Here is a 144,179-nt window from a genome sequence, read left to right as displayed (position 1 = left end):
ACTTGTGTCTAAGACTGCCGCCAAGACATTCTGAACTCAATCCGATAGAACTGATCTGGAGTCAAGTCAAAAGGGCACATAGCTCGTCATAATGATGGTAAAATGACCACGGTGCGGAGAGAACTTGCACATGCATTGAACTCTGTCACACCTACACACTTCTCTGACGCAGTTAAACATGTAATAAAGATCGAAGAAGATTTTAGAAAACAAAATAGTTTTATAAGAAATAAAATACCCCCTGTGATAGTCCCCCTTAACGAAGATAGTGATGAAGAAATGAGTTTGTCGACTGATTAAGTTATTTCTCCATACTCATCAGGAGTATTACTTTAATGTATGCATGAACTCTTTAACACCAAAAACAATTTATTTCCATATCATTCACTATCAAACAACCTAACAACCTATAAACTAATCGACTAGAAATGCATATAGACTACACATACATACGAGAGAAATGTTTATTTTAACGACACACTCAACGCATTTGATATACGTTTATGTGGCGTCAGACAAAACGGTTAAGGAGCATTATGACAGTAAGAAAGAAAACTCGCTACCGCCACATGGGCCACTGTTTCCGATAAGCAATTTTGATAAGCAATAAGGGACGTTTTATATGCACCATCCCATAGACAGGATAGCACATACCCACAGCCTTTATACATCAGTTGTGGTGCACAGGCTGGAACTAGACACAACCCAATGGGTCCACCATGTGGGATCGATCAGTCGACCTACCATGAGCGAACGCTTTACCTCTGAGCTACGTCCCGCTCCATATACAAAAGAAGCCTTAAGTGGGGTTGGGGTTGTGCAGAGGGTCACACCTCCACCAATCGCATGCATACCATATTCTTCTCTCTCTCTCCCTATAACCATATAGCCATAGATTAAAATATGTTGAGTGCGTCGTTACATAAATGACGTCTCTCTCTCTTTCTCTCTCTCTCTCTCTCTCTCTCTCTCTCTCTCTCTCTCTCTCTCTCTCTCTCTCTCTCTCTCTCTCTCTCTGTATGTATGTCTCTCCCTTCAGCGCGCGCGCTTGTGTATTCCACAATATAATTATAATATTTGATACATATTTTTTTTCAAACTGAGGTTTTGTCACTTGAACTCCCCATCTGAATCCGCGCCTGCTTCATGTTTACAGATATTTTGTTAAATATAGGTCATACTACGATTTGTGCGGATAGGACGATAGAACCGAACATTAGTTTGAAACGCACTATAGAATGATGCTTTTGATATGCAAATGACCTTAGTTATTTATAGGAGAAATAACGTGCATTCCGAACACACACAGATTTTTAAAAAGTGGAATTAAGTCAACTTCGTGCATTTTATATGATGATTTGTATATAAAACCTGTCGGGGTTTGGGTTTGTTTTCATGTAAATGCAAAGAAAACAAATATCGAATAGGAGAAAAACGTAACATTTGCAAAAAACTTTGGGTCTAAATAATTGAACAGGATAATAGTTACTTCGATTTTATAAAACAGCTTTCTTCGTATCTTTTCATTTTATTAATGATTTGTGCCACAGTGCCACGATATTAACTTCATTAGCAATACTCACCACATCAAATATTATAAAGAGTAGTCCCCTTTTACAATATGTCAAACGAAGTTTTATAATATTTATTGCAATGAAATATTTTCTAGTAGGTTTTTTACACGTTTTTATTTTGGAGTGTTTTGAAAGAAATTTCTAGGGATTTCCTAGTTTATATACCGGCCTCGGTGGCGTCGTGGTTAGGCCATCGGTCTACAGGCTGGTAGGTACTGGCTTCGGATCCCAGTCGAGGCATGGGATTTTTAATCCAGATACCGACTCCAAACCCTGAGTGAGTGCTCCGCAAGGCTCAATGGGTAAGTATAAACCACTTGCACCGACCAGTGATCCATAACTGGTTCAACAAAGGCATGGTTTGTGCTATCCTGCCTGTAGGAAGCGCAAATAAAAGATCCCTTGCTGCCAATCGGAAAGAGTAGCCCATGTAGTGGTGACAGCGGGTTTCCTCTCAAAATCTGTGTGGTCCTTAACCATTTGTCTGACCGTAAATAAAATTTGTTGAGTGCGTCGTTAAATAAAACATTTCTTTCTTTCCTTTTTTCCTAGTTTATAAATAGAAATACAACAAACGCTGTGACAATCGTGCTAAAATCTCGAACTTCGTTGTCGTAGTCTGTCACGGGGATCCTATAATACCCGTAACTGAATGAAACACGATTATCCAAATATCTCTCCTAACTGTATATCTGTTAGATCTCTCTGTATCGGGCAGTATATACCCGCGTGGCTCGTCTCTAGGTATGATCAGAGATAAGATCTTATATCAAGTATATAGAATATAGCACGTTAGTTCACTAGAAAACACAACAAAAACACAATACACTTTGGAATCTGTATTAACCTACGCTGACAAATGTACTGCCGCAAATAATAACAACCCAGAACTGATCACTTAATTAGTTAATCTCTAGGTGTCTAGTTTACATAATATTCTAATCACTTCACCGTGACACAACACCCACACGTGTGATAATTGAGAAACGCTTCCAGGGGAACTTAAGTAATAAAGGAATTACAACTCTATTCCTAACTGGTTAATTTTTAATTAACCCTTAACTACTCATTCAGTAACCTTGTAATACAGAATTAATACTGGTACCTATCACAATAAAGACAATAACCTACAGTTTACCTAGGTCCTCTAGGATGACTGGTTAAGTTTTATATTTATTAGAACAGTGAGCCTACGGTATACTGCGTCAGATTACCGGCAGCACCGTCTAAATAATATTGGTATAATACAGTATTAAAATATTTAAAGTCACATCATTCACATCAAGGTTATACAACAGAGCAGAAATAATATTTACCAAGTCCAAACGGACAACGTTCCCCCTGGAAGCCTTCCTATGTTTTTCCCTGATATCTCTAAAACCCTAGCTATTTATTATAAAATCCCAGTATCGCCTGGGGGTACATCGCGGCACCGAATACCTACAAGTGATATTTCCACAGCGACCAAGACGACAATTTTCCTTAGATGGCCAGACTTGCTGACGCCTAGTCGCCAAAATCACGGTTGTAAAAACCGCACTCGCGGAGGTATTACCTAACTACTGGCCACATGGCCTCCGCACCTGGTCTGGGTGTGTTTGGAAAGAGCACGACCACCGTCGCGCAGAGGTATTACGTAACAAAGTGCCCATTTGGGCTTAAGTGCATATTGGAACTGCACACGGCCCTCTAAAACAATTAATATCGCCATGTTTCGTCACATAGTCACACGTCGTTAGGTGGGGTTTTTGGTTTGTTTATTATTGTTGTTTCGGGTGTGTGTGTGTGTGTGTGTGTGTGTGTGTGTGTGTGTGTGTGTGTGTGTGTGTGTGTGTGTGTGTGTTCTTAGTAATTTGTTTTTTCTCTCTCTAATGTCTGTCCTTGCAGGTGATTCAGGAACCAATTCATACCGGCCACTCGTTCTGTTGTACACCTATATCCCCAAGAAACTAAATTCAAATTATAACAAAATACCATGGGTACTCTTCAGCCAGAAGACCTACCATTGGAAATACAACTCGTTTTAATTCTTCGTCTATTACTACAAGTGAATATGTGAACCCAAACACATGTCATAATTAGGAACCATTGTGGACCGGCATGAATGAACTCTCACCCGGAATTGAACCGTACATCCGTAATGAATTAACATATGACCCGGAAATGAACTGTGTAGTCGTGATGAATAACTCGCACCCGGAAGTGTACTGTGTAGTGAGCCATTAAATTCGCAGACATTTTATATTTTAACTAAAAATAAAATAAAATAAAAAAAAATTCTCCAATTTATGACTGTAGCCATAATTCACTTTTACATAACAAAATCCTTAAAGTTTGTTTTGTTTAACTACACCACTAGAGCACATTGATTAATTAATCATCTGCTATTGAATGTCAGATGTTTGGTAATTCCAACATAGAGCCTTAGAGAGGACGCCGCTTACATTTTTCCATTAGTACCAAGGGATTTTGTTTATATTTTCTTTCCCACAGACAGGACAGCAAATACCACGGATTTTGCTATAGCAGCCGTGGTGCACTGGTTGGGACAAGAGAAACCCTCTCAGAGAATGAGTCCTACGACGCAATAACCTTAGATCGATCAGCGCTTTACCGACTGAGCAGGCGCGTTTGCCGGGGGAGAGTTTCAGGGGTCTAAACTTCTCCCTGCTCAATCAATTTTTTCTCCAATGTATTTTCCTGGGGAGCATGACTCGACACGCTTATAAACTTCGTTCGCCACGGTCTAGATCCCCCCCCCCCCCCACACACACACACACACACCCCCACCCCCCTGCTAAATGTCCTGTATACGCGCCTACTGAGCTTTATATAACTACGTGTATATTGATAAATGGAATGTGACGACTATGTTAGTGGTTGAATAAAAGTAAAGTTTGTTTTATTTAACGACGCCACTAGAGCACATTGATTTTTTAATCTTATCATCGGCTATTGGACGTCAAACATATGGTCATTCTGACACTGTTTTTTTTAGAGGAAACCCGCTGTCGCTTGGCAGCAAGGGATCTTTTATTTGCGCTTCCCACAGGCAGGATAGCACAAACAATGGCCTTTGTTGAACCAGTTATGGATCACTGGTCGGTGCAAGTGGTTTACAGCTACCCATTGAGCCTTGCGGAGCAATCACTCAGGGTTTGGAGTCAGTATCTGAATTAAAAATCCCATGCCTCGACTGGGATCCGAACCGAGTACCTACCAGCCTGTAGACCGATGGCCTAACCACGACGCCATCGAGGCTGGTTGGTTGAATAAAGTACTCTTCGTAGCAAATTAAATGTATACATTTATTATATTACATTTAGTGAAATATCTTAAACTATCAGTGATATAAAAGTGTTATCAGTCACTCAGTGATGATAACACATTTTAGAGTGAACATTTCACTATTTCACTCTAAAATGGGTTACCGTCTCTGTAGAAAGTGTTATCTTCACTGTAAGAAAGCCGGAACTATTTTGCTGCTGGCATTTTAAAAATAACGGTAAATTGCCAAAAGTTATATAATAAATAGAAAATGTCATGTTTGTTGTTATATCTCATCTCGTGAAGGGCGGGACGTAGCCCAGTGGTAAAACGTTCGCTTGATGCGCGGTCGGTCTGGGATCGATCCCTGTCGGTGGACCCATTGGGCTATTTCTCGCTCCATCCAGTGCACCACGACTGGTATATCAAAGCTGTGGTATGTGTTATCCTGTCTGTGGGATGGTGCATATAAAAGATCCCTTGCTGCTAATCGAAAAGAGTAGCCCATGAAGTGGCGACAGCGGGTTTCCTCGCTCAATATCGCAAGCGCGACTCGTGAGATATGATTGCAAACTTCACGAGATGAGATATAAATCATGTTTGACAAAAACCATGAAATATCCTCAATGTATTTGCAGCTACCTTTGGGAGGACGAAATTTAGCGCATCACTTGGTGTACCCATTCTCTGGTAGGATTGTTTCCATTCCAACGATTCTAACCAAAGGTCGTGGTATGTCCTATCTGCTGGAATGTGCATATGAAAGATTCCTTGCTGCTTATAGAAAAAAAAAGGTAGCAGGTTTTCTCTGAAGTCTGTCAGAATTATTAAATATTTGACATCTAGTAGCTAATGTTAAATCAATGTGCTCTAGTGTGACTAAACAAACTTCAACTTTAGCTGAAGACTGTGTTAGAATTATCAAATTTAATAGTTTACTTCCAGTAGACGATAATTGGTTTTATGTGCTCTAGTGGTGTCGGTAAACAAAATTATATTTACTACTTTTTTAATACACTCAAACCTGTCTTAAGCGGTCACACAAGATAGTCGATAAAAGTGACCGCTTAAGACAGGTGGCCACTGATTACAGGTTGCCACATATAGTGTCTTTAAAACATTTGTTGTTTCTTGTTTTACCGTCTGTACTGCTAATTAACGGATGTGTGCTTCACAGTTGACTATAAATCAACTTTTGACATATTGTCTCCTCCAAAAAAAACAATGCACCTGGAATGTATTAAATTAACCGTTCTCAACAGGTTTGTTTTCTTTTTCCATTTTGTTATTTAATTCCTACTGCATGCGGTGTATTTTCATAGTAAGTTAATCACAAATGTCAAGCGGAGCCTGCGAAGAGGCAATTAGATGCCTTCCAGTGTCATACTTTCTTAATTGATACACAGCAGAGATGTCGACTGAAAGGGTACTAGTATTCCTGAAGGTGTGATGATCGGTTATTTGCTGCACCGTATCTCTGTTGTTAAAATCTCCCTTTTATATAATAGTAAAACTTTATTGTGGCCGCTTTATACAGGTATTTTAGCGATTTGGGATCCGATTTAGGTGACCGCTGACCGCGTTAGACAGGTGACCGCTTATTACAGGTACATTTACATTACCGGTATAAATCGTTTGGGAGAGAAAAAGTGGCCGCTTAAGGCAGGTGACCGCTGATAACATGTGGCCGCTAGGACAGGTTTCACTATAATTTTAATATCATCTTTACCACTTTGAAGATCAAGTGTACTATTAATCCTTTTAAAAATATGCCTTTGCGACGATTAATAACAATATATGTATCGGTCGAAGTAACGGACAATTTAAATAAAAGCTTGTCAGAGATTTACGAAGCGGTTGGCTGAGGAAGAGAATTCACCGGCCAATCAATAACGCCGTACCAGTGGGAATGTTGGGTGTCAATCAAATCTGTGAAATGATATTAAAGTAATTTGGAAGACAAATATCTTCACATTTTACCGCCATAAATAATCCATAACGGTGCACACGGTGGTTAAAGTGATTATGTGATTCAATTAATAGAGTCTTATTTTATTGGATTCGGTTTTGGTTCAAAGGAAAAAAATAGTTTAATGGTTCTAAATGTTAAACACGGTGATCGCGGTTAATATACCGAACACAAACAACAACACACACAAAAAACCGCAAAGCAGGGTTATTATAAAGTTTGTATCGGGATTTCCGGGCTTAAAAACGGGATAATTGACCGTATTTAAGTCCATTTGGATAATATTTACCAACAGTAATACCCTCTAGGTGGCAAAAAAATCATATCGTATTTACTATTAACAACAGAAGAGGCTTTGTAGCAACACATTTTAAATATACTACAATTAAAGGTGCTTTATCACAGTTGAAATTTAATGTAAAATTTCGATATCTAAATACATTTAACTGTGATGAAATTTTAAATTAAACACCTTTAAATTAATCTATATCATATGTAATGTGTACGTAATTAAATAACTTGATAATATCAAAATTATATTGTCCTCGCTTCGCCAAGAATTGTTAGTCAATTTAAGCAGAAACTACACATGAAATAAGCATCATGTATCCATTAAAATAACAATAAGAATTATACAGCTTGCCCCCCCCCCCAGACCCCCCACCCCCCCCACACCCCCCCCCCCCCCCCCCCCCCCCCCCCCCCCCCCCCCCCCCGCCCTCCAATATTGAAACATGTTTAGTATTAACTGACGTTGTATTGGAACGATAATTATTATGTACTCGGTTGCTATCCCAACTTGCACCTTTTGGCTTTATATATTATATTATTATAATAGTATTAAACAAAAATTCTATTTTTGTTTTCAGCTTCTTAATTTAAGCCCTGGGCCTACTTTGAAAAATGTTGTGGTGGCATTTTCCGTATTTAAGGAAGGAAGGAAGGAAGGAAGGGAATGTTTTATTTAACGACGCACTCAACACAATTTTTTTTGCGGTTATATGGCGTATTAACATTTTCTCAACGACTTATGATTGGTGCGTCTCCACTAACATTCTTTATATTTGATTGACGTACAATTTGATAATCCAATTCTCTTGTGTGTATATATATCGCTGAAAGCAACATACAATTTTGAAATATTTGTTAAATTGTGGCGCTGATCACGTTTCGGCAATAAATGGCTTAATAAATTGACAGCACCGTGTAATTAAAGTGAAGCTCCATTTTTTTGGTCAAATAATTATTAAGCTGCTACAATTGTAGCTCTCGGCAATGTTCGTTTCCATAAATGGCATGAATGAATGAACGAACAACACTCCAGCACCAAAATACATCGGCTATTGGGTGTTACAAAATGACATACATAGTGCTCATTAACGACAGTAATCATGGCTGGATGAAGCGAAATCATGTGATGTCATAGCCACGCCTACCTGTCAATCATAGCACCTGTCGGAGGTAAGGAATGAATGAATGAATGAATGAATGAATGAATGAATGAATGAATGAATGAATGAATGTTTAACGACACCTCAGCACGAAAAATACATCGGCTATTGGGTGTCAAACTATGGTAATGCAAATAAATAAAGTGATGATCAACATCAATATAAAAATTCAAGACTTAAACAAAAACAGTGTAAAGAACTGTACAAAAACACAAATATCACAGAATCTTACGGATACTGAATCTTACTCAAAACTTCAATTTTGTGCTGTGTTGGCCATTCTCAAAGAGAATGTTACACCCCTGCACCACGGTGAGGTTACAGCACACGCAGGGGTTCTCAAAGAGAATGTTACACCCCTGCACCACGGTGAGGTTACAGCACGCGCAGGGGAGAGGTAAGGAAGGAAGGAAATAATTTAACGTGCGCGTTCAGTGCAAGCTGTTGTCGCGAACGCCTGTCTTGGGCGCCGGTTCAGATATGGGCCAGTTCCTCGTCCAAGACAACAGGAAAGTTGGGGGAAAGAAAAGAGTGGGTGGAGGGTGGGATCACACACTCAAATCGACAAGTGAAAGGCAGCGCAGGCAGCCTGGTCCGAGAACCTGAAGAGCATTCGAGGGAGTTGAGGAGAATTTGGAATGGGTCCCTTTAAGGAGTTAGGCCTGAATATGAACTTGGTGCACCATAATTCCTTGAAGGGACAGTGGATTGCGTGTTGGAAGTGTTCTGCGTAATATTTTTATACGACATGTACCAACAGAATAGTTTATTTCTTTTGTTTAAAGACACTACTAGAGCACATTGATTTATTAATCATCGGTTATTAGATGACAAACATTTGATAATGTTGACATGATCTTAGAGAGGAAACCCACTAAAAAAAATTCATTAACAGCAAGATTTAATTATGGCCAGTTATGTTTTATTTAACGATGCACTCAACACATTTTATTTATGGTTATATGGCGTCAGACGTGGTTAAGGACCACACAGATATAGAGAGAGGAAACCCGCTGTCGCCACTTCATGGGCTACTCGTTTCAATTAGCAGCAAGGGATCTTTTATATGCACCATCCCACAGACAGAATAGCACATATCACAGGTCTTCGATATACCAGTCGTGGTGCACTGGCTGGAACGAGAAATAGCTCAATGGGCCCACCGACGCAACATAACAGGCCTTGAGGAAACTAGAAGTATTTTAAAATGTGCCGAGGTGTTTTAAACAAATGTCCCCATCCTAGCTCTGTCCGCCCAGCAGTATCCACCTTGAGTTACAGGATGCGTTGTACCAAAGTGCAGACAGTCCCGTGTCAAAGGTCGAGGTGTAAATATTTACGGAGGAAAAGCAGTTGCGGCTCTGGGGCCTAATTCACTAAACTCTCGCAACTTTGCTATCTCGCAGTGCAATGCTAAAATACTTGCAAAGAGGATGCTTTGTTGTCTAGCAGAGCCTAAGAGACCTTTGTGAATTAGGCCCCTGTTTGGCATCAGTATGTGACATTGATTATTTGTGCAAATACTGTTAGCTATTGCCCATAAATTAACACATTTTAATTTAGTATTCAGTTGTTATCCTGTAGACTCTAGGGTTGAAACCAGAGAACTGCGATTTTCAGCACAAATTAGGGTTGCTAATAAAAACATTCATTAAATCTCTTAAATGCTTTGTGACATTCGCCCCGCCACCCAGGTTTCTTGTAGATAGATTAAATACGAGGTTACACAATTTTTATTGGTGTACTGCCTGGGTGTGTTGATACGCTGTTTATATCAGTTTTATTAGCAAACGTTGACATTATCAGCAGTGGGAAGTAATTTGGTGCAAGATACTATTAATCATAACCGCTATACAACTAACAGTGGAAATTCAAAATGGCCGCCTATATCCCACAGATGTCGTCCTGTCAGTTTGAATTATTCACCAGCAGCAGATTACGAATTCTACTGGTACAGTCAGGATTCTCTCGAAATGCAATTCGGGAGGCCATCTTGATCTCATCGGTGTTGATAGGAACTGTCAGAATTATGTCCCTTTGATCCGGCTTATAATAAACACGATTTAGACCTTGTTCCCATTCGTCGCAAATCTCACCCTCAACTAGAGCTCCGCATTCAGTCATCGTTTCATCACGACACATTTACGGACTGCAACATGTTTTCCAACTTAGGCAGCGTTACGTTGATCTGGTTTGATAGATGATAAAGGTTATTTATTATTTTTCACTGGCTATTAATAGCGGCCGATTATTGTTATGAACACACGACAGTGCAATTATTCAAGCCGACTCGGCAGTTTTTCAGCTTTGAATTTAAAACGGATATAAAGATGTATGACTGTGGGCTATTGAATTTGGAAAGTAGGCTTTAGGTCATACAATGTATGGATGGTAGGTCGTGGGTTCGTATCCATGCGCCAGATTTATCGTTGTGGTTAAAGACTGCACATACGATAAAAATGAGTTGTTTGGTGAGGTTGTTCTTTTTCATTTATTTATTTATTTTAGTTTCTATGTGGTGCGCATATAAAACGAGACAGGACAAAATATTTATTCAGTTACTGAGGCCACATGACCAATATAACTTAAGTTTTAAAAACAAATAAATAATGGCCAACGTGTACAATAAATCAATCAATCTATCTGCACATTATACCTGTTCGGGTGAATCCGGGAATTATTGAGGGGATTAAGACAAAAAGAACATTTGTGTGGAAAGAACTACCCAATGCATTTCTGTAAGCCAAAAAGGAGACACTTGAATATATTTAGGAGGGGGGGGGGGGGGGCGGCCTCCTTAGGCACCCCCTCTCTCCTCTTTGATCCGCCTCCGTTTGTGTTAATTTAGGCTGTTGACAATATCGGTTAAATTGTGTGTGCTAATATGTTTGGTATTTCCCAACACCAGCCGCTAGTTGGGGAAGATGTTATCTTGAACCTTTTCAACATATGAGCGTTCGGTCTGTCATAGCCTGTATGGAAATGTTTTATTTAACGATGCACTCAACACATTTTATTTACGGTTATATGGCGTCGGACATATGGTTACGGACCACACAGATATTGAGAGAGGAAACCCGCTGTCGCAACTTCATGGGCTAGCAGCAAGGGATCTTTTATATGCACCATTCCATATACAGGATAGCACATACCACGGCCTTTGTTAACCAGTCGTTGTGCATTAGCTGGAGGCATCTATGGAGTCATGATCAGTGTAACAATGCTAGGGGATATATTGGAAGGGCACGGCGGCAAACCAGGTATTGCTGCCACGGCGTGTTTCTTTTGCCTCGTCTTTAGGAATAGAACAAAATAGATTATTAACGATACACCAGCACGAAAGATTCATCTACAGGATGACGGCCAGTTGTTGTTTTTATTATATAAATCTGGACGACAAAACCGTAATTCATAATCAGAGCCGTATCTCTGCACAATACAGAGTTCAATGGGTATTTGGCAAAATAGTGGATGATTCCATGAATCTTGTGCCTCGTCTATAGGAGGACTGCCACTCCTGACAAAATAGTGGATGATTCCATGAATCTTGTGCCTCGTCTATAGGACTGCCACTCCTGACAAAATAGTGGATGATTCCATGAATCTTGTGCCTCGTCTATAGGAGAACTGCCACTCCTGACAAAATAGTGGATGATTCCATGAATCTTGTGCCTCGTCTATAGGAGAACTGCCACTCCTGACAAAATAGTGGATGATTCCATGAATCTTGTGCCTCGTCTATAGGAGGACTGCCACGCCCGAGGAACCCCCCCCCCCCCCCCCCCATTTGAGATCGCATACCCCTGCACCGCCACAAAAAGGACTGCCAATCCCAGACTAGTTTATTAAATGGAAACTAGCACATTAGAATAGGTACATCTGTGATGACACGCACTCATGAATCACGGTCATAACAGTGATGATACCAGGTGTTCGCGTACGGTAAGCATGTCCTGTCCTAATGGTGGCACCCGTCATGAGTACTGCCACCAAAAGTCACAAGTCTGTCTCTTGATCTAACATGATGCAAATAATAACTCCAAAGAGATGGAAAAGTATGCATAAGTGTTCCAAATATGGAATAGCATCAGTCATCATTTTGGTCAGTCTTCTTCTTTTTTGTTCCTTCTTGTGATGGTATCACAGGGAGATGTTTGCTGCCAGGATGAAATTCACAGTGACACGGGGGGATTCCTGGTCTCCATAAAGGCTGCACTGATTTGATTCCAGTCCCTTCTCTTTGAATGGTTGCTTTACAGGGCTGATGAATCTCACAGTGACACGGGGGGGGGGGGGGGGGGATTCCTGGTCTCCATAAAGGCAGCACTGATTTGATTCCAGTCCCTTCTCTTTGAATGGTTGCTTTACAGGGCTGATGAATCTCACAGTGACACGGGGGGGGGGGGGGGGGGGATTCCTGGTCTCCATAAAGGCAGCACTGATTTGATTCCAGTCCCTTCTCTTTGAATGGTTGCTTTACAGGGCTGATGAATCTCACAGTGACACGGGGGGGGGGGGGGGGGGGGATTCCTGGTCTCCATAAAGGCAGCACTGATTTGATTCCAGTCCCTTCTCTTTGAATGGTTGCTTTACAGGGCTGATGAATCTCACAGTGACACGGGGGGGATTCCTGGTCTCCATAAAGGCAGCACTGATTTGATTCCAGTCCCTTCTCTTTGAATGGTTGCTTTACAGGGCTGATGAAGCTCACAGTGACACGGGGGGGGGGGGGGGGGGGGGGGGATTCCTGGTCTCCATAAAGGCAGCACTGATTTGATTCCAGTCCCTTCTCTTTGAATGGTTGCTTTACAGGGCTGATGAATCTCACAGTGACACGGGGGGGGATTCCTGGTCTCCATAAAGGCAGCACTGATTTGATTCCAGTCCCTTCTCTTTGAATGGTTGCTTTACAGGGCTGATGAATCTCACAGTGACACGGGGGGGGGGGGGGGGATTCCTGGTCTCCATAAAGGCAGCACTGATTTGATTCCAGTCCCTTCTCTTTGAATGGTTGCTTTACAGGGCTGATGAATCTCACAGTGACACGGGGGGGGGGGGGGATTCCTGGTCTCCATAAAGGCAGCACTGATTTGATTCCAGTCCCTTCTCTTTGAATGGTTGCTTTACAGGGCTGATGAATCTCACAGTGACACGGGGGGGGGGGGGGGGGGGGATTCCTGGTCTCCATAAAGGCAGCACTGATTTGATTCCAGTCCCTTCTCTTTGAATGGTTGCTTTACAGGGCTGATGAATCTCACAGTGACACGGGGGGGGGGGGGGGATTCCTGGTCTCCATAAAGGCAGCACTGATTTGATTCCAGTCCCTTCTCTTTGAATGGTTGCTTTACAGGGCTGATGAATCTCACAGTGACACGGGGGGGATTCCTGGTCTCCATAAAGGCAGCACTGATTTGATTCCAGTCCCTTCTCTTTGAATGGTTGCTTTACAGGGCTGATGAATCTCACAGTGACACGGGGGGGGGGGGGGGGGGGGATTCCTGGTCTCCATAAAGGCAGCACTGATTTGATTCCAGTCCCTTCTCTTTGAATGGTTGCTTTACAGGGCTGATGAATCTCACAGTGACACGGAGGGGGATTCCTGGTCTCCATAAAGGCAGCACTGATTTGATTCCAGTCCCTTCTCTTTGAATGGTTGCTTTACAGGGCTGATGAATCTCACAGTGACACGGAGGGGGATTCCTGGTCTCCATAAAGGCAGCACTGATTTGATTCCAGAGTCCCTTCTCTTTGAATGGTTGCTTTACAGGGCTGATGAATCTCACAGTGACACGGGGGGGGGGGGGGGGGGGGGGATTCCTGGTCTCCATAAAGGCAGCACTGATTTGATTCCAGAGTCCCTTCTCTTTGAATGGTTGCTTTACAGGGCTGATGAATCTCACAGTGACACGGGGGGGATTCCTGGTCTCCATAAAGGCAGCACTGATTTGATTCCAGAGTCCCTTCTCTTTGAATGGTTGCTTTACAGGGCTGATGAATCTCACAGTGACACGGGGGGGGGGGGGGGGATTCCTGGTCTCCATAAAGGCAGCACTGATTTGATTCCAGAGTCCCTTCTCTTTGAATGGTTGCTTTACAGGGCTGATGAATCTCACAGTGACACGGGGGGGATTCCTGGTCTCCATAAAGGCAGCACTGATTTGATTCCAGAGTCCCTTCTCTTTGAATGGTTGCTTTACAGGGCTGATGAATCTCACAGTGACACGGGGGGATTCCTGGTCTCCATAAAGGCAGCACTGATTTGATTCCAGAGTCCCTTCTCTTTGAATGGTTGCTTTACAGGGCTGATGAATCTCACAGTGACACGGGGGGGGGATTCCTGGTCTCCATAAAGGCAGCACTGATTTGATTCCAGAGTCCCTTCTCTTTGAATGGTTGCTTTACAGGGCTGATGAATCTCACAGTGACACGGGGGGGATTCCTGGTCTCCATAAAGGCAGCACTGATTTGATTCCAGAGTCCCTTCTCTTTGAATGGTTGCTTTACAGGGCTGATGAATCTCACAGTGACACGGGGGGGATTCCTGGTCTCCACAAAGGCAGCACTGATTTGATTCCAGAGTCCCTTCTCTTTGAATGGTTGCTTTACAGGGCTGATGAATCTCACAGTGACACGGGGGGGGGGGGGGGATTCCTGGTCTCCATAAAGGCAGCACTGATTTGATTCCAGAGTCCCTTCTCTTTGAATGGTTGCTTTACAGGGCTGATGAATCCATTCTATCCAGTGGGTTGGTTTTATTTTTGAGTGTCCGTCTCCTAGATGTCTTGCCTTCCAATGCTGACGAATGGTATCTGTCCGGGTTTTATTTTAGAGTTTTCCATCTTTTAGACAGATTGTCTTTCATGACTAACGTACTCTGTCCGTCCATGTTATTTGTTCATAGCTGGAGCTGGATTAGTGAGTGTCGGAGCGTGTCCATACGTCGATGGGTCATGCACACTGTACCTCTGGGGCTCCAGTTGCTTCGAGATCCCCTCTCAGTCTAGCCTGAGTCCGTAAGGGCCCAGTTACCGTAGGGACAAGGGGCACTGAGAGAGTCTTGCCTGTAGAGGGGTTATGTACCGGAGACTGTCCGGCGGCTGCAGTTGAAAGCGACAAAGTCAAGCCAACTACTTCAATACAGAACTAGACACATCACACAGAACTAGACACATCACACAGAACCAGAACTAGACACATCACATAGAACTAGACACATCACACAGGCCTGTGGTTATCATACCACCACACCACATTTTGGTCGATGATATATCGTATTTAGTAGATATAGCCTCCAATTGTCTGCCATACACCTTTTTGAATTTTGTAATGCCCCCAGAAGTCCCTGGACATCATAACTCTGATGGAACAATTTCTGTGCCAGAATGATATGGCGTTGTTTGTTATTTGGAAAAGCATATGTCAAGTGAAGTAGCTGCATCTATTGTGATCGATGGATGGCACATCTTATTATAGCCATTATAGTAATGATGACCGGCCTCGGTGGCGTCGTGGTTAGGCAATCGGTCTACAGGCTGGTAGGTACTGGGTTTGGATCCCAGTCGAGGCATGGGATTTTTAATCCAGATACCTGAGTGAGTGCTCCGCAAGGCTCAGTGGGTAGGTGTAAACCACTTGCACCGACCAGTGATCCATAACTGGTTCAACAAAGGCCATGGTTTGTGCTATCCTGCCTGTGGGAAGCGCAAATAAAAGATCCCTTGCTGCTAATCGGAAAGAGTAGCCCATGTAGTGGCGACAGCGGGTTTCCTCTCAAACTCTGTGTGGTCCTTAACCATATGTCTGACGCCATATAACCGTAAATAAAATGTGTTGAGTGCGTCGTTAAATAAAACATTTCTTTCTTTCTTTCTTTCTTTCTTTCTTTATTTCTTTCTTTCTTTAGTAATGATGTGTGAAACATTTAAAGTGCTTAGTCTCACTGATCACACGTTGGACAAATTTAAGATGTGCTTGTTTATCGTGCTATATATACTGACATCCAAAAGAAAGTTTACATACACAAAATTTGATAAAGTTTGATAACTGTTGTTGCTAATGAGAAAAAATATATAGAAACCACCTTACAAATATTTTGCATGTATCACGATGTCGGTGGATCTATTCAGCTGATTGGGTTTTTCTCGTTCCAACCAGTGTACCACAACTGGACAAAGACCGTGGTATGTGCTTTCCTGTCTGTGGGAAAGTGCATATAAAAGATCCCTTTCTGCATTTAGGAAAAATGTAGCGGTTTCCTCTAATAACGAGTCAGAATTATCAAATGTCCAATAGCCGACCGACACCATATAACCGTAAACAAAATGTGTTGAGTGCGTCGTTAAATAAAACATTTCCTTTCTTCCGATAGCCGATGCTTTATTAATCAATGTGCTCCAGTGGTGTCGTTAACCAAAACAAACTAAACTTGTTTTGTATCACGAAGTGCATTGTGACGTGTTTAGATGTTGAATTTCATTATACTTTCATATCCCACCATATCGTGTGTTGGTGTTCTATAATTTCAAGCCTTGTAGGCTAAAGTTTGTTTAGGATGTCAGTATATTTTGTATATCCCAAACAAAAGTATATGTGACCTTTTTTCTGTTGACGTGTTTGCTACTAATGACTACCCTATTATAATTTGGTAATAGGTATTATATATATATATATATATATATATATATATATATATATATATATATATTGCAATATATGTTCATTTGATTTATCATGTTAAAGCCAATATTTCATTTATTTCTACATTTATTTCATCTTATTTTTGTGCTTATATCCAATTAAGGTTCAAGCACGCTGTCCTGGACACACACCTCAGCTATCTGGGCTATCTGTCTAGGACAGTTGGTTGGTTGTTAGTTGGTTAGTGAGAGAGAAAAGAGTGTAGTGTCCTTATGTCCTTACACCTACCCATTGAGCCCTTAAGAACTCGCTCCGGGTTGGAGCCGATACCGAGCTGCGAACCCTGTACCTACCAGCCTGTAGTCCGATGTCTTAACCACTGCGCCACCGAGACCGGTTTATTTCTACAATGGCAGTGTTTGACAAATCTTTCAGAAAGTTGCTAACCCTCACGGAAGCTTCGGCTAGTGTCCTATGTATTATAGTAATACAGTTGATCATTTCCACTAGCCCAGACGAAACATTCAGTAGCCAGGATGAAGAGCTAGCGGATTTGTCGTACGCTGACAAATGGTCATTCGGTTCAAAACCAAACGGTTTGACCACCTCTGTGTATCATATCACCGTTTGGTGATCTGAGAGACACAAAGTTCTGTTCTGACCAGCGAGTCGATCACGGTCTAGAGAATATGTCTGGTACTGCAACCAGTCTATTTTCTACTGCAGTAATAACTTGGGGTCAGCAAGCCCAATTTATTTAACACACTCGAACAAGACGAGGGATGAAACAGGTAATTGCATTTCCTAACATAATATTAGCACAGGTTCGCCGTGCCAATTGAGAGCAATTGGTAGGAGAACGATTGCCCTTTCCTTGTAAAATAAACCACGGGTTAGTCGCAGCGTAATACAAAATGGCGAAAATCGTTGGCAGTCGAATCGCTCGAGGCCGTTCTGACGTTTAAATGCGATACTCCCCACTTCTGGAGATAAACTGGTGTTCAGTTCTCTTCCTTTTAGCTAAACGTTACGCCGCGGAAGAGCACAATTATGCTTACTTTCGAAAATGGTTCAGTTTTGTCTGTAGCACAGAGCCGGAAGCAAGGAGAAGATCGAGATTCATTATTTCGCGAAATCATCTTTCTTCTTCTTTTTTTTTTTTTTCTTCTTCTTTTTTTTTCGGTTTTTTTTTTTTTATCTCTTTCTTTTTTTTTCTTCTTCTTTTTTTTTCGGTTTTTTCTTAAAGTCTTAGAAACCCTCTGCATTTTTCCATTAGTAGCAAGGGATCTTTTATATGCACCATCTCACGGACAGGGTAGCACACACCACAGCCTTTGATATACCAGTCGTGGTGCACTAGCTGGAACGAGAAACAGCTCAATGGGCCCACCGACAGGGATCGATCCTAGACCGACCGCAGATCAAGCGAATGCTTTACCACTGGGCTACTTCACCCCGAATATGTTATGGTAGAATATGTTATGGTAGAAGACGATGGTACCAGTCAAATAGTTCGCGAGCGCTCGTTCTGCAGAACACGCCCCCGCATATAAATAATAGCGCGTTCTACTGGTTCCATCCAGTAATATTAACTAACTAAACATCCAGAAAACTCCAACCAGGTTCTAGATTCATTTCATTTCATCTTATTTTCGAGCTTATATCGAATTAAGCACGCTGTCCTGGGCACACACGCGCACACACACACACACACGCACACGCACGCACACACACACACCCACCCACACACACACACACACACACACACACATAACACCTCAGCTACCCGGGCTGTTTGTTCAGAAAAAGATAGAGACATCAGTGTAGTGGCCTTATATCTAGCCATTGAGTCGTTAAAAACTCGCTCTGGATGGGACCCGGTACCGGGCTGCGAACCCTGTACCTATCACACCTTAAGCTCGATGGCTTAACTACTACACCATCGAGGCCGGTGTGGTTCTGCTAATACGAGTGCCTGATATAGGCTAGGCCTATCAGTGTTTGGTGTCAATGCTTGTCTTATAATAGTGGTTAAACGACTGGATCTTAAGCATGTTGGGCACCGCGTTCGCTTCCCGGCATCGGCTCACATTGAGGTCTTACAAAGCTACCAGCAGTTGGTTGATGGTTGTTAGTGGTTAGTGAGAGAGAAGTCAGTGTAGTGGTCTTACAAAGCTACCAGCAGTTGGTTGATGGTTGTTAGTGGTTAGTGAGAGAGAAGTCAGTGTAGTGGTCTTACATCTAAAATTCTCCCAGGAGCAGTGCCGGATTTATAAGGGGCTAAGGGAGGTAATTGCCCTCCCCCCCCCCCTCCCCCGCCAGAGCCCCCAACCCCCGACTAAGGACTTCCTTTATAAAAAAATTAATAATTATAAAATTAGGTGTTTTTTTTATTATTTGCCATGTAATTTAATCCCTATGTTGAGATTATGTCAAACATGGTAATTATGAGCAGTCTTCATTGGAAACCCTCTACATTTAGCAGCAGCAGCAAGGACTCTTTTATATGTATGCCTACTTTCCAACAGACAGTACAGCACATACCACGGCACTGCTGGGGCGGGATTTATCTCAGCTCAATCAGTTGAGTGCTCGCTTGAGGTGCTTGCTTCGCATGATCGAACCACCTCGGTGGATTTATTCAGCTGATTGGGCTTTTTCTCCTTCCAACCAGTGCACCACAACTGGACAAAGGCCGTGGTATGTGCTTTCCTGTCTGTGGGAAAATGCATATAAAAGATCCCTTTCTGCATTAGGAAAAATGTAGCAGGTTTCCTCTGATGACTACGAGTCAGAATTGCCAAATGTTTGACATCCAATAGCCGATAATTAATTAATTTGCTTCAGTGGTGTCGTTAAACAAAACAAACTTGTTTTTTTATACCACGCTACTGGTTGGAACGGGAATAAAATCAGTTGGAGAATGTGGTCACCGAGGGAATTCGATCCTTTGACTCGAGCACTTGAGGCGAGCGCGAAAACGAACGAGCCAAGAACAGCCACATATCAAATTGCTGGGGCGGATCTGGGGGGGGGGGGAGAGAGAAGGGGGGTCCAAGGTGTCCGGACCCCCCCCCCCCCCTCAAATTTGAGAGGTGCCCCTCTTATTTAGGATTTTTAGGTTTTTTACAAATTTATTTATTCTGTCAATGTATAGAACACTAGAATACGTCTGCCAGCGTCCCTGTTGTAGCACTATTATATTATGGTCCATGTGAACCGTGTGTAATTTTTCAATATGCCTTTTCATAATGTTATGGTGCCCTTTTTGTCTTGGACTCCCCCCCCCCCCATCAGAAAAGCTGGATCCGCCCCAGAATTGTTACATGTATGAACATCTATTTATTATGATCAATGTGCTCTAGTGGTGTCGTTAACCAAAACAACTTTAACTTTAACTATATATTATTATTATTTATTTTATTTTTGCCAGCTGCGTTTAACTGACCCAACTAAATGCTCTCCAGGGTATTGAGATGTTACCGAGTAAAGACGAGTAAACACAGTGGGATTTTAAGATTCAATTTCTAATCAGAAATCTCGCCGACTCAATGGGATTGCTTTTTGGGTTTTTTACTGATCTTGTCAATTGAACAAACAATCCACGAGGTCACAAAAAGGCTGTAGGGCAGAAAAAAAGTCCAACAAGAACGGAAATTAAACAGTTGCCGGAATTTGATTCACCCTTTCGAAAACTAACTGACACTTTAATCTGACATCAGTCTTTGTGCCAGTTCTGCACAGTCACATTGGCTTCCGGAAGTCATCTTATCCATAGACTGATACTGAGCTAATAATACTGTGGAAGAAAAGAAGTCGCCAAAACGGAAATGTGTTTTTGTCACAGAAAACCAGTCAACTGTTTTGGCGCCAGAATTGCAGGCACCGGTTCGAGGATAAAAGCTAATCAAAATGGTCGCATATAATCGCTGAATGATTTGGCATTGCGTAATTATGTTACACAACTGCATGCAAAGACTCTTGTATATATATTTAAACAGTTCTTAATTGTATAAAAGTACAAGATTGTGCAATAGTACCAAATTTATTTATTTACTACTTATATTTTATATTAACACTGGAGTATCCACAAATGTTGATGTTGGGTACGTTGATCAAAACATAGATATAAAATAATGAACAGACTTAAAGTCGTACGCCCTAGTTTCAGCCCGCAAACATTAATTCTAATTTTGGTTAATCTACAAAACTGTAACACACTTAGATCACGTTTTTATAAAATAAGAGTGAAAAAGCAGGTTTTATATCGATAAATACCATTGGAATCCCCGTGACCCAGTTACTTGAAATAATTTTGAAAGTTAGTATTCTGATGTCACCGGTAGATGTCGCTCGATGCACAGAAATACTTATGTCACGACAAATTTCCCAGAGTGCACACAGACTTGGGGTGCGTTCCTTTCACCTCTCCTGGGTATGTTCCAACTGTTCTGTCCTGGACAGCGAAAGGAATGAGTTTGGAACAGGAAGTTACTTTACCAACATGGGTGCTTCTGTTGAGGAAGTGGCTGCTGCAGCAATCATGATACTTGAATCGGAATAAGACGACAATGATAGTCCGTCACTGACCATGTTAACTATACTACAGTGTTTGAAATAATAAATTTTATTTATAAACCGCAAATAGCCTACATTTGCTACTCGGCACCGGGTACTAGTGGCTAACCTATTGTTATTAGCAATTAGATGCACCATTTATTATTGTTAGTAGTAGTAATAGTAGTAGTAGTAGTGGTAGTGGTAGTGGTAGTGGTAGTGGTAGTGGTAGTGGTAGTAGTAGTACAGTCTGTAGGAACCAGATGTGGGGAGGCACTTCCCCTCCCCAGGACGAAAATGTAAGGGTTTTTTTTTTTTCCTACTCTATTTAAATAAAGATAACAATATAGCTAGTGCCTCCACCCCCCCCCCCCACCCCCCATCCACACCCCTAAAGTTGTATCCCCTCTCCACATATCGTAAGATTTAACAAAATTATTGGTTTTAAAGGTTTGAAACGTTTTGTATTGAGATACTTACTTGTCTGAACTTTATTGTTAATGAAAATGTTCACGAACTGTGAAGAAAAACCTCACAAATGAACGACAAGCAAACGACAACAAATCGGATGTTGATTGCGCGAACCGTGCACGAGAAAACAAACCGAACCAAACTGATAACGGTCACGTGGTATACCAACGTCTGTGACGTTGAAACGGGAAGATCCCCTCTAAAAATAGATTAGACCTTGTCTGCTCAACGGTTTTTTCTCAGACGCGCGTGCGTTTTTAAGAAATACGAAAAATGCACTTTGTGGTATTACAAACACCAGGATTACCAGGATTACCAAAACACCACTTCAGGTGAATGGAAATGTATATTCTAAATAATAAAATGTAAGTAAAGTACAATGTTATTTGGGAGAAAATTGGTTAAATAGCGAAAAACAACGGCGTAATGGTTAACAACTAGGGCGTGTCCCTTTAACTGAATTAAATATTTTAACAGTAACAAAGCGCGCGCGCGCGGACGCACACACGCGTATACATACACACACATAAACACATACATACACACACAAATACACACACATATACACACATTCATACACACATACATATATGTATACATACATACGCACACACGCACATCATATACACACACACACACACACAAAACAAAAAACAAAAAACAAAAAACATCGACCACTGATTATTGGGTTTGCATAGCCGAACTAACACTTGCCCTTTTTAGAATTTTGGATCGCCACCCTTTATATAATCCGCGTTACGTTGCTGGACGGAATAGGGGCGGGTACCAAAATAGGCTCGTAGGAATGATATCTCGAGTGGCGGGACTGTCTCCACTTGTAGAGGGGGTGGGGTGGGAGGGGGGGGGGGGCACAAGCCAGATCTTTACCTTTATTTGTATTGTTTGGTGCATATATGACGCCGCACTCCGCATTGGTTTCACTACGCTGGCTTATCCAGGTCAAAAACAAAGCCATGTTTTTGAAAGTGGAACACTTTTGACGGGCTCGTACCGATCTCGGTTTTCATTGGCTTATCACAAGTATAGAATTCCCCAACAAGAGATCACGTGAGATTTCGCAATTTTTGAACAAATTTAACTGTCTTGATTGAGGGGTCGTCTCATATCTCCAAAACATATTTATATCCATAGAGGTATGGTACAACGCCTTTACAGGGGTCGGTGAGTGGGGGATTTGCCTTCAAATTTTGACAGTGGCCAGCTGTTGGCATACGCGTTACATGAAAGAGGGTGTTACTAATTACGTAACGCTCTAGGGGTAGAGGAAGAGGGTACTGTGTTCGATTTACGTAACATTTTTCAAGAATATATGTTATTTTTATTCATTACTTAGACCTAAAAAGGTGTTTTTTCGAAATGAGCGGTCAGTCTAGGATCGATCCCCATCGGCGGGTATACAAAAAGACCATGGTATGTGATATCCTGTCTGTGGGATGGTACATATAAACAATCCCTTGCTAAAAAAAATGTAGCGGGTTTCCAAGGCGCGTGTGCAGGGATTTCAGCGGGTTTGGGGTTATAGACTGTGTTAAGCGAAGTTTATATGGGGCCATGCTCCCCCAGAAAATACATTTCAATGTTTTTTAAGCTTGGACAAGTAAGGGTTTCGACCTCTGCACATGCACCCGATTCCTGTCTAAGATTATATGTCAAAATTACCAAATGTTAGACATCCAACAGAAGATGGAAGGAAGGATAGGATATGTTTTATTTAACGACGCACTCAACACATTTTATTTACGGTTGTATGGGGTCGGATGATTATTAAATCAATATGCTTTATCTTTGATGTCATTAAACAACCCCCCCCCCCCCCCCCCCAACTTTATCCTTTCCAAACGAAATAATATTTATTTGAATTTGTCGATTTTAACACGTAAAATTAAGAAGTGAAAACGTTCATTGTCTACTTTAGTATATTTTATTTTAAAAATATATACATGATTAATGTGTTACTAGTATACAAATTAAACTTTGAAAGTTCTACTAACACTTTATAAAATAACAATTCTGAAATAGAAAGGTACGACTGTCGATAATACGTTGTAAAGATCAAACCGGTTTTAACTAAAGACTCGAGTACTGTATCCTCAACCGAACGTTCTTCGTACAGCGCAAGATTTCTCTTTTAATTTTTTGAGACGAACCCTACAAACGCACGTGTTAACTGAAACTGACAACAGGCTGTCGTTTGTGCTTTGCCGGCACAGGAGACGAATCAAGCGTATACGTTTGACGATATCCGTTCATAGCGAACACACACGACTTTTTTAAAAGTGCATTTGAGCTTGTATTTCACATTTGTACATAATATGGTAACCAGAGAATGTAACTTTAATAAACTAATTGTTGTCATCTACCATCAGCTGTAACCAAAACAATTAGCTATGTGGGATATTTATTAGCCGTAGGGCCTAATGAAAATGGTTTTGTCAAAATGTAACTATGCACGTATGCGCGTAATTAAGTAAACAAGTAGTAGTAGTAGTAGTAGTAGTAGTAGTAGTAGTAGTAGTAGTAGTTTAGTTACTTTAAGCCGTGTGGCTCTTAAGCATACAATTATATACAATATTATAAATCATATATAAATAATCATCAGCATAAACATAAACATAAGTGGATGTGTATTTCGAGGATGGACAGTTATACATGTTGCGATCTTAAATGTAATGCATGTTTTAAATATTTTCCAAGGTTACAAAGTTGTTTTCTATTCTGAACAGACAGTAATTGTATTAATTTAAAAACAGACGGTCTTAACCAGTAATATTTGTTTTACATACAATACGCGAATATGCAAATACAATGGACATATTAAAATAAAATGAAATTCATCTTCAATGTTATCCAGATTACACATACGACATTTTCTCTGTGATCGTTCAGTTCCACAATACCTTCGTTTTTCAATGAGTAATTGGTGCGATGAAACACGAAATTTTGTGATAAGAGATGAATAACAAATAGGTAATGATATCCTCAGATAATACTGTAAACAAAAAGTATCCGTTAAATACCTTAAAATATTACATTTTGGTGAATTTTTCAACAGTTTGTCTATTTCTTGAATACAGTGATCTGACAGGCGCATGTTAACTCTTTTTATAAATATTACATTATTATCAACTTACTGATTAAACCATACATCTCCAAGTCCTAAAGAAAATAATCAATGTTTTACATGGTGTAGCCAGTTAAAAGATTCCTGACTTTCTAACATATCATCATATATTGATTTCAAGATACAATTCTTCGTTTCTAAAAGCTTCAACCAATATTTAACAATTCTTACTTTACGTACTACATATAGAGGCAATCTTCTTAATTCTGTTAACACGGCTGCATTCATTGTAACTTTTTCCACATTCAATATCATTTTACTAAAATCCATATGAACGTTTTCTACATCATGAGCTGGGTCAAAACCCCATACTTCACAACCATAATTGAACACACTAGATATATAAGTGTCAAAACATGTAACTGTGGTTCCTTATTAAGTGATGGATTATTACATAGTCTGAGAATATGACCCATGGTTTTTCTGCTAGTAGACTTACGATTTGTCACCAATAATTGGGTACATTGAAATCCAATAATGCGCTAGTACTTTAGCGCATAGAGGCGAAAATACCGATTTAGAAACCTTTAGAAATCCCGAAGAAGAAAACATTACACCCACTTTAAATATTGTGATGATTTTTTTTCAGGCGTCAACAGGTACCGTAAATTCTGTGATATAGCTCTGTCATGGACGTTAGACACTAAAAGGACCAGCCCGACGTCAGTCAACCCTCGACCTCCGAGCCTTTGATATGCAGTGCAGTAAAGTCAAAACAACTACAGTATTAAACAATTAAAATTTTACTTAACACAATGTGGCAACTTTCTCAGTGGCAGCAGCATACGTAGGCTGTAGTAGAAGTAGTAGTAGAAGTAAAAATAGTAATAGAAGTAGTGGTAGTAGAAGTAGCAGAAGTAGTAGTAGTAGAAGAAGGAGTAGAAATAGTAGTAGAAGTAGCAGAAGTAGTGGTAGTAGTAGAAATAGTAGTAGAAGTAGTGGTAGTAGAAGTAGTGGTAGTAGAAGTAGTGGTAGTAGAAGTAGCAGAAGTAGTAGTAGTAGAAGAAGGAGTAGAAGTAGTGGTAGTAGTAGAAATAGTAGTAGAAGTAGCAGAAGTAGTGGTAGTAGTAGAAATAGTAGTAGAAGTAGCAGAAGTAGTGGTAGTAGAAATAGTAGTAGAAGTAGCAGAAGTAGTGGTAGTAGTAGAAGTAGTAGTAGAAGTAGACATAGTAGTAGAAATAGTGGTAGTAGAAGTAGCAGAAGTAGTAGTAGTAGTAGTAGAAATAGTAGTAGAAGTAGCAGAAGTAGTGGTAGTAGTAGAAGTAGTAGTAGACATAGTAGTAGAAGTAGTGGTAGTAGAAGAAGTAGAAGTAGTGGTAGTAGAAGTAGTGGTAGTAGAAGTAGTGGTAGTAGAAGTAGTGGTAGTAGAAGTAGCAGAAGTAGTAGTAGTAGAAGAAGGAGTAGAAGTAGTGGTAGTAGTAGAAATAGTAGTAGAAGTAGTGGTAGTAGTAGAAGTAGTAGTAGAAGTAGACATAGTAGTAGAAGTAGTGGTAGTAGAAGAAGTAGAAATAGTAGTAGAAGTAGTGGTAGTAGAAGTAGTGGTAGTAGAAGTAGTGGTAGTAGAAGTAGCAGAAGTAGTAGTAGTAGAAGAAGGAGTAGAAGTAGTGGTAGTAGTAGAAATAGTAGTAGAAGTAGCAGAAGTAGTGGTAGTAGTAGAAATAGTAGTAGAAGTAGCAGAAGTAGTGGTAGTAGTAGAAGTAGTAGTAGAAGTAGACATAGTAGTAGAAGTAGTGGTAGTAGAAGTAGCAGAAGTAGTAGTAGTAGTAGAAATAGTAGTAGAAGTAGCAGAAGTAGTGGTAGTAGTAGAAGTAGTAGTAGAAGTAGACATAGTAGTAGAAGTAGTGGTAGTAGAAGAAGTAGAAATAGTAGTAGAAGTAGTGGTAGTAGAAGTAGTAGTAGTAGTAGAAATAGTAGTAGAAGTAGTGGTAGTAGAAGAAGTAGAAATAGTAGTAGAAGTAGCAGAAGTAGTGGTAGTAGTAGAAGTAGTAATAGTAGAAGTAGAAATAGTAGTAGAAGTAGTGGTAGTAGAAGTAGCAGAAGTAGTAGTAGAAGTAGAAATAGTAGTAGAAGTAGCAGAAGTAGTGGTAGTAGAAGTAGGAGTAGTAGAAGTAGTAGTAGTAATTATTATTGTTGTTGTTGTAGTATAGTAGTAGCAGCAGTAGCAGTAAAACGTAGTAATATTAATAGTAATAGTTGTAGTTGTAACAACAGAGCGCCCGCTCGATGCTTGGTAGGTTTGGGATTGATCCCCGTCGGAGGGCCCATTGGGCTATTTCTCGTTTGAGCCAGTGCACCACGACTGGTATTTCAAAGGCCGTGGTATGTGCTATCCTGTCTATGGGATGGTGCATATAAAAGATCTCTTGCTGTATCAGAAAAATGTCGCGGGTTTCCTCTAATGACTATAAGAGTCAGAATTATCAAATGTCTGACATCCAATAGCCGATGATTTATAAATCAATGTGCTCTAGTGATGTCTTTAAATAAAACAAACTTTCTTTGTAGCAACAGCAGTGGTGGTGGTATTAGTTGTGATTGTTGTTGCAGTACAATTATTGGGAGTTTTGCATAAAATGCACTTAGATGGACAAACAATTGCATAACTTGAGAATGGTATGAGACTGATGCCCAATAAAAAAAAAATTGTCGTACTGGACTAGGACGTATATAATTGTACAAGGCTATTTTTAACACACACACACACACACATAGAGAGAGAGAGAGAGAGAGAGAGAGAGAGAGAGAGAGAGAGAGAGAGAGAGACAGAGAGAGACACACACACACATACACACACAGAGAGACAGACACAGACACACAGACAGACACACACACAAACAGACACATACACACACATAGACAAACACACACACACATACACAAAGACACACACACACACACACACACATACACACCACCAACACCACCACGATCACCACTACTTATTTTCGGATGTGGCACGGTTCTGGGATGGCAACAGGTGAAGTGTTAAGTGTTGTGCTTATGTTCATTATTCTGCAGACAGCACTACATGAATGGCCGTTAGATACCAAATGTATCTTACACCGACTTGTATTCAAACATATGGAACGATCGAAAACGAGTTGGATACAATTTCAAACAAATTACAAGGTAAATGATATCTAAGAGACACGAGTGTGGTGCCGTATTCTATTTCATACATTTGTGTCTGTCTCTCCCTCTTTTTCTATCAGTCTTCTATCACTCTTTCTTTAACTCAATCTCCCACCCCCACTCCTCTGTTTGTCTGTCTCTCCTCTGGGTTTCATTTCTCTCTCCCTCTCCCTATCTTCTATCACTATCTATCTCTCTCTGTTTCTCTCTGCCCTTCTCTCTCTCTTTCTCCCCCCCCCCCCCCCCCCCCGTCTCTATCTCTCCCCGTCCGTCTCTCTCTCTCTCTCTCTCTCTCTCTCTCTCTCTCTCTCTCTCTCTCTCAATAACCATATCTATCAGACACCAAATGGCCATAGTTTGCAATGTTCTGTCGTTAAATATCTATTTCTTTTTCTCCTCCTTTACAGCATTTGTTTTTTATATGGCTGCTAATAAATGGAATTATTGTGTTGTAAGAATACTCCTTAGATATTAAAAAAAATAATAGTAATAAATACTTTCAGTAGCAATCTAACATTTTATTACTTATCCTAAAAGAAAAGAAAAAACCCAACGTTTTCGACATTTATGTAATGATTTATGGTAACCAAATAACACAATATTCGTCTGCGAGAACAAATCGTGCAATCATCTGACCAATCAAAGCATCACCAAGTGACTTTCCATCTTGAGTGCGGCATTTTGCGCTCACCAACTTCCCGTCTAATCAGGGGACATAATTGGTGTTCTCGCCTGCTAATACACGTGGTTGCATTCAGATAGAGTTGCACACATTTAAAGTGACAATATCTTAGCACTTCTTCCTAGTTCCCATTAACCCCGATTCCAAGTGTGTGGATGCTTCCATCTAAAACTTAATAATGTTTTGCTCGCCGCACTACAACATGTAAACGGTTCTGGGGGTGGCATCATCAGCTCATGAATATTCAGTCTGTAAAGTTTCTCATGCTTAAAGAATAGATGGTGTCTAAAAGTTGCTGAAGTAAATTCTACATACTCAGGTCATTGTTTACGACATATGGGGATATATAAACATACAATAATCAGTATAATTAGTTTGTTATCGTCTTAATGTTTGTAGTAGTCGAAACTAAATTTTGCCTTCTAATAATTTCGGGGGCGGAACGTAGCCCAGTGGTAAAGCGCTCGCTTGATGCACGGTCGGTCTGGGATCGATCATTGTCCATGGGGCCCATTGGGCTATTTCTGTTAACAGCCAGTGCACCACAGCTAGAATATCAAAGGTCGTGGTATGTGTTATCCTGTCTGTATTTATCGAACAATATACGGGGCATTTTTTTTACATACGTGCAAGAGAGGACTTGTTGTAGATAACCTTTTGAGACTTGTGATTGGTTGTTCCACAGTGATTACCCGGTCACCACAGCCATATTATTCAATAAAATAAAGACGTCCGAAATTGATCGTTCTGTGTAGTGTAAGTTAACCTAAAACGTATTATTACTGTGTGACGCCTAAGACAGAAGACAACAGTTATTTGTGAATCTTCAGCTAAAATGTATGCATGCCAGCCCTTGGCCATCTTCATAAATCAAGGCTAATATTCGTTCCTCGTATTCAGCCTTGATACATGTAGTCAAGATTACTGATATCCACTACTAGCGCCCTTTATTGGAAGAAAATTTGTAACACCGATTATGTTCCTTACACGATGACATCGCTGACCAATCACAGCATCGGTAACATGTGACAATCTTGAAAGCAATATCAAAAATTAACCGCCGAAACCTTTTTTTTAACATATCGTGACAAACACGACACGTTTCCACGGACGCTGACGCTGCCATCTTTGTTTACAATAACAAGGGAATCTATAAGGAGCGTTGCGATTCGTTGCAATCAGATCTCATCGCATCCAATGAAATTTAAGCATTTTGTGGCACGATTTCTTGACTACATGTATCAAGGCTGAATACGAGGAACGAATATTTGCCTTGATTTATGAAGATGGCCCTTGGCATCCTAAACGCCCATCTATGATTTAAAAATAAAGAACGATAGGGGTATTTTAGTCTCAGGGAAATCACAAACAGGGACAAGATTATATTAAACAGGACTCATTTTAAATAGTTTGAGTTAGTGTTAGATGTATTCCAAAATGTGTTCCAAAACTACATAATTTTGGGTGCAATTTTAACAATGTTCACAGCCATAAGCGGGAGTTGGTGGATAGGACGCATGCAATCTAATTAAAATTAGCTCCACTATTACATGTGGGTCAAACAGCAGCCCGTTGGTGCTCATGTCCAATTGACCTTTCATTCGACCAATTAAAACCTTACTTGCAAAATCATGCCAGTGATTTAAAAAGAATTTGAAAACATTCGGGATTATGCCGAGGGTATACGAAATGATTCGGGTGAATTACGAAGTATGCCGGAAACTAATTTCAATCTAAAATTTTATATAAAATTCGTTTCAAGACGAACAAAAACCCGTGATGGTATAGCCATAAAATCTGTTTATACTAGTATACAATCCAGAGTTTATTACTGCACTTTTCCCCCTGTTTTTTTAATGTTGAAATAGACAAACAAGTTCGGTAATTACATAAATAGTTTCGCCCGATATTTTTAGAATTTGTATGCTCCCGAATAACGCTATAAACGGCGAAGTGTAATTGGTCGATATTTGAATTGTTATTTATAGATGAAATGTCACCTGGACACGGGAGTCCACGCAATGCTGTTAGATCTACCAGGGTAGACCCAGTAGAGCTAATTTTAATCAGATTGGGACACATATATTTATGGAAACTTTATTCAATAAACATTACAAAAATCTTCATATGAATAAAGGTTTAGCTATGCAATTTTTCACAAAGTCAGCTGTTTGAAAATTACCCAAACTGGTCGTGTCCCACTTTTGTCACAAGTGAAACCTGGTACATAAATACTGAGCCTCATTACAGCACTCCTGGTGAAAAAAAACAATGTCTTTTAATTTTTTCAATAATTCCATGACTATCTCTAAGCTTAAGATGTACTTCTTATTACAAACGATTAGCCTGCAGACATTTATATATGCAAAAATAACACGCGAACTCTTTTCGCGACAGGGTATACAAGGGAGCTAACTGTATACTGTTACCTACAAGGGAGCTAACTGTATGCTTTTACCAAAGTTATCTACCGCGCGAGTGCGATATTATGTTTTATTTGGAAAACCGGGTTCGGTGACGTCGTGGTTAAACCATCGAACATAAGGCTGGTAGGTACAGGGTTCGCAGCCAGGTACCGGTTTTCAGCCAGAGCGAGTTTTAACGACTCAATGGGAAGGTGTAAGACCACTACACCCTCCCCCCCCCCCCCCCCCCCCCCTCCCTCTCTCTCTAACAACTAATACGCTGTTCTGCACAGAAAGCCCAGATTGCTGAAGTGTGTGCCCAGGACAGCGTGCTTGAAACCTTAATTGAATATAAGCACGAAAATAAGTTAAAATGAATTAAATAGTTGGACGGTTAATTTTAATCTTAAGCCTGGTTTTTGAGCAATCTAATTAAAATTAGCTCCACTATTACATGTGGATCTAACACCAGCCAGTTGGAGCTCATGTCCACCAATCAAAACCTTACTTGCAGAATCATGCCAGTGATTTGAAAATATTCCGAATTATTCTGAGGGTATACGATATGTTTCATGTGAATTACGAATGCCTTATTTAGACCAGTAGAACTAATTTTAATCAGATTGCCAACAACACTGCGTAGTCTCCAATGTCCAGGTAACATTTCGTCTGTAAATAATAATTTAAATATTGACCAATCACACTTCGCCTTTTATAATGTTATTTGGGAGCATATAAATTCTAAAAATATCGGGCGAGTCTATTTTAGTGGCCGCAGTACAGCGAACATACCAATACGTACGGGATGGGTTATCAGTCTTCAATTTTACATTAAAAATTATTTTATTTATTTATATATAAAAAAAAAAAAAAAAAAAAAAAAATCAGTCTTCAGTTTTGCATTACAAATTATTTATTTTATAAAATAAAACATGTTTTAAGGCATTCGTAATTCACACGAAACATGTCGTATACCCTCAGGATAATTCGGAATGTTTTCAAATTATTTTTAAATCACTGGCATGATTCTGCAAGTAAGGTTTTGATTGGTGGACATGAGCTCCAACTGGCTGCTGTTAGATCCATATGTAATAGTGGAGCTAATTTTAATTAGATTGGGTTTTTGAAGATATGTAAAGAATTTTTTAAAATAATAAATTCATATTCGTTATATACCATTTATCTTACAACTCCTTGCTTAAGAAAACGTATCTAACTTGCTTCATTAGATACGTTTTTTCTTAAATAACAATTCACTGTAAGATAAATGGTATCTAACGGCAGCGCATGTATAGTAGATTTATTCTTTTTATCTAAATAAAAACAGAGGTTTGTTTTGTTTAACGACATCGCTGGAGCACGTCGGCTATTGGCTGTCAAACATATGGTTATTCTGACTCGTAGTTATCAGAGGAAACCCGCTATATTTTTTGCTAATGCAGCAAGGGATCTTTTTATATGCACTTTCCCACAGACAGTTGAATGGGTCCACCGGGATGGTTCGATCCTGCAACGCAAGCACCTCAAGAGAGCACTCAACCGACTGAGCTATATTCCGCCCCAAAAACCAGAAGACTTGAAAGACTTATGCGTAGGAAACGTTAGCAATAACTGAAAGATCAGGCTGTCACCATCTTAAAAGTTCCCTCACTTTGCAAATACAATATTAACGATTACACTGACACTAGCTCAAACCACATTACATGAATTTATTGTCCCGAAAACAGCCAAAATTAATGACGAGTCGCCTCGCCAATAGCAGATCTAACTAAAATGGATGTAACCCACAATTCCCTTTCATTCATATTGCTGACACAGTTCTAGAATTCTCATAATTCTAAATTTAACAAATTGGCCTCTGTATCCGGTGGACCCGGGCATATTAGGAAGGTAACACATTAAGACTTATATCCAAGAACAGGTTAATTAGAGTGAGAAATTCTGCCACTGTGTGAGATAAACGGCCCTGGATCCGAGACCCCGCGAAGAACAAGACGAATGTAATATGTCAACTGTTTTACGATCGATGTGTCAGAGAGAAAGGGAAAACCATCGAATCAAGGAGAATGGTTAACATTAGACAAAAAGTTATTAATTTCAATATGCAGATAAAACGGTGTACGCTTTCATTTGTCTTTTAAATGAAAACCTTGGTTGACAGTAGCTGGGGTGGGGGGAGGAATAACAGTGATTTGATTGTATAGTGCTTATGATATGAGAGGGTAGTTAGAGGGAGGGAGGGGGAGAGAGAGCACGATACAGGATAGAGGGAGGATTGGGAAATGGAGAGGGAGGGAATAGAGAGAGGATTGGGAAATGGGAAAGAGGGAATAGAGAGAGGATTGGGAAATGGGAAAGAGGGAGGAAATGGAAATGGGAAAGAGGGAGGGAATAGAGAGAGAGAGAGAGAGAGAGAGAGAGAGAGAGAGAGAGAGAGAGAGCCCGATGTATACATGTTTGAGGTATAATCGTTTCATTTGAAAACAAAATAATAAAACCAGAATAAAAACACAACCACCTAACGTTACTCGAGTTCTCCTTTTCAAGAAAACTGTGTTTGTTTTTTATTGAAATAAATCTTTCACCTTCAACTTATAAATGCATAGCTTGTGTCCCATACATATGCACATATTTCACAAGACATTAACAATACCAGCAACAGTTAGCACACAAACCTGATGGATATATTATACAAAGAGGCACTTATGTCTTAAGTAGAATTAAGGAATGTAGATGACATTTTAATAACAAAAACGATCTCAATACCATGTACTTTTAAAGAGACATGTCTGACGTTTTAACCACTGTAACAAGTTTCAGACTAATAGCTTTTTAAAGTTTGTTGTTTTCCCTGTGAGAATATCAATGTCTGTATATCAAGTGTGTTTATGGTCGTTCTAACGCTAGTTACAAACTATCAACTGTCAATTGGTAGTTGACAAACTCGTCAGTTTCGTTGTAATTCCCCTTACTCCCAACTTAATCAGATTAACAACTAATCGGTCTTAGGTGTTGTATACGATGATAATTGAGTTGTAAGAGCGCTCAGACTAGCAACTGGACAATCTTAGAAGTGGTGAGATCGGCGAGATGTCAAATTTCTTCTTAACAATTGGTAGTTTTAGCCTAGCATAATGTTTGTAGAAATGCGATCGTCATTCAACTCTTTTATTTGCGTATTTTTCATTTGTTTGTCGTGTTATTGTGGTTAGGCTTTTTCTTTTTCTTTTGTCTTTAATTATAATATATATTATAGTATTGAGTGGGAAAATCCAGTGTATGTTACAGGTGCAAATCCAGGAGACACCGCCTTCACCCAAAAATATTCATGTGCCCCTTTCCCCACCCTTGATTTTCCATTCATTGGGATGCCCTTTTAATGAGTTGGTCTATGTACCTTCACCCCTCCACAAAATATATCCTGTATCTGCCCCTGAGCTACAACTGACACTTGTATACAAGGTGCGTTCAACAATTACATAACGTGGTCATTTGTTAAACCCTCTCGCCATATATGGCCATTTGTTAAACCCTCCCGCCATATAAGGTGTTTGTTAAACCCTCCCGCCATATAAGGCCATTTGTTACACCCTCCTGCCATATAAGGCCATTTGTTACACCCTCCCGCCATATAAGGTGTTTGTTAAACCCTCCCGCCATATAAAGTGTTTGTTACACCCTCCCATATAAGGCAATGTGTCAAATCCTCCAGCCATATAAGGCATTTGTTACACCCTCCCGCCATATAAGGCCATTTGTTGCACCCTCCCGCCATACAAGGCCATTTGTTACACCCTCCCGCCATATAAGGCCATTTGTTAAACCCTCCTGCCATATAAGTATTTGTTACACCCTCCCGCCATATAAGGCCATTTGTTACAGCCTCCCGCCATATAAGGCCATTTGTTACACCCTCCCGCCATATAAGGCCATTTGTTACAGCCTCCCGCCATATAAGGCCATTTGTTACAGCCTCCCGCCATATAAGGCCATTTGTTACAGCCTCCCGCCATATAAGGCCATTTGTTACAGCCTCCCGCCATATAAGGTCATTTGTTAAACCCTCCCGCCATATAAGGTCATTTGTTAAACCTTCCCGCCATATACGGTGTCTGTTAAACCCTCCCGCCATATACGGCTATTTGTTAAACCCTCCCGCCATATAAGGCCATTTCTTACACCCTCCCGTCATATAAGGCCATTTGTTACACCCTCCCGCCATATAAGGCCATTTCTTACACCCTCCCGTCATATAAGGCCATTTGTTACACCCTCCCGCAATATAACACTGTAATGCTTAGACAACTACCTCCTTTAAAACTGTAAAACATTCTTTTTACCACTCTCCCCATTTTACTGTCAACGTGACATAATTTGATCAACATTATTTGATTTTCTTTTTGTATTTTTGATTTGAATGTTTGATATTTAGATAAAAAATATATATCTTAACAGACAATTTGGTAATGACTGCCCAGTTTTAATTTACGAATAAAAATGGCACATCTGATGTAACTCCTGACACACATTAACTTTTGAAATTTTACATTAATATTGATAATTAATTAATTCATATACATACCTTTATTTGACACCCAATATCCGATATATTTTTTGTACTGGGGGGGGGGGGGGGGGGGGGAGAGAGGAGGGGTGGTCTTTGTTTAACATTTATTCATTCATTCTTAAACACCACCGCCACTCTCGCGTAACATTTGTGTAACATATCCCATCATCCCGCTCCCGCCCCCACTCCCGCCTTATTACGTAATGCAACCATTGAATAGTCCAAATATAGAAATACATTTAATATGCAGATACGGACATTCTAATGCTAATCTCAGACTACCAACTGACAGCACAAAGTTGGCCAACTTTCTGCTGTCATGACTTTTACGACTGCCCAGTTGCTAGTCTGAGCGCTCTTACAACTCGATTCTCGTCGTATAACTCATTAGTTGTTAATCTGAGCGTGCGTGTGTGTGTGTGTGTGTGTGTGTGTGTGTGTGTGTGTGTATACATACATACATACATATAATTACATATAATTACATATATACATAATATTATATATACATTGTATGTTATAAACAGGTTAAACAATATGGGCTGAATTTACGCGGCCTGTTTTTCTTAAACGCAGGTGTTTAAGCATTGTAACTGTATGTAGTTGCACGCGTGTAAGAACAGACTTTGTAAATTCCGCCCTACATCTACAAATAATACAATTATTCTCTCTCCACTTTTAAATATTATGGGCCAATGTTACAAAGTATTGCAAATTAAATACATGTATAATGTAATTATAAGACAAACATAGGCTTTGCAAATTCTGACCTATGACTTTGCTTTATTATCAGCAATGATTTGATAAAACGGACAATGTTTACCATCTTTGATATAGTATCAAAACGCTCAATTTCTCTATTAAACGAGTATATCAAAATGTTGCTTACTGACACATAAAACAAATGACACCAAACACGGATACTTCAAAACACATCAGACAAACACGAAGTTTTGTGAAGTTTGATAAATACTCATTCTGTTGTAGTGTGGTAGCAGGACAGCGTATGTATGCTGACTTCAAAACTGCGGCAATGAAGTTTTGTGAAGTTTGATAAATACTCATTTTGTTGTGGTAGCAGAGCAGCATACGCTGCTACCACACTAAAACATGTACATGCAGACTTCAAAGCATTAAATAGAAATTAAGTTTGATGAGTTCTAAAGTTTTTGTTTTGTTTAACGACACCACTAGAGCACATTGATTTATTAATCATCAGCTATTGTGTCTAAACATTTGGTAATTTTGACATATAGTCTTAGAGAGGAAACCCGCTACATTTTTCCATTAGTAGCAAAGGATCTTTTATATGCACTTTCCCCCAGACAGGATAGCACATACCACAGCCTTTGATATACCACTTGTGGTGTAAGTTTGATGCCAGAGGTAAATGCCCTTTTTAAAAAGTTGCAGCCCCTCTCCAAGAAAAAATGTTGTGCATCCAATTTTGTAAAGCATTCATCATTATTCTTTAACCAAAGCAATACATAGAACACAATTTCAATAAACCAGGCCTGGTGATTACAAAACGTTTAGAGTCTAGACTCGAGAGACTAATAGAGACAGAGACACTGATGTCATGGCAACGCCATACACATTGTATGCGTGTGACGTCATTAGAGATTGAGTCTCGACTCTAAAAGTTTTATAAGCAGGGACCCTGCTATGACTTGATTTTTAAAAATGGCTGCTAGAATATGGCTTGTGGTTTTAATTACCCAATTATGATGATCTGAGAGAAAAAAATTATTATGATTATTTTCTTTTATTTAGATATTGCACAACTGAAATAGTTCTGTCAAAGACTAACGAACGCATAATTATGAACACAATATTCAGATCTTTGATTATATACAAAACATATATATATATATATATATATATATATATATATATACCAAAAACAAGCACTAAAGATGTAATGATACGGTGATATAGTGTTGTATCATGATACGGTGATATAGTGTTGTATCATTATACGGTGATATAGTGTTGTATCATGATACGGTGATATAGTATTGTATCATGATACAGCGATATAGTGTTGTATCATGATACGGTGATATAGTGTTGTATCATGATACGGTGATATAGTGTTGTATCATGATATGAGATGATACCGTACACTGATTTATGGCAACATATCACGATACACAATGTCTTAAAGGCACTGATCTTAAAGGGACAGACCCTAGTTTTTAAACACTACAGCATATTTTTCACTATTAGAGCCGTTTATGATCAGAAGAAATCAAACATTACTTATATTTTATTGTTTAGATTATCAATTTCCGTACAACCGAAGTGTTTCTGGTCATCCTGTTGTTTATAATATTACAAAATGCATTTTTTATATATTTTTTAAAACGCACATGCATCTGAGAAGTAGCGGTTACTGATTCGAGTTCTAGTTTTAGTTTTTAAGGATATTTTTTGGTTTTAATGTCACCGACTCTTGTTTCACTCTGTTGTAACTTTATCCAAGTGTGTTACAAGTTAGTAGATGAACTAAACTTAAGTGTCAATTTTTCCACGAGTTGAAACTAGGGTCTGCGTCTTTAATTCCCTAAGTATGTACATTTTCGGGTTTGCATCAAATTACGTTTTAACTATTACAAACACTAAAAAATTACCCAAAACTTAATGGATCTGGTAATAATAATAACTTCAGCTAGATATAAGTGATATGTAATTTAATTGGTACAGAGGTCTAATCGTCAAAAAATATTTTACACTGCCAATCACTAAAGAGTCAGAGTCATTAATTATCATGACCCACACAGGTAGGACAGTACATGCCATGGTCTTTCATATACCAGTCATGGAGTATTCTTTGAGATGGAGAAAACTCAATCAGTGGATGGTTCCACAAAGGGGATTCGATCTTATTACCCAGACACTCCAGCTCTACTGCTGAGTTTTAGTTTTAGAAAGAAAATGGGTTAGGTTTAGGGTTAGGGTTAGGGTTAAGAAAATCATACAGTAATAATAACGGTCATTAATTTAATTTAAAATCTGCCAAATAATTTGGGTATGGTCCCATACTCATTTTACCCTCTGGCAGAAACCCTGAATACGTACAAAAATCACATAATCTCAACAATTTTAAAACTGCAATGTACTTGTACACCTTGTCATCAGAGTTGCATTCTGTACCATTAGGTCATTAAATATTCATTCATTCATTCAGTGGATGGGATGTAACCTGATGCACAGTCAGTCTAGGATCGATCCTCATCGGTGGGCCCATTTGGATATTTCTCATTCCAGCCAGTGCACCACGACTGGTATATCAAAGGTCATGGTATGTACTATCCTGTCTGTGGGATGGTGCATATAAAAGATCCCTTGCTACTAATGGAAAAATGTAGCGGATTTCCTCTCTATGACTGTGTCAAAATGACCATATGTTTGACATCCAATAGCCGATGATTAATAAATCAATGTGCTCTAGTGGTTTCGTTAAACAAAACAAACTTTTTCCCATTCATTCAGTACCATTAGATGTGTCTTATCATGCCATACCAAAATCAGCAAATCCACAAAATCTGGCAAGTAGACCCATCAGAGAGAGATTAGTTCCACAAGAACAGCAAACTTGTTGGCAACACACATCTGGCATAATGTTACGGAGTGTTCATCTCAACTGAGTGGCATCCACAAAAGATTCACCCAATATTGTTTTTATTCTCCTAGCTGAATACCAGCTGAATCATACAGACAGGATACATGGTAACATGTCAGTCAATATGACAGGACAGCATGTATATATAAAGTGGCACGACCCTGATTCTGTTCAATATGGAATGGTAGAGTACCAGTTATACAGCACATTGCAAAATACCAGTATCATCAATTGATGCCAGTTCATCTTTGTGGCTCTGTGTGTCTAATGCCATATAACTTTAATTAAAATGTGTTGAGCGTGTTATTAAATAAAACATTTCTTTCAATATCAGTTATGTAACTTTTGTTGGGATACCAGTAATATAACATGCAAAGGAATACCAGGTACCTAACACATAATATTATTACGTTATGTAAGGCATGATACAATATTAGTTATATAACCAGTGTCTAACACATACAAATATAACATGACACCAGTTTTAAAACACATGAAAGGATACCAGTTATGTAACACATAATGCAATATTACTTATATAACATAACATGATACCAGTTTTATAATACATAACAGGATACCAGTTTTATAACACAATATAATACCAGTTATATAACACAACAGGATACCAATTTTATAACACATAACAGGATACCAATTTTATAACACATAACAGGAATGCCACTTATATAACATAACCTGAGACCAATTTTATAACACATAACAGGATACCAATTTTATAACACATAACAGGAATGCCACTTATATAACATAACCTGAGACCAATTTTATAACACATAACAGGAATACCACTTTTATAGCATATAACATGATACCAGTTATATAGCATATAACAGGATACAGGTAATATAACACCACAGAATATCAGTAAAATAACGATGTGAAATTAGGAATATAACACATAATGGGATACCAGTTATATAACACAATACCAGTTATATAACACAATACCAGTTATATAACACAAGACCAGTTATATAACAAGACCAGTTATATAACACAATACCAGTTATATAACACAATACCAGTTATATAACACAATACCAGTTATATAACAACAAAGCATGCCAGTTATAACACAAGACCAGTTATATAACAAGACCAGTTATAACACAAGACCAGTTATATAACACAATACCAGTTATATAACACAATACCAGTTATATAACACAAGACCAGTTATATAACACAAGACCAGTTATATAACAACAAAGCATGCCAGTTATAACACAAGACCAGTTATATAACAAGACCAGTTATAACACAAGACCAGTTATATAACACAATACCAGTTATATAACACAAGACCAGTTATATAACAACAAAGCATGCCAGTTATAACACAAGACCAGTTATATAACAAGACCAGTTATAACACACGACCAGTTATATAACACAATGCCAGTTATATAACAACAAAGCATGCCAGTTATATTACAGGGCAGAATACCAGTCATATGTAACAAGGAACTGTATCAAATCTCCCAACTAACACAGCACCAGTCACCTCGACCTATCGAATAATCAGCATCGCATGTTTTAATTCTAATGTCTACACAGTTTGCATGTCAACAGGGTATTTGTTAAATATACCTTTACTTTATGAAGCCTGGAACTCATGCCTAATGTAGCCAATACTGCGACATCATTGTCATGACCCTTTTAGCCATCTGGAAACTACAGTGTACAGGTATGTGTGCACACTAAGTGGAAAACATCTCTTAAATTTGTTTGTTTTCAGAACAAATGATGAGTTCTTAACAGGCAACATGTCAAGCGGTGGGCACATTACTCTGCTGCAGCTGGATGGTTTAACACACAAAATATCAATATTAACAGCATCAAAGACGCTACTAAAAATACAGATAGATCTAATAAAAGCAATTGTGGTGCATTGGACCTCAAAACTTAACATTTATTGAAATATTAAAGTTGCAATGTCTATTAACAGCATCAAAGATCTGACTAAAATTACAGACAGATTTTCAATGTATTTTAAGCACTTATGGTGCGTTTGACCTCAAATTCCATCCCAGGTCCGCTCACTGACCTTGATCTGGGCCCCGTTCCACAAAGCGATCTTAGCGCTAAGATTAGCTTAAGTGTATATGTTAGGTGTGCAGTTACGGCGATCTTAGGTCTAAGATCGCTTCCTGGAACAGGGCCCAGGGGCCTAATTCACAAAGGTCTTTCAGGCTCTGCTAGCCAACAAAGCATCCTCTTTGCATGTTGTTTAGCACTGCACTGCGAGATCACAAAGTTGTGAGAGTTTAGTGAATTAGGCCCCAGACCTGTGAGGGACGTGCCCGAAACCATAGGGGTATAGGGGCACGTTAATAGAGTTCAGATTCAGGACCTCAAGCATTAACATTTATTGAAATATTAAATTTGCAATGTCTGTTAACAACATCAAAGATCTGACTAAAAATACAGAAAAAAACTCAGTCAGAGAAAGTGTCCACCAAGGATCGATCCTATGACCCAACCACCTCAGGCAAGTGCTTACCAACTGAGCTAGATCCCACCCCCACACCCCCAAAATCTGTAACAAAACTAAGCACATAAAATGTAGAGCTACAGCCCCCCCCCCCCCCCCCCCCCCCCACAGATGGGTACCTACAAACTTGCATTGTGCTGCTATTTAACATTGATATCATGCAGTGTTGTTGGTGGTGTTTTTGGGTTTTTTTTGTTAGTTCCATGTGATTAAAGCAGAAAAAGAACTACACAGTCTGAAGAAGAAATCTCTTAATATCAATTTTCCAGCTGGCCCATTGCCACAGATCACAGTTAGCTTCCCATTTGGATGTCTAAAATCCGGAAATATGTCCACGCCAGTAGTCTGCTGTTTGACTGTGATTATTTCATGGAAGACAGCTTTGAAGTGGCAACTATTTGACCGAAGTTGACAGGGGAGAGCATGTAGTTTGTAAATGTGTAATTTGTTGACTTTGAAGACTTGTTTGTTGTAATCCCGGCCCATGCAAAAGTAGTGCTTTTTGTGTAAAATGGGTGTACTCCGGCCAGGTTAAGTCGGTGTGTTTGTATAAACCAATATCCTGGGAGAAAGAGCTGGACAACAGGGGTTGTCCTTTTCAGGGTATGTTTTCCCCAGGCAGGCAAAGGTACATACAAAAATCCATGGGTCTGCTGATATTAATTAAAATGTTATAGCCATTAACATATAGTGTAATTAATTGTGGTCTATGACCACATGCAGTATCTCATTTCCAAATACCTACACATACACTCAGTACATGATGGTTTTTTTATATTAACAGACATTAAAAATAAATTTTATGATTTTTATACATTTTTAGTCAAAAGTAGATTTTCAAAATGCTGATAATCTCATTCTGATATGTGCATATAAAAATGTTGTCACTAGCAAGTATGTAAATATATCAAAATACATATTATAATTTATATAATAAAGTAAGGCACTTATGAATGTTGTGATACTTAGTCTAAAATAACTGGGGTGTGAGGGCAATAATAACAACAACAAATATTGAGGCAATTCAACAGCATCGTTGAGATATAAATTGCCATAGGTCAGAGCATCGCAGACGACACTTTTCTGCCATTTTTGCCATCGGTATACCTCCTCAACGATGGCAAACTGTATATCATCATCATCATTTCCTGTCACGCCTAATGGCATTTAGGGCAGCGACGAAGTTCCTCCACACCAGTCTATCCCTTGCCAATCTCTCGATGGTACCCCAACTGTGTCCCGTCTCCTTCATCTCTATTTCTATTGCTCGGCACCATGTTGTTTTCGGAAGTCCTCTCTTTCCTTTCCCTTCCCTGGTGTATATTATCTGCTAGTATTTAACATTTGTACTTTTAAAATATGTCTACATACAGCAAAATAACCTTTCAGTCATGTTGATTTGCTGCAAAAAGTCACCTTGCAAAGAAACTTGCCATATGCAGGATCACAATTGCTGTTGTGGGCTGTTTTAAAATATTGCTGTAGGTGACAAATTCTTAAGTTCGCGCCCTGGGCATAGTAACAGAATTGCAAAAATTATAAATATATAACTGGTCCACTTCAACCTGAAAAAAAAAATATCAGGCTTTCTGCCAGAAAATAATTTGAAGGTACGTAATAAACATTAAAGAGATCATAAATGACCCAACTAGATGTTGTGAAACTTGACACTGCATCCATGCACTTGTGAAAATTTTAAACAGCAGTTCTCTTAATATAATCTTTCTAAAAATTATTTAAGAATTGACCGCAATTATTTCGTAAAAAACGATGTGCACACTGTATGACTCCACGTAGAAGGTCATACAAAAGAGTGCACATCATTTGTTTTGGTTCATACTTGCATGAACCAAAAAATAATTGAGGTCAAATCTTATAATTAAATTCATATGCATACTTTGACAATACATAACTGAAGTTATTTTGTTTAGCTTTAAATACGTCAGTAGTATTGTTTGTGTAAACTTAATTGATACTTATATCACATAAGAATGCAAATGTTCATTCATTGTTATTTGAATCAGGTGATTTGTTTGTAAATGACGTCATCTGGTAAATGACGTAATTTTGACAAGCAACGCCCTTTCCTCTAGCTGCTGTGCATTTTGACTGATCATTTAGTTATATTGGAAGGAATTGTTCTATTCGTGTTTAGTTTATATTTTTTGAAAGTGAATGAAGGGAATGCGTCTAACATTTATGCTGTCAGTAGAACCGTTTAATTTTCGCCAACAGCTGTCGAACATCGCTTACCAACTGAGTCTCATGTCATGATTAGCGAAGTCTTTTTTCTTGTTTTTAAATCAATGCATATAGATCTACATGTCTACTCTGCTATAGCATTTTTCATTATTTTATTGTATACATTTGTTTTATTGCTTTTGTAGCTTTCACGTGAGTTTTCTTCAAAATATCTAAATATGGTTGCCTGAATAATCTGGCTTGTTGCACAAAAGTAGTGTAAGTCAGTGGGGGAGGGGTGTGTAGTAGGCGTAGCTTATGTTTTTTCAGTTCATCGAGATATGAACAAACAAAAAAGTAAGCACCTCTGGACCAATCAAATTGCTGTAAAGTGTATATAGATGCAAAGAAAATTTAATTATATAAATATATCCATTAATTTCCATGATTTTTGGGTATATAATTTTACCCTCCAAACCCACTGGCAGAAAACCTGAATGTATGCACATACATTTTATATGAGCAAAAACAATTCAAAATTATACATATGCAATTTTTTACCCTTTTTACAATACATTCTATATTATATTTCATTGACATACAAATACATTCATTCTGTAATGAACAAACACACAATTGAGGGGTAAATATGAAAATCCTTTCTGGAAAAGAATTAAAAAGTAAGTTTTGTTTTATGACACCACTAGAGCACATTGATTTATTAATCATTGGCTATTGGATGTCAAACATGTGGTCATTTTGACATATAGTCTTAGAGAGGAAACCCGCTACATTTTTGCATTAGTAGCAAGGGATCTTTCATATGCAACATCCCACAGACAGGATAGCACATACCACAGCCTTTGATATACCAGTTGTAGTGCACTGACTAGAATGAGAAACAGCCCAATGAGTTAACAGACAGGGATTGATCATAAACTAACCGCGCATCAGGTGAATGCTTTACCACTGGGCTACGCCCTGCCCCTTCTAGGAAAAACAAGGCCGCCAGTTGCACTGATGTTTGTTTTGTTTTTAACTTGTCCATCAGAATAGTTTGGCGAGCTGACTAGAATTCACTGCACTCTACAGTAATATACACACAAAGGCCTTCATAAGTGGACCAAAAGGCACCTCTAGACTAAAAATGTACTTATTCACATTTTATGTCACTATCCCTACATTAAAGGGACAAACACTAGTTTTTGAAGACTAAGGCATATTTTCACTATTAGAGCCATTTATGATCACTCAAATCAAACGTTACTTATATTTTATTGTTTAGATTATCCATTTCCTTACAACCGAAGTGTTTCTGATCATCCTGGTGTTTCTAATACCACAAAATGCATTTTTCATATTTTTAAAAACGCACGTGCGTCTGAGAAGTAGCGGTGATGGAGTCGCGTTTTAGTTTATTTTTCAGGGTATTTCATCATCACAGACTTTTGTTTCACTCTGTTGTATCTAAATTTGATACAGGTTTGTAACTTAACCAAACTTATTGTCCATTTTTACGGCTTGAAACTAGAGTCTAGGTGAAAAATATGCCATAGTGTTTAAAAACTACGGTCTGTCCCTTTGAAGTGACTGAGCCTATTGCATATTTCTTACATATAGCATTCTAAAACCTTTCTGTTTCATTTTATAAAATATAACTAGCTACATTGATTTCTTACATATAGCATTCTAAAACCTTTCTGTTTCATTTTATAAAATATAAATAGCTACATTGATTTCTTACATATAGCATTCTAAAACCTTTCTGTTTCATTTTATAAAATATAACTAGCTACATTGATTTCTTACATATAGCATTCTAAAACCTTTCTCTTTCATTTTATAAAATATAACTAGCTACATTGATTTCTTACATATAGCATTCTAAAACCTTTCTCTTTCATTTTATAACAAATAACTAGCTACATTGATTTCTTACATATAGCATTCTAAAACCTTTCTGTTTCATTTTATAAAATATAACTAGCTACATTGATTTCTTACATATAGCATTCTAAAACCTTTCTGTTTCATTTTATAAAATATAACTAGCTACATTGATTTCTTACATATAGCATTCTAAAACCTTTCTGTTTCATTTTATAAAATATAAATAGCTACATTGATTTCTTACATATAGCATTCTAAAACCTTTCTGTTTCATTTTATAACAAATAAATAGCTACATTGATTTCTTACATATAGCATTCTAAAACCTTTCTGTTTCATTTTATAAAATATAAATAGCTACATTGATTTCTTACATATAGCATTCTAAAACCTTTCTGTTTCATTTTATAAAATATAACTAGCTACATTGATTTCTTACATATAGCATTCTAAAACCTTTCTGTTTCATTTTATAAAATATAAATAGCTACATTGATTTCTTACATATAGCATTCTAAAACCTTTCTGTTTCATTTTATAAAATATAAATAGCTACATTGATTTCTTACATATAGCATTCTAAAACCTTTCTGTTTCATTTTATAAAATATAACTAGCTACATTGATTTCTTACATATAGCATTCTAAAACCTTTCTGTTTCATTTTATAAAATATAACTAGCTACATTGATTTCTTACATATAGCATTCTAAAACCTTTCTGTTTCATTTTATAAAATATAAATAGCTACATTGATTTCTTACATATAGCATTCTAAAACCTTTCTGTTTCATTTTATAAAATATAAATAGCTACATTGATTTCTTACATATAGCATTCTAAAACCTTTCTGTTTCATTTTATAAAATATAACTAGCTACATTGATTTCTTACATATAGCATTCTAAAACCTTTCTCTTTCATTTTATAACAAATAACTAGCTACATTGATTTCTTACATATAGCATTCTAAAACCTTTCTGTTTCATTTTATAAAATATAACTAGCTACATTGATTTCTTACATATAGCATTCTAAAACCTTTCTCTTTCATTTTATAACAAATAACTAGCTACATTGATTTCTTACATATAGCATTCTAAAACCTTTCTGTTTCATTTTATAAAATATAAATAGCTACATTGATTTCTTACATATAGCATTCTAAAACCTTTCTGTTTCATTTTATAAAATATAAATAGCTACATTGATTTCTTACATATAGCATTCTAAAACCTTTCTGTTTCATTTTATAAAATATAAATAGCTACATTGATTTCTTACATATAGCATTCTAAAACCTTTCTGTTTCATTTTATAACAAATAAATAGCTACATTGATTTCTTTAGAGCATACAAGTCAGTGTTGACCATAAACACTGTACAATGTTGAATGGGAAAAATACACGTCTTTGATAGAACTACATAATTATTATATACATTTTTGTACATGGCACTTTAAAACATATCAGTTACATTCTCTTGCTTCTAAAAGGCCACATAAATCATAAATGTGAATGCATCAAGATATGGAGGCATTGAATTCTTCAAAGCTTACACACATTCCACTAAATGAATAAATGAATAAATGAATGAATGTTTAACGACACCCCAGCACATAAAATGTATCGGCTATTAGTTGTCGAACTATGTTAAATGCAACAGTAAATGAAAGACAATTGAATTAATACTTAATTAAGTATATGCACATGCATAATTATATACAGATAATGATATATCCGTACTGTCCTGGAACCATATATAAACAACTCATATATGTAACAATTAGGGCCTCCACGAGTCCAAAATATTGGATTCAAGTACTCGAGGGTCAAATTCGACCCAGACCCAGAGTACTCGACATTTACACTAGAAGATAATGAGACTAAGGAATAAAGTAAAATAGCATTAAGCATCTTAATTCCAGTGCTGAACATGGATGCAAAAATATGCCATTGTATTGCATTCCATGCAATCGACTTTTGTATTGCCTCCATATCTCAGCATTGTAATGTAACTGGTGGCAAGCTTATATATGGCAAAATTACTTATACAAAACAATATAATTAAATAAAAGTACTCTTCATCGCACAGGTACTAGAGTCCTGTGAACGGACTCAAGTCTTTCTAGACTGTCCATACCCGAGTACTGTATGATACAGATGTAACAGGGCTTACCTTGGCAGTCGTCAAACTCACCAATTGCAAATACATGTATAAAAAAAAAACTGGCAAATTTTATTTTAATTTGTTGAAAGAATTTCAAGTATTATTTGATATTTTGTAACAAAATAACTGGGTATCCAGAGCTATTCATGTTCTTCTTCACACAGAAGAAATCTTAACTCATGTCATTTCCAGATTACACAATAAATCTTGTTTCTGTAATAAACTGCAAATAAAAACAGATTTTAATATCTTATGTTTTCTCGGTTTCTTTTTTGAATTTCTACAAGTGTATTTATGTGTGCATTTCACTCATGTAATGTTGTTTGACAATACATTTTGTTTCTGTATTAAACTGCATGCAAAAACAGACTTTAATATCTTACGTTTTCCATGCTTCCATTTGAATTTCTTTCAGTATTTGTGCGTTTGAGTCTTGCATATGTAATGTTCTTTGACTTAGAAATATTAAGGTGCCTTTATTTTATTCCAACACTGTCTCTGTTTTTTATGTTTGAAGAGCTCCATGACCATTACATTTCAGTAATAAATATTGCTTAATCTGTATTTGTGTATCGTTTGACACCAACATAAGTAAATGGAAAGACAAAAAACTTCTTAACAAATCATCGTTTTAAGTCTGCAATGATCTTAAAACAGCAAAGAAAAAAGGCTGGCTGAAAATGGAATATAAAACTAAGATTTTTTCCTAGTTCAAATGTGGGGTTATTTTTAGTACCAATGCTGTTTCACTTTATGAGCAATATATATGTAATTGCATAGGAAAACAAAATGGCTGCTTAGCTGAAGGAATGTAATTCTTGACCTTTTCCAGAGCCTCATCTTGAATCCAACATGAATCACTGTACAAGAGCTGCATGTATAAAACACAGAAATTTTAACTCTTTATGTCTAGATCATCACAATCAATCATCGTAAGACACAGATGCTGCTCTGACAGTTCCATTTCACCAAAATGACTCTTGACCTTGACCTTTCCCACAGCCTCATTCTGAATCCACTTTAAGTAACATGATCACAATAAGAGAGCTATGCAACAAAGTTTAACTCTTTTTGTTCCACAGCTTCACAATGAATCATATTTTGGCATTCATGTTACTTGTTTCACAAAGCAATAGTTAACAAAATGGCTGCTAACCTTGACATTTGCCAGAAACTTGTACACCTTCTGTCCATAGCCTACACCAGTGCATACTAAAATATCCATAAGAAAATGAGTTAACTATGTTGTAGAGCTAATGTCAGTATTCTGTATAAAACAATGTTAACCCTTTATGATCCAGAGCTAATGTCGGTATTTTATCAATAACTCTTTATGTTCCATGGCTATTATCATTATTCTGTTGGAGCCCAAGAACATTAACACTTTATGTTATAAAGTGTCATACTGACAAAGAGCACAAGGACTGACTCTTAATAATCCACACTCTTAATGAATACAGTGGGGTTTTTTTTTAAATTGTACTGCTGTAATAATACTTTAGGCACCAAACTGATCTTCTATCAGAAACATGATCACAACAATTCACAAACATATATTTTTCTCGTTCCTATATTATGTCACCAAAGAAAGACTTGTGAGTAATAAACTTTGGTCCTTTTCCATAACTCAACGACTTTTAACTCTTTATGTTTCAGGTCTCCTATGACAACTATAGCTGATCGACAACTTTAACTTATTATGCTACAGGACCTGGTCTCCTATGAGTATTACTATTGCTCAATGACTTCAACTCTTTATGTTGCAGAACTACTGCTGCTCAACAACTTTTGACTCTTTATGGTCCAAATCTGAGTTCTGTTGCTAACAAACATTAACTCTTTTTATGTCATAGGTCTTCCATGAGTAATACCATTACTCCATGACTTTTAACTCTTTATCTTGCCGATCTCCTATGAAAACTATTACTGTTGCTCCATGACTTTAGCTCTTTATGTCACCGTCTCCAAATGAGAACTATTATTGTTCAAAGTCTTTAAGTGACAGTTCTCCTGCTACTGTTGTTTCATGTCGACCAGCCTGTACGGCCGTCTCTCTCTCGGGTCCTCCACCTGCAGCTCCGCGGGGTCGTCAATCGTGTCGTCATCACTCTCCTCCGCCACTTGCGCGTCCAGGTGACCTTGAACTGCGATTCGGAGCTGAAGTAATAAACAGAGATGATAATGACAAACAAATCTGGAAAATTTTGCCGAGTCAAGAAAAGTATAGGCCAACCTGGGGTTTTTAACTGGGGGAAAATAAAGCTGAGTTAAATAGCAGAGATAACATCTGAAGATTGTTTTGTTTAATGACACCACTAGAGCACATTGATTGATTAATTATTGGCTAATGGATGTCAAACATTTGCTAATTCTGACTCGTAGTCATCAGAGGAAACCCGCTACATTTTTCCATTAGCAGCAAGGGCTCTTTTATATGCAATTTTTTACAGACAGGATAGCACATACACCAGCCTTTGACCAACTGTGGTGCACTGGTTGGAATGAGAAAAAACTAATATTTAACCCGTGTGGTTTTTTGAATCTGCAATTGTACTACCTTATTAAGAGTGTTGCAAGATTTTCAGGTGAGAACAAAACAAAAGAAAGAATTTGTTTTTGTTTAATGACACCACTAGAGCACATCGAGTTATTAATCACTGGCTGTTGAATGTCAATCACTTGGTAATTCTGACACATAGTCTTCAGAACAAACCCGCTACATGTTTCTGTTAGCAGCAAGGGATCTTGTTATATACACTGTACCACAGATAGGACATCAAAAACCACAGCCCTTGATATACCAGTCATGCAAGATGAAGCATTTACAATTAACGTGTTCATCAGAGAGATGATGAAATGTCCAACAGCACATACCACGCCCTTTAATATAATCGATTATGAAATTCATAATCGTCCATGACACTGCTAGAACTCAACTGATCAATAGCACCAGTAGTTACGGGAACAGCAACACTGGAGAAAACTTAGATAATTTTGTTTTTTTAACATTTAACCTAACCTCTAACCTGTGACATGTTTATTGAACACTTAACCTGACCTCTAACCTTTGACACGTAGCTTGACCTCTAACCTGTGACACATTTATTGAACACTTAACCTGACCTCTAATCTGTGACATGTAACTCGACATCAAACCTGTGACATGTGTATTGAACACTTAACCTGACCTCTAACCTTTGACACGTAACTCAACCTCAAACCTATGGCATGTTTATTGAAAACTTAACCTGACCTCTAACCTTTGACAAGTAACTCGACCTCAAACCTGTGACACATTTATTGAACACTTAATCTGACCTCTAATCTGTGACATGTAACTCGACCTCAAACCTGAGACATGTTTATTGAACAATTAACCTGACCTCTAACCTGTGACATGTAACTCGATCTCTAACCTGTGACACATTTATTGTACACTTAACATGACCTCTAACCTGTGGCACTTTCACCCTATTACATGCTGGTCCAAATGTTCCCAACAGCAAGTTAGAGGTAATGTTAAGTTTTAAAGCAGACACAATACGCCACTTACGCCCGATGATCCTCACGAGTTTGTCGGTGTTAGTGACATACGCATGGTTCAGACTGAGCAAAGAAAAGAGAGAGTGGACTTTGAGTAGCGACGTTCGCTCCACCAGGTTAAGTTAAAAAACAGACACAATACATCACTTACTTCTTTCAGTCCAACGACTCCCACGAGTTTGCCTGTGTTGGTGACGTACGTGTGGTTCAGTCCGAGCAGAGAGAAGAGAGAGTGGACTTTGTGTAGTGACATTCGCTCCACCAGGTTAAGTTAAAAAGCAGACACAATACATCACTTACTTCTTTCAGTCCAATGACTCCCACGAGTTTGCCTGTGTTGGTGATGTACGCGTGGTTCAGTCCGAGCAGAGAGAAGAGAGAGTGGACTTTGTGTAGTCACGTTCGCTCCACCAGGTTAAGTTAAAAAGCAGACACAATACATCACTTACTTCTTTCAGTCCGATGACTCCCACGAATTTGCCTGTGTTGGTGACGTACGCGTGGTTCAGTCCGAGCAGAGAAAAGAGAGAGTGGACTTTGTGTAGTGACGTTCGCTCAACCAGGTTAAGTTAAAAAGCAGACACAATACATCACTTACTTCTTTCAGTCCGACGACTCCCACGAGTTTGCCTGTGTTGGTGACGTACGCGTGGTTCAGTCCGAGCAGAGAGAAGAGAGAGTGGACTTTGTGTAGTGACGTTCGCTCAACCAGTTGGAAGGGGGCAGGGTCGATCTGGACTCCCTCCCAGTCTATACCGTGCTGCAGCTGTTCCATCGCCCACACCTCTTGCTGTCAGACAAAAAATTTTTAATTATTTTGTAGTAATATTGTTTTTAACCATGTGTTAAGGGGAAGGAAGGAAGAAATGTTGGACAAATGGATATTTTAATTCTTTTGTAGTACTTTTTTTTTAAATTCATGTGTTAAGGGAAAGGAAGTAACGTTAGACATATGAATATTTAGTCCTTATGTAAAAAAAAAATTTAATTCACTTAAAGAGGAATATTTAATCATTTTGTAGTACTATTTGTTTTTGAATTCATGTGTTTAGGGGAAGGAATGAAGTAATGTTAGACAAATTAATATTTAGTCTTTTTGTAGTTCTATTTGTTTTAAAATTCACGTAAAGAGGAATGTTTGACAAAAGAATATATAATCATTTGGTAGTTCTATTTGTTTTAAAATTCACATGCTAAGAGGAAGGAAAGAAGTAATGTTAGACAATTGGATATTTAATTCTTTTGTAGTACTTCAAACAAAAAATCCATGTGCTATGGGGAAGGAATGGGTTTTTTAACGATGCACACTCAACACATTTTAATTATATGCATCTGACATACAGTTAAGGACCTCAGAGATAATTAGAGAGAAAATCTGCTGCTACTTCCCATTAGCAGTAGGGATCTTTTATATGCAGCATCCCACAGACAAGATAGTACATACCACAGCCTTTATTACATCAGTTGTGGAGCACTGGCTTGGGATAAGAAATAGCCCAGTGGGCCCACCGACGGTTAGACAAATGAATATTTAATCCTTTTGTTGTACTTATTTTAATTAATTCATGTGCTAAGGGGAGCTAAATATTACTCTTGTTGAACTAGTCTCAGGGGAGTGATAGGGAGCGTGATTGATAGCTCACCTGAAATGGCGATGTCTGGTTTAACAACACCTCTGGGCATTTTTACAACAGTTACATTTCAAAGCATTTTCCCCAGTATTTTTATAACTGTCGTATCCAAGCATTTGATTCATTTAGGTTCATACAAGATGACCACAAACTTCTTAATGATGCAAGTACAAAATTCAAACTACTTTAGTTTGTCACTGGGGACCATTTAACTGACTGTAACTGACTGTGACTGACAATAAAGATAATAAAGAGTCATGTAGTTTACCTGCTGTGGTGTGAGATTCTTTACTCTGACAGGGTCTGGTGGCTACAAATACAGATACACGATATATTAAAAGTACTTCACATAAAAAATACATAGACAAAACTACATATATGTGGTTTTCTGATTTCTGTATTCCACGAGTGTATTTCCTGCAGGAAACCCTGATGCCGCAGGCAGAGGGGTTTCCGGCAGGAAATACACTCGTGGAATACAGAAATCAGAAAACCACATATATGTAGTTTTGTATTTATTACATACCCTAAATTGGAAAAAAAATTCCAAATAATAATTTAGAAATTGTAACACTGTGTGAAATTCAAATTTAAAGAGTTATGTAGCCTTTATTCTAAATATTTTAAATTTATGCTGAAATGAAGTGAAAAATTAAGAAACATTGATGGAAAATGTAACAATTAACTTACCAGTTGTACTTTTTTGCATAAACTTTGCATACTTCCCTTCTGAAACAAAAATATACAACATTATGAATTATAACATTTTTTATTGTATGTAATATTTTTAGGGAACCTCCTATAAGTTTAATGACCCTAATAAATATTAAAAATTTATTAAAAAAAAAAATTATGAATAAAGATTGATTAATAGAAAATATCAATGCAAGAACTTATTTTATATTATAACCCCTACATGTTTGTTGACGTCATTTTTTGCGATGATTTCAACGAGTTTATTTACACTTCCTCCATCATCTTCTTCAAATTCCATATCATCAGTCATTGTAAACAAATATACCATTTAAAACATCTTCAACTTTCATTAAATAATAATGTTCAACGTGTTTTAAAGGAAGTATTTCAATTTATTTATTTTTTAAATACAACAAACGTGCACATTTTGACATTAATAACGGTACGAAAATGGAAGGAAATAGTTTATTTAATGACGCACTCAACACATTTTATTTACGGTTATATGGCGTCAGACATATTATGGTTAAGGACACACAGATATTGAGGGAGGAAACCCGCTGTCGCCTCTTCATGGGCTACTCTTTTCAATTAGCAGCAAGGGATCTTTTATATGCACCATCCCATAGACAGGATAGCACATATCACGGCCTTTGATGTACCAGTCGTGGCTGGAACAAGAAATAGCCCACTGGGCCCACTGACGGAGATCAATCCCAAACTGACCGTGCATCAAGCGAGCGCTTTATCACTGGGCTACGTCTACAAAAATGGAGACTTGTTTTTTCGCATTCTTTTTGATATTGTTAAAACAACTTAAATATAAACACCAGACAAAAAATCCACTGAATATGTTTGACTATTATTCTACGATGTTTTAACAATCAAAAAACAACAACACAGATAACTCCTATGAATGTTGACAAATATGTTCAAGACCACCACTAGTATCTTGACTGCAATTGAAAATGGATCTTTACAATAGTATTGCTCATCTCAACTAGTCACAACTGGGTGGAAAAGAGTAAAATTAAAAATGTATTACATCTGCCATGATGCAAGGGAGATAACTCATGGTCTTAGACCATAGAGGTGTTATCAGAGACACATGCATGCCTGTAACAATTATACCTGTAACACAAATGGCATATCCTCGACTATGCTTTCTTTCTTCTGGCGCGCCTTCTTTTTGTAAAATGTGTTCACATCAGCTAAAAAATAAAACACAATATTGTTCCAGTAGTCTGCGTTGTGAACCCTTGTGAACGATTTGATTGGTTTTCAAAAGACTGCTCAGAACTTTAATTTTATTTTAGTTATTTTACAACTGTGTATAATTGTACAAACACACATTATGTTGTAATGTGGTTAATTCTTTTGTCACATTCAACGATCTTGATTAACATAAATTGTAGACAATGAAAAAAAAATGTCTGCACAGCTATCATAAATGTATTTAATGTCACTGACGTTGCATCCACAGATGTCCATCTCAGTTAATGTTAAAGAAAACAAAATTCAACAAGAATTCTGTAGAATTAAATGTTTCATCTACCACTAACTTTTTCAGTGCACTGTGATGGGCACCACTATAAACCAAGGTTCACTGACCTAGGACTTGTAGTTCATGAGAAATGGATCTAAATGCAAAAGTTTACCACAAACATTAATGCAGTCGGGAAAATAATACCTATATCTAGCCTTTTTACATCGTAAAGGTGACACGAAAGCCCCTGGTAACCTGAACGATCATTTTGATGCCTGAAAATTATCTTTATCGTCTATCATCCTCTGCCTCTCATTCTCGTTATCTTAATAAAAAACCATGCCAATTTCTCCCATGATTTTGATGGGTTTCGATCCTATTCTGTCAAGTTTCCTTTGCCCGTCTTCTGAGCTGTCCACATCATCACCTACCTGCCTCAACTTCCTCCACGGAATAAAGGAAGAAATATTTTATTTAACGACGCACTCAACACATTTTATTTACGGTTATATGGTGTCGGACACATGGTTAAGGACCACATAAATATTGAGATAGGAAACCCGCTGTCGCCACTCATGGACTACACTTTTCGATTAGCAGCAAAGGATCTTTTATATGCACCATCCCAGAGACAGGATGGCACATACCACAGCCTTTGATGTACCAGTCGTGGTGCGCTGGCTGGAGCGAGAAATTTTCTCCACAGGTGCAGTCTCTGTGTACTTTCCTGCACCCACCTAGCATCCTCTTTTGCCACTGATAAAGCCAGTCTGACCCACTTCATGGCGGTAGACATCATAATTTCTATTTTTAATAACAATAGGTAAAATGTGAACTTGTTCAAGACATCATGTTCCAATTCATACAGGTGACGGTTCCATGATATGGATAAAAAATTCAGTCCATAGAGTGGTGCTGTCATGCACCATGTATATACATACGTTTGAGTTGTCGGGGACATATAGTGTCTTGCAAAACCCTATATTTCCCCGACAGGTCATTACGAGGGGATAATCATCTCCTCCACGTGACACTAACCTTTCAAGTCTCCCGTGCTAGCTCTACGTGGCAGTCCCTGTGATTTCTTCAGGATAGATTTGATGGGGAAGTGCAGCGTGTTGTAGTTTTCAGCACCAGACTCATTAATAGAATCGAAGGATGTCTGAAACACAGTCATTTGACATAAACAAAGAGGAAAGCGGAGCTCAAACTAAAGAATGTCTCCCACGGCAATTTAAACAAAAAATTGCCATGGGTGAAACGGACCAACGACGGCAATTTTGAGCCTGCTTATGGCAAATTTGTTAAAAGTGACTTTTGCAGAAAATAAACATGACTGAAAGGCTATTTTGCTGTATGCAGACATATTTCAAATGTGCAAATGTTAAATATTGGCAGATAATGTATACCAGGTGTATACATTTTGCCATTATTGGGGAGTTTTATCAACAGCACAAAAGTTCTGTCGGTGATGGTCTCTACCTATGACAATTTATGTCTCAACAACAGCAACTGTCATCAGTGCTGTCATTAAGTTCAAGCCCTGGGAAAGGAATATTTATTATTATACTCAATAACAAAAGAAACATCCACATTATTAGTATTTTTAATTTTAATATATTATTCACACTGAATCCAGTTATTTTTGCATCTATTAAAATTAACAATATTTTGTGAAGGTTTTAGACTAATTTTGAGAGCCAACAATGTACATATTGCATTCATTTTAGGAAGACTTTTGTTTTTAATTAAAATATTTTTTCTTGTTCAGTATATACCTGTATTTCTCACATAACAGAGTATTATTTTTTTCTGATGAGGGCAGAAACACAGGCAGAGACAGAGCTAAAATACTGAACTGGAGAAAACTTGAGATGTTTTCTTTTTTATGAATACCTGTTCTCAAAACTAATGCATATTCCCCTAAGGATAATAGTCTGGTTCGAACATCCCAACAGCCTAAATGAGGATGGTGTAAGATTCTTCTACTGCGTCTTCCTTTCTGTACTGGTTATGTGACTGTAACTTCCTTCTTTTTCTTTCACTCTTGTGGTTCTGGACCCATATTCACAAAACATTAAGTCTAGTTTTGCATGTAAACGTAAATCTACTACTGAAGACCTACATGTATTCACGAAACAACGTAAAGTTAGACATAAATAAAAGAGTGCCTCTGATTACAACTAACACTGCACATAAGTCGTGTACATATAATAACTCAAGAACGATCGCTGTTATTTACTATTATTTGCAGAAAATGGCAGCATTTCCAATAATTGAAGCAGTTTGTGATGGCGAACGCCCACGGACTGAAAGACCATCTTTGAGAATAAGGTGCTTCTTGCACGTAAACGTAAATCCACAGCAGGCGTAAGTGTTAGTTGTAGATGTAAGTTTAAACCTTTTTATGAATATAGGTCCAGACGTCTTTCCTTTTTGCTCTGTCTTAATCTAAACCATCTGTCATTTTTTCCTTGGTTTAAGTGAGTTCCTTCACCTGGACCCATATTTTTGAAGCCATCTTTTGAAATTGTATAACCATCATAGGTTGTGACGTCACTACAGTACACACCAGTCCTTGGTTTTTGAAAATTATAGGTGAGTGGAAAATCGCACACCTCAATATGCTAAGGCGAGTGAAAAATCAATAAAATAAATAAAATAGGCAGTGTAGCTCTGACTGGATTTTGACTGGTACGTCTACCAACTGGTTTATTAAACCAGTATTTCCCAATTTGTTCAACAAAGAGAAATACCAGTTTAACGACTGCATGGAATCCACTGCCATATTTTTAATTTTTATTGACCGGCTTTGGTGGCGTCATGGTTAGGCTGGTAGGTACTGGGTTCGGATCCCAGTCGAGGCATGGGATTTTTAATCCAGATACCGACTCCAAACCCTGAGTGAGTGCTCCGCAAGGCTCAATGGATAGGTGTAAACCACTTGCAACTGGTTCAACAAAGGCCATGGTTTGTGCTATCCTGCCTGTGAGAAGCGCAAATAAAAGATCCCTTGCTGCCTGTCATAAAAGAGTAGCTTATGTGGCGACAGCGGGTTTCCTCCAAAAATTAGTGTCAGAATAAATATGTTTGACGTCCAATAGCCGATGATAAGATGAAAAATCAATGTGCTCTAGTGGCATCGTTAAATAAAACAAACTTTACTTTTTTAAATTTTTATTGTTTTAATAAAAGGACCTTCCTATCAGCTAAATGAGCTATGAAAATTGTTGATTTTTGTAAACAGTGGAAATAAATATACCCATCTATTTTATGTGCGCCGTTTTTTTCATCACACTCGTCAGATTGAAATTATGTGCACTGTACGAGCACGATCACACCCACGCACCTTAAAATGCAAGGTCTGACATACCATAATGATGTCATAGCTTACGATAGTTTTACGAATTCGTAGGCTAAGATTGCTTCAGAAATATGGGCCCTGGTCAAGAAACTCAATTAAATCAAGAAAAAAAGACAAATGGTTTACAGGGTTCGTAGCGGTCTTTAAATTCCTTAAAAATCTTTGAATTTGAAAAAATTACATTTAAGTCTTTGAAAGTCTTTGAATTGTAATAAAATTCTTTAAAAGTCTTTAAATTCTCACAAATCATAGCCAAAGCAATGATATCTTTTACAACTGCGTGCACTTGCTATTTTCCAGTTACAAGGTTTAATATGCCAACGACAGCAATGTAAACAAACTAATTTGGTATTTTTATCGCATTCTATTGTCTTTCACCGCTGTGTAAAAAAGCCTTTGAAAATCTTTGAAAATGGCAGGTAAAAGTCTTTGAATTTGTTTGGTCTATAGAGATTATTATACAAGCTTGTGTGTTGTACTGATTTTACGAAACAAGTGTCAGCATTTTTTTAGTGCCCAAGCAAGAGCGAGGGTAATACATGAATTCTGACACGAGTTTCGTAAAATCAGTACGATTCACACGTGAGTGTAATAATTTCTTTATTATCCATATTATTATTGTTGTTTTCTTTATGAATAACAAGACCCAACTCAAAATGTTTTAGCCACAACTAGAAGGAGACGATGAAATGACATCATATTTCAAATGCACAGTCTGAGCTTGGACTGGGGAAGCAATGTCATGTTATGATGTCGCTTCCCAAAATTACATCATTACACTTGTTAATACACGTGTGCTTCGTATGATTATTATTAACTCGGTTATGTTGAACGATATGGCTAATAATTAAGGCTATGAACCCTGATTTAGATTAAGATAAAAGCAACTACTATCGTCATGGGAATATGCATTTGTATGAGGTCAGGTGAAGTTGAAAAGAATAACTAACTGTATTAAGCATGTTTCCGAGTTCGATTTCCACCACCGGGGGCGGAGCCTCATCCACTTTGGTGACGAGAAACCTGGGTTTGGCAACGAGTCGATCTTGTGGCGGGGACACAGTGGGTGGGGACTGCGTGGAGGGCGTCGACCCGCTCGACGAATCCCCATCTTCGTTGATAAAATGCACGTTGTCAACGACAACCTTCTGGTCATGACTCAGACGGATGAAGAGAAGTCGCTCCAGCTCATAGCGCTGTATGGAGCCGAGGAGAATCATTGAGTCTAGGAGAGAAAAACATTGAATGGATGGATGGATGGATGGATGGATGGATGGATGGATGAAAGCATGTATATTTAATGACACTCCAACACAAAAATACATAGGTTATTAGGTGTCAAAAATGGTAAAAATATGAATGAATAATTAATTATCAACATCAATATAAAAATAAAACACATAAGGAAGAAGAAGCAGGAAATGTTTTATTTAACGACGTACTCAACACATTTTATTTACGGTTATATGGCGTCAGACATATGGTTAAGGACCACACAGATATTGAGAGAGGAAACCCGCTGTCGCCACTTCATGGGCTACTCTTTTAGATTAGCAGCAAGGGATCTTTAATATGCACCATCCCACAGACAGAATAGTACATACCACTGCCTTAGTTACACCAGTTGTGAAGCACTGGCTAGAATGAGAAATAGCCCAATAAGTCCACCGACGGGGATTGATCCTAGATTGATCGCACATCAGATAAGCGTTTTATTTAGGATGTCTAGAACAACTTACATGTACATCTCTAAAGACAAAGGGACGTAAGCCAGTGGTAAAGCACTCACCTGATATGCGATTGGTCTGGCATCAATCCCCATCAGTGAGCCCATTGGGCTATTTCTCGTTCTTGCTAGTTGACCATGACTGGTATATTAAAGGTTGTGGTATGTGTTATCCTGTCTGTGGGATGATGCATATAAAAGATATGTTGCTACTACGGAAAAAATATAGGTTTCCTCTCAAAGACTATTTCAGACTAGACAATGATTAATAAATTAATGTGCTCTTGTGTTGTCGTTAAACAAAACAAACTTTAACTTTTCTTTTAACTGAAAGGGCCATCCATAAAGTCGAGTGGATATGATCTGAAGTATACGATAAACACAAGAGTTGATTGTACATACCTGCCGAGTCGACGAGTGGATATGATCTGAAGTATACGATAAACACAAGAGTTGATTGTACATACCTGCCGAGTCGATGAGTGGATATGATCTGAAGTATACGATAAACACAAGAGTTGATTGTACATACCTGCCGAGTCAACGAGTGGATATGATCTGAAGTATACGATAAACACAAGAGTTGATTGTACATACCTGCCGAGTCGACGAGTGGATATGATCTGAAGTATGTGTTGGCCATTAGATCCTGCAGGTCTCCATATGTGGACGAGAATGAGATGAACTGGACTCTGTTTATCATGAAGTCCTCCACAAACACGTTCCACATGCTGCAACAAAGGAAAGGAATGTTCAACGACACCTCAGCACATTGTAAACTACGGCTACATGTATATGGTGTGGTTGTTTCAACACTTGGTTGAGAGTGAACGAGGAAAAGAAAGGAATGTTTGTTGAACGACACCTCAGCACATTTTAAACTACGACTATAAGGATTTTAACACACAAATATGTCAACACTTGGTTGACAGTGAAAGAGGAAAAGAAAGGAATATTTAACGACACCTCAGCACATTTTAAGCTACGACTATAAGGATTTTAACACATGAATATGTCAACACTTGGTCGATAGTGAAAGAGGAAAAGAAAGGAATGTTTGTTTAATGACACACCTCAGCACATTTTAAACTACGACTTTGGTGTACACATTTGATCGAGAGTGAAATAGGAAAAGAAACAACACCTTAGTATATTTTACCATTCTGCAACTATTTGGTGTTTAAAATATGGTTATTTCAACACTTCATCGAGAATGAAAAAGGAAATGAAACGACACCTCAGTACATTTTAAAGTTATGTGACAATTTGGTATTTAACATATGGTTATTTCAACACTTCATCGAGAATGAAAGAGGAAATAAAACGAAACCTCTGGATATTTTAAAGTTCTGCGACTATTTCTTATTTAACACATGGAATATGTCAACACTTGGTCATGAGAGAGAGAATGAATGAATTAATTAATGTTTAATGAACCCCAGCAAGAAAAATACATTGGCTGTTGGGTGCCAAACTACGGTAAATGCAAAACATTAAGAGAGAGAAGAAACCTGATGCTTCCACATATTGTTGATGTTTGTTTAGTTTAACGACACCTTCTGACAGTTAAAGTTTGTTTTGTTTAATGACACTACTAGAGCATATCCATTATCATTAATTCATCATAAGCCACTGGATGTCAAATATTTTATAATTCTAATACATTTTCTTCAGAGGAAACCAGCTACATTTTCCCCATTAGCAGCAAGGTATCGTTTATATAACTTGTCCCAAAGACAACAGCAGATACAGAAAGCTGTATACATTTTTAAAGTTTGTTTTGTTTAACAACACCACTAGAGCACATTAGCACAGCCTTCAGAGGAAACCTGCTATATTTTCCCATACTCAGGGCTTCTAGAATATGGTAGCCCCACTCACATGGCTAGTGATATTCAATGTTGGGCTAGTAAATAACTACTATTGCAATGCCCGACAGCTAGTGAAAACAAAAATTGTCAAATGTTGCAGTTAAGTCTTAAGTCTATCCAATGTTAGTGTTTTAAGCTCTATCTCTCTCTTTAGGTGACATATCTGATTACTACTATTATTTAGTGAAATAGCATTAACTGAAAGTACAATAGGGCTAGTGAATTTCAAATCGTGGCTAGTAAATGTTTTAAATCACTGATCCCATGGATAGTGGATTAAAAACATTTTCTATAAGCCCTGCATACTGATGTTATGAAAGCATATTTGTGCAGGAATTAAGAGTTTTATGGGCATACAGGTATAACATGCCTCTGTAGCACAAAACAATCATTAACTAAGTGGCTAAATTAGAGTACAAAGCCAGATTTACATGTATATTGTCAAGAAAAGTACATGCTAAACAAATTGTCAGCTCTCAAACAAATTTTGAAATGGACATTTTACTTCATTAATTGGTTGTTAATTCATTCATTATTTTTTGACAATGGGGCAAAATGCTAAATGAATGTTAAAGTTACTTTTGTTTTGTTTAATCATGTCAAACGTTTGGTAATTCTGACAAGTCATCAGAGCAATCTGTTAAATTTTTCCATTAACAGCAAGGGATCTTTTGAATACACTTTCCCATAGATAGGACAGCATATACCACACCTTTTGATATACCAGTCATGCTAGACGAAGCACTTCAACATTAACACCGATTATATCACATACATGATGACCAAACAAGGTGCAATAAAATAAAAACAGTTCTTAAACATGCTAATTAGCTTTCTAGCAGCTTTATTATGATTTGAATGGTATTAAAATCCAAAAGTATGTTTGTGAATGCCTGTATACCTGTAGTATAATTGGTTCTTATGGTTTAATATACAGTAATATCAATCACAGGCAACTGATAAAATGATGAATTAAATGAAGGAAGGAAATGTTTTATTTAACGATGCACTCAACACATTGTATTTACAGTTATATGCGTCAGACATATGGTTAAGGACCATACACATATTGAGAGAGGAAACCCACTGTCGCCACTTCATGAGTTACTCTTTTTCAATTTGCAGCAAGGGATCTTTTATATGCACCATCCCACAGACAGGATAGTACATACCATGGCCTCTGTTACATCAGTTGTGGAGCACTGGCTGGAACAAGAAATAGCCCAATGCGCCCACCAACAGGGATCGATCCCACACTGACCATGCATCGAGTGAGCCCCTTACCACAAGGCTACATCCCGTCCGCCACAGGCAATTGATAAAATGATGAATTACAACACACATGGATACTTTTATGTAAGAATTGTTTGTAATTTCTGGGTGAATTTATCATTTTATACATGTATAATGGTCACAAATTGTAACCTCCACACTATGTGATTTTATAAAATATTTTACTGTTATACACTGATAATATCACAAATAACGACAAACAATTTTTATAATTACAAACAACACATTACACATAAATCTGTTTTATGTAATGATGTCCCATTTGACGTTATGACATCATTTTCTGAGGATTATCGAGGGATAACATTCAGGGTTTTTACTGACGTCATCCAATCAGAATACAGTAAATCCTGTATATATACATCGTGAACTCACCGATGAGCAAATAAGTAAATATTATACAAAGACTTAGTGTAATTACAACATGCAGAAGAAGACATAAAATAAAATAAAAAATATGAAATGAATACCTGTAAACTACAGAAAACTGAATCGAAATATTTTTAAGGAGGCTCACCCCAAATGAGTTGTGTTCGGTCAGTTTAGAACAGCCCGCCTAGATCTAAAAAAGCTGATTTAGGCAAGCTATTTTCAACCCACAAGCATATAGTAAATCACATACAAAGTTCGTTTTGCTTAATAACACCACTAGAGCACATTGATTTATTAATTCATCGGTTATTGGATGTCAAATATTTGGTAATTGTGACATATAGTCTTAGAGAGGAAACCAGCTACATGTTTCCATTAGTAGCAAGGGATCTTTTATAGGCACCATCGCACAGACTAGATAGCAGATACTATGGCCTTTGATGTACCAGTTGTGGTGCACTGGCTGGAACGAGAAATAGCCCAGTGGGCCCACCAACAGGGGATCGATCTTAGACCGACTGCACATCAGGCCTTCGCTTTAGCACTGGGCTATGTTCCATCCCATATCATACACTAGTGCAATAGGATCGGTCTATGTTCCACCCCATATCATACACTAGTGCAATAGGATCGGTCTATGTTCCACCCCATATCATACACTAGTGCAATAGGATCGGTCTATGTTCCACCCCATATCATACACTAGTGCAATAGGATCGGTCTATGTTCCACCCCATATCATACACTAGTGCAATAGGATCGGTCTATGTTCCACCCCATATCATACACTAGTGCAATAGGATCGGTCTATGTTCCACCCCATATCATACACTAGTGCAATAGGATCGGTCTATGTTCCACCCCATATCATACACTAGTGCAATAGGATCGGTCTATGTTCCACCCCATATCATACACTAGTGCAATAGGATCGGTCTAGGTTCCACTCCATATCATACACTAGTGCAATAGGATCTGTCTATGTTCCATCCCATATCATACACTAGTGCAATAGGATCGGTCTATGTTCCACCCCATATCATACACTAGTGCAATAGGATCGGTCTCTGTTCCACCCCATATCATACACTAGTGAAATAGGATCGGTCTATGTTCCACCCCATATCATACACTAGTGCAATAGGATCGGTCTATGTTCCACCCCATATCATACACTAGTGAAATAGGATCGGTCTATGTTCCACCCCATATCATACACTAGTGAAATAGGATCGGTCTATGTTCCACCCCATATCATACACTAGTGCAATAGGATCGGTCTATGTTCCACCCCATATCATACACTAGTGCAATAGGATCGGTCTATGTTCCACCCCATATCATACACTAGTGCAATAGGATCGGTCTCTGTTCCACCCCATATCATACACTAGTGAAATAGGATCGGTCTATGTTCCACCCCATATCATACACTAGTGCAATAGGATCGGTCTATGTTCCATCCCATATCATACACTAGTGCAATAGGACCGGTCTATGTTCCATCCCATATCATACACTAGTGCAATAGGACCGGTCTATGTTCCACCCCATATCATACACTAGTGCAATAGGATCGGTCTATGTTCCATCCCGTATCATACACTAGTGCAATAGGATCGGTCTCTGTTCCACCCCATATCATACACTAGTGCAATAGGATCGGTCTATGTTCCATCCCGTATCATACACTAGTGCAATAGGATCGGTCTACGTTCCACCCCATATCATACACTAGTGCAATAGGATCGGTCTACGTTCCATCCCATATCATACACTAGTGCAATAGGATCGGTCTACGTTCCACCCCATATCATACACTAGTGCAATAGGATCGGTCTAGGTTCCACCCCATATCATACACTAGTGCAATAGGACCGGTCTATGTTCCATCCCGTATCATACACTAGTGCAATAGGACCGGTCTATGTTCCACCCCATATCATATCATACACTAGTGCAATAGGATCGGTCTATGTTCCACCCCATATCATACACTAGTGCAATAGGATCGGTCTATGTTCCACCCCATATCATACACTAGTGCAATAGGATCGGTCTATGTTCCACCCCATATCATACACTAGTGCAATAGGATCGGTCTATGTTCCACCCCATATCATACACTAGTGCAATAGGATCGGTCTATGTTCCACCCCATATCATACACTAGTGCAATAGGATCGGTCTATGTTCCACCCCGTATCATACACTAGTGCAATAGGATCGGTCTATGTTCCACCCCGTATCATACACTAGTGCAATAGGATCGGTCTATGTTCCATCCCGTATCATACACTAGTGCAATAGGATCGGTCTATGTTCCATCTCATATCATACACTAGTGCAATAGGACCGGTCTATGTTCCATCCCGTATCATACACTAGTGCAATAGGATCGGTCTATGTTCCACCCCATATCATACACTAGTGCAATAGGATCGGTCTAGGTTCTATTCCATATCATACACTAGTGCAATAGGACCGGTCTATGTTCCACCCCATATCATACACTAGTGCAATAGGACCGGTCTATGTTCCATCCCATATCATACACTAGTGCAATAGGATCGGTCTATGTTCCATCCCGTATCATACACTAGTGCAATAGGATCGGTCTATGTTCCATCTCATATCATACACTAGTGCAATAGGACCGGTCTATGTTCCATCCCGTATCATACACTAGTGCAATAGGATCGGTCTATGTTCCACCCCATATCATACACTAGTGCAATAGGATCGGTCTAGGTTCCACTCCATATCATACACTAGTGCAATAGGATCGGTCTATATTCCATCCCGTATCATACACTAGTGCAATAGGATCGGTCTATGTTCCACTCCATATCATACACTAGTGCTATAGGATCGGTCTATGTTCCATCCCATATCATACACTAGTGCAATAGGATCGGTCTATGTTCCACTCCATATCATACACTAGTGCAATAGGATCGGTCTCTGTTCCACCCCATATCATACACTAGTGCAATAGGATCGGTCTATGTTCCACCCCATATCATACACTAGTGCAATAGGATCGGTCTATGTTCCACCCCATATCACACACTAGTGCTATAGGATCGGTCTATGTTCCACCCATATCATACACTAGTGCTATAGGATCGGTCTATGTTCCATCCCGTATCATACACTAGTGCAATAGGATCGGTCTATGTTCCATCCCGTATCATACACTAGTGCAATAGGATCGGTCTATGTTCCACTCCATATCATACACTAGTGCTATAGGATCGGTCTATGTTCCATCCCATATCATACACTAGTGCAATAGGATCGGTCTATGTTCCACTCCATATCATACACTAGTGCAATAGGATCGGTCTCTGTTCCACCCCATATCATACACTAGTGCAATAGGATCGGTCTATGTTCCACCCCATATCATACACTAGTGCAATAGGATCGGTCTAGGTTCCACCCCATATCATACACTAGTGCAATAGGATCGGTCTATGTTCCACCCCATATCATACACTAGTGCAATAGGACCGGTCTATGTTCCATCCCATATCATACACTAGTGCAATAGGACCGGTCTATGTTCCATCCCGTATCATACACTAGTGCAATAGGATCGGTCTATGTTCCACCCCATATCATACACTAGTGCAATAGGATCTGTCTAGGTTCCACTCCATATCATACACTAGTGCAATAGGATCGGTCTGTGTTCCACCCCATATCATACACTAGTGCAATAGGACCGGTCTATGTTCCATCCCGTATCATACACTAGTGCAATAGGATCGGTCTATGTTCCACCCATATCATACACTAGTGCTATAGGATCGGTCCATTGTTTGTTAATGAAACAAAAAATCTGAAGAATTAAATGTTTTGTTCACCATAACCTTTTTCCGTGCACTGTGATGAAAATCCATACAATGTAGGTGCAACTATAAACCAAGTTTCACTGACTTCACACTGATGCAATATGATCTATCTATTGTTCGTTAATAAAACAAGAATTCTACAGAATTAAGTGTCTTGTTTACCATAAACGTTTTCCGTGCACTTTGATGAAAATCCATAGATGCAACTATAAATCAAGTTTTATTGACTTGACACCAATGCAATACAATCTATCTATTATTCGTTAATGAAACAAGACTTAGGCAGAATTAAATGTCTTGTTTACCATAAACGTTTTTGGCAAACAGTGATGAAAAATCATAGGTTCAACTATAAACCAAGTTTCATTGACTTGACACCAAAGCAATACAATCTATCTATTATTCGTTAATGAAACAAGACTTAGTCAGAATTAAATGTTTTGTTTGCCATAAATGTTTTTGGCAAACTTGTAGTTTGTGACAAACTGATCAAAACACGAAACTTTAACCATAAACTTTAACACAAAAGTTGATGCTGTTGTCATCACCACCACCAGAAAAGAAATACCTATATCTGATCTTTTTACTTCGTAAACGCAAGACTACAACTAGGATTAGTTTAAATAGAAACTTCTGAAGAAAAGTATTTCTATGTGCAATCTGGTCCCATGCTTAGAAAAACTAAAATCTAGACAGTATCCCAGCACTAAAAATACACATCAGTGCAGGTTAGTTTATGACTGTTGTAGTCTTTTACAAAACCTAACAGAAAACTATAGAAATGTATCACGCATTCTAAATATACAACGTGTGTTTTGTGTTAGTCTTAGTGCATCAGCAATATCATAATGAATGTCTCATAACTTGGCAAAAGAAGAAGTCCTCATAACCAGTGTATAAGCATTCATAAAATTTTTACAAGCATACAAACTCAATGAACGGGGGTGGGGTGGGGGAAGGTGATAAAGACAGTTTATGTATGCTTTTAAAACAATTTTTTTTAATAAAAATATTTCTTATCAACCCTTGAAATAAATCACGAACTTAATGTTGAGGCTTTTTGTTTAGTGTTTTCCTGTTAAAAGTATATTAGAAATGAGGTTTTAAGAGTGTGTAAGAAATATACAGAACTTCACTTACGTTGTTTTTGCTTCCTATTTATTGCATAAGTTTATTTTGCACAAGAATATAGACCACGAGACCGCATAGCGGTCGAGTGGTATCTTCCCCCCCCCCCGTAAGTGAAGTTCACCACATGCTGTCACGTGAAACTAAAAAGAGAATTCCCCATTTAAAAGTTCCAGTCCAGATCGCACATATGTGCGATACAAAATAAATTTATCACATGGTTTCAAAATGTCTTTATCACCATAGTAAGATTGAATAGGTATGTAATAAATAGAATAAGACATTTATGCCCATTGGAGACGATTTATCTTACAACTCATGGTTCTCAAAGTACACATTTGACAATCACTCATTGTAAAATGAATGATTTCCAATGATTACTTGTCTATTATTTTCTGTTACCGACACTTCTTTTCGCGATCAAGTTTTTGTCTGTAATGTGTGATTTTCTTGGTGAACGGCTCTTACTGCAACAAAATTACATGTTTCTATTTATGTAATTTACAGACTAGAAATTGTGGTGTTATCCATTCATTATAACTTATCTAGAGCTTGATATAATTGGTCCGTCATCTTTATCATGTTTTTAAATCAGTGTAAATAGTTTCGTGGCATTACGGTAATTGATACTTGATTCAACTAAACACCATGCTTGTGTTTAGTACATGATCCATTCATCCAGTATTCAGTATTATTATCCACATAGTTCAAGATATTCAGGGAAATATAACCAGTATGACCCACGTGTGTCATAATGATTTCATGTGCACATCGAATGACGTCATTTTGTGAAGCGATATCATAACTTAGTGCAGCTTCCCCAGTGTAAACGCTTATCAAAATGACGTCATTTCTGAAAATGACGTCGTCTCTGTTTAGTTACATGTACGTTTGAAAGGTTTTGACATGGTCCTAGCTTGTTATTCACGAAAATAATATTTTGGATAAAATGGATAATATTATGCATTCTGATTGGCAACCCATTGCAGTAACCAAATCAGTTACAACTGACAAATAAGGTATAAACTATTAATCAGTTATGTGCTCTCTTTTTTATGAAAACCAAAAAAAATTAACCACACAAATTTCAAAGTATTTTGAGGTCTGCTTCTAAAATCTAAATAACTTTTAAGTATGCTGTTAGGATGGGGTGGGGGTTACTAAAAACAGAAGTATATGTACATGTAAGGTTTGTATGCATGTTAAAATGCTGATAAATGTGACCAGTCCCTTAAATAGAATTAATCATCGAGCCATGCTGGTTGTAGAGATAAAATGGAGATAAAATGAAGCTAACATATAGTGCATTATTCTAGCTGCTTAGTGTTCAAATACAACAGACTGACTCATGGTGCTTCCGCCTGTCACCAAAACACGACGATCTGCCAAAAACAAAGCATGAATAAAACAATTTTTTTTAAATATTATATTTTCTACTTACGAGTTAAAAAGTTTGTTTTGTTTAATGACAGTACTAGAGTTCACTAATTTATTTATTATAGTAAACTGATGGCACGTGCCTTGTGTATTGTTAATTACATTTTTTTTCCAGGATCAAATTTAAATATCACCCAGAAAGCTAATAACGTCATTAGAAAGTGACACAATTAGCAATTGGAACAGGCGAAGTTGACGATTCAAGGGTCTACAGTTAGACTGTAGCAAGGTATTTTTTTTTCAAGAAATACCAAATATACAGTTAGTTCCATAGAAAAACAAATCAGTTTACAGTGGATATAACCATATGGAGTTTTAGATTTGCAGGTGTTATTGTTTATTTGATGCCCGCAAATGTTTCATTTTTAACCTCAGGCTAACACCTTTGGTCAAAAATGACATTTGCGGGATCAAATAGACAATAACACCCATAAGTCTAAAACATCCACAGCCTTTGATAATCCACCGGTCATAGAAAGGGTGCACTGAGGGTTTCAATCCCATGATGAAAGCACTTCACGTGAGCTCTCTACCATTTGAACTATTGCACAAATCGTCCTTTTCCTCACGTATATAGACGCTTTTTTGTAGTAACTACAACTTCTTTTTATTTCCCAATTTAAAAAAATACATATCTGCTAAAAAAAAAATGACACCAGTAGAGCACATTGATTTATTAATTATCGGTTATTGGATGTCAAACATGTGGTCATTTTGACATACAGTCTTGGAGAGGAAAACTGCTACATTTTTCCATTAGTAGCAAGGGATCTTTTATATGCACCATTCCACAGACAGGATAGCACATGACAAGGCCTTTGATATACCAGTCGTGGTGCATTGGCTAGAACAAGAAATAGCCAAATGGGGCCATCGACGGGGATCGATTCTAAACCGACTACACATCAAGCGAGTGCTTTACCACTGGGCTATAAACATATAGTCTTAGAAGAAACCTGCTACATTTTCCCATTAGCAGTAAGGGACCTTTTTTGACAGGACAGCACATGCTGCAGTATTTGATATAATAGTGAATGAATGAATGAATGAATGAATGAATGAATGATTGAATGAAGAGTTGAACAAGAGTTGTTAATCAATTTTCAACTGACCAGAAATGTCGCTAATAACCTTTTTGAAGACAAAATGTTCCCTGAATTGAGTGTTATTTAAATATAACATAAATATATCAGTGTCAGTACAACGTGATTAATTATTATATTAATAAACCAGCGTTCTGAGAATACTGCTAAAGCAATACATGTCCCCCTACAGAGCCCAACAAAGTCTCCTATCTCAACAGTTCAAGGGAAATAACTCTGTGAAAAATTAGTAACGCTATACACAACAGTTCATGTCAATATCTTCAGGCATTCCAAAAACAAAAAAGGCTGGAAAACTAAATTATCTAATTCCTAAGTTCAAGGGCCACAACTCTGTCAACAATTAGTAAATCGCCATGAAAGTCCAATTTGATCTGTAACAGTACATGATAAAACTATAAACCAAATTTCAGCGTGTAATCTTGAGGCATTGCAAAAAAAAAAGTCTGAAAAATTATTTGGCACAGTTAAAAGTTTGTTTTGTTTAACAACACCACTAGAGAACATTGATTATTAATCATCGACTATTGGATCTCAAACATTTGGTAACTTTGTCATACAGTCATAGAGAGGAAACCCACTTAATTTTTTCTTTCATTAGTAGTAAGGGATCTTTTATATGCACCATCCCACAGACAGGATAGCACATACCACGGTCTTTGATATACCAGTCCTAGTGCACTGGCTGGAATGAGAAATAGCCCATTGGGACCACCGACAGGGATCTATCCCAATATTTGCGACAGATACACAGACAGACAGAGACGAAGCCTACAGTCCCCTCCAGATGGACCGACAGGGGACTAATAACAATGTATGAGTGGGTCTGTGAAGGGATTTTATGGTGATTATAATGAGAACTGTCATATTTTGTGGTAACCTGTACATGGGTTACATCAACAATGCTAATTTCGATGCCTGATGACCAACAGAATGTTAACACAAGTAAAAACTATCATCTAACATTTACACTGAACACACTTGACGACAGCTGTCATGCAGAAAGTAGTACAGTGGTATAATGATATAACGGCACAACACTTACCTCTGTTTTCTCGACACAATGTCGGGCAGGTATGGAAGCCGTTTTAACTTTATTATACTGTCGTAAAATGATGGCTGCATCAGATTGGCGACAGCGTTCGCTATCAACACAGAGAGCTAGAAATAGATAATTATATATATGGTTAACAATAGATATAGCAGGTGAAAATGAAATTATAGCTGGAGATTATTGTCTAAAGTGTTACAAATATCATGTAATATTATCAGGTTGATGCTAAAGCTTAATGAAAGTAAAATATTCATATTTTCTAAAACAGGCATTATACAATTAGCAAATACATGATATGGTTGCGAACACGCACTAAATCTTCTCTTTTTTTTAAATCATTAAAAATATATGGATGGAATGAGAAATTTGATACCTTGAAAATATCTATTACGACTCTTATTAATGATGTGCCTGCACAATACTTGTATGTTTTATATGACAATACTGGCGTATAATAAAGAGAATAAAGTCATGTCACTGAAGGGAGGCAATTGCTATCACAGTTCGTTTAGCAGTTATTGTTCATCACATGGAAGGAAGGAAAGGTTTTATTTAACGACACTCTCAACACATTTTAATTACGGTTATATGGCGCCAGACATATGGTTAAGGACCACACAGATATATAGAGATGAAACCCGCTGTCGCCATTTCATGGGCTACTTTTTTTCGATTAGCAGCAAGGGATCTTTTATATGCACCATCTCACAGACAGGATAACATATACCATGGTCTTTGATATACCAGTCGTGGTGCACTGGCTGGAACGAGAAATAGCCCAATGGGCCCACTGACGGGGATCGATCCCAAACCGACCACGCATCAAGCAAACGCTTACCACTGGGTTACATCCTGCCCCCTGTTCATTACATGGGTGTGCAAAGTTAGACAATTCAGAAACATTGCTACAGATAACCTGCACTTAAAATTAAACACATTCTTGCTATGGTAATTTACTACAAATAATAACACAGTACATACACGATAATTATAAAAATGCTGTCACAGATCAATTTGCAAACAGTGTTTTGCAGCGACATTGCTGAATTTTGAGAGCTGGATTGCAGTTTGTAAATATTGGTTTTGTTTTTTGTTTTTTACAAATTACACCTGTACTAAGTTTATAGTTTATTATCCAGATTGGTCAGTTGTCATTATATTACGTATAAATTAGTTGGCAAATTCAAACCACTGACCACCGCGGGCAGAACGTGTGAGATTTGTCCCGTTAGCTCAAAGACGATGACAGATGTAGAAATTGTCCGAGTGACACTGCCCGAAAGAGACGCTGCACCTGTAAAACAACGGAATAGTTATGTAACATAGAATAACATTACCAGTCGTAAAAAAAATAAAAAATTAAAATTAAAAATAATAACATAAAATAAAAATTAAAATAAAATATTTAAAAATATAAAACAAATATAAAAAAATTTAAATCCATTTTTACAAATAAATAAATAATAATATAATTAATAATAATACAAAAATAATAATATAAAAATCAAATCAAATTGAATTTTAAAAATAATATAAATAAATAAATAAAACTAAATAATAATAAATATAGCTAGTCTAACCAACAACAGCATATCCTCCCGGTACTATCTTCCTCAACACATCTCCTGATTTGATTCCTTCTGGGAACCAGGCAGCCATACTTTCTCCTACCAGACGACCAAACGCAGCCCCTGAAGTAAGAAAAATAATCACAAGTTCAGGGTTCGAACTTAACGACGGCACCGACGGCAATTGCTGTCATTGAGATATAAATTACCATAAGTCGGGAGCATCACCAACGGCACAAAAGTGTCATCAGTAAAATTCCTCAAAGATAGAATTACTAGTTGTAGGGGGGCAAAAAAACTGATTTTTATGTTTATTTATATACAGTGGAACCTCGTTAGTCCGGACAGTATGGTTATTAAAAAAAACGTCCGGATTAACGAATTTCCGGATTACTGAAATGTACTTAATGAATAACCTCCCTTGATTTACAAACAAAATAAAAACGAAAATAAAAATGAAAAACCTTAAAAAAACATTTGCCAGAATTATATACATGTGCTATACGGCAAACGTCGTTTACATCAATGGTTCACAAAGTACTCCATGATAGCCGGTTGTCTGATTGAACAGTTTGGTGCAAACAAGTTTTGCATTGTGTTATACGTGTTTAACAAGTCACGCAACTCGGACAGTGGTATGGCATCGTCTTCATCATCCTGTGCTTCTGTCTCCGAACTAGGTAGAATATTAACATGCCAGTAACAGTTGCGGATCATTGCACATGTCACCTCACCCCACGAACCTTAAAGCCTGTCATAGATTGAGCACTTGCGGTGCGCCATCTTCAACACGTTTGAAAAACAGCCTCACTAAATACCATCGGTAGTGTGCCTTGAATGCTCGAATAATTCCCGTATCCATTGGCTGTATGTGTGCTGTATTATTCGGTGGTAGAAAATGGACTTTAACATTACCCAATGCCACATTCCCACAACCGTGGCTTGGCCGCGTTGTCAACAAGAAGAATAACTTTGCGACCACACGATTTCATGGGCAGTAATTTCATGACATTTTCTTTTTGGGGGGTTAACTCGACATAGTGACTGACAGCGAATTGTGTCATAATTGGCGTACATTTGTTTTTATGTTCAGACCTGCTGACAACTTGTGCTCAAAATTGTATTAACTCACGAATTGAACATTTACTATAGATCAAGGAAATTATCTTTAAAAAAACAGCAAACACTTGTGAACATTGGTGCTCTATTCGACTAACACTAAATAAACACAGGTGAATGGTTAAATAAACTGCGGTGTGAAACCCTGTGCAGCCATTTTATCTCTGTTGATTCCTTAAGCGTTAATTGGTGGATTACTTTTATGTTCAATCAGCGGCGACTGGTCAAACGAAGCAATTTGCCTTTACTTTTTACATTTGGTTCAGAATTATGACCGTCCGGTTCCGGAAGCTGAATATCTGATTTAATGAATAACTTTACCGAGTGGTCGTTTCGTTTTGCAAAAAAAAAGTCCGTAAGGTAAGGATTCTGGAATACTGGAGTCCTGACTAACGAGGTTTCACTGTACAGTAGAACAAAAAAAAAAGGGACATTTTCATCCACAAATGGGGGTACAGGCCCCACCAAAACCCCCCCCCCCCCCCCACCACATGCTTCTCTACCACTCCCAGTTCCTACCGGCCTGCAAAGGAAAAACATGTTTGTTCAATGACAAAAGAACACATTTTACAAGACAGTCTAACATATAAAAACTTTGTGACACGACAGGTATAAATAGTGAGATAAGAAGTGCACTGTTGCCGTAGGTTACCAAATACATGTAGTAGTAATCAGCAGAAAGTACTAGACTATAGTCCGTCCCACAGGGAACGCATTTTTTCATATTATAGAATTTACTACAAGTTATTTATTTCTGAGCCGACTGATTTGTAAATTACACACAAAAATTGTTACGTTAAACCAAACTGAAATTATTTACAAAAAAACTAATTTTTATAGAATGATGGGATGGACTGTAGTTTCCATGCCAAAAAAAGAATGAAATGTTTTATTTAACGACACTCAACATATTTTATTTATTTACGATTATATGGCATCAGACATATGGTTAAGGACCACACAGATTGAGAGAGGAAACCCGCTGTCACCACTTCATGGGCTACTCTTTTCGATTAGCAGCAAAGGATATTTTATATGCACCATCCCACAGACAGGATAGTACATACCACGGCCTTTCATATACCAGTCGTGGTGCACTGGCTGGAACGAGAAATAGCCCAATGGGCCCACCGACGGGGATCAATCCCAAACCAACCGCGCATGGAGCGAGCACTTTACCACTGGGCTACGTCCTGCCCCTTTCCTTGCCAAATGTGAGACAATTGAAAATCTGGAATTTCAAATAAAGATTGAAACGTTCATCTCGGACTGCGGGATTTTTGTCATGTTCGCACAAGTGGGCAAGCTACTTTATCTGTGAATAAAAGCATCAGACACAGAAATCACTTACCGACGGTGAAGACGGGTGCAAATACAGAAATCACTTACCGACGGTGAAGACAGGTACAAATATCCCAGCCGGAATGGGAAGAGTGTTAGATATGACCCCCATCCAAAACTGAAAAAGAAAGGAAGGCTTCTTTAATGACACCCCAGCACATTGCTTAAACAAAGAGGGAAGCAGAGGAAGGCTTGTTTAACAACATCCCAGCACATTTTAAACTCTCGTTGAAGTAAAAGTTTGTGTTGTTTAACGATACTAGAGCAAACTGAATTGGATGTCAAACATTTAGCAATTCTGACATGTAGTCTTCAGAAGAAACACACTTAATTTACATCAGTAAGGGATCTTTTAGCCAATTTGTCCCCTCCCCCTCCCCCCCCCCCGACAGGACACCACATACCACAGCCTTTGATATACTAGTCATGGTGGACTGGTTGAGATGGAAAAAAAAACCAATCAGACAATAGGTCTACTGAGGGGGTTTGATCCTTCGACTCAAGCACCTCAGGCATGCACACTAACAACTACGATCCCACTCCACTGTACCAGACGGAGTGTAAAGGACAATTTGCCAATGTGGGAAGGAATGAAGGAAAAAAAATTATTTAACGAGACACTCAACACATTTTATTTTTTGTTATATGGTGTCGGACATCTGGTTAAGGACCACACAGATATTGAGAGGAAACCCGCTGTCGCCACTACATGGGCTACTCTTTTCGATTAGCAGCAAGGGATCTTTTATATGCACCATCCTACAGACAGGATAACACATACCACGACCTTTGATATACCAATTGTGGTGCACTGGTGGGAGCGAGAAATACCTCAATGGGCCCACCTACAGGGATCGATCCCAGACCGACCGCGCATCAAGTGAACACTTTACCACTGGGCTACGTCCCGTCCCGGTGATGTGGGGTGATGTATGTATGGTCATGATGATGAAGACGGGCAAGCACATTAACAACTAAGATCCCACCCCACTGCACCAGACAGAGTGTAAAGGACAATTTGCCGATGTAGGTGATGTACGTACAGTCATGATGATGAAGACAACGAGAGACACATAGATGTTGGTGAGTGGGTGTTTCCAGTGATTGAGGATCTCCTCGTCATCCAGGTCCTCCGCCTGGCCCGTCGTCCACGTGATGTTGCTGAACATGTCATGAATCGCCTGGCGGTTTGTCAGCTGGGGAATAGAGAACGAGTTATCAGTTATTACAGGCAGGTTGTGAATAGCCTGGCAGTTTGTCAACTGGTGGAATAAAGAACGAGTTATCAGTTATTACAGGCAGGTCTTGAATAGTCTGGCGGTTTGTCAGTTGGTGAAATAGAGAACGAATTATCAGTTATTACAGGCATGTCGTGAATAGCCTGGCATTTTGTCAACTGGTGGAATAAAGAACGAGTTATCAGTTATTACAGGCAGGTCTTGAATAGTCTGGCGGTTTGTCAGTTGGTGAAATAGAGAACGAATTATCAGTTATTACAGGCATGTCGTGAATAGCCTGGCATTTTGTCAGCTGCGGGAATAAAGAACGAGTTATCAGTTATTCAGGCATGTCGTGAATAGTCTGGTGGTTTGCCAGTTGGTAAATAGAGAACAAGTTATCAATTATTACATGCAGGTCATGAATCGCCTGGCAGTTTGTCAGCCTGGTGGAATAGAGAATGAGTTATCAGTTATTACAGGCAGGTCTTGAATCACCTGGCAGTTTGTCAGCCTGGTGGAATAGAGAATGAGTTATCATTTATTACAGGCATGTCGTGAATCACCTGGCAGTTTGTCAGCCTGGTGGAATAGAGAATGAGTTATCAGTTATTACAGGCAGGTCGTGAATCACCTGGCAGTTTGTCAGCCTGGTGGAATAGAGAATGAGTTATCAGTTATTACAGGCAGGTCGTGAATCACCTGGCAGTTTGTCAGCCTGGTGGGGAAATAGATGAGTCAGGGCTAAATATATCAACTGTAAATTTTAAAACTGGTGAATTTTATTTTAATTTGGCGAAATAATTTCATACAATAATGGGTTATTACAATTTTAAAGTCTAATAATAGATAAGTTAGTGAAACTTTCTGCCCACCCAGAGCTCGCCCTATGAGTTATCGGTTATTACAAGCTACTGAGAATTAAACACTGGCAGAAAAGATGAACACGTTGAGCAAAAAAACAAATAATAATAATAATAATAAAATTCTATAACCCAATTTTTTTTTTTATGAGAATAGGTCCACCATGGAGGTTCAATCCTATGACCAAAGCACAACTGAGCTAGATTCCGCTCCTATGTAAATGATGTCCCTAAATTTAATGTACACACTAAAAATGGGTCAGTAAATGCAAAATTAGGACTTTTAAGGGTGTATATACCACCAAATCAAATCCCATAGACGACAATAGTAACATATGTGGCTAAAACTCCTACCTGCAGCATATCAATCGACATAAACACCACGGATATAAATGCTACCACCCCTCACCCTTAAAGTGAATCAGAAAAATTAAGGGGTCAAGCTGCTCATTTCTGAGATAACGGGTAGCGTCTATGACTACCCTAGTTCCACACAAAATTTGAGTACTTTTTTTTTACAGGTACCCCATACATGTTTCAAGCACATGGCTTCTTGACACAGTGGTACTAGATGAAATAAAATTGCATACATTTTTTGCCCACATGAAACTATTTTTTTTACAACCAACACACTCGCATTTATCACTAATCACAGAACTTGTGGTGTTCACTTCTCTATCAAACATTGGGTGCACCTCGAACTTTGACCTAGCCGGAAGTTATTTGGTTTAGTACTACCTATACAGTGAGAGATGGACAAATCAGTCATGAACCACTAGTCGGAATGACAAAAACCCTGAATCCAATCTGGGCAATCAGTGACACCTCAGGCGGGTGCTCTACCCGTGAGTTATACCGACCCTTAGATACAGAGAACGTGGTTTGTACACAATACTTACATGACCAGCAAAGAACTGACCCAGGCCTGGAGGGAATGTCATCGACGATATCACAAGAGCTACCAAACCAGGATAGATAAAACGACTGAAAAAATACATTTAAAAAATTATCATACGGTTTTGAGTACAACTCTGCACATGTGCAGCCATCAATTTAATTTGAGAGTGCAAAACCATTATGCACCTACTTTGAGGTTTATTCTTTTAACTGCCAGAAAATCTTTTTGTTAAAGTAACTGTTTAGTAAATAAATGATATTAAATAAAAGAAATTACATACGGGTATTTTAAAGGGACAGAGCCTAGTTTTTAAACACTACAGCATATTTTTCACTATTAGAGCCGTTTATGATTAATAAAATCAAACATTGCTTATATTTTATTATTTACATTATCCATTTCCATAGAACTGAAGTGTTTCTGGTCATCCTGGTGTTTCAAATATAACAAAATGCATTTTTTATATTTTTAAAAACATACGTGCGTCTGAGAGGTAGCGGTTATTGATTCGAGTTCTAGTCTATTTGTAAAGGGTATTTCCCAGTTTCAATGTCACAGACTCTTGTTTCACTCTGTTGTAACTTTATCCACGTTGTGTTACAGGTTTGTAGATTAACTAAACTTAGTGTCCATTTTTACGAGTTGACACTAGGGTCTGCACCTTACGGTAAAGAAATATCATTCGATAAATAAGGGATAAGGTTTGTTTTGTTTAACGACACCACTAGAGCACATTGATTTCTTAATCTTCAGCTATCAGATGTCAAACATTTGGTAATTCATTTGGACACATAGTCTTCATAGGAGACTTACTACACACAATGAAACCCCTCTAAACCGGACATCCTCTGGACCAAGTAAAAAGTCCAGTTTTAAGAGGTATCCAGTTTAGAGAAGGAAGGAAATGTTTTATTTAACGACGCCATCAACACATTTTATTTCTGGTTATATGTTGTCGAAGCAGTTTAGAGAGGTTCTCTTCTGTACAGATATTTAACCAGGGACCATCAAAAACGTCCGGTTTTGAGGGAATTCTGCTTTACAGAGGGTCTGGTTTTGAAAGATTTCACTTTATCAACAGTAATGCTAACAAACTACTGATGTTTGCTATCCTTATGGTTTAATAAATAGCATGTATCCATTGTTGTGTGTTCAATTAATCACCTAAAAAACAATTGCACAAGTTTTTTTGAGACAATCTATTGTACATCTCTTTAAATTCAGCGTCATGAAATATTAGCATCTTGTATAGCCTCGCTAAATTCATTGACATCTTATACTCACTAACATTTCCAGATTTACAGTATTCACTGCTCAAAACTGACAGGGACCAAGAGGTAATTGCTAATCAAAATACATTCTGATAATCAATTTTACCAGCAGCTTTTTTTTTCTATCTTAAAGGGACATTCCCGAGTTTGATGCAATGTTTAAGATGTTATCGACTAACAGAGACTTTTTGATGACTGTAATTATATATCAAATATATTTTTCTGCATAAAATATTAGTGGCTGTAAATTAAACATGTTTTTGATTGTTCTAGTATTTGTACTAGGTTAAATTTAATTTTATTTCCTAAAACAATTTTTTTCGTACGTACCAAATTATATGAAGACAAAATCCAGTTTGGGCTTCTTACAAATATTAAGATGACCAGAAACACATTGAATATACAGACACTGATATTCTAAATATGAAAATATATTTAATATGTAAGTTTAATCGTAGAAACATTTTATTAGTCGGAAACATTTTACAATGCAGCAACTCGGGAATGTCCCTTTAAAGCATTGTACTCTAGTGGTGCCAACGATGTCAACATTAAGACAACCAATGTTAAATAATATATCATCAATTTGTTGTTTTAAACATCTTTACATGAAATGAGAGTAAAGTGTGTATGAATACAAGTGGTTGAAAATAGGGGCCTAAGTCATTAAACTCATACATTATAAATACAGTTCAATGCAAAAAAGACTTGCAAGAACAATGTGATGGCGTTTTTGAGAGATTTATAGAGCTTTGTGAATTATTCTCCTTGCTTCTAAATTTCTATCATTTATAAGAAGAAGAGATTGATTCCCATTTTACACAATGAATTTGCGAAATTTGGTTATGTACTTACTTCTTCTGTAAAAACTTGGGTTATGTACTTACTTCTTCTGTAAAAACTTGGACACTCTTTTGTGTTTCCTCATCAGAAGAATACACTTCCTGTGAGTGAGAATAAACAGAGCGCCACCAAACCCGCACGCCACACTGTAAGTAGAATCAAGAACTCAACAAGTCTTCATCGTTCATAAACAATACGTAAATAAACAGAGCACCACCAAACCCACACGTCATGCTGTAAGTAGAATCAAGAACTCAACAAGTCTTCATCGTTCATAAACAATACGTAAATAAACAGAGTACCACCAAACCCACACGTCATGCTGTAAGTAGAATCAAGAACTCAACAAGTCTTCATCGTTCATAAACAATACGTAAATAAACAGAGCACCACCAAACCCACACGTCATGATGTAAGTAGAATCAAGAACTCAACAAGTCTTCATCGTTCATAAACAATACGTAAATAAACAGAGCACCACCAAACCCGCACACCATGCTGTAAGTAAAATCAAGAACTCAACAAGTCTTTATCATTCATAAACAATACGTAAATAAACAGAGCACCACCAAACCCACACGTCATGATGTAAGTAGAATCAAGAACTCAACAAGTCTTCATCGTTCATAAACAATACGTAAATAAACAGAGCACCACCAAACCCACACGTCATGCTGTAAGTAGAATCAAGAACTCAACAAGTCTTCATCGTTCATAAACAATACGTAAATAAACAGAGCACCACCAAACCCGCACGCCATGCTGTAAGTAGAATCAAGAACTCAACAAGTCTTCATCGTTCATAAACAATACGTAAATAAACAGAGCACCACCAAACCCACACGTCATGATGTAAGTAGAATCAAGAACTCAACAAGTCTTCATCGTTCATAAACAATACGTAAATAAACAGAGCACCACCAAACCCACACGTCATGATGTAAGTAGAATCAAGAACTCAACAAGTCTTCATCGTTCATAAACAATACGTAAATAAACAGAGCACCACCAAACCCGCACGTCATGATGTAAGTAGAATCGAGAACTCAACAAGTCTTCATCGTTCATAAACAATACGTAAATAAACAGAGCACCACCAAACCCGCACGCCATGCTGTAAGTAGAATCGAGAACTCAACAAGTCTTCATCGTTCATAAACAATACGTAAATAAACAGAGCACGACCAAACCCGCACGCCATGCTGTAAGTAGAATCAAGAACTCAACAAGTCTTCATCGTTCATAAACAATACGTAAATAAACAGAGCACCACCAAACCCGCACGCCATGATGTAAGTAGAATCAAGAACTCAACAAGTCTTCATCGTTCATAAACAATACGTAAATAAACAGAGCACCACCAAACCCGCACGCCATGCTGTAAGTAGAATCAAGAACTCAACAAGTCTTCATCGTTCATAAACAATACGTAAATAAACAGAGCACCACCAAACCCGCACGCCATGCTGTAAGTAGAATCAAGAACTCAACAAGTCTTCATCGTTCATAAACAATACGTAAATAAACAGAGCACCACCAAACCCGCACGCCATGATGTAAGTAGAATCAAGAACTCAACAAGTCTTCATCGTTCATAAACAATACGTAAATAAACAGAGCACCACCAAACCCACACGGCATGCTGTAAGTAGAATCAAGAACTCAACAAGTCTTCATCGTTCATAAACAATACGTAAATAAACAGAGCACCACCAAACCCACACGTCATGATGTAAGTAGAATCAAGAACTCAACAAGTCTTCATCATTCATAAACAATACGTAAATAAACAGAGCACCACCAAACCCGCACGCCATGCTGTAAGTAGAATCAAGAACTCAACAAGTCTTCATCGTTCATAAACAATACATAAATAAACAGAGCACCACCAAACCCACACGTCATGATGTAAGTAGAATCAAGAACTCAACAAGTCTTCATCGTTCATAAACAATACGTAAATAAACAGAGCACCACCAAACCCGCACGTCATGATGTAAGTAGAATCAAGAACTCAACAAGTCTTCATCGTTCATAAACAATACGTAAATAAACAGAGCACCACCAAACCCGCACGCCATGCTGTAAGTAGAATCAAGAACTCAACAAGTCTTCATCGTTCATAAACAATACGTAAATAAACAGAGCACCACCAAACCCGCACGTCATGATGTAAGTAGAATCAAGAACTCAACAAGTCTTCATCGTTCATAAACAATACGTAAATAAACAGAGCACCACCAAACCCGCACGCCATGCTGTAAGTAGAATCAAGAACTCAACAAGTCTTCATCGTTCATAAACAATACGTAAATAAACAGAGCACCACCAAACCCGCACGCCATGATGTAAGTAGAATCAAGAACTCAACAAGTCTTCATCGTTCATAAACAATACGTAAATAAACAGAGCACCACCAAACCCACACGCCATGATGTAAGTAGAATCAAGAACTCAACAAGTCTTCATCGTTCATAAACAATATGTAAATAAACAGAGCACCACCAAACCCGCACGCCATGCTGTAAGTAGAATCAAGAACTCAACAAGTCTTCATCGTTCATAAACAATACGTAAATAAACAGAGCACCACCAAACCCACACGTCATGATGTAAGTAGAATCAAGAACTCAACAAGTCTTCATCGTTCATAAACAATACGTAAATAAACAGAGCACCACCAAACCCGCACGCCATGCTGTAAGTAGAATCAAGAACTCAACAAGTCTTCATCGTTCATAAACAATACGTAAATAAACAGAGCACCACCAAACCCGCACGCCATGATGTAAGTAGAATCAAGAACTCAACAAGTCTTCATCGTTCATAAACAATACGTAAATAAACAGAGCACCACCAAACCCACACGCCATGATGTAAGTAGAATCAAGAACTCAACAAGTCTTCATCGTTCATAAACAATATGTAAATAAACAGAGCACCACCAAACCCGCACGCCATGCTGTAAGTAGAATCAAGAACTCAACAAGTCTTCATCGTTCATAAACAATACGTAAATAAACAGAGCACCACCAAACCCACACGTCATGATGTAAGTAGAATCAAGAACTCAACAAGTCTTCATCGTTCATAAACAATACGTAAATAATCTGTATTGCACATTCAGTAAAACACAGATGAAAATGGGTTATGAATTTTTTTTAATAAATTCACACATTTTAATACTGGTGGTCAAGTACAGAGATTGCACAGTGGTTAAAATGGTCGCCCACATTCAGAAGGTCTGCAAAGCATCAGCTGAAACTGTATGATACTTTTTATCGAAGAATATGCAAAAATGTGGACAAACAACGAAAACCTTGGAAAAAAAGTACATATGATTAACAATCTGAATTCTAGAGAAATCCAGAAACTATCGTTTCTGTGTAAAATGTAGGGAGCACAAAAGAAAGAAATTTTCCTCTTGCCAATCTACTTTGATAAACAAGGGCTTCATACAAATTGTCAGTTTCTGTATAAATTCATATAACAAACAGCACATGCATATCTGGAATTCATAAAACAAAAAGGTAACTAGATTTAACAATAGAAACAATGGTAAACATTTTCATATCATGTTTGTGAAAAGCTACCTACCCTATGGCAGAGAAGGCTATAAGTTCTAAGGCATCGAATGGAAATTCTGTCCGCAGATTTGTCTTGAACAGAGCTGTAATGGTTTCTGTAATAAGAAATAAGATTGTTTTGCTCAGTAAGCGATGAACTGAGTTAGTGTTCCACATTTCAGTTCTCTTTACTTGGCATAAACATTTTGTTATTGCTGAAAATTAATGTCTGCTTTGTTTAATGACACCACTAGAGCACGTTAATTAATTAATAATCGGCTATTGGATGTCAAATATTTGGTAATTCTGACTTGTAGTCATCACTGAAAACCCGCTATATTTGTTCCATTAGCTGTACTTTCCCTCAAGACTTCGACCAGTTGTGGCGTACTGGTTGGAACTAGAGAAAAAACGATCAACTGAATGGATCCACCAATGCAAGCATCTTACGCTAACTGAGCTAAATCCTGCCACCTATTGTTGAAAGCTGCAGTCAGCACCTAAACTAAATCTAATGACAAAACAGCAAACATAACAGGATAGCACAAACCATGGCCTTTGTTGAACCAGTTATGGATCACTGGTCGGTGCAAGTGGTTTACACCTACCCATTGAGCCTTGCGGATCACTCACTCAGGGTTTGGAGTCGGTATCTGGATTAAGAATCCCATGCCTCGACTGGGATCCGAACCCAGTACCTACCAGCCTGTAGACTGATGGCCTAACCACTACGCCACCGAGGCCGGTAGTTTGCAGAGGTGTGAGGGGGATATCTACCTCAGACAGAAGGCACTCGCCTGAGGTGCTTGGGATGTAAGACTGAAACCACTAAATGGAACCATTCTCTTGGTTTTTTCCTCCTCCTAACCAGTGCCCTATTAATGCTACATCAAAAGCTGTGGTATGTGCTGTCCTATCTGTGAGAAAGTGCAGATAATATATATCCCTTGCTGCTAATGGAAAAATCTAGCAGATTTCCTCTAAGACTATATATATATATATATATATATATATATATATATATATATACATATATATATATCAGAATTATCAAATGCTTAACAACACATGTAGCTGATGTTTAATAAATCAGTGTGCTCTAGTGGTGTCATTTAAAAAAAAAAAAGGGGGGGGGGGTTGGAAAGGAAACAAACAACAAGGTTCTTCAAGGTTGACTTACAATGCAAGTCACTGATTATTAATCAAGTGATCTACCACTGATATTCATCCTGCTCCCATCTAATACAAGGTATAGTAAACTGCAACAGGTCAGACAGCCATTTACAAAGAAGAACCGTTTCCACAGCAACAGCGAATGAATGTTACCTTCATCTTTAAACCAGAGTGCCAGCAGTCTGAAGACGAGAGCTCCGCACACAGCAGAGAAGAAACCTCTCCAGTAGTTTCTCACAGCAAAGTAAGTAGCAGTTACCTCAATGCTGAACAGGACACCTGAAACGTGAGGTAACAAAACGTTTCTGAAATGAATTAACAAATAATTAAATATCCATTACATTCTTTACAACATAACGTCATCCCATTGGTCAAAGACATTGCAACAGGAGTTTGTTCATTTCTTAATGAATGTAAAAATTACGTCATCAGGGAACGTCGTATCTGATGACGTCATTTCCTATGGGCAAGTTGTCTTACTGTGCGTTATTGTTTGTGGACCAAAAATTCAAAATAAAGTATGAAGTTTTAGTGTTGTTATTATTAGCAAGTATGATTCAAATTTAATTATAAGTATTGTCTATTATTTCTTTTACGTTCATCGTGGTATGAATAAAAAAATCATCCGCAAACTTATGTGAGAACGGCTTCCCCGATTCACAAAGTTTGTGGATGATTTTGTTTTGTTCATACCCCAAAGAACGTAAAAGAAATAACAGACAATCCTTATGTAGCGGTTACTTCCATGCTGATAAAAACCATCTGAAGAAAAGAAAATACAGGTAACAGTTACCTTGATGCTTAACAAAACACTAACAACGTAAAATATCTAAATTTTACAAACCAGTACCATGCCTTAATATTTAGATGTACAGTTATACAAAAATAAAATTTAAGGAGTTTGTCTTTGCTAATTATAATCAGACTGACAATAGAAACACAAGTAATAAAAATGTCTTTAATATACGTACACAAAACTACAAGGATTAATAAAGTATGGCCGGCGCAATCAAAAACTTTTGAATGTTTGAGAAACATGACTTTCTCTAAATGGTAACTATGACGAACTCTAACAAAAACTTACATAAAGATGTAACAGGGCTAGCTTTGGGCCAAATTATCTATCAAAAGTAAAAAATTTGCAAAAACCCAATAATATTGTAACAAAATAGTCCTGTGTATATATATATTTATATATCGATTTTTAACAATTCAAAATAATATCCCCTCTCTTAAAAGAGAATCATTCTTATGAAGTTTTTGTTCAAGCAATCAATCAGTTTGATTGTCTTCTATTTCCTGGCCTGTATCTGTCACCTCCTCCACTAAGGAGCACCTACCTCCTATAGGAGCCGCAAATGTTCCTGCCACTCCAACAGCACATGCAGCCGCCAACATTTCTGATCTTCTCGACTCATTCTGAAAAAATTAGGAGAAATATTTAAAGTAAGTATGTTATCTCCCCGTATTCTGAATTTCTCATTCAGATCAAAGTTCTATAAATTAGGTCTCACTAGACAGTTGACTTCCGGGTGAGAGTTCATTCATCACGGTCCACTATATTTCCTAATTGTGACATATGTTGTGGTTCGCATATTCACTTCTACGAATTGGGGAAGAATTAAAACAATTTGTATGTTTAATGGTAAGCCTTCCAGCTGTATTTTGCCCATGTTATTTTGTAATGTAGTGCACTGAATTTTTGGAACATGGGTGTATAGCGGAAGAGACAGCTGGAGTGTTCAGACCAGTAGTACAGCCAGATGCGGTCATAAAATAAATGCTTATATAATGTATGTTCGCAATGGTGTATGTTGTTAGTGCCAACGAGAACCCGTTCTGTTGGCAACCTTCATTTGAAGTTGGGTAATTTAACATGGATTTCAAAGGCAGATGACATCTGTGTAGTGAGACCTTAGGAGAAATCTTTAAATTAAGTATGTTATCTCCCCTTATTTTTCGTTTACATCGGAGCATTTTAAAGATTCTCTCCCCCACTTCACCTCTCACTAATGGCAGTGCTACTTACCAATAACTGATGGCATTTTACGTTTTGAAGTGTGAACTACAATTATGTAATAAATCAACTAGACAGTCTTACTTTCGAGAGATGTCCAGCATTCATTCTTTATTTTTTAATTGATGTGTCTTGCTGACTACAGTTTATGTTAGAAATAAAATGTGTGCAGATAAGTTTTGCATCATTAATTATCTAATCTCAAGTCACACAATTTGCATACATGTACCATACTATAGGTGTCCCTATTAGGTAGTTCATTCCCCTTTCATCGTTGTGTCTTACTGATTACAGTTTGCATTGGAAACGAAATGTGTGCATATAGATTTTGCTTCATTAGTCATCTAACCTTAAGTCACAAAATTTATATGCATGCATTGTCAATGCACATACACTTTGTTTACACGAATGGTTGGTCACAAAATTTACACTTCGTGAACATATTATGTTATTACATATTCACGACAAAAAAATCTAAATCTTCATAATATTAATCTGGTTTGCAGAATAAATTATCTAAGTAAATCTTAAGCTGTCATTATCCACTTATCTGTGCATTAATAACATTTATGAGAACAAACACTGTTTAAATACAATCTATGACAAAGAAAGCTTTTACCTCGTATATACCTCGAAATGAACCGATCATCTTTGTCAGTAGTGTAGCCACAATACTGGCGATGTGCACAAATGGACCCTGTAAATAAATGTAAGTCACAGCAACATTTAACATCCATAGGTGCAACTATAAACCAATTTCCACTGACCTAGAACTTTTAGTTCGTGAGAAACTGATCTAAACATGAACCTTTTACGAAAAAATTGTTGTCATTGCCGCCATCATAAAACAAATAGCTGAATCTCAGGTTTTTTTTTTTCGTAAGTGCGAGATGAAAAGCAAGGAAGAAATGTTTTATTGAATAACACACTCAACACATTGTTATTTCCAGTTATACATACATGTATGTCTTTGGACATATGGTTAAGAAGCACACAGAAAGAAAGAAAGAAAGAAATGTTTTATTGAATAACACACTCAACACATTGTTATTTCCAGTTATACATACATGTATGTCTTTGGACATATGGTTAAGAAGCACACAGAAAGAAAGAAAGAAAGAAATGTTTTATTGAATAACACACTCAACACATTGTTATTTCCAGTTATACATACATGTATGTCTTTGGACATATGGTTAAGAAGCACACAGAAAGAAAGAAAGAAAGAAATGTTTTATTGAATAACACACTCAACACATTGTTATTTCCAGTTATACATACATGTATGTCTTTGGACATATGGTTAAGAAGCACACAGAAAGAAAGAAAGAAAGAAATGTTTTATTGAATAACACACTCAACACATTGTTATTTCCAGTTATACATACATGTATGTCTTTGGACATATGGTTAAGAAGCACACAGAAAGAAAGAAAGAAAGAAATGTTTTATTGAATAACACACTCAACACATTGTTATTTCCAGTTATACATACATGTATGTCTTTGGACATATGGTTAAGAAGCACACAGAAAGAAAGAAAGAAAGAAATGTTTTATTGAATAACACACTCAACACATTGTTATTTCCAGTTATACATACATGTATGTCTTTGGACATATGGTTAAGAAGCACACAGAAAGAAAGAAAGAAAGAAATGTTTTATTGAATAACACACTCAACACATTGTTATTTCCAGTTATACATACATGTATGTCTTTGGACATATGGTTAAGAAGCACACAGAAAGAAAGAAAGAAAGAAATGTTTTATTGAATAACACACTCAACACATTGTTATTTCCAGTTATACATACATGTATGTCTTTGGACATATGGTTAAGAAGCACACAGAAAGAAAGAAAGAAAGAAATGTTTTATTGAATAAAACACACTCAACACATTGTTATTTCCAGTTATACATACATGTATGTCTTTGGACATATGGTTAAGAAGCACACAGAAAGAAAGAAAGAAAGAAATGTTTTATTGAATAACACACTCAACACATTGTTATTTCCAGTTATACATACATGTATGTCTTTGGACATATGGTTAAGAAGCACACAGAAAGAAAGAAAGAAAGAAATGTTTTATTGAATAACACACTCAACACATTGTTATTTCCAGTTATACATACATGTATGTCTTTGGACATATGGTTAAGAAGCACACAGAAGAAAGAAAGAAAGAAAGAAATGTTTTATTGAATAACACACTCAACACATTGTTATTTCCAGTTATACATACATGTATGTCTTTGGACATATGGTTAAGAAGCACACAGAAAGAAAGAAAGAAAGAAATGTTTTATTGAATAACACACTCAACACATTGTTATTTCCAGTTATACATACATGTATGTCTTTGGACATATGGTTAAGAAGCACACAGAAAGAAAAGAAAGAAAGAAATGTTTTATTGAATAACACACTCAACACATTGTTATTTCCAGTTATACATACATGTATGTCTTTGGACATATGGTTAAGAAGCACACAGAAAGAAAGAAAGAAAGAAATGTTTTATTGAATAACACACTCAACACATTGTTATTTCCAGTTATACATACATGTATGTCTTTGGACATATGGTTAAGAAGCACACAGAAAGAAAGAAAGAAAGAAATGTTTTATTGAATAACACACTCAACACATTGTTATTTCCAGTTATACATACATGTATGTCTTTGGACATATGGTTAAGAAGCACACAGAAAGAAAGAAAGAAAGAAATGTTTTATTGAATAACACACTCAACACATTGTTATTTCCAGTTATACATACATGTATGTCTTTGGACATATGGTTAAGAAGCACACAGAAAGAAAGAAAGAAAGAAAGAAATGTTTTATTGAATAACACACTCAACACATTGTTATTTCCAGTTATACATACATGTATGTCTTTGGACATATGGTTAAGAAGCACACAGAAAGAAAGAAAGAAAGAAATGTTTTATTGAATAACACACTCAACACATTGTTATTTCCAGTTATACATACATGTATGTCTTTGGACATATGGTTAAGAAGCACACAGAAAGAAAGAAAGAAAGAAATGTTTTATTGAATAACACACTCAACACATTGTTATTTCCAGTTATACATACATGTATGTCTTTGGACATATGGTTAAGAAGCACACAGAAAGAAAGAAAGAAAGAAATGTTTTATTGAATAACACACTCAACACATTGTTATTTCCAGTTATACATACATGTATGTCTTTGGACATATGGTTAAGAAGCACACAGAAAGAAAGAAAGAAAGAAATGTTTTATTGAATAACACACTCAACACATTGTTATTTCCAGTTATACATACATGTATGTCTTTGGACATATGGTTAAGAAGCACACAGAAAGAAAGAAAGAAAGAAATGTTTTATTGAATAACACACTCAACACATTGTTATTTCCAGTTATACATACATGTATGTCTTTGGACATATGGTTAAGAAGCACACAGAAAGAAAGAAAGAAAGAAATGTTTTATTGAATAACACACTCAACACATTGTTATTTCCAGTTATACATACATGTATGTCTTTGGACATATGGTTAAGAAGCACACAGAAAGAAAGAAAGAAAGAAATGTTTTATTGAATAACACACTCAACACATTGTTATTTCCAGTTATACATACATGTATGTCTTTGGACATATGGTTAAGAAGCACACAGAAAGAAAGAAAGAAAGAAATGTTTTATTTAACGACGCACTCAACACATTTTATTTACGGTTATATGGCGTCAGACATATGGTTAAGGACCACACAGATTTTGAGAGGAAACCGGCTGTCGCCACTACATGGGCTACTTTTCCGATTAGCAGCAAGGGATGTTTTATTTGCGCTTCCCACAGGCAGGACAGCACAAACCATGGCCTTCATTGAACCAGTTATGGATCACTGGTCGGTGCAAGTGGTTTACACCTACCCATTGAGCCTTGCGGAGCATTCACTCAGGGTTTGGAGTCGGTATCTGGATTAAAAATCCCATGCCTCGACTGGGATCCGAACCCAGTACCTACCAGCCTGTAGACCGATGGCCTGCCACGACGCCACCGAGGCCGGTAAAGCAGCACACAGATAACGAGAGCACAAGGAGAGACCCACTGCTGCCATGATATGAGCCACTCTTTTTATTTCTTATATTAGCAGCAAGGAATCTTTTATATGCACCATGATCTTAGTTACACCAGATGTGGAGCACTGGCTGGAACGAGAAACAGTCCAATGGGTCCACCGTCAAGGATCGATCAAAGACTGATCACACACAGAATACACCTTAACACTGGGCTAATTCCTAATCCTTGCCACTACCAAGGCTAAATGTACTTCTATCAAAAAACAGCAATCCAATCCAATCCAATATATATTTACATGCTCCTATACCACTAGGGTTTCAAGCATGTCTGTCACGGGCCCCTCCTCTGGATAGCCAGAGGAGTGGTCCGGGACAGAAATAAAGGGGCAATTTTGAACTTTACTCCAAAAAAATTTTTTTAGGGGACATTAACAATTTGTTTGTGCCTTTTTCTAACATAGAAAACCTATTCCTAACAATTTAGTCACATTTTTTACCGGGCAGTCAAAACTTAAACACCTCTAATCTATATCTTACTATTTAGCCCTAAGGGAATTAGGGGTATGGTTCATCCATAGCTTAACCGCCACACGGAAAAGTGTATCATTTGGAAGAGGCGCCACGCCGGTATTGGTAATCCAAGTGTGGCAGGCAGGAGGGGGCCGAGGCCCAGGGGAGGGGGGGCCGGAGCCCCCCGGACAAACCCTAACTCTCCTACAGCCAAACCGCCTACGCCTACGCCTACCTCCTACCCTCCGGTGGTCTCCCGCCCCCCATCCCCCACCCCCACCCCCCCCCCACCGTCCCAACCACGATGCCCTCCACCAGCACGGCCCTCATAAAGTTAGTTTAAATTTGTTTATTATATCTATATATTCTTATCTTTAGTTTTATTAAATATCCATTAGTAAAGTGAATGTCACTTTCAGAGTGACAGAATCATGTCCGGACGACGGAAATGGAGTCTTCGTCTGTCCCTTCGCCGGAGCGGAAACGCATCCCCGGTGATCTCTCAGTTCCGGGCGCCTCTCTGCAATCCTAGAGAATCTAAAAGTTATGTCATCCACAGACGCCATCACCCTTTAATCTATAAAAACCGAAAAGCGGTCCAGGGCAATAATACCAAGGATCGCCAGACGGCATGGGTACTGTAAAGTCCCATTAAATTAGAGAGGGAGCACATCTGTCTCCCTCTCATACTTTATTCAATAATCATTAAAAATATATAATAAAATAATATATCAAAATATTAAAATACAGAGCACGCTTGTAAACATTTATACAAATAAATTAAAATCCAAAAAAAAAACCCAACAATACCAATACTTTTAAAAAAATTTCATATAATTATAATGTAGCCGGTGAACCGTATAGAGATGTCCAACTGCCAGGTTAGACACCTCACCACTACACCCAAGCTGACCTACCATACTCCCATTCACACCCCACATTCTTACTTAAAATCAAAAGGAAGGAAGAAAAAGTCCACCTACCTTCATAGCTAAAAATTATACTTGTCATTAAAATTAATTTAAAATTAATATAGTTCATATTATATAATTAAAAGCCGGTAGTTTATACAAATTACTATTATTATATTAAATAACTATGTCCACAAGCACGCCAGGCACGATAGGACGAAGAGCTATAATGTGTTTATTTATTCAAATTATTTATAGAAAATATTAAAATATCCCAAAAATTTAATAAATATTCCAAAAAAAAACAAACAAAGAGGGGAAGGGGGGGGGGGGGGAGAGAATAGGAACAATCGGCCCCAAAACAGCCATCTGAGACCAATATCTATTTTAAGAACATATCTACTATATTATTTATATTGAAACATTAGTTCCAAGCACGAAGGCCATCAGGAGCCTATCAATTTCCTTCTTGTGCTCAACCGGGGGGTTTAATAAATTTCGACCGTTGAACACTAAATTACATTTTTTAAAGAAACTTTCTAAATTCTTACGTTTTGGACTATGTCTGGTGCATTCAAGCAGAAAGTGTTTTACGTCCTCTACTTTATTACACACCAGACAATTAGGGGTGGGAGATTTTTTTATTTTGAATTTATTACCATTAAGGCCATAACATACTCCCATTCTAAGTCTCGAAATTATTTTGGTGGCCTTAATGTTGAAGGATATTGGACCGGGTCCCGCTGCCTTCGGCTTAATATATGCATGCCACACATCCTGGTATGGTGGTCCCATTCGGCCTGCCATAGTTTACCAAGGTGCGGCTCTAATACAGAATTAAATTCTTTAAAGTTATATTTGATTTCGATCCCTACTTTTTTATCACGCAGGCTATTTCTGGCGTTCGTGTCAGCAAGTTCGTTACCTGGTATGCCGACATGTGCCGGCACCCATTCAAGTCTAACCCCAGTTCCACTGGTGATAATACTATTATAACATTTAAAAATTTTGTTTACTAGTTCGGGTCTAACACCCCCACATCCAAGGATAGCCTGAAGTGAACTCAGACTATCGGTGAAAAGCACATATCTACCAGGGCCATTTCTTTTTAAATTATCGTTTTGAATCCACATTAACCCATAAAGTATGGCTATAAGTTCAGATGTGTATACCGAAATGTTATCAGTAAGCCTGGCCCTAATGGCTATCGGTTTAATATCCTTATTTATTTTAACAACAAAAGCCATACCTGTTTTACCAGTGGCGGGGTCCTTCGATCCATCTGTGTACACTTGTACACAGTCTGGATAGAATTTTTCCACCACTGCTTGAAATATAATTTTTTTAATATATGGGTTATCATACTTATTTATTTCGTCTCTAATGTGGAAATTTACCACTGGGCGTTCGAACTGCCACGGGTAGTCCAGTCTACCACTAGCGTCCCCAATGGCCAGTCCAGAAACTCCAAAATCAGTGGCATATTTATTAAGATAAGATATGATGGATATATCCCTATCACCGACAGTCTTAACCTTCTGAGGAGCCAAACTATTTATAGGAGAATCAGGCACCTGGTTCCTTATTTTGCTTATATATCTGAAACCCTGCCTAATTCTCCTCAAGGTTAAGGGAAGTACTCCCAATTCCACCATTATACTATCATATGGAGTACAGATAGCTCCCCCAATAATTATCTTGAGGGCCCTACCATATACTCCATCAAGTTTTTTTAAGTGGGTCTGAGTTGCGCACCCAAAGGCCATTGCACCATATTGGAGTCTGGACACTATGAAGGCCTCGAAGACCATCAGCAGAGTTTTCCTATCAGCCCCCCATGACGTACCGGACAGTATCCTCAAAAGATTTAAATAGAGGACACAGTTACCGGTAATACCAGCAATGTGCTCGCCAAAACTAAGGGCATGGTCGAAGATTACACCCAGAAACTTGACAGACTGTACTTGTTTAATAATAATGTTTTTGAATTTGAATTCTAACTTATATCTTCTTTTTAGTTCTCTGGATTTCTGAAATACTATACAGTTAGTTTTAGCTTTGGAGATAGTAACCCCCCAGGCTGCTGACCATCTAAGTAGATTATCTAAGTCATTCTGGAGGTCTGTTTTGATATCATCATAGGTTTTCCCTATCCTCCAGAATGCTGTATCGTCAGCAAAAAGTCCGACACTTAAAGATGTTTTAGTGCTTTTATTGGAAGTGATAAGTGCTATATCTAGATCATTAATAAAGATACCAAACAATGTGGGCGCTATCACTGAGCCTTGTGGGATACCATTCTCCAAATTTAAAATGGGGGAAAAACTACCATTAACATTAACGGCAAATGTTCTATCTTCCAAAAATTTTACTATAAATGAGAACATTGCCCCTTTTATCCCCATTTGATAAATTTTGAACAACAACCCGCGTCTCCAGACCATGTCGTATGCCTTTTCAATATCCACAAAAACTCCCGCCACCCTGCGGCCATTCCGAAAAGCATCTTTGACCTCGGTTTGAAGCCTAACAAGGTGGTCGGTAGTTGAGTGGTGTCTCCTAAAACCACTCTGGAAAACCGACAATAATTTGTTGGTCTCCAGAAAGTGGATAAGGCGTTGGTTTACCATACTTTCCATGGTCTTACAGACGCTGGATGTTAAGGATATTGGCCTATAATTAGACGGATCGAGGGGGTCCTTACCCTGTTTTGGAAGTCCAAAAACCTCTGCATGTTTCCAACTGAGAGGAAGGGTCCCCTCGAGCCATATTAAATTATATAATTCTAAGAACAGTCCGAGGGTCTTGGTAGGCATATGTTTAAAAAATAAATAACTAAATCTATCTGGCCCTGGAGCTGAGCCCTTACGGTTACCAAAAGCCTCTTTCAGTTCCCAGATTTTAAAGGGTGCATTGTACGGTCTGGTAGAATCCGGACTATTGTCTTCCAGGGGGATCGGGCTATCTCTTTCCATTTTAATTTTTCTGGTTTGAAAAAATAATGAATAATTAGTTGTCGCTGAATTTTGCCTAAAAGTTGCTCCTAAAACATTAGCTTTAGATTGATCATTAATATAAACTTTACTATTTTTAAGTATACTATTATTTTTGGTAGATCTCCCCTGGATCCTTTTAATCCTCGACCATACTTCTTTAACTTCTGAGTCCTTATTTAGCGAACTACAGAACTGGTGCCATGAGGCGTTTTTTAATTTATTAATATTTAACTTTAATTTATATTTACTATCTTTAAATTTCTGTATATTTTCTAAATTTATAAATTTCTTTAATTTCCTTCTGCATTTATTTCTTTCGGCTTTTTGATTGGATAGTTCCTCATTCCACCACGGGACGGAAGAGCGACTACCCTTATTACTAAATACTGGAATTATTTTATCTGCTATTTCTATAATAGCTTTAATCAAATTATTATTGAATATATTAATATTTTTATCTCTAATCCGCTCATGGTCCAAGAGACCACACATGTGATCAAACTCCACCCAATTAGCTTTTTCTAAATTCCATTTACGTTTATAATTCTTATTTTCATTATTCCAGCTGTCTAAAATATTAAATTTAATTTTTATGGGTAGGTGATCGCTACCCAAGTCATCAAGAGTCTCCCACTCACATTTGGCTGCTAAATTTTTTGAGACGAAAGATAGATCCAGACATGACCATGTATGGTGAGTGTCGGAAAAAAATAGGTAAAGCTACCATCGTTTAAAAACAAGCCATATTTAAAACATCCATATATTGTTCTATTATATTACCTTGTAAATTATTTGTATCAGACCCCCATAAAATATTTTTACAATTAAAGTCCCCCACAACTATTAAATTTTTATTGTTACCCCCAATTGGTTTCAAAAAATCATCTATACTTAGTTTTTTACCTGATAACCTAGTATGAACATAATAATTAAAAATATTAATATTATTATTTTTAATATGCAGTGACACCCCCAATACCTCGATCTCTGGTTTCGTCTCAATTACAGTAAGCTGGGAGTGGGAAATTCCATTTCTGACAAAGGTAGCTATCCCTCCTGTAGATTTATTGCCACTATTAAAAAAGAGACCTGTGTATCCTAAAATTTTGTATTCTGTAAATAATTTTTTTTTTTTTGTTTGTAAAGAATTATTAGGTAATAAGGTCTCTTGAATGGCAATAATATCAATAAACTTATTATGTTCCATATAATTTTTAAGTTCTGGGCCATTGGTGCGCAGACCTCGGGCGTTCCATTGTAATATATTTAACCCATTATAATTAATAGGTTTATTATTATTATCATTATTATTATTAATATTAATTATATTAATGCCTTTTAGGCCTGTCTGCATGATGAGACACGGAGCAATTCTAATTTCCCGGGGACCAACTTTGTCTAACAGTTTAGTCCACATTATCGTTGCTCCGTGGCTCCTGTGCTACCAGGTCTCTGGCCCTATACCAGGCAACATTACGTGCCTCAATGGCTCTAGGGTCAACCTCGATAGCTAAATTAACATTCAGCAAGTCACAGGCGTCACCAGAGGCTATCCGAATATCATCAATAGAAAATTTTGAAATCGGGACCTTTTTGTTCTCTCGGGTCAAAAGAAGTCCGCAAAGTATTCTAACCAAATCGAGAGCTGTAATTATGTGATCTGATTTTAAATGGTTGGTCCCTGAGGTTACGCCGGCATAAGAATTAACAGCAGAGACTGGTCGATTAAAATTATGTCTGGACTCAGTCTTGCTAGTTAATTTTGCGCCAGCTGCCAGACCCGGGGGGCAGGGCTCGGCCATATTAGATCCACGCGATTTTTTTGAATTAGGCTCCCTGTCCGCCATGATGCGGACCGCCCTCCTATAATCCGGACACCCCTTGTCATGGGTGTAATGAGCCCCCCTACAATTAGCACAGGACAACGGTCTCGTGCACGGATTGTCGGGGGACCTCCTGGGGTGGGCGGCCCCACACCTAAAACAGACAGGGAACTCTCTAGTAGCCCTGCATTTTTTAGTTAAATGACCCCACCTCTGGCATCTGGCGCATTTAACTGGTTTTACCTGGTATGGGTGTAGCCTATGTTCCACCCCCTTAACCCTTATGGTCTCCGCCGCCGAGGGTTCGGCCAGCAGGACATCCAGATATCCATTGCCCCAAACTGTTACGTTTGAGACCGGTATATCCGGATTATCCGTCCTGACCGAGGAGAAGATGGCTGGGCCATTTGCTCCCTTGAGGTCAGTTTTGACAATCCTCCGCAGAGAGAGGGACGGATTACCTCCTCCCTCCCTCCGAGAAGAGCCCCCCCTTACAATCTCCCTAAAGGGTTCACTATTTGGTTGAGAGCTATAGGGGCGCTTTATCTGTGTTTGTGCGCCCCCCTCTCTTACTGGTTTGACTTGTTTGTAGAAAGGGGGTGACGGCCCAGCCCCCCCCCCCTCCCACCCCCGGCGGGTTTCCTCCCCAGTTCCCAGGGGGGGAAAAGCGTCCACCTCCATACCAGAAGAATTTAATTTCAACGGTAAACTAGTGTTAACTTTAGTAGATGGAAGTTCCACCCTCCCTTTATTCGGTTTCGTTCTTTTAATCCCCAAAAAACAGCAATCGATCTTTAGACTGCATTTTGCAACAGACAGGACAGTACATACCAAGATCTTTGATGCACCAGTCAAACAATTATGTGTTGTCTATTCACAGCCACAGCACAGGTTAATCCTACCTTCATTTTGCCACAGGCAGGACAGTATCCTAAACTATTGAATTCCGTCCCCCATCGAATTCCGTCTCATTTCATTTCCGCACTCTTTCTAATCACACTGCGCAAACACGGACTTTAATTCTACTGCATATGTATCAACTAACAAAGCCTCGATCAAACTAGAAAATTATGGTGGAAAAAGTTTTTAAAGTGTGTTTGTCCCTTGTATAGTAGCGATAATTCTATTATTGCATACAGAAACCATATCCAAAGGTTATAATAAATTTAAACAAAGAGACTAGACTTGACAGGTCGGTAATGACTGTCATCTGCATGAGTTTTGTCTATATTTAGTGGAAAGACACATGACTGACACTCTTGGGGGGGGGGGGGGGGGGGGGGGGGGGGGGGATGTATGGAAGGCTGTTTGTGTCAGACCAACAATTGTTATTGAGAAAAAACATTAGTCGATTTTTCTTCTTTTTTCAGCCACTTATAAAAGTTGTTAGCACAAGAAAACCAGTTTCCTATATTCATGAAAATTTGATGACTACTCGAAAAGCCGTTAAGAGTGGCATGACTGTTTACAAAGCATCTTTAAAAAATCAAATCTAAAACAAAAAGGCAAGGGGAACTTTCTAATCTCGAACACTGTGGTACTGGTCGACAACCAATGTCCATCAAAAATGTGTAGATATATTCATAATTCATTTACATTTGCTTCATTGACAATCTGTTGTGTTCTTGTTGCCTCATTTTTATGACGGATATGGTCTTCCATACATTCTGCATTTGTGACGTTCACATGGGACGGATTTCGATGGTGTTAAAAAAATTACAAATATTCACTTCCTGGTAGGAATTTTACATTCACTGACAACAAAGGTAAGTAATTACAAAAAAAAATATTATTATTTTACTTTGTATTTGATAAGGTAAACAATGATGTCGTTAAATATATTCGGTTGTTAGATTGAAAATGCGCAGTAGTGGTTTCCTGTTAATAGGACGGAATTCAATAGGTCCAGGATACACACCAAGAACTTTGATGTACCAGTCAAATGGTTACATGGTGACCAATTACATTTGGTACCTAGATAAAACAAAATGCGAACCAATTTACCATCAGCTAATAATTTTAAATATTGTCCCAGGGAACAGCCCAAATATTAATTAGTTTCACAGCATTACTTAAAGTCTGTTACTCTCACCTCTTTCCCTATGGGCAGCGTGCTTCCTAGCGATGAACACAGACCCACTATCTTGGCAATCAGTGTTTTAAACGTGAGGTATTCCTTCAAAACAACACCTCGTAGAATTGTCTTCATTTCAGGAATACCAGAACCTGAAAAATAAAAACAAGCAAAATGTTTCATTTACCATTTTCGTTATTTGAAATCAATATGTTTGCCACCATGTTTGCATAATCATCAATCCCATTCCACATACTCCCCTCAGACAAGCAGGTGCATGTGCAAGATCTTGTGCAGAGAGGGGTCTGTACCCTGCCCCATTGTGATGTTCGATGGGAGAAAGGTCTGGGAACAGTGCTGACCATAGTAGCAGGGATTTATCAAGGATTTATCACCAGGGTCCCATGTCTGATGGGATTCGGAAAATTAGTGCGAGTAAATCATACTTGGGATATTTCTTTCAGGCCACTGAATAATGCAGTACACCATTGTTGAATTAATTTATTGGAGCAGACATAATTAAATATACATATTGGGAATTTTTAGTACAAAAATTGGGTAAGAAAGAAAGAAAGAAATGTTTTATTTAACGACGCACTCAACACATTTTATTTACAGTTATATGGTGTCAGACATATGGTTAAGGACCACACAGATATTGAGAGGAAACCCGCTGTCGCCACTTCATGAGCTACTTTTTCTGATTAGCAGCAAGGGATCTTTTATATGCACCATCCCACAAACAGGGTAGTACATACCACGGCTTTTGATATACCAGTCGTGGTGCACTGGCTGGAACAAGAAATAGCCCAATGGGCCCACCAATGGGGATCGATCCCACAATGACCGTGCATCAAGGCGAACACTATACCACTGGGCTACATCCCGCCCTCCAAAAATTGGTAATTTTCAGTGTCACTTTGTTTTGGGAAGGGGCCTACGTTCGGACCCACAGAACACCTGAGTACGTCCCTAAGTTGTGTGTTAATATTTTCAGTGTCACTTTGTTTTGGGAAGGGGCCTACGTTCGGACCCACAGAACACCTGGGTACGTCCCTAAGTAGTGTGTTAATATTTTCAGTGTCACTTTGTTTTGGGAAGGGGCCTACGTTCGGACCCACAGAACACCTGGGTACGTCCCTAAGTAGTGTGTTAATATTTTCAGTGTCACTTTGTTTTGGGAAGGGGCCTACGTTCGGACCCACAGAACACCTGGGTACGTCCCTAAGTAGTGTGTTAATATTTTCAGTGTCACTTTGTTTTGGGAAGGGGCCTACGTTCGGACCCACAGAACACCTGGGTACGTCCCTAAGTAGTGTGTTAATATTTTCAGTGTCACTTTGTTTTGGGAAGGGGCCTACGTTCGGACCCACAGAACACCTGGGTACGTCCCTAAGTAGTGTGTTAATATTTTCAGTGTCACTTTGTTTTGGGAAGGGGCCTACGTTCGGACCCACAGAACACCTGGGTACGTCCCTAAGTAGTGTGTTAATATTTTCAGTGTCACTTTGTTTTGGGTAGGGGCCTACGTTCGGACCCACAGAACACCTGGGTACGTCCCTAAGTAGTGTGTTAATATTTTCAGTGTCACTTTGTTTTGGGTAGGGGCCTACGTTCGGACCCACAGAACGCCTGGGTACGTCCCTAAGTAGTGTGTTAATATTTTCAGTGTCACTTTGTTTTGGGAAGGGGCCTACGTTCGGACCCACAGAACACCTGGGTACGTCCCTAAGTAGTGTGTTAATATTTTCAGTGTCACTTTGTTTTAGGAAGGGGCCTACGTTCGGACCCACAGAAAACCTGGGTACGTCCCTAAGTAGTGTGTTAATATTTTCAGTGTCACTTTGTTTTGGGAAGGGGCCTACGTTCGGACCCACAGAACACCTAGGTACGTCCCTAAGTAGTGTGTTAATATTTTTAGATTTGAATCATGTCTCATTGTATAAACTTATTCTTATCAAATGATATATATGGATATGAAATGAAATTATGGTAAAGATATGTTATATTTATTGTGTATGACTATGAAGCAACAATGATGGTATCATGAAAACAGGCTGTTGTCAACCTAAATAACAAGACTGTACTTACCGACAGCTTGTGGAGACACGAGGTGAGTGAATCCCGTGGCAAACACAATGAACAGGATAGAGTATGACACCCACGCAAAGTACTGGAGAACCATCGAGAACTCCAACTCCTTGTACAGCCAGAACTTGGCTGAAATAAAAACACAAACAATCAATGGAGCACCATCGAGAACTCCAACTCGTTGTACAGCCAGAACTGGGCGGAAATAAACAATCAATGGAGAACCATCAAGAACTCCAACTCCTTGTACAGCCAAAACTTAGCTGAAATAAACAAATAATCAATGGAGAACCATCGAGAACTCCAACTCCTTGTACAGCCAGAACTTGCCTGAAATAAACAAACAATCAATGGAGAACCATCGAGAACTCCAACTCCTTGTACAGCCAGAACTTGGCTGAAATAAAAACACAAACAATCAAAGAACCATCGAGAACTCCCAACTATCAATGGAGAACCATCGAGAACTCCAACTCCTTGTACAGTCAGAACTTGGCTGAAATAAACAAACAATCAATGGAGAACCATCGAGAACTCCAACTCCTTGACCAGCCAGAACTTGGCTGAAATAAACAATCAACGAAGAGCGATCGAGAACTCTCAACTCCTGGTACAGCCAGAACGTGGCTGAAATAAACAACTGACTTAAATGTTGCACCTTAGCAGATATCTCTATTAATTAGCTATCTTGTACCTCACCCACATTTTGGGGAATTTTTCATTCCATACAAAATTCCTTATTAAAGTAACAGTAAGTGATATTTGTACCACATTTATATTGTGCACTCGTTAACAAACGTGTGCAAGTGTGGTACAAGTCAGTTACCACATAAATCTACTCACGGTATGCTTGATTAATGCAAACTTTCTACGTTTTGACTGACAATAAAAACAGTAAAGACGGTGCTCGAACATAAGAATTTGTCACCCACAGCACTGTTTTTTAATTAAATTGCTGTGAGTGAAATGGCCCACCGACTGCAATTTTGAGCCTGCCTATGGTAATTTTGTAAGATATTACTTTTGCAGCAAATAAACATGACTGAAAGGTTATTTTGTTACATGTAGACATACAAATGTTAAACACTGACAGATAATGTACACCAGATATATTCATCTTGCTTAGTTGAGGAGTTTTACCGATGGCAGCTCAACGACGCAATTGACATTGGTGCCGTCATTAAGTTTGAGCCCTGTAAAGATAGTCCCTATCAAATTCAGGACTATCGGCTGTCAACAAAACATCCAGGGCTTTAGATCTTACTAATTTGGGAGCAACAGACTTTTTGTCTGATCTTAGCATATACATGTACCAAGGTCCTTTTAGTGCAGTCAGAGCTAGTTCTGGCAGTCGCCAAATTTGCCAATTACGAATTTTAGAAATAACTGGCATATTTTATTTTAATTTGACGCAATAACTGCATGTAATAATTGATATTCTGTTAGAAAATAATTAAAAAATTGCAATTTTTGAAGTTTAACAGATAATTTGGCAAATTTTTCTGCACATCCAGAACTATCCCAGGCAGTATTGTTAATAATAGGTGGTATAGAGTTCTACATATTCAGAAATGTATTTCAAGTTATTTTAATGTTTTGAGGTTAGCATGTTCAGTGTTTGAGATTAACGGTATCCCAGAATTTAATTTTGGATACCAGACTTCAATAACCCAGTATCCCATCGGGATATTATATAATATTGTTGGATTTTTTAATCCTGCGTTTTTATTTTTTGCTGAAACAATGAAAGTCGTCATTTTCGGTGAAGCTAAGTAACAGTATTTTCGAGCTGGTACCCAGTCTAATGCTATGCCATAACAATATTTCCCCAACTCGTACCCAGTCTAATGCTACACTGGAGCAACATTGTTGGATGTTTTCTCCCTTCAAATTTTATTTGAGATTTTGATTTCACATCTGCAGAAAATTGATACAGTTAGGTTTATCATTGGTAATCATAATGTCAGAAACACAGATTACTACTAAATATTAATTTATGTCAGTATTACTCAAATATAGATGTAGCAATTCTTTTTGCTGATTTGCGAATTTCACAAATTCCACGATTTTGATTGCGGCGTAGCAATAGACTGGGAACGAGAAAAGTGTTGTCCAAGTTTGTTATGATGTTATTTATGAATTTCATTTTTAAGTGGAATACTAAATTCTCAGGTGGGATACCAGATTTTGAAATATTAGTATCCAACTGGGATACTGCCCAAAATTTTAAATCTTTAACACTGATGTTTGTACTTAATTTGGACACTCCCTGTATTGGCTCAGCATTGTTCCAGTCTAAAGCCCTGACATCGAAAACGTACAATTTAAACATCCATACAATAAGTAAATTTATGCTGTAAGTTTTATTTATTGATAGGACCGGAGCCACGGTTGATGTTCAGTTCCTGATAAAACATGGATTTACCATCTTGACACTTTTCAATGACGAAATCCATGGAGAAGCTGAGAAATGCCATGAGGACCCCCAGGAGACACAGAAACAGCCAATCATCTCCGATCTTCTGGATCAGGTAGTTCCTTAGTAAGGACAGTCTCGCTGTAAAGAATTAAAAAGAAAACATTTGAAATGTTTTTTTGGGTTTTTTTAATGTTTTATTTTATAAAGTCCTAGTGTTTGACAAATGTTCGAGAAAATCACTATCCCTCACAGAAACTTTGGCTGGTGATCTATGTATTATAGTAACAGAGTTGATAATTTCAACTAGCCCAGAACACAAAATGCCTGTTATACCTGTTGTGGAGCACTGGCTGGAACGAGAAATGGCCCAATGGGCCCACTGACGTGAATCGATTAAAGACCAATTGTGTGTCAGGTAAGTTGTTCACCACTGGGCTAAGTCATAGCCCATTAGAAAATGAATTCATAATAAATAACATACATGCTGTAATGCAAATAATGCATAAAAACATTAACTCAAAATAAATATGTTTGTCTAATACTAACAGTCATAATATCAGGGTTTCTGCCAGAGGGTAAAATGGGTATGGTGCCATACCCAATATTTTTGTAGATTTTTTTTTTTTTAAGTTAACGTTTTGATAAAATTAATTATTCTTATCATTACTGTATAATTTTCTTAATTCTAACCCTAAACTTAGTCCATTTTCTTTCTGGGAGAGGCCTCCCATACCTCCTGTTGGCTGTGGTTGTATTTAATTCCATTGCGCCATACCAAAAAAAAAAATCCTGGCAAAAACACTGAACATATATTAGGTGGATGTTTGATCCCTGTTCCGAGTCGGACCCCCGATCTTATCGGAAGCCGGACTCGGAATAGGCATGTTCGAAACCATAGAGGTATATGGACACGTTAAATACCTAGTCAAGTCAAGTGGATGTTTATTTAAATGTCTACAGGATTCCAAACATGTCTATGGTAAAATAATGGATGATGTGCAACAAGGGAGATAACTGAAGTCTACAGTACTGAAAAGTGCTGATTTCTAGTTAATGTATGTACATGGAGATGTGAATCATACTACTAAAACCATGACAAATACATAGATGTATATATCTAAATATGCTATATACTTATATTGCATGCCTTAGTCGTGAGTTGTTTTACAAAATATATAATATATATGCATATTGAATACAAAACAATTTAACAACCATAAATAAATAATGCATTAAATGATATCACATGTACACTGTATACAACAAACCACCCAGCACACGATACAACAAGCAGTACATGTCACCTACCAAACTGAGCATTTAAATATAATCCCTTACTACAGGGCTTCTAGATTATGGTAACCCCACTCCTATGGCTAGTGATATTCAATGTCAGGCTAGTAATAAACTACTGTTGCCATGCCAAACCCCACTCCCCCACCCCCCCCCCACCACCCCCCGGGCATCTAGATTATAGTAACCCCACTCCTATGGCTAGTGATATTCAACGTCAGGCTAGTAATAAACTACTGTTGCCATGCCAAACCCCACTCCCCCACCCCCCGGGCATCTAGATTATAGTAACCCCACTCCCATGGCTAGTGATATTCAATGTCAGGCTAGTAATAAACTACTGTTGCCATGCCAAACCCCACTCCCCCACCCCCCCCCACCCCCCGGGCATCTAGATTATAGTAACCCCACTCCCATGGCTAGTGATATTCAATGTCAGGCTAGTAATAAACTACTGTTGCCATGCCAAACCCCACTCCCCCCCCCCCCCCACCCCCCGGGCATCTAGATTATAGTAACCCCACTCCCATGGCTAGTGATATTCAATGTCAGGCTAGTAATAAATTACTGTAGCCATGCCAAACCCCACTCCCCCCCCCCCCCACCCCCCGGGCAATTAGATTATAGTAACCCCACTCCCATGGCTAGTGATATTCAACGTCAGGCTAGTAATAAACTACTGTTGCCATGCCAAACCCCACTCCCCCCCCCGGGCAATTAGATTATAGTAACCCCACTCCCATGGCTAGTGATATTCAACGTCAGGCTAGTAATAAACTACTGTTGCCATGCCAAACCCCACTCCCCCCCCCCTCCCACCCCCCGGGCATCTAGATTATAGTAACCCCACTCCCATGGCTAGTGATATACAACGTCAGGCTAGTAATAAACTACTGTTGCCATGCCAAACCCCACTCCCCCCCCCCCCCCCCCGGGCAATTAGATTATAGTAACCCCACTCCCATGGCTAGTGATATTCAATGTCAGGCTAGTAATAAACTACTGTTGCCATGCCATGCCAAACCCCACCCCCCCCCCCCCCCCCCCCCCCCCGGGCAATTAGATTATAGTAACCCCACTCCCATGGCTAGTGATATTCAACGTCAGGCTAGTAATAAACTACTGTTGCCATGCCAAACCCCACTCCCCCCCCCCCCACCCCCACCCCCCGGGCATCTAGATTATAGTAACCCCACTCCCATGGCTAGTGATATTCAATGTTGGGTTAATAAAGAACTATTATTGCCATGCCAGACGGTAGTAAAAAAAAGTCAAATGTTATGAATATGAATACCCTTGAGCTGATCTGTGTGGAGCAATGGGGAGGAGGAGTGATTCATGAAACTCCCCTTAAATGGAAAGGTCTGACTACTTATGCCACTGAACTTCACCTTGATTAATCCCAAGAGAAAAAAAAATCATACCCACTTGGTGAATCTATTCTCCGATTGATTGCTTTTTTTTTAAATCATGGTATGTGCTGTCCTGTCTGATGCTTATTGAAAAATGTAGCTGGTTTTCTCTCTAAGACTATATGTCAAAATTACCAAATGTTTGACATCCAGTAGCCAATGATTAATAAATTAATGTGCTCTAGTGGTGTCGTTAAACAAAACAAACTTTAACTTTTTTCCTTTCCTGTTCAGATACATGCATATTTGTATCACACTAAAAACTAATGAAAAAAAGAAAGAAAATAATATTATTAAAATATTAAACATGTTTTGTTTTTTCACAACAGTCAACCCCACAATACCTACGAATAAAAAACAAAACAACAACAATGCTTTCACCCTTTGGTTTTAAAGTTGGTTCACTGTCAAGTTCATTCTTTCCATTACCAACTTGCACAGAAACTTTATATGGCGGTAAAATGATCCGAGGAAACAAACTACCAACTCTATAGCGAAGCATTTTTAATTTTTTTTATCAAGGGTTGTTCCAGTTGAAATCAGTTTTAATGAAAAAACTAATTATGCTGCAAGATAACACAAGAAAAAGGCAATAATAATGACAATAAACTGTAGGTAAACTGACCACTTTGCAGTAGAATAAATGATAATATATCATAATGGTCAGTGGAAATTAAGATGACTGACAGACAAACTGATTATGTGAGTGATTACATGGATGGTGGATGGATGGATGTATGGATGGATGGATGGTTGACAGGATAAATGGATGGATGGATGTATTGATGGATGGATGGATGGATGGATGGATGGTTGACAGGATAAATGGATAGATGGATGGATGGATGGATGGTGGATGGATGGATGGATGGATGGATGGATGGATGGATGGATGGATGGATGGATGGATGGATGACAGGATAAATGGATGGATGGATGGATGGATGGATGGATGGATGGATGGATGGATGGATGGATGGATGGATGGATGGATGGATGGATGGATTGATGGATGTATGTATTGATGGATGTATTGATGGATGTATTGATGTATTGATGGATGGATGGATGTATTGATGGATGTATTGGTGGATGTATTGGTGGATGTATTGGTGGATGGATGTATTGATGGATGTATTGATGGATGTATTGATGGATCGATGGATGGACGGATGGATGGATAGATGGATGGACAGATAGGTAGATGGATGGACAGATAGGTGAATGGATGGATGGACACCCAAGCAAATAATGGTAAAAATTAATGGATGATTTAATACAGTGTTGAAAGAATGAATGAATGAACAAATGAATGAATGAACAAATGAATAACTGGAGAAATGACTGAAAGATAGTTCACAAAACTCAAGCACTTTTCACTAACATGTAGAGGTCACTCAATAGCAGAACTGTGATGTTTTCAATGACTTCATAATAAAAAAATAATATCAATAAAAGATAGAAGTCCTTACCAAGATGTCTACAAACACCAGACAGAGGTTTCGCCTCATTTAACTGTTGCTTGGCATCCTTCTTCACTCGCTTGGCATGGAATTTGGCAAATGATCCGAGATCTCGAGTGTATCGACCATAAAGCTACAATGTACAACAAAATAAGTTAGCCATCAGGACGTTTGGTTTATTATAAGACTAAGGGTACTTGTTTTGAAAGCGTATAGTAGGTATTCGTGATGGTGGAGCAAATAAGAGAGAAAATGCAAGAGACAGAGATAAAAAGAGATCGAAAGAGAGATGGAGGAGAGATAGAGAAGGAGTGATAAAGAGACAGAGATAGAAGTGATATAAAAAAAGGAGGGAGAAGATAGAGAGAGGGAGAGGAGAGAAAGAGAGAGGGAGAGAAAGAGAGACAGAGATAGAAGAGATATAAAGAAAAGGGAGAGATACATTGCAGAGAAAGGAAGAGACAGAAAGAGAGATAGAAGAGATATAAAGAAAAGAAGGGAGAATATAGAGGGGGAGAGGAGAGAAAGAGAGAGGGAGAGAGAGGGAGAGACAGAGATAGAAGATATATAAAGAAAAGGGAGAAGATAGAGAAAGGAAGAGACAGAAAGAGAGAGAAAGAGAGATAGAAGAGATATAAAAAAAAAAAGGAGAGAGAGACATATATATATATATAGAGAGAGAGAGAGAGCGAGAGAGAGAGAGAGAATGCATGCACGTACACTTACTGTGTACACAAGTGAGTGTGTGTGTGTGTGTATATGTGCACTAGCACACCATATTAATGGGACATTCCTGAGTTTGCTGCAAGTTTTAAGATGTTATCGACTAACCGAGACTTTTTAACAATTGTAATTACATATCAAATATATTGTTCTGAATATAATATTAGTGGCTGTATATTAAATGTGTTTCTGATCATTCTAATATTTGTACCAGGTTAAATTTCATTTTATTTCCTAAAATATGTTTTTTCGTACGTACGAAATTATTTGAAGACAAAATCCAGTTTGGGCTTCTTAGAAATATTAAAACGACCAGAAACACATTGAATACACAGACAATGATATTATAAACTAGAAAATATATGTAATATGTAAGATCAATCGTGCAAATATTTTATTAGTCAAAAACATCTTACAATGCAGCAAACTCAGGAATGTCCCTTTAAAGGAGGGGACAATCAAGGTATTTGGCCTGGTATGCATATTCAACGATATATAATGCACATTATTGATTAATATCAACAAGTATAATCGTAGAGTTAAAGGAAGGGACAATTAAGGTATTTGGCCTGGTATGCATAGTCAACGATATATAATGCACATTATTGATTAATATCAACAAGTATAATCGTATAGTTAATTAATAAAACGCTTAAATGTGACGGCTATTATATATAACGGGCGCAGCCATTTTGTACCATCCCAGTTAATACGCCCTCTGACAAGCTGGTGGTTACGTAATACCTAAGGTGTCACGTCAGGAATTAGTCTTCAAACTGAAGAAACAAAACATACCTGATTTTTGCAGATGCATCACAATATTCTGTAATAATATCCATCCCAGTAAGCCAGCAACAAGTATATATTAATTTTCAATACAAAATAAACCACCACTGTCAAAGTGTTGAAATAACTATATTATGTTTTGTACATAAATTATCCCATGTACTGAAATAATAATCGGAGTTTTTTCTAGGTTAATTGGTCTTTTCTTTCCGTGGCCTGTAAATGCCAGTAAACGATACATGAATGTAACATTAAAACATTTAAGAAGACATAACTGGAAAACAGAACAGAAACTCACAGATCTCAACTATCACGACAGGCAAGCTTTTTGGAAACGTTTAAAAGAAAAACAAAGTGATTGTAATTTGCCACCATCAGAAACACTTTACCAATACTTTAAAGAAGTAAACAGCAATGTTGACACAACTCTCGAACCAGACTTTACTAAAGATGGCCCCATATAAACTTCGCTCAACAGTCTATAACCCCAACCCCGATGAAATCCCTGCACACGCACCTTGGAAACCCACTAAAAAAAATTGTTTAGCAAGGGATCGTTTATATGTACCATCCCACAGACATGATATCACATACCATGGTCTTTTATATACCCGCCAATGGGGATCGATCCTAGACTGACCGCGCATTTCCAAAAAACACCTTTTTAGGTCTAAGTAATGAATAAAAATAACATATAGTCGAAATATGTTACGTAAATCGAACACAGTACCCTCTTCCTCTACCCCTAGAGTGTTACGTAATTACCGGTAGTAACACCCCCTTACATGTAACGCGTATGCCAACAGCTGGCCACTGTCAAAATTTCAAGGCAAATCCCCCACCCACCGACCCCTGGTAAAGTGTACCATACCTCTATGAAAATAAATATGTTTTGGAGATATGAGACGACCCCTCAATCAAGATAGTTAAATTTGTTCAAAAATAGGCAAATCTCACGTGATCTCTTGTTGGGGAATTCTATACTTGTGATAAGCCAATGAAAACCGAGATCGGTACGAGCCCGTCAAAAGTGTCCCACTTTCAAAATACTGGCTTTGCTTTTGACCTGGATAAGCCAGCGTAATGAAACCAATGCAGAGTGCGGCGTCATATATGCATCAAACATAATTGGATTTTCTGTTCTATATGCTTAAATAATAAAAATATTCCAGATAATGCCGCTTTAAGCAAACTATTGACTGTACGATTCCTGTATATGTCAAACTTTTTAATTTAGTATTTGAAAACGGTATCTTCCCTGACTTATGGCTAGTTGGTATAATCAAGCCAATTTATAAAAGTGGTGATAAAGATAATCCTGAAAATTATAGACCTATTTGGCTATTACATTACTTAGTTGTCTTGAAAAACTGTTTACTGCCGTGTTAAATAATAGACTAAAAGTATCTAGAAACAAATGATATATTATCTGAAGTTCAAGCAGGATTCAGGAAAGATTATTCAACAAATTATCATGTCTTCACACTATATGGACTAATAGAACTGATGAAAGCAGGGAAGAATACACTTTTTTGCACTTTTGTAGATTTTAACAAAGCTTTGGGATAAATTACTTAAAAATGGTATAAATGGTAAATGTTTTCAAGTAATTTATAATATGTATCAGAATATCATATCTTGTGTCAGCGCACATAATTCTATGACAGATTATTTTCCGTTGTGTTGGTGTAAGACAAGGTGAAAATTTATCCCCTTTGTTATTTTCCTTGAACATTTCTTAATGATATTGAAGATACATTTGAAATAAACATTAATGTAATCTATGTGCTTGCTTTAATAAATGAATAACAAAAGATATAAAAGGCATATTTTATTAATTAATAATACCTTTTTGGGTGTTACAGTTTTATAAAGGCAATTTTAGAATTAATTAGTGAAAAAGGCTTGTTTAATCTCAGGGCAGCATGGTGCTGATTGAGGCAAGATGGTGCTAGACTACTGAGGCATGGTGCTGCACCATGCTAAAACAAGCTAGGGAAAACAGTAGGTTGTGTATATATATATATATATGGTTATAACAATACAATGCTATTACTGGTGCTTCCATGTTGAAAACTTATATTAATACAAAGCTTACTGGTCAATACTTACAATTGTGGTATACTTATATTGATAACTCATCCAAAGCTTCAAATTATAAATTATTTTAAAATACTGTTGAATTTGAGACATACATCACAATTATAGAGAGAAAACATTGGTGTCCATTATTATGCTTCAGATTATCAAACCATAATCTTCTAATTGAAACGGGCAGATGGAAAAATGTACTACTACAAAATAGAATATGTCCATTGTGTAATAATTATGATATCAGAGATGAGTTTCATTATATATTTACACGTTTGTTTTTCAAGAATGAAAGAAAGCGTTACTTACCATCTTTATGTCAGTCTAAACCAAATATATATAAATTTTATAAATTATTCAACTTTAAGAAAGCTGGTGTCCTTAGAAAACTTTCTATATTTTGTAATCTAATTATGAATGTACTTTCAAATCCTCTGGCTGATATTCTGTGTATTTTTTGTATTTATTAGTATATATTTATTATATTTATTGTATTTATGTACATTTATGTACACCCACCATCTTGTTACAATTATATTGACTGCTGTATGTATATATATCCTCATATGCCGTAGACTACGGCCTGAGTGTAAATAAAGTTCAGTTCAGTTCAGTACCTGTGGTTCCGGATTGGCAGGTGTATATTTTGACGGTCCCCAGACAGTATGTCTAGACACACTAAAAATATGTGCCTCTTTTATTAAGATCACAGGGTACTGTGTCATAACCGCGCGGACACCCCTCAAATTGTAATGGACATTATCAGCCATCCTGCTTTATTACTGATTTAGTAGACTTTCCCATCTAAAATCACAAAAATTACCAATTACGTAGGCCACTCCCCCAAAAAAAAAATTATCACTTGAGTATCGTGAGTGGTTGTTTTTGCTCTAACGTACCCTACCAATAGGCCTAATAATATGCTTTCTTTTTTTGGATTTTTTACAAGAGAAAAATACTAAAACTCCATTTCGTTCTATTGATGCAAACTGAAATATATTTAGTTAAATAGTTTATTATACTATCAAGTCATTTATGTTGTTTTACAAGTCATGTTAGCAGGAATAATCATGGGTTTTTGTTAACTCTAAAATTACGCGTTTTTTATTTGTTAAAGTGTCAATATGTGTTGGTGGTCTGGGTTTACATCTTTCCAACACATAAGGCTTATGTTTGAGTTGACTGTCGACTGTCCCTTTAAAAGTACAGGCCAGTATTAACAGTCTCTGGAATGGAGGCACAAGCCACATTTTAACTTCAATCATTGATATAGCCTATAGGCGAAATAAAAACTATAATGATCCACTTTAAAAAAATAAATACATGTAGTTATATGCAAGAGTTCATCATGTGTCACTAGGTAGAGGTCAGAGATCTACTGTAAAAAATATCTGCCCAACCCTAACAGAAACCCCCCAGACTCAGTCTTTATAAATTTTTGACAGTTCAAGTGGTTCCTACAAAACGCGAATCAGTGATGATGTGTTTACTAAGGTTTGTTGACATGAAGAAAGAATGCGACATAAAACAACTCAATGATTAAGATTATTTGGGTTGCCTTACAAATTTTGCCACGTCAGTACAAAATATAACGATCCGTATAACTCATAAAAATGGCTATGTTTACCAAAGTCTGTTCGTAGCCAAACTTCTCTTTCTGCCTTTCCGCCATCTTGTTGCGCCATCTGCCGGCGGTACTTGTTTGATCGCTTTCATTGGCCATTGAGTCCGGGGAAGCCCTGAAAAAAGTGTAGGTCTAAAAACAGTACAACTAAAAACAGACCTGTATCAGTTAGAATATTTTAAAACTATGTTTATGGTGTGTAACTGTATGCATTTGCATGCTTAGTTTGACATATAGCTTACTGCTTACATCCCACCCCTACCCCACTGAAACTCAATTAGAAGACCACCTGTTTTTATTGTTCTTTCAAAGAACTGATAGTTTGATGAACACATAGCGCCGTTTTTCTTTTCTTTTACTTTTTTTTTTCTTTTGTCTTTTTCTTTTGTGTAAAACTAAATCTGTTTTTAATTACAGAAATTAGACAAGACCGGTTATAGGCCTAATATAGCTGCATGATCGGGGTGTTGCGCAGAAGGGGTTTCGGGGGGGGGGGGGGGGTTGACATTAACAGATATAATTTGTCAAGCGCCTTTGTAACTCATCACCGGCCTCGGTGGCGTCGTGTTAAGCCGTCGGTCTACAGGCTGGTAGGTACTGGGCTCGGATCCCAGTCGAGGCATGGGATTTTTAATCCAGATACCGACTCCAAACCCTGAGTGAGTGCTCCGCAAGGCTCAATGGGTAGGTGTAAACCACTTGCACCGACCAGTGAACCATAACTGGTTCAACAAAGGCCGTGGTTTGTGCTATCCTGCCTGTGGGAAGCGCAAATAAAAGATCCCTTGCTGCCTGTCGTAAAAGAGTAGCCTATGTGGCGACAGCGGGTTTCCTCTAAATCAATGTGCTCTAGTGGCGTCGTTAAATAAAACAAACTTTACTTTGTAATTCACAAGCTCAGCGGTAAAGTGCTCGCTTGATGCGCAGTCGGTTTGGGATCTATCCCCGCCGGCGGGACCACCGGGCTAATTTTCGTTCCAGCCAGTGAACCACGACTGATATATCAAATGCCGTGGTATGTGCTATCATGTCTGTGGGATAGTGCATATAAAAGATCCCTTGCTACTAATGGGAAAATGTAGCGGGTTTCCTCTTTAATGTGCTCTAGTGGTGTCGTTAAATAAAACAAACTTTAACTTTGTAACTCACAAGTCTTGGTCGTGTAGCCATTTTGAACTCCAAACAGATTTGCCTGTAGTAGTCGATGATTTGCATTTAAAGTAACTGACCCTTGTTTTTAAACACTACGGCGTATATTTCACTACGAGAGCCGTTTTTAATAAATGAAATAAGATATTATTTAGATTATATTGATTACATTATCCATTTCCGAACATCCAAGTGTCGATCCGGGTGTTCTAATAGACATATCATGAAATCCATTTTTCTTATTTTAAAAAAAAACACACACAAAAAAACACGCACCTACCTCTGAGAAATAACGTTATGGAGACGACCTTTAGTCTATCTTTTACGATTATTTCCCCGTTTCAACATCACAGACTCTTGTTTCACTCTATTTTAACTTAATCCAAATGTGTTACAGGTTTGTAGATTAACTAAACTTAGTTTCCATTTTCGCAGACTGAAACTAGGGTCTGCGACTTTAACAGAAAAAAAGAAATGAATACTAATATACATGTATATAATATTGTTTATGTTGGTGGCACTAAATGGACGACGGTATAGGAAACACAAAAACAAAAACCATGACCGATTTTCGTAGACTATAAAGCGAACAACGAACTCAGGTGACCTCTGAAGTCAGCCGTACGTTCACACTTAAAACAAAAAACAGTATGCAAGGCAGACGTACGTTTCAATAAACGCGCCATGTTGTACGTGACTGTAATAATCAACAATATCAACATATAGCACTGCGCACAGATGATTCTCTATAGCTAGCTACACTCTTATTCAGGGCCATAGCTAGCGGGAAGGGGGGGGGGGGGGGCAGAAATCCGGGAAAAAATATAGAAACTTAAAGAAAATTCTCTTCTTAACCTTTAATGAGTTTTAGACTATTAACTACTCAGTTGTCCCCCCCCCCCTCCCCCCCAAAAAAAAAAAAAATAATAATAATAATAATAATAAATAAATAATAATAATAATAATAATAATAAAATAAAAAAATAATAATAATAATAATAATAATAATAATAATAATAAATAAATAAATAAAATCCTAGCTACGGCCCTGTTATTGTCCACGGATTCTTTGGGTAAAGGGTCTTCAGTGCAAGGGTTAATTGCATTTTGATGTTTTTTGTGTGTTTATGTTACGATGAGTTAAACGTTTGTTTTGTTTAACCCTGCTGGAGCATATTGATTTATGAATCACCGGACGCTACGTCCAGCCCTGTACTAATCAACATATAGCACCTGCGCCGAAATGATTTCGTACCTACAATCTATTGTCCATGACATCTGAATACAGGGAGGGGAGAGGGGAGTGGCCGAATTTATGGGTAACAGATGATCAGGGCAAGGGTTAGTTGCATTTTAAAAATACTTTCCGTGTGTTATGCTACAATGACAGAATGAGTCAATGAATCAATCAATGAATGATTTGATGAATCAATCAAGTCAATCAATCAATCAATCAATCAATCAACCCATCGATGTTTTACGACACCCCAGCAAATTTGTTTTTAAAAATCTGCTTTTGGATGTCTAAAAACTTAACATTTATAATAAAAACACAAAACAAAAATACACACATCACAGGTAAATAAAAATTAAATTAATTTTTTTTTTAAAACAAGCTGAGGGTGGAATTGAAACGATTATATTAAAAACAATCTACTAAATACATGTACACATGCATATCTTTCAGTGGCGGATCCAGAAAATCCATTTAGGGTGGGCCCCAATGACAAGAGGCAAAATTCCAAGGGAAATTTGGGGGGAGGTTTGGAGGGGGATCGTAAAAAAATGAAATTTAATATACATGTATAATAAAATAATAACTGTCACAAAATGTAGGTCTTAAATAAGAAAAATAGATTTCATTATAGGCCTATTAGAACACCCGGATGTTCGGAAATGGATAATGTAATCAATATAGGCCTAATCTAAATAATGTCTTATTTCATTTGTTAAAAACGGCTCCAATATAGTGACGTATACGCCGTAGTGTTTAAAAACAAGGGTCGGTTACTTTAAGTGCAGATCATCGACTACTACGTAGCCCATTGGTAAAGCGCTCGCTTGATGCGCGGTCGGTTTAGGATCGATCCCCGTCGGTGGCCTCATTGGATTATGTCTCGTTCCAGACAGTGTTCCACAACTGGTGTAACAAAGGCCGTGGTATGTACTATCCTGTCTGTGGGATGGTGCATATAAAAGATCCCTTGCTGCTAATCGAAAAGAGTAGCCCATGAAGTGGCGACAGCGGGTTTCCTCTCTCAATATGTGTGTGGTCCTTAACCATATGTCTGACGCCATATAACCGTAAATATAATGTGTTGAGTGCGTTGTTAAATAAAACATTTCTTTCGACTACTACAGGCAAATCTGTTTTGAGTTTAAAATGGCTACACGACCTAGGTACGGCCCTGGCTAAGTAATACGATCTGTTTTTGATTTTTTAATTGAATTATTACAGTACACGTGTACTCTTTTTATTTGATTGACTAATTGAAATTTGAATTTGTCGCCACATTTTCTAACCAGTCTCGCTAATTATTTATCGTTCTTTAGGAGTCTTGCTTACACCCTGACACGTAGTTAAGAGGCAGATTCAAGGGGAACCAGAGGAACCTGACCCCCCTCCCCCCCCCCCACCTTTAAAAAATGCAAGTGTTTTTGGGTGGATTTTTTTGTTGTTTTTTTTGTTTAAATACAATTTATAATAATTATTCAATTAATGTAAAGGCCTAATGTGATAAAACAAATGTTATACTCTTGTGTATCAGTATTACTTGTTATTACTTGCAGATACTAACACCTTACTTTAATTTCTTTTATTGGGTGCCCTTTTTACAAGATGGCCCATATCACCGTATGCCCTTTCCCTCCAAAAAATGTGTTTATCTGCTCCTGCTATAAACGTTATTTAAAGCCGCACACCCTAGTTCCATCCAGCGAAAATAAATTATAATTTGGTTAATCTACAAACCTGTAACACACTTAGATCACGTTTTTATCAAATGGAGTGAAAAAGCAGGTTTTATATCGATAAATACCATGGGAATGCCCATGTCCCAATTGCTTGAAATAATTTTGAAAGTTAGTATTCTGATGTCACCGGTAGATGTCGCTCGAAGCACAACAATGCCTACGTCACGACAAACTTCACAGAGTGCGCACAGACTTGGGGTGCGTTCTTTTCACCTCTCCTGGACATGTTCCAACTGTTCTGTCCTGGTTGTATCCCCTCTCCAGATATCGTAAGACTTAGCAAAATTATTTGTTTTAAGGGTTTGTAACGTTTTGTATTGAGACACTGTGAAGAACTGTGAAGAAAAATATCACAAATGAACAACAACAAATCGGATGTTGATTGCGCGAACCGTGCACGAGAAAACAAACCGAACCAAAATGATAACGGTCACGTGGTATACCAACATCTGTGACGTTTACACAGGAAGATTCCCTCTAAAAATAGATTGGACCTCGCTTGCTTAACGGTTTTTTCTCGATAGCACGTCTTGTGAAAAAATGCAAAAAATGCATTTCGTGGTTTTACAAACATCAGGATTACCAAAAAGCACTTCAGGTGAATGGAAATGTGTATTCTAAATAATAAAATGTAAGTAAAGTGCAATTTTATTTGTGAAAAATGGGGTTTAATAGCGAAAAACAACGTCGTAATGGTTAACAAATAACTGTAACTAGGGTGTGTCCCTTTAAGGATTTACAAACGTGTTAAAAACAACAACAACAACGTGTAATGAATAATCTCTAGACAGAACAACAAACAGCGCATCAGTCGAAATACGGACGTGATAATGGTACCTCTGTAATCCGTAACTGTGTTTGAGTGTCAGCATCACCTTTAAACTGTCTGTTTATGTCGGAATAGCACGATCAAAGAAACGCCCTGGTCGTACGTAACGGAGTATATATGTTTTAATTGTTTATTAAAGGTATATTGTCACAGACCACTGACCTATTTAATGGTGTAACAAAGTATTACCTGGAATTGTTTTTTTGATTTGTCCCTAAATGTACTTTATTCAACCATCTTCATAACCACCATACTCCATTTATTAATGATATTTTGTAAAAAAATAACTGAATTATGGCAATGGTCCACAATTCAAAAACTGAAATTGCCGAGAGGGTTGACATGGACTTTACTCCATCATGGTTCAGTTAAGGTGAAGCAATAGCTAGATTTGGTTTCTAACAATTAATGTAATTTTTATTTATTATCAGGTTTCTTTTAGAGAAATAAGGTCCTTAAATCTGTGACAGTATGCCTTTAAAGTGTTATATGACAATATGCATAACATTATACAATACAGACATAAGATATATTGCCACCTAGTCTTAATATGGTTATTAGATACCTAAAACATTTTATTACATGAATCTAAAAATAGTGTTGATCATATAAAGGTCTAGAGAAAAAAAAAAAAAAAAAAAAATGTATATCATAGTAATGCTACTAGTAATACTACTACTAATAATAATGCATTATCTACTATAATAAAAAAAGAGAAGATAATAAGAACAAAAATTATATTAATAAACTTGTGTTATAATGTTATATGTCTAAGTCCAAGGGGAGAGAGAGAGAGAGAGAGAGAGAGAGAGAGAGAGAGAGAGAGAGAGAGAGAGAGAGAGAGAGAGAGAGAGAGAGAGAGAGAGAGAGAGAGAGAGAGAGAGGGAGGGGGGGGGGAGGGAGGGAGGGGGAGGACAAAAAATAAATCTTGCAAGTCTATCTCTGGTGAAAAATTATTTAAAAACCAAAGGAAGGAATGAAAGAAACAAAGAAAAAAGAAAGAATTCGAGAAGAAAAAAAAGCAAGTGATTTAATTAAAATAATGAATAAAATAACACAAATATTTCAGATAGGCAGAAAGAGAAAAAAAACGAAAGTAAAGAAAATCCACATAGCGCAGTCTTCTTTTGAAAAAAAGACTTAAATTGTTTGTGACTATATACATAAAACTGTTATAAAAAGACACATCCGGTTAGCATATTACACGGCAATAAACTTACTTACTACACAGCAGAAACCATTCATTGTTATTGCTCAAGTGGATCATTCAACAAGTCCCACATAACATTTAGTGAAATACCAGAAAGAAACACAAATGTTTATTGGATACGTCACAAGATGCAACAAATGAATTTTATTGTCGGTGTTTTAAAACATCCTGCGTCATTACTGACACGTAACGATTAGAAAATTTGAAGCCTAGGGCGAGTTTTAACGATTCATTGGCATGAGGAGGTGTAAAGAACTACATCTCTCTCTCTCTGTCTCTGTCTCTGTCTGTCTGTGTGTGTGTTGTGTGTGTGTTGTGTGTGTGTGTGTGTGTGTGTGTGTGTGTGTGTGTGTGTGTGTGTGTGTGTCTCTGTCTCTCTGTCTCTCTCTCTCTCTCTCTCTCTCTCTCTCTCTCTCTCTCTCTCTCTCTCTCTCTCTCTCTCTCTCTCTCTCTCTCTCTCTCTCTCTCACCCCCTCCCTTATTTTAAGGTGCATTCATCTCTAACTTCCATTTAAGTAATCGCATGTAGACCCCATGAAAAACATCCCATTCTATTTATTTAAAAAAAACAACTACTTTCTTTTTTTAATTTCTTCGAGCATGGGCTTAAAAGTGACTGTCTACACTTAACACAGAAGAAAAGAAAGAACAATAAAAATTGAGTGGGGGGGGGGGGACAATGATAATTTAATTTAAATTATATTATCACTCGAGACATAAGCTTCATAACTAACGTTAGCTAACGCACTACAGCCGTCGGTGGGCCCATTTGGGCTATTTCTCGTTCCAGACATATCAAAGTCTGTGGTATGTACTACCCTGTCTGTGGTATGGTGCATATAAAAGAGATCTCTCTCTCTCTCTCTCTCTCTCTCTCTCTCTCTCTCTCTCTCTCTCTCTCTCTCTCTCTCTCTCTCTCTCTCTCTCTCTCTCTCTCTCTCTCTCTCTCTCTCTCTCTCAATATCTGCGTGGTCCTTAACCATATGTCCGACGCCATATAACCGTAAATAAAATGTGTCGAGTGCGTCGTTAAATAAAACATTTCCTTCTTTCCTAACGCACTACAGTTAATTTAATACGTATTCACACGTCATTACATAAACATCATATTGTATGCTCTTATTATTTCGATAAGCATGTTATACAGGTAATTCAGAAACTATACATCCTAACAGCTGTCGTTAAATAATGTGCATGACAGGGAGTATTCCAGTTCTATACGAATACACACAACCCTTTAACTCCTAAAAACGTTCAGGAACGGCCACCCCATGAGCCCAGCCTCCAACATCGCCAGGGGCGATCAGTTCTATATGGGGTAGGGGCTGGTAATATGGGCGTCAATGAATCTAAGCAGGGCGATGAATTAACAAACCCAAAATAATCCCCCTCCCCCCCCCCCCCCCCCGAAAACTAAATTATATAAACGGTCATGGTTCAGTGACCTCGTTTCATTTGTTTACTTGAAGATGCTTTCTTTTTTTTTTTTTTTTTAAGGTTCACTTGATCACGCGTGCATATTTATATAATCTTTTAAAGATCCAGTATCAGAAACTCTGTAATATTCATACAACGTGCACAAATACACGCATTCATTCTTCCATCTGTACACATGCATACATACATACATACGCACGCGAATGTACATATATACACAAACATTCATACATACATACATACATACGCACACACGCACGTGCATACACATACATACATGCATGCATACATACACACACGCACGCACACGCACACATACGCACATACACATACATACATACATACATAGTTGAGTTAAAGAGCATCCTTTTTATGGATGCCTCAGTAGCTAAGAAGGTATCGTGGCAAGTCTGCAAGTTGCGGGCGATTCGGTGCCATAGGTTCGATTCCCAGCAACGGCATGGGACAATTTGTAAGGCCGGAAAGAATTTAATTATCCCCAGCGCCAGTGCGTTAATATCTATGTATGTAACAGTCAACCTCGACATACATACAATATATAGATATACATACACACACACACACACACACACACACACACACACACACACACACACACACACACACACACACACACACACACACACACACACATACATACATATATACATCCTAAAGTTAAAAGTTAAAGTTTGTTTTGCTTAACGACACCATTAGATCATTTAGACATGTATTCTTAAAGAGAAAACCCGCTACATTTTTCCATTAGTAGCAACAGATATTTTATATCCACCATCCCACAGACATGACAGCAGATACCATGGCTTTTGATATACCAGTCGTGGTGCACTGGCTGGAACAAGAAAGAGCCTTATGGGCCCATCAACGGGGATCGATCCATCCATGTATCCATCCATCCGTCCATCCACCCATCCGTTCAACTGTCCATCCATAAACATGCATCCATCCATCCATCCATGTGCAGGCATGCACGAACATACGCACGCACGCACGCACGCACGCACACATACAGACACACCCACACACACTCGCACATACACGCATAACACATCGTTAAATATTCATTCATTCATTCATTTACATATAAAACAAAGTCTTTTTGTACTTGCGATCCGCTACCAGTGAGTGAAATCCCGGAAACGATTGTATCCTTGTTGTCCTCATAGCAAAAACTAATCGTCTGGCAGCATAATTAAAGTTCTTGGCCAATGATTTTTCAGGGCATAGATATAGATTCTTTACACAAACATTTCTTAACGGTGACGGTAATTTTTCAATAGTGTTGACAGCCGGTATGAATTGCATTATCGCTGGCAGGCATTTTCCACGGTTTTCAGGAGCGGATCCAGGGATGGGGGCGGATCCGTTTCCCTCTTGACATGACATGATTTTTTTCTCCTACGATCATACATTTTTGAAATTGTTTATTCACATAAATTAGGCCCGTAAGAAACGATATGTTAAGTGTGTGAGTGTGTGTGTGTGGGGGGGGGGGGGGGGGGGGGGGGAGAGAGGACGGGCTAACATAGAGGGGCGGACGAACAAAGAAAAACATAGAAAGTAAATATTTTGGGACTAAAGTGTGTGTGGGGGGTGGGGGTGGGGAGGGGCACAAGTACTTGTAAAACATAAAGTAATTGTTTTGAGCCTCAAGTGGGGTTGGTGTGGGGGTACACAGGTACATACACGTACTGTCACCCTGGTTAAAATCACAGCGGTGAACAGAACACAACACAACAGAACTGTATTACACCCAGGGCGGTTCAGTTCAGTTCAATTTATTTTAAATATTCAAGTGGGGTTCAAGCGTGCTGCCCTGGGCACACACCTCAGCTATCTGGACTGTATATCCAGAACAGTGGGTTATTAGTTAGTTATATTGGTTAGTGGGAGAGAAGTCGGTGTAGTGGTCTTACACCTACCCACTGAGCTGTTAAAACTCAGTCTGGGCGGGAGCCGGTGGAGAAGTGCGAACTCAATACCTATCAGCCCTGGGGCCAATAGCTTAGCATCTACACTACCAAATTAAAGCTGACATTTGCACTGGTTTTCGTTTGGTAGAGCCTATACGAGGCGTGACTGAAAAGGACTCGGTTTAACTAGAACGGGCCTGCCTACCTGCTATTTTCAAAAGTTAAGGTTTGTTTTGTTCAACGACACCACTAGAGCAAATTAATTTATTAATCATTGGCTGTCGGATGTCAAACATTTAGTAATTTTGACATATAGTCGTAGAGAGGAAACCCGCTACATTTTTCCCACATCAGTAGCAAGGGATCTTTTATAATATTATGCAGCATCCCTCAGAAAGGATATCACATACCATGGTCTTTGATAAATCAGTCATGGTGCACTAGCTGGAGCGAGACATAATCCAATGAGGACCGACGGGGATCGATCCCAGACCGACCGCGCATCAAGTGAGCGCTTTACCACTAGGCTATGTTCCGCATCTGCCACTGTTGAAGGTCCACACACTTCTGCCAATGGTATTGCAATCATGGATTCTTCCTGCAGGTGGCCTCAGATTACAGTTATCTTCCCATTTGTCCGCGCAAGTAGTCTGCTGTTTGACTGTGTTTATTTCATGGCAGACAGCTATGAAGTGGCAACTATTTGACTGAAGTGACAGGAGAGAGCCTGTAATTTGTAAACATGTGTAACTTGTTGACATTGAAGACTTGTTTGTGGTAATTCCGGCCCATGCAAAAGTAGTTCTTTTTGTGTAAAATAGGTGTACTCCGGTCTGGTTTAGAGGGTGTGTTTGTTTAAACCAATATGCTGGGAGAAAGAGCTGGACAACTGGGGTTGTCCTTTTCAGGGTATGTGTCCCCCAGGCAAGCAGGCAGGCAGGTAGGCAAAGGTACATACGAAATTAATTGTGGTCTGAGGCCAGGTGAAAGATCTCAACATCAGAAATGACGTCATTAATAACACTTTCCTGAATTTCCCGAAAAATCCGGAATTGTCGATCCGTATCCGGAATTCCGTAATTGATGCCAAATAGCCATAATATTTTTCAAATTCACTCTATATATATATATTTCTTTTTAAAACAACTAATTCTTATTACATTCTACATTTTCGGGATTAAATATCTTTATCTCTGATTTTTAACCTGAACTCTGTGTTGTCTACTGATTATTAGATGTTTAATGCCTGCCAACTAACTCCTTTTTTTTTAGGTTAGTGAAAAGATGAAAATCAGTCGGTGCATGATCTGGGGAATACGGTGGGTGATCGATAAACCAGAAGCAACAATCTTGCAACCTTCATGGACAGCACGTTGTCATGGTGATCTGATTTTTGTTTTCTTGTCTAAATAGTTGTTTGCTAGCTCGAGTGTCCTCTAGCGTTATTCTAGTATATGTGAGAATAACGCTAGAGATGACTGTGCGTAATAATTCGGGAATCTTGGACAACCAAATGGTCGCCAGCTACTGTGTCTGAAATACGCATTTTGTTCCCTAAATCTGATGACATGGACCTTAAAGGGACAGTCCTAAGTTTGCTGCAATTTGTAAGATGTTATTGACTAACCGAGACTTTTTAACGATTGTAATTACATATCAAATATATTTTTCTGCATAAAATATTAGTGACTGTATATTAAACGTGTTTCTGACCGTTCTAATATTTGTACTAGGTTAAATTTCATTTTATTTCCTAAAAACTATTTTTTCGTACATACGAAATTATTTGAAGACAAAATCCAGTTTGGTCTTCTTACAAATATTGAGATGACCAGAAACACATTGAATATACAGACACTGATATTCTAAACAAGAAAATATATTTAATATGTAAGTTTAATCGTAGAAATATTTTATTAGTCGGAAACATCTTACAATGCAGCAAACTCAGGAATGTCCCTTTAATAGTTTGATTATTCCCGAGTCGAACCATGACATTAAACATTACAAGTTGGTAACCGGTATCGACACTAGACGAAGAAACCCTACACCCCTATGCGAAACTCCATTATTGTTGTGCTGACGTAGGGCAAAGTGTGTGAACAGGTGGTTAGCCGTCGGTCTTGCATAATTATGCCCATCTTCATAAATCAAGGCTAATATTCGTTCCTCGTATTCAGCCTTGATACATGTAGTCAAGATTACTGATATCCACTACTAGCGCCCTCTATTGGAAGAAAATTTGTAACACCGATTATGTCCCTTACACGATGACATCGCTGACCAATCACAGCATCGGTAACATGTGACAATCTTGAAAGCAATATCAAAAATTAAGGTCTCACTACACAGATGTCATCTGCCATTGAAACCCATGTTAAACTGCCCAACTTCAAGCGAAGATTGCCCATAGAACGGGTTCTCGTTGGCACTAATAACATACACCATTGCGAACATACATTATATAAGCATTTATATTCACTCCAAAATTGTGAACATTTCCGGCTCAGTTTTTTGCCATAAACCGCATCTGGCTGTAGTACCGGTCCGAACAGGTGGTTCATTAACCGATTCACTCCGGCTGTCACTTGCGCTATATATCCATGTCCCAAAAGGTCGATGCACAATATTACAAAATAACATTGGCAAAATACAGCCAGAAGGCTTACCATTAAACATACATATTGTTTTAATTCTTCACCATTTCCTAGAAGTGAATATGTGAACCATAACATGTGCCACAATTAGGAACTATAGTCATCAATGAACTCTCACCCGGAAGTGATCTGTGTAGTGAGACCTAACCGCCGGACGCTGACGCTGCCATCTTTGTTTACAATAAGAAGGGAATCTATAAGGAGCGTTGCGATTCGTTGCAATCAGATCTCATCGCATCCAATGAAATTTAAGCATTTTGTGGCACGATTTCTTGACGACATGTATCAAGGCTGAATACGAGGAACGAATATTAGCCTTGATTTATGAAGATGAATTATGCCATGTACACGACCCCTTCCTGGTTATCCGGAGAACTTTTAGATCACCCCTCGTATAACAGACACACAGGCATCATTTCCCGCAGGTGGTGGGATTTCAGGGGTTCAGGAGGTCCCCTTTTTTAATTATCGTCCTTCTTCGGAAATCCTTAGATTTGCCCTTGTTAGCTTGTTGGGTGGTCGATTGAAGGGAAATATTAGGTCAACCCGGAACTATACCCAAACTAAATTTGATATTGTTGCAAGCCTCATCTGGGCCGTTAAAACCATCCAGTAACACCATATTAACACCAAAAGTTAAAATCTAAAAGGCGAAAGTCTGTTTGTTTGTTTTGTTTAACGACACTACTAGAGCACATTGATTTATTAATCATCGGCTATTGGATGTCAAACATTTGGTATTTTTACATTTAGTCTTAAAGAGGAAACCCGTTACATTTTTACATTAGTAGCAAGGGATCTTTTATATGCACCATCCCACAGACAGGATGGCACATACCACGGCTTTTGATATACCAGTTGTAGTGCACTGGCTGGAACGAGAAATAACCCAATGGGCCCACCGACGCTAAAATGGCGAAAGTGCGCCTTTAAATGTAAAGGGTTACATATCAGTAGTGACAGAATATATGTATTTTTTAAAATCTGTGTTTGATGGCGTGATGTATAGTAATAGTGCGAGCTAACGACCGAGAGTGTATCCAGTACAGTGTGTTTTATGAGACGGTGATGTATATTAATCATCAGTGCAAGCATGTGATGTACGTAGGCTAATACTATGTTGCACAGAGTGAAAAGAAAAGAAGAGAATGTTAACCCTTTTAGCTTCACCGCAGTGCATTTTAAACCAGCTTAAATTGTTTTAAATAAATAATTATTAAAAAAAAAGTTATGTGCAAGTCTAAGTAATTTTGTAGGTTTGGGGGGTGGGGGGGGGGGGGGGGGGGGGGTAGACTAGACTGGCGGGATAAGATGTAGACCTATTTATATAAATATGAAAATTAAGATTTATTTTTGAAAGAGCGAAACCACCAAAATTCTAAAAAAAATCTAAAATGGTCTAAACTGAAAAAAAGAAAATGACTAATGTTTTTAACTCAGGTGTTTTCAACGGGTGACACCCCTCCCCCGAGAAAAAAATAAATAATAATAATTAAAAAAATAATGAAATAATGAAATAAAATAAAATTAAATTAAATTAAATTAAATTAAATTAAATTAAATTAAATTAAATTAAATTAAATTAAATTAAATTAAATTATATTATATTATATTATATTAAATTAAATACATTTTGAAAACAATATCCTGCATTCTTCAAGTAAAACTCATTATGACAAATAAATGTATATTGTGAATATATGCATGTTTAAAAAAAAAAAAAAATCGCTTTGAGCATGGGTGCCTGAAGCCAATGGCGGCGACTCAGCTAATATGCTTGTTCTGGAAAAGGTTTGCATTTGCTGTCTTCTGGCATTTTCTGTTTAAAAGTTATTTTAAATCATAAGTTGAATTCTACATACTGAGGTGCTTACGTCATAGAATCGAATCACCACAGTGACCCCTTGTCAAATTCCGGTGCCCCAAAGGCCGTGATATGTGTAGTCCTGTTTTTTTTAATGACATCACTAGAACACATTGATTTATTAATCATCGGCTATTACATGTCAAACATTTGGTAATTTTTGATAATATTTCTGAAATTAAGCGTCCTTATTATTAATGAATAGCATACTTGTATGAGAAAATATTGTGTATTGTTTATTAACATAATTATTTCTTGAAGATCAACTATATATACCATTTGTGTATAAAGAATATATTGATTTGAGAGATATGTATATTGTACCCTTTATTAAAGCAAATGCAAGGAAAGGTGGGGGGAGGGGAGAGGAGGGGCCGCCTGTACTGGCAGGTGCAAGGGAGCACCAGCAGCCCGATCAAATCGGTAGCAGGCGGGTGGGGGTGGTGGTGGTGCTATGGAATTTTGAATGGAGCAATTAATGCCAAAGAGAAAGGGTGCGCAATTTTGATTGAGGAAATTTGGCGCAATTTTGAACGGTCGGTCGAAAGGTAAATGGCATAGGTTTTGATATTAGTGAATCGAGAGTAGCTCGTTAATTTTATACCTCTACGATGCTGTGGTGTCTCCCTACGTTGCCCATAGGTCCCTTAGAAAGGGCCTGACCGCTTCTGGCCGTGGCATGGCAACCCAGGGGAGACTCGTGCAATTGTGTTTTTCCATTAGCAGCAAGGGATCTTTTATATGCACCATCCCACAGACAGAATAGCACATACCACGGCCTTTGATATACCAGTCGTGGTACACTGGATGGAACGAGAAATAGCCCAATGGGCCCACCGACGAGAATCGATCCCAGACCGACCGCGCATCGCGAGCATCAAGCGAGCGCTTTACCACTGGGCTAAATCAGCCGTAGGAGTACTTAGACTAGCAAATGGACAGAGCGGAGAGTTGGCCAACTTCGTCTTGGCAGTTGGCAGTCTGAATATAGCGTAACAATTATTCTTATTAAATTTATGTCATCTCAAAAGGAACAAATATATCAAGATTTCTTTATCATGTATATATTACGATGAGAATGAATCGTGAAGATTTGTTCACCGTAGCCTATGGTATCTTGGTATATGGCATATTGATGTGTAAAACAAATGGAGACAGTGAAAAACATCTAAAGAGATATCATCGATGTCTATACCCGGAAGGCATTTGCTGTCGTTGGTTGACACTAGAACAGTCCCGCAAGGTGAACAACCGGAAGTTTTGCTGAATATGCTATAAAGATAATGAAGTATAACAACCTGTTCAAATAGTTGACCTGCATGAAATATGCACATATGTTAAAGGTTACATACCATCATTAATCACGCCATGCAGTTCAATACAATTTCTATGTCAGAATATATATTCTGTGAAAAATACAACAGTATAAAGAGGGTCACGTGATTACTAATTTTAGGGAGTGCTCTAAACTGACAAGTACCGTGTAAAAAAAAAAAGAAGATAAATATAGGTTGACCACGAAATTTGTCAGGTAACAACTCTCATGCCTGGTCACTGCCTCGTGTTGCTGTTATACAAGTGGCACTATACCACTTGAACAGTTGTTATCAGTTAGTACAAGTAACTTACAACCTACGTGTAATCATCAAAGAAAGATTTCAAAAAGTATATAAGCATTTTGTAGTAATTTTTTTTATGAGGAACTACTTCCTAAACCGGACAAATGGCAATGTGTTGCCTAAAGTGACAGACCAAAGTTTTTAAACACTACGCCAATTCCTCACTGTTAGAGCCGTTTTTGATAACTGAAATCAGACATTGCTTAGATTTTGTTGTTTAGATTTTCCATTTCCCTACATCCGAAGTGTTTCTGGTCATCCCGGTGTTTGTAATATCAGGAAATGTATTTTTGATGTTTCAAAAACGTACGGACCTCTGAGAAGTGATCGTTAAGGGTGTTTCGGTGTGACTAACTCTTGTTTCGCTATATTGTAACTTTATCCAAACGTGTTACAGGTTAGTAGACTGACCAAACTTAATGTCCATTTTCACGGGTTGAAACTAGGCTTTGCGACTTAAATTAACAAAAATGTTTGTTTTGTTTAACGACATCACGAGAGCACATGGATTAATTTATCATTGGCTATTTATTATAACCAAATATGTTAACTATTGTTGAATATTTCTCATTCCAGCCATTGCTCTACAACTGGTGTAACAAAGGCTGTGGTATGTATTATCCTGTCTGTGGGATGGCACTTGTAAAAGATCCATTGCTGCTAACTGAAAAGAGTAGACCATGGCGTGACGGTGCCTGGTGTCATTCTAATTATCTGTGTGGTCCTTAAAGTTTCTTTTGTTTAACGACACCATTAGAGCACATTGATTAAAAAGTCATCGGCTATTGTATGTCAAACATTTGGTAATTCTGATTCATAGTCATCAAAGGTAACCCGCTACATTTTTCTATTAGAAACAAGGGATCTTTTATATGCACTTTCGCACAAACAGGAAAGAACATACCACGGCCTTTGACCAATTGTGATGCACTGGTTGAAAAGAGAAAAAACCCAATCAGTTGAATGGATCCACCGAGGTGGTTCGATCCTGCGACGCAAGGACCTCATGAAAGCACTCAACTGACTGAGCTAAATTCCGCCCCTGTGTGTGGCACTTAACCATAAGACTGACGCCATATAGCCGTAATTAAAAATGTGTTGAGTGCGTCGTTAAATAAAAATTTCTTCCTTTCGGTTGATTCCTATGAATGACTGCTCAACACAAATTTGCCTGTGGTTGAATCTAATAAAACATGGCCATTGTGTAATATTTATGATATCACATGATGGTCACAAACACCTTGGGGATCAATTTAAACTGGCTGTTTGGCTGTAACAACAAATAGTTTAATTTTAAACAGTAGAATATGAGCGGAAACACGCTACCACCACATAGGTTACTCCTAGCGAATAGCAGCAAATTATCTATCCATAACCATCTCTTTCTCTCCCCCCCCCCCCCCCTCTCTCTCTCTCTCTCTCTCTCTCTCTCTCTCTCTCTCTCTCTCTCTCTCTCTCTCTCTCGCTTAAAATACTATTGAGTCTATTGCGGATCCAGAGGGGATTCACCACAGGAGTTCGGTGCCCCCCCCCCCCCTCCAGTTTGGAGTGACCTTTTTAAATTACTTTTTTTTTAATCATCATGCACAATATACAACACTAAATTGCCCTGAAAATGCGTCTCTGAGCATCTCAAATGTTCTGGGGAGTATGCACCCTAACACCCTCCCACCTTCACCTAAGAGATATCGCTCATTTGCCTTCGACAAACTTCAGTTGCTGGGGGGGGGGGGGGGGGACCTCTTTTACAAACTCCTGGATCTGCCCCTGCTGTCCACTTCGAGAGATCGATCCTGGAAGTCTGGGAACCATCGCACATCATGCGAGCGCTCTACCCACTGAGCTAAACACCCGTTCCACTAACCACCACAAGATAATTCTTACCTTTAAGCCAATGACATCAGTTCTTCCTAAAAACTCTTAGACGATTAACACCACAGAATATATCGCTTGAAAGTTTGATAAAATATTCATCGAGGATTCAACATTCAAAACAGTGGCGATAGCCTCGCCAAATCCTGACATGTTAACTTCGCCAAATGGCGCGCGCATAAGGCTGTAATGCAGAAGGATCTATTTTCGTATGGTCCGCATTCTCGTACCATCAATCTTTATGTTTATCGCGCGAAGACGGGGCCGCTGGCGATGTGTTGACAATACTTAGCTAACGTCATCAAAGTGAGTCTCGTTCTGGTATTACGACGAGACTTCCATAACATAACAGTATGCTATCACGGCAGTAGCATTATGTCGGTCTATGCACCTCTTTATACTTACATAACGCAGATCAATGGATGGCCATCAAATATCTATATTATGATTATATACATGTGTAATATGGGTATATATCTCACAGTGACCTACATTATAGTGTGTGTATTCTTGTGCGGTCAGTGGTCGAATGATTAATAACGCAGAAACAGCTATTACGGTTTTCGGAATACCTGGTGTCACTACATGCCACGCGAATTAAAAGGACCACATTACAAACTCAGCTGGTACAGGTTTAAACGAATTGTAATATAAATGGTATCTAACGGTCACGGATGTAGTATTCTGTTTGTTATATATCGTCCAAAACTAGGTTTAAAATAAATTTAAAGGTCTGGGGGTTTTTCAACAAAAACGTATTTACGGAACTTGCTCAAGCAAATAACTTATGCGTCATAGAGTCATAGAATTAACAGTTTGAGGTTGACGTTTGCGTCACAGAACTTTCAGTTTCGATCGTGCTTATTTCATTGGATTGAAATGTGGCGACTGGTTTATCACCGTGAAGCGCGCTTGTAGATTGCATATGCGTCATAGTGTCATAGAGCAATTAGGTTTAGGTTGTCGCGCTTATAGATCGCATAGATCGCTTCATTAGGAAAAATGTAGCGGGTTACCTCTGATGATCACGTGCCAGAATTACCAAATGTTTGACATCCAATAGCCGATGATTAATTAATCAATGTGCTCTACTGGTTTCGTTAAACAAAACTTTTTTTTTTTTTTTACTGCTGTCCTGTTCTGAGATAGACAGATTAGTAGAACAAAAAAGTGACGTAATTGAACAAATATCCGTCACGAAGTGTTATACTTCATATAAATTATGTTAATAATATCACACGCCTAGCGGCACGACAAGTTCTACTAATGTTCTTACGCAACACAATGATTGATGCTGCCGCCGAGTGACCAGTGGAGTTCAGAGTGTCATGGATAACCAGTCACCAATGGTCAGTCATTGTTTATTGACTCACACTGTGGTCAAACTACGGCGCGTTTCCGTGACAGAAACATCAGAAGAATGGTCAAACGTTCACACTGATGAGCGTAGGTGTACCGACTTCGGTGGGTTGGCCACCGGACGTACCGCTTGTAGGTAGTGGGTTCACCTCCCGATACCGGCTTCCACCCAGTGTGAAGGAAGGAAATGTTTTATATAACGACGCACTCAACACATTTTATTTACGGTTATATGGCGTCAGGCACACAGATATTGAGAGAGAAAACCCGCTATCGCCACTTCATGGGCTACTCTTTTTGATTAGCAGCAAGGGATTTTTGTTATGCACAATCCCATAGACAGGATAGCACATACCACGGCCTGTGGTGTACCAGTCGTGGTGCACTGGCTGGAGCGAGAAATAGCGCAATGGGCCCACTGAAGGGGATCGATCCCAGACCGACCGCTACGACTCGCCCCTCCCACTCAATGTGGGTTTAATGACTCAATGGGTAGGTGTAAGGCCAATACACCGAATTTTCTGTTAGTAACCACCAACAACTAACAAATCAACCTCTGTCCTGGAAAGACAGTTCAGATAGCTGAGGTGCGTGTCCAGGACAGCCTGCTTGAACCTTAAGTAATATAAGCACGAAAATACCTATAAATGAATGAAATGAAATGAACGTAGGTGTGTGGGATGGACTGTTTACTGACAGGGGAGTGGGGAAACAGAATAAATTTAACATTAATTTTTCAGAGTAAAATTCAGTCTTTGTTACCCAAAAATGCTCAATAAACCTATTTTTCACATTCAATCTGCACGTGCGCGCGAAGAGTAACGTCCCTTGCCAAATAAGAGAGAGAGAGAGAGAGAGAGAGAGAGAGAGAGAGAGAGAGAGAGAGAGAGAGAGAGAGAGAGAGAGAGAGAGAGAGAGAGAGAGAGGGAGAGAGATAATGGGGGGGGGGAGAGATAATAGGGGAGAGAGGGAGGGAGAGAGAAAGAGAGGTTGGGGCAATCTAATTGTATCCCACTATATTCGCGCCTCATACACTAAATCACCAACATATTTTTAGAGACAAGATATCTTGGTTGGGATGTTGGCAAAAGTTGGTTACAATACAAAATAGTTGGTTACAATACAAATTCTGTACCTTTCGGATTTTTGCGCCAATAAACTGTTGTTGTGCAAGACCAAATAGCCACATCGGGACCGACCTCGGTGGTGTCGAGGTTAAGCCACTGGTAGGTACAGCGAGTTTTAACCACTAAATGGGTAGGTGTGAGACCACTACACCCTCTTTCACTAACAGCTAACAACTAACCTACTGTCCTGGACAGATAGCTGCGGTGTGTGCCTAGGACAGCGTGCTTGAACCTTGATTGGATATAAGCACGAAAATAAGTTGAAATGATATGAATGAATGGCCACATCGGGAACCAATCAAATAGTCCGTGAACGTTAGCGAAACATTTGCTGGCTGAACGTGGGGCTGAATTGTCCTTTTAACTGGCCATAATATAGGCATAGCAGGGCAATTTATCCTAAGGCTTATCACATCGGACGTGTACAGACGTGTGAGCTTATGTGCGCTATTTTGTTGTTTTGTTTTGATAATAAATCATTGCAGCTTCAAAACAGACTACTAGTACTAAAGATGTATTGAAATAATATTATAACAAAAGACGTGGAATTGAACAATTGCGAAAAAAGCACCCATGTGACTACAAAGATTCCAGTAAATCGGCCAACAACGAAAGCACAAAATGGATTAATAATTTAATATTTAGTTTAAACACCGCTAATTTAGTGGTTGGTATTCCATTTGGTTTCAGCGGGAAGAAACCCAGACGTATTTAAAGTGTTCGCCCATAAGCACACGAGTCATGGGGACGGGGAAATCCTCAAATTCGGCCAAAAACGATAGAAATATATTCTAGCAAAATGAGCTGGCGGGAAATCTTTCCACCATGAATTTCCATCACTCTACCCACAATGTTACTATTAGACGTAGTCTATTAGTAGTAATTCATCTGCAACCCTGTATAGCTGTTTAGCAGTAATGCTAACGTGAGTAAATAATGTGATCTAGATTCGGGCATGTTCGTTTAATTTGGGCGAAAATCCGCCCTCCCCCCCCCCCCCCCCCCTACAAAAATGTGACCGTACGCTTATGCGCTCGCCTGACATGACCTGTCCCCAACGATGGTCCCATTGGGCTATTTTTCTTTCCAATCAGTGCTCCACAATTGGTGAAACAAAGGCCGTGGTGTGTAGTATAAAAGAGCCCTTGCTGCTAATCGAAAAACCGGCCTCCGTGGTGTCATGGTTAAGTCATCGGACATAAGGCTGGTAGGTACAGGATTCGCAGCCCGGTACCGGCTCCCACCCATAGCGAGTTTTAACGACTCGGTGGGTAGGTGTAAGACTACTACACTCTCTTCTCTCTCACTAACCACTAACCAACTAACAACTAACCCACTGCCCTGGACAGACAGTCGAGATAGCTGAGGTGTGTACCCAGGACAGCGTGCTTGAACCTTAATTGGATATAAGCACGGAAATAAGTTAAAGAAAAGAACAAGTAACCGAAAAGAGTAGCTAATGGACTGGTGACAGCGGATAAATTGTCTCTGTTTTTCTCATGTCCGACGCCATATAACTGTAATTAAAAATGTGTTGAGTGCGTCGTTAAATAAAACATTTCTTTCTGTCTATCAATGTGGCCATCGTCAAAACCTATTTCTCGAAGACATGACGGGACAGACTAATTATTAATCAAAAACAAGTTTCATGTTAAAGTATAGTCCAAAGGGGCGTAGAAAGTGTTGACTTAATGTGCGCCTTGCACTAGATAAAGTACAACCAAGTATCATACAGAGTTACTTCCCTTCTGGTCCCTGGCGTGATAAACAATTACTGTTACGTTTAGTTTAAATTCCCATTTATTTTTCGGCGGACTGTTCAAAAAGGCGCCCAAATTCCTTCATTAAAACTGCGCAACCTTTCTTTTCGGCTTAATTCTTCGGAATTTTCAAAATTCCATAGCACCAAAACTACCGACCCCGCTCGGTCTGCTGGTGCTCTCTTGCACCTGCCACTACGGGTGGTCCCCTCTCCCAAACACCCCAACCCCTTTCCTGTCCTGTACAGAGGAGCCGGCCTAGGCCGGGACCTGTGTCCATGACAGGCGTACGCTACAACAGCTTACTCTTAGTTTAAATTGCTCTTGGTAGAAAAGGTGGCAGCGATGTTTATTTAATACACAAATGGGCCATTCTATTTTATTATTATTTACGTGACAAAAAATCTGCTAGAAATATGTAAACATTTAATTTGTTTTGTTCAACAACACAGGCACGTATCGGGACCGAACTCCCCTTTCTGCTGAGTTAAATTTGTTTCTTTTTTCAGTATTTTTTTTAGGGTGAACATGACTCAAACCCCTATAAAACTACGCTCGCCTCAATTTAGACCCCCCCCCCCCCCCCACACACACACACACACACACACATTACACACGCACACACACACCCAACGGCACAGATTCCTGTAAACGCGCCTGCAATATTTACACACGTATACACTGATGTCGATCATCCGGATTCACGGAGACAAAACGAACATTAAGGTACGAAGAAGTCTCCCTAATGATATGACCTACCGGCCTCAGTGGTGTCGTGGTTAAGCCATCGGACATAATGCTGGTAGGTACAGGGTTCGTATCCCGGTACCGACTCCCAGCCAGAGCGAGTTTTAACGATTCAGTGGGTAGGCGTAAGACCACTACACCCTCTTCTCTCTCACTAACCACTAACAATTGACAACTAACCCACTGTCATGGACAGACAGCCCAGATAACTGAGATGTGTGCCCAGGACAGCGTGCTTGAACCTTAATTGGATATAAGCTGTTGTTAAAGTTTTTAACATGCTCCTATACCACGAAGGTTTCAAGCACGAAAATAAGTTGAAATGATATGACCTAATTTCGGTGATCATCAAAGGTTCTTGTTAAAGGGCCTCTCCTCGGGCTAGACAATGGATTCAGCCGTTTAGACTTGAAATGAATGAATGAATGAATGAATGAATGAATGAATGAATGAACGAATGAATGTGTAACGACACCTCAGCACAAAAATATTTTAGAACTTTCTTTGAAATTTAAAAAATTAATTCTTGAAGGAATTTAAAAGATTCTACCATATTTGTATTACCAAATATCTCTCTTTTTCTTTTCTTTTTGGTCGGCTAAATATGATTACATTCCAGCAAAAAGTCTCTCCTGCACTACCTGTAGGAAGATTGCCACTCCCAGGACTAGCTTGAAAGAAATGGAGCTTGTTCGCGACCACACCGTTCCAATCACCTTGCCATGTCAGAAGTATATATTTAAAATCACTGTAAGGGATATCAACAGGCATTGGGGGGGGGGGGGGGGGGGATTCAAAGCAGAAAAATGTACCTTCTTATTACCGCATTACGCTTAATGCCAACATGGCATGGTAACAACAACCTATGACATCTTACCTGGCAATGAATAAAAAGACACACTTTCGTATGACCATCTCAACCAAGGGATGCTCCAGCTTCATGTATTGTAATGACTGGAGATACGAGACTCGGTGGTTTAGTGGTTAAGCCAAGTGTACGACTTAAGGCTGGTAGGTACCGGGTTCGCATATCGGTACCAGCTATAAACCTGAATGAGGCTGGTGAGAGAGAGAGAGAGAGAGAGAGAGAGAGAGAGAGAGAGAGAGAGAGAGAGAGAGAGAGAGAGAGAGAGAGAGAGAGAGAGAGAGAGAGAGAGAGAGAGAGAGAGAGAGAGAGAGACAGACAGACAGACAGACAGACAGACAGACAGAGAGAGACAGACAGAGACAGAGACAGAGACAGAGACAGAGACAGAGACGGAGAGACAGAGACAGAGAGAATAATCGTGCTGCTGCAACTCTGGTCGCTTCTTTCGATTAGCAGGAAGAGGTATGTTTACGATACTGATGGACAGAAATGTGGGATCACACGAAGAATGGCTGCAACCAAATAGTCTCATCTATGATGTCAGGAAGTTTAATTTCTGTTGGCATTCAGTCCCGCATTACATATTGGTATTTGACGTCATTACTACGCTGGCAGTGAATTAAATTTAATCTATATGTATCAAGTTTCCAGAGCCGCAGCTAGCGGATAGGGGTAGGGGACGCAAGGAACAAATCCGGAAAAAATTATAGAAACTTAAAGAAAATTCTCTTCTTAACCGTTTAAGAAGTTTTAGACTATTAACTACTCAATTGCCCCCCCCCCCCCCAACAAAAAATCCTAGCTACGGCCCTGGTTTCTCTTAGTATATTTTATAAACTCTTTCCAAAAACAAAAGCAACACGCGTGCGACTGTATTTGGGTTTACCAGTTATGATTCAGTGGGTGTAGGAGCAGTGGATAGATCCCACGACGCATTGCTTATGTATAACTGTAATAGCCCTGCACATCTCTAAAATACGGGGGCGGGGCGTAGCGGTCTGTCGGGGATCGATCCCCGTCGGTGGGTCTGTTGTCTTATTTCTCGTTCCAGCCAGTGCACCACGACTGGTATATCAAAGACCGTGGTATGTACTATCCTGTCTGTGAGATGTTGCATATAAAAGATCCCTTACTATACTAATGACAAATGTTGCGGGTTTCATCATGATGAAAAATTATGCATAATTTTGTCCAGTGGTTGAATACGCCTACATATTTCATTACGAACGTACATGTAATTTCTTACATATTCTTTGGATGGAACACGTAAGTATATTGTGAGATTTATTTTATCTCACGGCGATATCCCGCAACAGAGATCGGGTTAAATTAAAGACATCCCATTGGCTGTTCTATGGTGATGGTCTAGATGTCAAACTAAAACCGTACATTGAAATTAACACTGCACAAACTTATTTTATCTATACCATATACATTAACTTACAAGCGCAATAACCGTAAGTATGTTTTATTTAAAATCTTGCCTGTGTTTTGAGAAATAGAAAGAAAGAAAGAAAGAAATGTTTTATTTAACGACGCACTCAACCCGCTGTCGCCACTACATGAGCTACTTTTTTCGATTAGCAGCAAGGGATCTTTTATATGCACCATCCCACAGACAGGGTAGTACATACCATGACCTTCGATATACCAGTCGTGGTGCACTGGCAGGAACGAGAAATAGCCCAATGGGCCTTTGAGAAATAGAAGACATCCACAAATTTAAATGCGTTTGACAGCCGTACATTTAGCATTAATTATATATGTCCTTTAAAATTATTTTAAGGGGTTATCTGCACCGGCCTCGGTAATGTAGTGGTTAAGCCGTCAGACTTAAGATTGGTAGGTACTGGGTTCGCATCCCGGTATCGCTTCCTACCCAGAGAGAGCTTAAGACCACTACACCGACTTCTCTCTCACTAACAACTAACAACTACTAACCACTAACCACTAACCCACTGTCCTGGACAGACAGCACAGATAGCCGAGGAGTGTGCCCAGAACTGCGAGCTTGAAACGAAAATAAGCATAAAACTACATGTCTATATTTCCATGAGTAAATAAACCATATAATGCGGGTGGGCAGGGTTAATACAACCATACGTTGTTTCTTTGTTTGTTTGTTTGTTGTTGTTGTTAAAAAGTTTTTGTTATAAAAAATAGTTCTTACAAAATAAATTTGTTCTTACAAAATTAATATTTTTTAATTATCTTTTTAAAAAGGGGTACATGAGATAACAAAAAAGTACAGTTTGTACATATTTTGTAAATATTAATAAAATAGTGAATAGCCCCTAATTGTTTAATACAATATTGTATGAAAATTACAGGATGACTGATCATCTCCGACAAATGCTTTTATGATTAATTCTTTTGACAATTTTTATGTTCCACCTTCAACGCAGACACGTACAGCTACACGATGTAGTTCTGTCCCTTCTGGCATAATGGCCGCGCCCTAACAAGTACTGAGCAACGACCATAAAACAATCAAGTTGCGTTCTTTTTATACTGACAGCTATTAATGTTTTCTCTGTTATTTTTGGAACACGGCATCCTGAAATAGCAATTAGGCCATGATAAAAATCTACAATGCATATTTGCAATGACTGTTTCCTGTTATTGAATGTACCGTAAAAAAAAAAAAAAAAAAAAAACCCAGCTCAGTATACTTACCCATCAGTTACGTCACTTTTTGTGCCATTCAAAGTACCGACGCCCTGATTGGTCGAAAGGTTAGCAGGGGCGTTGTTTGAACAAAAAAACACGTGATTGGTTCCTATATTAATCTCAGAGCCCTCCGGAATAACCGGCAGGATTTGAAGTCGTTTCATGGTACTGTAAAATAATGGCATATTATATTTATTAATTTACTACTGTATTACTATATTGTATTTATTAATTCACTTCTGTATTACTATATTATATTTATTAATTCACTGCTGTATTACTATATTATATTTATTAATTCACTGCTGTGTTATTATATTATATTTATTAATTCACTGCTGTATTTCATAATGTTTATTTCTACTAGAAAATTAATTATTTGGTTGATTTTTTGTAATGGGTATATGGATCATTCTACAGAAAGCGTCACTTGTCAAAATACAAATTCAACATAAAACAATTAAAAAATATAAATATTTATTGTTAACTTTTGGAAACTAGATGAACAAAGAAACATAAAGTTATATCTGGCCACGCAGAACTGTAACGGCCTGCACGTGCAGACACGTTACTCTATGAACAAGCTCATTATGTCATTGGTATTACCAGACAAGTGGGGTAGTTCAACAGTGTGATCCAGTTGGTTTATAGTGATCAAGAGCACGTGGATGTGTTATCTGGGTGTCCCTAATAACATATATGGAATAACTTTAGAATTAAAAACTATCCAAGGGTTAATTGTGCATATCCACACGGATATTCTGTATGTGACTTAAATTATACACTGTGGCAGTTTTAATTATTTAAAACTATGGAGTCCTTCAAAATAAATTTCATCAAAGTCATAATGGTAGAAGGTATGCTTTCCTAAATAAACAATTTAAATTTCAAAAATAAAGTTTCTTGACAAATGACAGCTAAAATATTCTTGCGTAACATCAATGACAAAACAAGTAACACCAATGACAATGTGTAACACCAAAAACACTACTTGTTTTGCCAAATTATGTAATTAACTTTTTTTTCTTCTTCTTCTTCAGCCTACACCTATTAAAGGCCAATTAGAACAATTGTGTGTTTCAGTACTGATACGATACGGCCGGCCAGACAGTTTAATAAAATATACTAAATTAAAATACACAATTTTAATTTTGTTTAAATATTAAATTAAAGATTTATTCATTCATTAATTTATGTATTTATTTCCTTGTTATATTAAGGCTCAGAATCTATTTTACTGTATACTTGTATTCCCAATAACGAGTAAAAAGTTGTAATCCTACTTTTGCTTTTACGCAAGCGCTGCAAAAAATCTTAAGTTAAATGTTCCAAATATTTTCAGAAAACGAGGACGCCTTATAAATACGTGTTGTCATTCTAATGTTTTCAGTGCATACACTATATTGCAAATCAAACAAATTATGTCACTATTCAAGAAATAATTCATAAGAACTGCGTCATTATTCAAAAGAGTTAACTATTTCCTTTAACTAAAAAAACTATTTTAAAGGGACACACCCTAGTTACGGCTATTTGTTAACCATTACGGCGTTGTTTTTCGCTATTAAACCCCATTTTTCACAAATAAAATTGCACTTTACTTACATTTTATTATTTAGAATACACATTTCCATTCACCTGAAGTGCTTTTTGGTAATCCTGATTTGGTAAACCACGAAATGTATTTTTTGCATATTTTCACAAGACGTGCTATCGAGAAAGCAAGCGAGTTCCAATCTATTTTTAGAGGGGATATTTCCATTTCAATGTCACAGACGTTGGTATATCACGTGACCGTTATCATTTTGGTTCGGTTTGTTTTCTCGTGCACGGTTCGCGCAATCAACATCCGATTTGTTGTTGTTCATTTGTGAGATTTTTCTTCACAGTTCGTGAACATTTTCAGTAACAATAAAGTTCAGACAAGTAAGTGTCTCAATACAAAACGTTATAAACCCTTAAAACCAATAATTTTGCTAAGTCTTACGATATCTGGAGAGGGGATACAACCAGGACAGAACAGTTGGAACATGTCCAGGAGAGGTGAAACGAACGCACCCCAAGTCTGTGAAATTTGTCGTGACGTAGGCATTGTTGTGCTTCGAGCGACATCTACCGGTGACATCAGAATACTAACTTTCAAAATTATTTCAAGCAATTGGGACATGGGGATTCCCATGGTATTTATCGATATAAAACCTGCTTTTTCACTCCATTTGATAAAAACGTGATCTAAGTGTGTTACAGGTTTGTAGATTATAACCAAATTATAATTTATTTTCGCTGGATGGAACTAGGGTGTGCGGCTTTAATGCAGGATATTCAATATTTTTAAAAATAAAATTTAAATAGCCTTTATTGGAAATGAAAACATACGTAATGTAATTTTCCGATATTTCACTACAACTTGGTAATACATTTTCGGTATGATTTTAACTTTTCTTTATGATAAAGTTAACCTCTTAAGGTTGATTCATACTTCACTCGCCGACCTCCATACGGAACGGAAATTTAGGTCGCCTCAAGGTTGCCGACAACAAAAATCCGTCGAACAAACTCGCGCGGAAGGCGCACGCAAGATGACGTAGCGAAGGGAGTGAAACTGACATGTTTTCAGCGTTCGCGTTCGCACGGGTGATCCGTTTCCAATCCGCCCGAGATGAATTTTATTTATCTTTTTGCGCATTGCGTTTCTGCTTTGTTGAGGTAAAATAAAGATGGATGGCGTTAAAAAAGTTCCCCTTTCTTCAATAGAAGACGAACTTCTCATTAACGAAGTTTGTAAGAATCCAAACCTGTATGATACCAGTTTACTAGAATACAGGGACCATGGACGGACAGAACAATCGTAGATTGCTGTAGGCAATATTGTTGAAAATAAAGATCGTGGAGGGAAAGTATTTGCGGGATCAATACGACCTACTGAGTTTCCTATCCGACCATGTAAAACATAGAGAAACAGATGGGAACCTATCCAGGTATATCAAATCTAAATTCTATTCTGCAGTTCAGTTATGATATATATATATATCAGGCTTCGACACTAAGGTACGTCCGAACGACACTGTCTAGTAAACAGCTGGTTCGGTCTAGTCATAAGTGTTTCTGAGTAGCCCGACTGGTC

General features: G+C 38.1%; 1 protein-coding gene across 1 annotated transcript; it reads right to left on the bottom strand.

Moving 5' to 3' along the window:
• Positions 1-45,663: 45,663 nt before the first annotated feature.
• LOC121390221 (chloride channel protein 2-like) lies at positions 45,664-132,677 on the bottom strand. The gene is made up of 25 exons (XM_041521989.1): positions 132,537-132,677; positions 114,984-115,095; positions 109,766-109,889; positions 105,595-105,726; positions 103,170-103,298; positions 101,097-101,230; positions 89,297-89,374; positions 88,001-88,079; positions 86,814-86,939; positions 85,519-85,603; positions 81,966-82,067; positions 79,809-79,893; positions 77,873-78,025; positions 76,878-76,947; positions 74,382-74,492; positions 73,998-74,095; positions 72,793-72,908; positions 61,281-61,414; positions 59,908-60,182; positions 56,632-56,755; positions 55,239-55,318; positions 54,102-54,140; positions 53,680-53,721; positions 52,379-52,570; positions 45,664-50,394 (listed from the first exon to the last, which is right to left on the bottom strand). Exons 2-25 carry the CDS (start codon positions 115,077-115,079, stop codon positions 50,251-50,253), a joined length of 2,748 nt encoding a protein of 915 aa, XP_041377923.1. The 5' UTR covers positions 115,080-115,095; positions 132,537-132,677; the 3' UTR covers positions 45,664-50,250.
• Between the last annotated feature and the right edge of the window lie 11,502 nt (positions 132,678-144,179).

Source organism: Gigantopelta aegis, chromosome 15 (assembly GCF_016097555.1).
Source record: "Gigantopelta aegis isolate Gae_Host chromosome 15, Gae_host_genome, whole genome shotgun sequence".
Classification (NCBI taxonomy): domain Eukaryota; kingdom Metazoa; phylum Mollusca; class Gastropoda; order Neomphalida; family Peltospiridae; genus Gigantopelta; species Gigantopelta aegis.
The sequence above is the reverse complement of the archived record's forward strand: the minus strand, read 5'-3'. Positions and strand labels throughout refer to the sequence as shown.

Coding starts and splice junctions, on each gene's coding strand:
- LOC121390221 (XM_041521989.1), bottom strand. CDS start 115,079: ATGGCCAATGAAAGCGATCAAACAAGTACCGCCGGCAGATGGCGCAAC. Junction 89,375..101,096: donor CGCTGCCCATAGGGAAAGAG/GTGAGAGTAACA, acceptor ATTTATTTACAG/GGTCCATTTGTGCACATCGC. Junction 74,493..76,877: donor TGTACCTGTCTTCACCGTCG/GTAAGTGATTTC, acceptor TTCTTACTTCAG/GGGCTGCGTTTGGTCGTCTG.